The sequence below is a fragment of the Crotalus tigris genome, unplaced genomic scaffold (genome assembly GCF_016545835.1).
Source record: "Crotalus tigris isolate CLP2741 ecotype Arizona unplaced genomic scaffold, ASM1654583v1 scf7180000024340.7048381, whole genome shotgun sequence".
Lineage (NCBI taxonomy): Eukaryota > Metazoa > Chordata > Lepidosauria > Squamata > Viperidae > Crotalus > Crotalus tigris.
Genome location: NW_024100510.1, coordinates 4,069,332 through 4,213,510, shown reverse-complemented (window position 1 = coordinate 4,213,510; position 144,179 = coordinate 4,069,332). Strand labels below are relative to the sequence as shown.

At 39.5% G+C, this 144,179-nt stretch overlaps 2 protein-coding genes across 3 annotated transcripts in view; one reads left to right on the top strand and one right to left on the bottom strand.

Annotated features, from left to right (window-relative positions):
* Window positions 1–7,426, top strand: part of OPN5 (opsin 5) — a 12,232-nt gene extending 4,806 nt beyond the window's left edge. Inside the window, exons 4-7 of the mRNA XM_039326314.1 lie at window positions 986–1,156; window positions 1,761–2,095; window positions 5,206–5,447; window positions 5,977–7,426. Coding sequence (XP_039182248.1) covers window positions 986–1,156; window positions 1,761–2,095; window positions 5,206–5,447; window positions 5,977–6,040 — 812 coding nt within the window. The 3' untranslated portion in view covers window positions 6,041–7,426. The remainder of the gene's footprint in view (window positions 1–985; window positions 1,157–1,760; window positions 2,096–5,205; window positions 5,448–5,976) is intronic.
* A 48,009-nt stretch (window positions 7,427–55,435) lies between these two features.
* PTCHD4 (patched domain containing 4) lies at window positions 55,436–129,048 on the bottom strand. 2 transcript variants are annotated; one of them, XM_039326400.1, is made up of 3 exons: window positions 128,632–129,048; window positions 98,144–98,624; window positions 55,436–62,211 (listed from the first exon to the last, which is right to left on the bottom strand). In XM_039326400.1, exons 1-3 carry the CDS (start codon window positions 129,004–129,006, stop codon window positions 60,578–60,580), a joined length of 2,490 nt encoding a protein of 829 aa, XP_039182334.1. In that variant the 5' UTR covers window positions 129,007–129,048; the 3' UTR covers window positions 55,436–60,577. The 2 variants fall into 2 exon arrangements, with proteins under 2 accessions (XP_039182334.1, XP_039182335.1); XM_039326401.1 differs by having other exon boundaries at window positions 128,458–129,035.
* Window positions 129,049–144,179: the final 15,131 nt, after the last annotated feature.

The following is a 144,179-nucleotide window of genomic DNA, read 5'->3' as shown; positions in this document are numbered from 1 at the left end:
GAAGCATGCAAAAAGTCTTTGCTTAGAGATGTTGGAATGTTACTGAAATATTATTGGAAAAGAAAAATTCAAGGAAAAACAGATCTATGCAAAGGTATGTTCAGTGTTTAGCAAAAGCACTTCTGTTGATGGAATTAGATTTTCCATGGCTGTTCTCCCTCATAACATTCCAGTTGTTTGCTCTGGAAATCCCTGCTTTCAGGAGCAGGTTTGAGGGTATATGGTGGAAGATGATAATAGTACCCTTGAGTGGAAATAATACCAGTTTTGCTCATTGTTGCTTATCTCAATCTGATCTGATCCAATCCAAGCCAATGAATTTTCAAATGTTGAATTCAAATCTATATAGCATATTGTTATTGTTTTACTTCTGTTAAGTCATACATTCTAGCATGGCTCTGTTGGATATATAAATGTCAGATATATCTTAGAAGAAACAACACTTAGGTAGCATTGTTGAACTCAATAGATCAGTAATAACCATAGATCGTTTATGGCCGGCAAAACATTGGCTGAGGCAAATCTGTCATTCCACTGTCATCTGTCATAATATTCATTACTTTGTAAGACAGCCTTTACTTTCATTTCCATATGTGAAGGTCAAAAGTAATATTTTCCCACCTTTCAGTTATGAATTGAGATAAACTAATTAGAAGAACCTGAAATAGGTTCTTCCTTCCTTCCTTCTCTTCCCTGTACCCTTTCCCCTCCCCGCCCCCTCTTTTCCTTCTTCCTTCCTTCCTTCCTCCTTTCTTCCCCCCTCCCTGTCTTTCCCCTCTCCCTCTCCCTCTCCCTATCCCTCCCCCTGCCGCTTCCTCTCCTCTCCTCTCCTTCTTTCCTTTCCTCCTTTCCTTTCCCCCTTTCCTTTCCTTTCCTTTCCTTTTCTTGACTTGACTCTTTCTTAATTTTTATGTTGCTTGAAGGGGATTACATTCATTTTTCTTTTGGACCTTTACCTGCCTCTCATTTGTTCTTTCTTTTACAGTGACAGGAAAGCCATTTAGCATCATTGCCTTCTTCTCCCACCGTTGGATCTTTGGTTGGAGTGGCTGCCGCTGGTATGGATGGACTGGCTTCTTCTTTGGAGTCGGAAGTCTTATTACCATGACTATAGTCAGCCTGGACCGGTATTTCAAAATCTGCTATTTAGCTTATGGTAAGTAGAACATTATATACAACTTTTCCCTAGATGTGTTGAAGTTTGCACTTCAGGGTTCCCAGTCAGCTCTGTGAGATAAATTCTGAAATACGTCCATACTTGAGTGATTTATCAGGTCTTAATTGCTACTTTTCATTTAGATTCCAATTACAAATTGCCCATCCTTGAATTCCTGGGTGAGTTGATTCTTTGACTCACTGCTTCTCTTCTGTTCTGTGTGTCTGCATATATATGCGTGTACAGACACAATTACAGATGTGGGTGTCTGTAGTACAATAGTCCTTGAGATGTGAGTATAATGGAGCCTACCCATTATGGTTGCATGTCACAATGGCCATTAAGTAAAGCATCTCACCTTATGATTCCCCCCCCCATCCCTGATCTCCCCAATGAATCATCAAATAAATGCATAGATGGAGCATGGGGTGCCTCAGGGCGAACAACCACAGGGGCAGTGCAGCAGCTGTAATTTGGGACTGTGTCGTCAGTAGCTTTAGAGGGTTTGCCATATCTTTGAACTGCCATGAAGCAACCGGTCATAAGTTGAGGACCACCTGTATGCCCATACTTAATCAATTACAGCTTCAATTTTCTCTCCTAGGAATCTGGTTGAAGAGACACCATGCTTTTATCTGCCTAGGCATTATCTGGTCTTATGCTGCCTTCTGGGCCACCATTCCCTTTGCTGGCTTGGGGAACTATGCTCCTGAACCCTTCGGCACCTCCTGCACCTTGGACTGGTGGCTGGCTCAAGGCTCATTGGCAGGGCAGACATTCATTCTCAATATCTTTTTCTTCTGCCTTGTATTCCCAACTGCTGTGATCGTGTTTTCCTATATTAAAATAATAGCAAAGGTCAAGTCATCCAGCAAGGATGTAGCTCATTATGACAGCAGGATTCAGAATAGCCATGAACTAGAAATAAAGCTAACTAAGGTAGGTCCATACAATCCCTAATTTTATTTTACTTGTTTAAGAATGGGCTGAATAGAGAGGCATGAACAAAATTCAGCAGCATGAACAAAAAACCATGTGTGAGAAATAAAGGGAAATTTGGACAAGTGGGAAAATAAACTGAACTTGGCAAATCCCCCCACCCCATTCCCCTGCCTGTTACTAGCCTTTCACATCAGGTTTCTGTGCCTTTTCACCTAGAATCTGGCTTAAAATTAAATTTTGAAAGGAAGATTAATTGGAGATTTTTTTTTTCTGCCAGAGTTTTTCTCTGGGGAAAACCAAGTCGATTCCTTCTTAGTGTTTTAAACCCTAAAGTTGATTGCATAATTTTAAATTAGCCTGAGAGTCTCCTCAGTCCCAATGCGCCATCACCAGTTACTGGTGATATAAAACTAAATCTTCTCCAAGCCGATTTGAAGTGGTATAAATACATCACATTTACAACACCATGTAATATCACACAGTAGCATATAGGGTATAGTGGTGAGAGAGGAGATGAAGTGTGAAATGGGGTGTGTGCTTTTATTTGAAATTACATTTTAAAAAGTTTGATAGTTACATGCATAGTTTTGGCATCACACCTGAATGCAGTTTTTTTAAAAAAATAATTCTAATTGAAGAGATTTTTTTTACAGAATAAAATCAATAACATTTTTTAAAAAAAAAGTAAAAGAAAATTAAAGAAAAATAATAAGTAAATACAAAGAAAAGAGAAAATTAAAATGACATAACATGAAATATACAGGACTGGCTTCCAACTGTCCTAAGAACAGTTATAAATATATTTATATTTCATTTTCTCAGGAATGCTATTGAAGGAGATTTGCACACAGCTCTATAAATACACATTGGAGCACAACTGCCAAACAAACAAAAACCACCAATTCCCTGTCTGCAATGCTATTTCCCTCCAGTCAGCTCAGACAGAGTCGGGCTTCCTCCTCCCCCGAATTCAGAAACGAAACTCTAGCAGGCCTCAATGCTCCTGGCAAAAGTCCTTTCTTCCTTCCTTCCCTTCCCTTCCCTTCCCTTCCCTTCCCTACCCTTCCCTTCCCTGGTTCAGCCTCAGCCATGCTCCCCTAGCAGGAGATGTAGCCATCCTGCTTCTTGCTCAGAGGCAGCCTCTGTTGCTCCATCTTCCAAGGGTCACAAAAGAGCCCGGAATCCAAGGAAGGGAGAAGATGGGGAAAGAGCAAGAGCAGGGAAGGAAGAGACAGAAGACGTGGAGGACAGAGGTGGCAGGGAGATTCTTTCCAACCTCCACAGAGTAACAGAGAAAAATGGAGAAATAAGGCAAAACATTATTTCCAAATCTCTCTCCCTGAAAAAATAAAGTTGTAATACTGTAAAAGGTAACACACAAGTTCATCGAAGGAAGAAAGTGCAAAATACAAGTTATCCAAGTAATTTAAGGGGGAAGATGTACAGAGGGAGTCACATTCAGCACAAATAAACCAGAAGGCAGAGAAACAAAACTGGGATAAAACATTAGCAAAGATAGTCTCCTGAACTTGGACTGAATACAACTGAATTAAAAGTGCAGCTCAGCTGCACTGGTAATACTGCATGTGTGACAGGACAATGACAGTGGAACTGCCCATCTCTTCTTCCCATGAGACTATCGCTCAAAGGCTTCACTGAAAGCTGGTGGCTGTGGCAGTCCGTGGCCAGGGTTGATGGTAGGCCAAGGGCAGAGGAGGCATGCCTGAAAATGAGTCAAAGGCACTTTGTGTAGTGAGAAGGGAGGCCTCCAGCATGGAAGTGACAGGAAAGTCTATTCCCATTAGTTCTGTTTTTAACATATTAATTTATGTACACATTTTGAGTAAAAATAACATTTATGACATTTATTATTCAACTGGAGCAGTGGTGGGATTCAGCCAGTTCACACCACTTTGGCAGAACCGGTAGCTAATTTTTTGTTGCCCAGGCCCAGAGTGGACTTCCAGAAGCAGCATCCACACAGAGAACCAGATGTTCACATATTTGAATCCCACCACTGAACTGGAGCATTTCAAACTGGCAATTTTTCATTCCACTTTAATCTTTAGTGGGATGATTTACTAAGAAGCCAACTAACCAGATCCTGTGCTTTAGATATAGCTCTCTTTGAACTTACCAGCTTCTTCAAACACTAATTCAATAGGAATCTTATAGCCCTTTAGTGTATACAGAAGCAAATATTTCAGGACAAATTACACCCCGCACGCACACACAAAAATATCCAGTGAGATAGAGAATCCTAATTATCTTCAAGTGATTGTAGGCTTACCCAGTTAAAATCTATTATTTCTCTTATTCTTCCTCATTTTATTTTAGAAAAAAAAATCTTTAAAATGAATTGCTACCACGAATTACAACCTGATCTAGTCTGTCAATGATACTCTTCATTATATTGTATCTATTGGTATGTTTTTATATGATGGCCAGGCTCCCAGAAATGGCAAGCATAATTTCTTAACACATCTCTACCCCCAAACTTTAGATAGGCCACATAAACTACGCACGGGTAAAGTGATTGATGTTGTTCTTTCTCATTCAGGACAAATGTGGTAGGAAAAACAGTGAGTTCTTTATTTCATCTCTTTCAAGAGCAACATAAGAAACCACAAAGATCTCTTGCAGCTTTAATCTCATTTGAGGTGGTTTCATTCTCGTTGCATTGATTGAATTTATTTCTCTGCCTTGTTTCATAATCTTTTAGGCTGAAGCCATATGTGTGCTTAGGAATAACTCCTACTGAATCAAATAGGATTTATTTCTGAGGGAATATGTCCTAGAGGAATATATCCTGTTGTTTTCCAATGATTGCCCTGGTTTTAAAAGGCCATATGCACCTCTTTGTTATGCCGAATGGAAATAGATTTTCACAAACTTAGTCACTAATTCTGTGGTAATTTCCTCCCCTGAGTGAGAACAATCTCCAATAATACAGTGCCTTCTATATGATAATTGAATTATTTTTTTGTTATATTGACATGGTTTGCTTGAGCAAGGGGTTGGACCAGAAGATCTCCAAGGTCTCTTCCAACTCTGTTATTCTCTTATTCTGGTTGTCTTATCCTCTGTTATGCACTTCTTCTCACTAGGTGGCAATGTTGATCTGTGCAGGATTTCTAATTGCTTGGATCCCGTATGCAGTTGTATCAGTATGGTCAGCTTTTGGAAAACCAGATTCGGTTCCCATAAGAGTTTCGGTAGTGCCTACTTTGCTTGCAAAATCAGCTGCCATGTACAACCCTATTATTTACCAGGTCATCAATTGCAAATCAGCCTGTTGTAAGCCGGAGGCTCTTCGGCCGCTGCAGAAGAAAAACTTGAAGAAATCCAGGTAGGGGTTTTCAGAAGTGGCCTGAAATATTTGAAAGGCACTAGAGATTTCATGCAATGGACACGTGCAGGAGTGTGAGGCAAAAAGAAAAGAAAAAAGCAGTCCATCCTCAAGAGACAAACAAGGAAACTCTTATATTCCTTCTTCTTTTCTTCACTTTAAGGGGGTTTCTGTTCTGGATGTTGATTGTGAAAAGTGCCCAAGGAGACAAGATATAAGAAGGGAAGTAGCTATGGAGAAGTCCCCCTGAGCTTGTTTCCTTTAAAAGTCTTTCCCTGCAGTGGAGAGATTTCAGTGAGAATTTTTGGAGTAAGATGTAGCTCAGCCAGAGTGACCTCTGCTGAATGGCCCCAGGGTCTGATCCTAAGGTGGGTCTTTAAAGAATGAGGAATCCTCAAGTAAGAGGAATGGACGGGACACTCAAGTGTTGTCCTTTAATATTAGGTATATGTATCAGAAATGACGCATCTGTTGTCAAACATCTCCAGAAGAATTCCATCTTTTCTTTCTTTTTTGCTTTTTCTTGTAGACTCTACGTAGTCTCTACAGAAAAGTCTGACATGATGACTGAAACTCAACTGGATGTTGCCTAAGAGCTGGGAATCCATACCTCTCCAGCTGACAAGCAGGACTCTCTCTCAGCTGCTTCCGCTCCTAACCACTTTAAAAGTACGCCAGCTTAGAGTTATTTTCCTGGCTTGTATTTTCTCACAGAGTCCTAATGTTAGTTTTCTCTATTCTAATCAAAGATATTTTTTTTAAAAAATTAACCATTTTGTTTGTAGTTTAATTAGCTAAAGAGGCTCCCTGCATCATTCTTATTTTACATATCTTAAAGTGATTACAATGAATACAAATAAATAGGTGTACAGTACATAGTAATAGTATAGTAAACAACATAGTAAATTGGTGCTTAGATATACTTTACCCTGTTGATCCCTTGTCTTTCCTCTCAATGAAATGCTGCTTGTCAGCAACAGTCACATGACACAGAGAAGCAAAGGATGCCTTTGACCAAGAGCTGCAGAGCAAAGAGAGAGGCAGTTCCATACTTTCTGCTTGGCCTTCCACTGGAATGGACCATTTACTGCTTCCCTAGGGCAGGAATGGAGGACATCCTCCATGTGGCCTGCTCCCATATTGTCCACCTTCAATTCAAGACTGTTGTTTTCAACCAGGGTAGTTTTCAGCTCTTCAGAGCAGATGTTCTCCAGTGCTTTCTTCCATTCTACTTGTGGTCCCAGTTCTTCTTGGCTGCCATGCCTGGCATGTGCCCTCTCCTCCAGCAGCCGATCACTGCCTCACGCAGACATGTTGTCCTCGGCTGCTACTTTCTCAGCATTTTAAATATATTTTCATTAATTCATTGAGGGCCCCTTAAGTCAATGAACTATCCTCAAGCCTAGAAGCTTACAACTTTTATATTTCCTGGTGAGCACTTTTGGTTTCTGCCAGGCTGGGTGAATCATGCTTCTCTTGCTTTCCCATCCTCTGTCCACAGTTTTCCTTCCCCTTATGTTTTTAACTTCTTTAATTTACAACAAAGAAAATATTGTTGCGTTTTGTTTCTATGAAACTGAACTATCAGTTCTTCCTTGCTTATCACATTAGCATAGGCCTACATAGGATCAATCCACCCACCCCAATCTATTCCCTATTGTTTTTATTGTATTTTATTGTGCTATGATAGTACTTTAAGGAGAAAAATAGTACAGAAAAGTGCTGCGTTAGTGTCAGGTAAGATAATGGGGTACATACCCATGACAGACTGCTCCATATAGGAGCCAGAGGGCAAGCCTTCCCTTCCTTGTGTGGATGAAAGGGGAAGAAGCAGGGGAATGCCTGGTTGTGCAGGGCTTGATCTGGACTAAGCGTCATCCCAGCTCTTGCAAATCCCATTTTTTTTTTTGCAAATTTTATTTATAATACAGTTAAAAACAAACAAACATTGGATTTAATGTGACATTCCAGTATATACATTCTTATCATATTATTCCACTTTTTACAATCAATTCTTCATCTCTACATATACATCTAAGTTTTATATACAATACTTATTCTAAAATAACATATATTTCTATCTTAACATTCATCTTTAATCCCAACCGTCCTCTTTGAATTCCTCCAGCGGTAAAATTTATCCCAGGTTTCATAATAAACTGATCCACATTTGTCTTTTAATATCATTGTGAGCCTGTCCATTTCCGCACATGCTAATATTTTATGTATTAACTCTTCCTCTGTGGGAATTTCCTTGCTCTTCCATTTTTGCGCAAAGGCAAGCCTAGCTGCAGTCAGGATGTGTAGCAGCAGGTAGATTGTTCCCTTGTCGTATTTTTCTGTCATTATTCCCAACAAGAAGAGTTCAGGTTTTAACTCTAAGTCCAGTGTTAATATATCTCTCAACCAGTTTCGTGTCCTGTTCCAATACTCATGAGTTTTTGGGCATTCCCACCACATATGGTAGTATGATCCTATTGCTGTTTTACATTTCCAGCATAGGGGTGAGATGTTTGGACCCATTTTGGCTAGCCTTATGGGTGGGAAATTGCAAATCCCATTTTTGTAGTTCTTGAAGAAACAGCCAGCAGCAGCATGGGGAACAAGCAGCTCAGGGCTACTGTGCAAAATTGCCCAGCGCTAAGGGCTTTTAGCTGCCTTTATGCAAGAATCTACACAAATATTAGATCTGATGTATGATGGGCTTTCTAAGCATTATCATGCCATGTTGGGAAAGGCTGGTTCAGGAAGTGGTTCATTATTTTATGGAAAATTGCTCATTAGAAAAGTGAAAATCTTGGCTTCAAATCTTCCTGTACTTTTTTCATTTGTTTAAATTATGTTATAATGCAAACAAAAGATCTGGCCAGAGCAATCTTGTAAAATATTTTCACCTGTGGAATTAGTATTGTCATGTCAATTGTCAATATATTTCTCCTAACATAGTTATACTGTGTATGTTCCCCTTCCTCTAATTTGGTTTGTAATTTGTGAGGAACAGGAGTAGCTGGACATTGGCCAAGATGGGCATCCTACTCTAATGTTTTTAGACTGCACTTGTCTTGCCTGTGCCTGGGGGAATGAAATGCACAAGGAATCGCCATGTATTTAATAAAAGTTTAGTTACACTTACCTTTAGATTAATTCACCTGGTGAAGGGAAGTGGATGTGCAGGCATACGCAGGAAGTGACTGATGGAAGAAGCTAACAAAATCTGCATAGGTTTTGGGAAAGATGCAGCTGCTTCATTGATTTACAAAGAGAAGCATCATATAGGTTCTGATGCACCACTGCAGTGATCTAATATTAGTATTTACATAATACTGCATATCTGCAGTGACCTAATATTAGTATTTACACAACTCCTGCATATTAGTTTTAGCATTTGCTGGACTACTCGCCATCCTTGAAAAGCTAGATTGCTTCGGATGTGGTATCTGGATATCGGGGAGTCTCTGAATGTGATTTTTCTTAACATTGTGGTTGTGGGGATTAGGTTGGAGTGTCCTTGGGTGACTTGTGCTGCTGTTGTTGTTATTTACTTACTGTACACTTACTAAGTGTAATAACTTATTGTTATTGATTGATTTTGTTCTTTGTTGGCTTTATTCCAATATTCATCACTCAGACTTGCCACAGTGAGATAGGTAGCTGTATAAATCAATATAATAAATAATAAATGCTAAATTAATAAAATATGGAGGAGAAAAAACGTTGATACAAACCATGGACAATTTACATCAAGGTGTGGTTTTGGTTTGCAGTAGGTTTTTGTTTGTTCCTTTTGTTGTTTTGTTTATTAAAAAGTTTTGAGGGAAAGAGAAGAGAGCTGTAAACTAATCAGTTGCAGGCAGAATAATTTCAAAATAATTTTTTAAACGAAGCAACAGAGGATCTCTAATGTAAACATTTTTGGAAAACAAGATAAGTATAGAATATTACTTTAAAAATAATGAGGATTTGGAAGCATATCTCGGGCAAAAATTTAATCTGTGGTAAGTGCATATAGCATGAATATGTTGCCAAGTTATGCTCAATATTCAATTATATTAGTGAAGAGTCACCTTTATAGTAATATGGCTGTAGTGAACAGTTTTGTTCATTTACAGGTCAAGAAAGAACAGAACAACAATACTGCCCCAAGAATATTACAACATACTGTAGGAAAAAATCTATTTATTACTCTCCTTTGTGCTCAAGTTGGCCAGGGGAGAAGGCTGTAATTTTATTCCTTCATATCCCCCCCTCTCCCTCCCTCCCTCCCTCCCTCCCTCCCTCTCTCTCTCTCTCCCTCTCTCTCTCTCTCATTTTGAGTTCATGTTTGAAGACCAAACATCGAATCTGGTAGATCTAAATATTGCCTGAGTTGGCTAGAGCTCATCCACCTTGAGTGCTTCATTTCCAAGTTGAAGGGCAGGCCCACTAGCAGAGTTTTCTGCCACTGGGAAACTAATGATTTCTAGAGCAGCCTCCTCCCCTCAACCCCCCCCCCCACAGAGGAGAATGTCTCTAGCATCCTGTAATTCCAGGACAATAGGAATGTCCAGGATAGTGAGTAAACTTTGCACGAGTGTTTTCTGTGGTAGAATGGTCCAAGTCATACTTATCACATTTCCTGCTCCTCTTAAATAAAAATATGCAATTTCAAAATATATAAAGCAAATTTTAGATTCAGTTAGATAATATATCTGACTTACAGTAATGAATTGCAGTGAATTCATCTCGTTGTTGTATTGAATAAGAGGGTTACTTTCCTTTCTTCTTGGCTTTCCCTCCCTCCCCCCATCTTAAACACATATGTACTTCTGCAGCTTCATTGATAGGTTTTGGGTTTTTTTTGTCTCCAATGTATTGTTTCTGTATAATTTTAAATAAAAGAGATGCCATATCTCTGTCAATATCTTAGTGTATTTTATTTCTCATGAACTCTTAGTCCTGTATTGAGTTCTTAATATGCTACTGCAGCTGGAGGCACAATCTCAGTGGACTAGCAGGATGCCTGCCAACTTTTCTTCTTCCACCTGTCTGGGACTCCTGCTAAAAGTGAATCAATTCACAGAAACTGTACTGAAACCTGGTGGGAAAGGAAGTTGCCCATGCTGAGAACTTCCAAGTTGTCCCTTTTCCAAATTGATACCAGTCTTGCATCAAACATCAGTCTAAAAAAATATATGAGGAAGAGGGGAGGAGTGGAGATAAAAGTCAGGCAGGGACAACGTTGGAAAGAGCAGAAAAGTACAGAATGTTTATTTAGCTGGTCTGAACTTTTCAAGGCAACTCAAGCTAGAATTGAGAGAGAGAATCTCCCCTCTCATTTCCTATAGGCTCAGTTCTGGAGGTTTACCAGATCCAGGGATTAATAGCGTTGCTTGGCAGCCTACATTTCCAAAAAGCAGAAAAACTCTTCCAGTTTGTTAGGGTCTTTGCCACTTGGGCCAACAGTGGAACAAGTCACTAATATATAAAGTTCAGCCCTCACTATCTCTTCCTCCTCTGTCACCAAGTGCCAGCCGCTCTGTTCTGGATCATATAACTCTATGTAACCCTAACTAGAGAGCATGTATCAGTATGTTAGAATATCTGGCATTTATTGAGTTAAGTGCTGTTTTCTTCAGAGATGGATTATGGGAAATGCAGTTTAGTTAGTCAGTCATCTCATGTTAATGGGTCAGTGGGAGGCATTTCTGAGTTCCTCTCAGGACATATTGGCTATGTGCCCAGTTTGGAATGGCTTGGAGATTCTATACCAACATGTGATGCTTATGCAGAAGAAGAGGGGAAAATCCATCATCAATTTACCTGTGGAACCCATATTGCTAAATATACTTTTGGACGCATCTCTACATAACTGTAAGTCATTGTTTAGGATTCCCAGAATAAAGCAATATATTTTCTGTTTGTTCTTCTGAGTTATCTATCTGTCTTGGATTGAACTGAAGGCAACCTGTTCTGTCTGGGGCAGTATACGCTCTGCCAAAGAATCTCTCTTACCCTTTTGTCAGTTTCCTCTTGTCCATTTCATTCATTTTATTGTCATCTCCTTTGAAACATTTTTCCCCATGAGATTGATTGGAAGTGCTGCCACGGAGATTGTAATTGATGGAAAGGATTGTGTCTTGTGTGAGAGATCAAAACCAAAGAGCTATCCTATTGGCAATCCCACATTCCTTCCTATAACCTTCCTGTAACCTGTAGGGTGAATGATTGCAGTGTGCTAAATGGCAGCAGGAGATTGGAGTTTCCCATCTCCCTTTGCTGCTGCCCAAGGGTTAGCCAGGGAAATGCTGGCCAAGACATCCAAGAGTTTCTTATTGCTAACATACTCAAAACTATTTCAAGTTTTGTTTTTTATTTCTACCCAAAATTGATTCAAACTGTGTTCCATGAAACCACAGTCGCACTGCAACAGTTCTGCATAATTTCCAAGAGGCAATGTTTTGCTTCAAACTTGCAAACAAGCACATTTTCTGATTTATGCACACTTTTAATCTCCTTCATTGTGTACAATACTTCTTCTCTCCCGCCCCCAGAAAATAGATAGACTCAAAATCCAGAAAGATATCAACAGACTTGAACACGGGCCCTATCTAACAAAATGAAATTCAATAGTGAGAAAAGGGAAGTTTTACACTTAGGCAAGAAAAACCAAATGTACAAGTGTAGAATAGATGGAACCTGACTTAGTACCAGAAACTGTGAGAGGAATCTTGGAGTCCTAGTGAGCAATCACTTAAATATGAGCCGGTGGTGCACTACAGCTGCCAGAAAAAAAACAATGCAGTCCTAGGCTGCATCAATAGCAGAATAGAATCAAGATCACACTTTATAATGCTTTGGTAAGACCACACTTGGAATACTGCATCCAGTTTTGGTTACCACAATATAAAAAAGATGCAAAAATGGAAACCTGGCCACTCATAGCCAGTCCCCATTATCTAAGGCCATCTACTCTAAGATGCCACCCCCCCCCAAAAAAAAACATGCTGTGCAAGGTCCAAAGATGCTTTTTCATGAGGCAAATGGACATTCTTTTTTTTCTTTGAAGACGTTTCACTTCTCATCCAAGAAACGTCTTCAGCTCTGAGCTCTGAAGAAGCTTCTTGGATAAGAAGTGAAACGTCTTCAAAGAGAAAAAAGAAAATCCAGTTGCCTCATGAAAAAACACCTTTGGGACACCCACAGAAAAGATGCAATAAATCATTTTTCCCTTCTGCCAGTGTGAGATGCCCAGAACAGAAAGATACTAATGCAGGAAGAGTATCAGTTTCCCCAAATTTATCTACATTTACTTCAGATATTACCCACTGTAGCTGATATAACTGTCTTAAACCTTTTAAATTTTTCTTTAATGGGGTAAAATCTATAAAAAGCACCCAGTTTATAGGCATAATACATGATGATCATTGTGAATACAGTGAGAAATTATACATGGGACACTGAGAAAAAGTTCAGCTCCTTCTAATGAAACTTTGGTTGCTGAAATGTCTTAGCTGGGCAGAAACTGATGAGATAATTAGCCATGTCCATAGTCATGAAGGGTTTTATCAAAATGTAAATGTAACAATAAAGGAACATCTATTCTGTGTTTCTGCTTGGTTTTTTTCTGGAAAATTAGAATTTTATCTATAAATTGAGTTATATACCCACACTTTGGGGAATTGATATAGATTTAGATTTACTTATAATTTCACATTTAAAGACTTGGGGAAAATAGGTAATGTGCTGGACCAGTAGGTAACTCTGGCCAGAGCATATATGTAGCTTAGAAAACTGTGTGTAGAGCAAGTAGTATTTTAAGGGATTAAATGCTGTCTCCTTAAGAGATGGCTTTTGGGAAATGTAGTTTAGTTGTTGAATGGTTATATCTGTATTCTAATTGGTCAGTTCTATGTCTTAATTAGCCATTGGGAGGGACATCAATGTTTATGACAGGATTTCCTGGCTACGGGCCAGTATGAAAAGTTTTGTGTAGTACAGCCACAAAGGTCCTTTGCTCTGTACGAACATGGGATGAATCTACCTTTAATTTTATTACACCACAAGATCGGACAGATTATGATAGGTGCCTCAGAAGAACTCTTCGTAACTGTGAGATTGCATTGTTCCAGAGAGAACTGGGGTGAAATCTGGGTTTCTCTTGAACACATGGCTCCTGCTTGAAAAGCAGTGACAATTGTGGCTAGGAGGGCCTTTGCACAGTCTTGTGTTGTCACCAGTTGTGCCCATTCCTGGATTGGCAGGCTCTGCTCACAGTCACTTATGCCCTAGTCACCTTCAGATTGGCCTACTGTAATGTGCTCTATGTGGAGTTGCCCTTGAAAAGTTTAGACGACTGGCCAGCTCTCGGAATTCCTCTGAATATTCAGCTAATAATAATAATAATAATAATAAAAATAATACCTGTAATACCATTAAACATCCACATCTGCCTATCCCAGGTCCTAGGTAAGGACTCGATAGGTAGACAAAATGCTAAATCCAGTCTGAACATCTGGCTGACTGTGCAATGATCCATAGTAATAATAATAATAATAATAATAATAATAATAATAATAATAATAATAATAATAATAATAATAATAATAATAATAATAAAGTTGGAAGGGACCTTGGAGGTCATCGAGTCCAACCCTCTGCTCAGGCAGGAAACCCTCCACTATTTAGGACTATTTTGGACTGCTACAAGTACATCAGATGGTTGAAGAAGAAAAAATGGCTTTGGAAGCATATCTGAAGAACAATGATGAAGATGCACTGAAATTAGTATATCAGGAAGGCTTACTGACTACTGGAGAGACCAAACTGGCCTACAAGAAAGACCAAATGAAGAACAGGAATAGCCAACACTCCAGAAGACAGGCTTAAGATACAGAAGGATCTGGACAGACTTGAACACTGGGCACTAACTAACAAAATGAAATTCAATGGTGAAAAAAGCAAGGTTCTACATTTAGGCAAGAAAAACCAAATGCACAAGTACAGCATAGGTGGCACCATGCTCAATAGTAGTAACTGTGAGAGGGACCTCGGAGTCCTAGTAGACAATCACCTAAATATGAGCCAGCAGTGTGCTGCAGCTGCCAAAAAGGCCAACACAGTGCTAGGCTGCATTAACAGAGGGATAGAATCAAGATCACGTGAAGTATTAATACCACTCTTCAATGCCTTGGTAAGGCCACACTTGGAATACTGCATCCAGTTTTGGTCACCACGATGCAAAAAAGATGTTGAGACTCTAGAAAGAGTACAGAGAAGAGCAACAAAGATGATTAGGGGACTGGAGGCTAAAACATATAAGGAACGGTTGCTAGAATTGGGTATGTCTAGTTTAACGAAGAGAAGGACAAGGGGGGACATGATAGCAGTATTCCAATATCTCAGGGGCTGCCATAAAGAAGAGAGAATCAAGCTATTTTCCAAAGCACCTGAAGGCAGGACAAGAAGCAACGGGTGGAAACTAATCAAGGAGAGAAGCAACCTAGAACTAAGGAGAAACTTCCTGACAGTGAGAACAATTAATCAGTGGAACAGCTTGCCTCCAGAAGCAGTAAATGCTCCAACACTGGAAGTTTTTAAGAAGAGACTGGACAGCCACTTGTCCGAAATGGTGTAGGGTTTCCTGCCCGAGCAGGGGGTTGGACTAGATGACCTCCAAGGTCCCTTCTAACTTTACTAATATGAATATAATATGAACAGAATAGAGGCATGGGAAGACAAAGCACTACATGGACAATACATTAAAAAATAGCTGGGAAAGCAGATAATAATAAAACCTGGCACTGTCTAAGAGCAGGAAAATTGAAGAAGAAACCGAGGGACTAATTCTGGCTGCACAAGACCAAGCCTTAAGGACAAATGCATATAAAGTCAAAATTGAGAAGACAGCAACAGACAGTAAGTGCTGCCTATGCAAAGAAACTGAAGAAACAGTGGACCACCTGGTAAGCTGTTGCAAGAAGATTGCACAGACTGACTACAAGCAGTGGCATGACAAAGTAGCAACAATGGTGCATTGGAAGATCTGCAAAAAATATCATTTGCCTGTAAGCAAAAACTGGTGGGATCATAAAATAGAGAAAGTCATAGAAAATGATAAAATTAAACTGCTCTGGGACTTCAGAATTCAAACAGACAAGCACCTGCAACATAACACCCCAGACTTAACAATTGTCGATAAGAAAGACAAAAAAGTCTGGATAGTGGACGTGGCAGTGCCTGGAGACAGCAGAATAGACGAGAAAGAACTGGAGAAGATAACAAAATACAAAGACCTACAAATAGAAATAGAAAGACTGTGGCAAAAGCAAGCAAGGGTAGTACCAATAGTAATAGGCTCCTTGGGTGCAATCCCAAAACAACTGGAGCACCACTTGAACACCATTGGCATTGACAAATTCGCTATTAGTCAATTGCAAAAGGCAGCCTTACTAGGAACTGCTTCCATCCTGCGATGATACCTGTAATACCATCAAACATCCACATCTGCCTATCCCAGGTCCTGGGTAAGGACTCGATAGGTAGACAAAATGCCAAATCCAGTCTGAACATCTGGCTGATTGTGCAATGATCCATAATAAAGTTGGAAGGGACCTTGGAGGTCATCAAGTCCAACCCTCTGCTCAGGCAGGAAACCCTACACTATTTCGGACAGATCTTCTTAAAAACTTCCAGTGTTGGAGCATTTACCACTTCTGGAGGCAGGTTGTTCCATTGGTTAATTGTTCTAACTGTCAGGAAGTTTCTCCTTAGTTCTATGTTGCTTCTCTCCTTGATTAGTTTCCATCCATTGCTTCTTGTCCTGCCTTCAGGTGCTTTGGAGAATAGCTTGACTCCCTCTTCTTTTTATGGCAGCCCCTGAGATATTGGAACACTGCTATCATGTCCCCCCTCATCCTTCTCTTCGTTAAACTAGACATACCCAATTCCAGCAACCGTTCCTCATGTTTTAGCCTCCAGTCCCCTAATCATCTTTGTTGCTCTTTGTATTCTTTCTAGAATCTCAGCATCCTTTTTACATCGTGGTGACCAAAACTGATGCAGTATTCCAAGTGTGGCCTTACCAAGGCATTGTAAAGTGATATTAATACTTCACGTGATCTTGATTCTATCCCTCTGTTAATGTAGCCCAGCACTGTGTTGGCCTTTTTGGCAGCTGCAGCACACTGCTGACTCATATTTAAGTGATTGTCCACTAGGACTCCAAGATCCCTCTCACAGTTACTACTATTGAGCAAGGTATCCCCTATACTATATCTGGAAAAACTCCAATCGCTTGGGATTTCCATTGAACTTCACACCCAATGGTATCAGTTTCACCTCTGTGGGCTGGGGCGGCCCCTCTCTGGGTCTTTGGGGAGGGTGTGCTCTCTGTGGGGCTGCTGCAGGCGGGGCAGCTACCGCTGGAGCCTCGGTCTCACTGGCTCCTCTCCATCAGCTTGCTCCTCCGCTTCCTCCTCTGACCTTGGGTGTCCCCACAGCTGAGCTTTCAGCTCCTCAAAGGACTGTTACTGTTCCACTCCTGTATGAAACATTCCTTTTCTATTTATTTCTATTTCTGTTTTTTATTTGGTTCTTAATGTTATGATTCGTTACACAACGAGATGTTTAGACTGGAGCTGGCAATTTTATTCACCTACAAAGTCCTTCCCAAGGACCTGGCATAGGCAGATGTTGTTGTTTGATGGTGTTAAAGGTACAGCTGTAGGATGGAAGCTTTTCCAAGTAAAGCTGCCTTTTACAATTGACTCAAATTGTCCAGTTCAACCTGTGTCCAGTTAATAATGCCAGCAGTGTATCTTACCACAAGTATGGCCCATGTATTGATGGCTTTGACATGTTTCCACAGTTCAGTTTTGTCTTTAACAATTTTCTCAGTCATTGGATATATTCTTTACTAATCACATATGTAATGTGTCCATGTTTGATGTTATCTGACTGTAAAATGCTCAGATACTTACTGTTTGTGATTTTATGCAGTTTTATTGTCACCATAGTACATTTATCTAAGTCTAATTATATTGTTATATCTGTGCTAAAAATTCTTAATGTTTGTCAATGATTGAATTTCGATTTCTCATTTTTCATAAAGCTTCAGATGATCCACATAAAGCAAACATGAGGTTTTATTAGCTTTTTTTGCAGTTTGATAATCAAGATTTGTTTACTTCAACAAATGGGGGATCATGGCAATGGCAAATAATAAGAATAATCATGAGGAATCCTGCAAGATGCTTTTCCTATTATAATTATTATTTTTAATTTGTTATAGATGCTCATTTCAGGAGATTCTCAGTTGTAAATGAAGGTTCAGCCCTAGATGACATGCCTTGAGATGCAGGAATTTTTAATTCCCAAAAAAGTCACCACGAAATATTTGTAAACTGTTTTATATTTATATAATATGTCAAATATTTGTATTTACAAGAAAAAGGAAAATTAAATGCAATTGTTTTTGTCATCTGATCTCACCAGAGAAAATTCTCTTTGCAGTCTACTAAATAACATCTGGTTTATTATTAAACGTTATATAATATTGGAGGAATATAACTGATATGGGAATAATTCTATCATTAGGAAAAATATCTCTTCTCCTTTTTTACTGGCTTTTTACCCTAATGCCTATTGATATTTTCTAATATACCAGAGATCATGTAATTATTATAAAACTGTGGGTGACCCATTAAAGGCATTTTCTCTTTGGGCTTTCTGGCTTGAATATTTTTCTTATGGCTCCATGTAAAGCTAAAGCTTTAACAATTTCTAACGTTAAACTCAGAGCATTGTTTCATAATATAAAACATGTTCAATTCTTGGTAAAATAAAAAGTGATATATAGTCATTTAAATAAGCAAATAAATGTTTTAATTATCATGATATCTTCAAAAACTGCATGGGCTTGCATTTTGAAGACAGCTGAAAGTGTTAGAACTTACATAAATATTGTGTAAATATTAAAAAATATTGAATATGAAGCCAGTTTAAGCCTTTTAATCTATAATGCAACCACACTGTATGTATACGTATGTTTTCTATTGATTTTATTCATTTATTCAACTTATATAGCTGCCCATCTCAAACACATAACTCTGGGTAGCTAACAAAAAATAAAAATAAGATTAAAAGAAATTAAAATAAATGAATAACAAATATAAGAGCCTAGGAAAAAAGAACACCATCAACCTAAGCAAGTGTCAGAATCCAATTATATTTCATTTCCATCTACCTACTCTGATAAAACCCAATTCTCACTCTATTCTGGATTCTATCATACTACAAAAGGGGAGGGGAAGCAGGGTTTTTTTTATGACTCTCACTTCCTTCATTAACAGTAAAGTGACCGTTTGTGGATTCTCTTTGAGAGGACTAAACAAACAATGCGGCCATCTGCCTTTCATCTTAGTCCCTCTGAAGTTCTCCTCTTTGCTGGCAGTGAGGAAAAAGGGGTGGGGGGAAATCCAATGCCTGGGATCTGGGAAAGAGAGGATGAGTGATCGTGCCAACAGAGCGGATTGACGGATCGAATCGCCCGGAAGAACTGTGGGGTGGGGGCTGTTTGGGAACACTTTAAAACATTGAAGGGTGGGAAAGGATTCCCCAGATCCTGTCTAACATGCCTACAATCAGCTTCTCTTAATAAAGATCCCTGTTGGAAGAGATATTCCAAGAGTTCTGTCTTCTTAAGAAGTAAGATTGGTGTTATGTCCTGAGCCTGTGAAGGCAGGCTCGGGGCATTGCAACGGTCCCGGGCAGGTGCAAGCTGCCCGGGACCAGACTGGCTGTCGCCAGCACTCGCGCGCATGCGCAGTGCAAGCGCACCAAATGTTGCAATTTGGCCCGGGGATCGCCTATAAAAGGGGCAGGGAGACTTGGGCGTTGTCGGCGTCTTGTAACCAGTATGCTGAACAGAAATAAAGAGGTTCCTGAGAACTACAACTGCTTCTCGCGTCATTGCCATTTCGCTGAGGACTTAACACTGGCGACGAAGGTGGGATGCCTTACAACGGCTGCAGACAAGTTGTAAGCTTACCCTAGAGTCCTGAGCAGTAGGAAATGCCGTTAAACTCAGCAGCTGCCCGCCAATTCAGCAAACATTGGGGGTAAGCTGGCTGATAGACCCTTCCTGTACTACAAAAATGGCAAAAGTTGGAAGACTTTCAGAATTCGACGTCTCGCATCCGGAAAGATGGGAGTCCTACGTAGCCAGGGTTGAAAACTATCTTAAAGTCAATCAAGTAAGAGAAGATAGTCTAAAAGCCGCCACCCTGCTGTGCGTTTGCGGTCAAGACGCATTTGAAATCGCTGAAAACATAGCAGCACCTGCACCTCTAGAATCTGTTAACTACACAGATCTCAAAAAACTACTAAAGGAACACTTCCAGCCCAAGTTGTCCGTCATCACTTGGCGCCACACCTTCGAACAGAGGGATCAGTGGCTCGGAGAATCAGCCAAAGAGTACATTGCTGTGCTGAGAAAAGCCGCTTAACACTGCGAGTTCAAAGATCTAGAAGAACGGCTGAGAGACAGATTTGTATGCGGACTGAGACATAGAGAATTGCAGCAGAGACTTTTCGCTAAAGAAGACTTATCATTCCAAGATGCCTTGAGAGAGGTTACTGCAGAAGAGGCAGCAGGTGGCGCCATCAAGAACATGAGGCCGATCAGAAGTACTCCAGAAGCTGTGTCCGTGCACCAGGAAGGAGTCCAAAGGAACCCAGAGGAGGATCCTGACGATGAAGTAGACCGTCTCTACCCCACAAAAGAAGGGAAGCAGAAGGAAAGCTCTTCAGCTGTCCCCAAGTGCCTCGGTTGTGGAGGTCGTCACAAGAGGACCGACTGCAGATTTCGCTCCGCTATCTGTAGAGCATGCGGAAAACAGGGCCACATTGCAGCTGTGTGTCTGGGCCGTCAGAAGGTACAAACTTGAGAAGAATTGCACCTGAAAGGTACCAGGGTCCCCAGCCAAAACAGGGTGGGTTTCTGTGCTTCGCGAAGAAGCACTTATAGGACAGGCACACACAAGCCCATTAAGAAAAAGCTGTCACTTAAAGTGAAGTTACAAGGGATTCCATTAGCTATGGAACTGGATACGGGGTCTGTACCTTCAATCATTTCCATGCACACGTTCAGGAAGATTTGTTCTGGCAACGGATTTCAGGCCAAACTAAGGCCGACATTGTGTTAACAGACTTTCAAAACTCCAGAGTGTGTGTTAAGGGGGAGGCCACCCTTAACGTGCAGTACAAGGATTTTGAAGGTCCATTAGATGTAATAGTAGTAGGGGGTGAGCGAACAAGTCTCATAGGACTCGATTGGTTTGAGGCCTTGGGAATACACGTCACAGGGCTCAATAGCTTGCAAACAGTAGATTTACAGGGAAGTCTGCAAAGAATTTGCAGATGTTTTCAGCCCTCAGCTGGGCATGTACAAAGGACCCCCTGTGTCATTAAAACTAGACCCCACTGTCACCCCTATTAGAATTAAAGCAAGAAGGGTTCCTTTTGCTTTAAAAGGTAAAATTGACACCAAATTGGACAAATTGATTCAGCAAGGAGTCTTAGAACCTGTTGACTCCAGTCCTTGGGAGACCCCCATTGTCACGCCTCTTAAGGCAAATGGGGACATTCGCATCTGTGCAGATTACAAATGCACTCTGAATAAGGCATTGCAGCAACATGCCTATCCTGTCCCCGTGGTCAGTCATATTCTGGCCTCCCTCAAGGGGGGGCGTGTTTTTGCAAAGCTTGACCTAGCTCAGGCGTATCAACAGTTGCCTGTTGATGATGCTGCTGCTGTAGCTCAAACCATTGTGACCCACAGGGGGGCATTCAAGGTAAAGAGGTTACAATTTGGAGTAAATGTTGCTCCTGGAATTTTCCAAAGCATAATGGAAAACACACTACGGGGTATACCAGGGGTTTGCCCCTATTTTGATGATGTCTTAATTGCTGGAGACTCTACACACAACTTAGCTGAGAGACTAAGGGCTGTCCTGCTCAGGTTCAGGGAAATGGGCCTCAAACTTAAGAAGGACAAATGTAAAATTGGGGTGCCTTCTACAGATTTTCTGGGATTCAAAATTGATGCTACTGGGATTCACCCTGCTGAGTCCAAATTAAACGCTATTATGCATGCTCCTAGGCCAAAGTCCAAGACCGAACTACAGGCCTTCCTGGGCCTTTTGAACTTTTACAACTCCTTCTTTCCAAACAAGGCTAGTGTAGCTGAACCTCTTCATAGGCTCCTGGACAAACAGGCAGTGTGGCAGTGGTCACAAAAACATGAAGCAAGTTTCAATGAAGTTAAGACCTTACTCACTTCTAACAGTGTGCTTGCACATTTCAATGAATCCCTTCCTGTGTGCATCGCTTGTGATGCTTCTCCTTATGGGGTGGGAGCCGTACTAAGCCACCTCAGACCTGATGGAACTCAGGTTCCTGTTGCATATTACTCCAGGACCTTGTCTTCTGCAGAGCGAAACTATGCTCAAATTGACAGGGAGGCTTTAGCTGTTGTTGCTGGAATCAAAAAATTCCATGATTTTTTATATGGCAGGCATTTCACGGTCTTCACTGACCATAAGCCTTTGTTGGGGCTGTTTACCACACATAAACAAACACCCCAAATCATCTCCCCCAGAATGCTGAGATGGTCTATCTTTCTGTCTGCCTATGATTTTTCCTTAATTCACAAACCTGGGAAACAAATGGGCCATGCTGATGGCCTCAGTAGATTACCCCTGCCAGTAGTAGAGGCTGACCCTGCACCAACAATCAATATCCTCTCAATTCAAGCCTTGCCTGAGTCCCCTTTAGATGCCAGGGATGTGGCTGCTAAATCAGCCACAGATCTCACACTTTCTTGTGTCCTATCTTGGGTTTTATCTGGATGGCCAGAGAGCTGTCCAGGCACTGAGTTTCAGAGTTTCTGGTAAAAAAGGAACGAGTTATCCACTTTCCAGGGTTGTCTGCTTTGGGGGAGCAGAGTTGTCATTCCTACCTCAATGAGGACTAGGGTCTTAGGTTCCCTCCACGAGGGTCATCCTGGCATTGTACGTATGAAGGCGCTTGTGCGCAGCCACTTGTGGTGGCCTGGGTTAGACAGAGACATTGAAGCTAAGGTGCATGCATGCCACCTTTGTCAACGCTCACCGCCCTGAAATGCCCCAAGCTCCTGTACATAGATGGGAGGAAACACAGTCTCCATGGTCTAGGGTGCACATTGACTACGCTGGGCCCTTTCAGGGTCAATTCTTTTTGGTCTTGGTTGATAGCCATTCAAAATGGCTTGAGGTTGTACCTGTCTCTTCCACCACCACTGCAAAGACTATTCAAGTACTGAGGGGGATTTTTGCTGCACACGGGCTTCCTGATGTCCTCGTATCTGACAATGGCCCACAATTCACTTCTTCCGAATTCCAAGCTTTCTTACAGGCCAACATGATTCGTCATGCCACCTCTGCGCCCTTCCACCCATCCACCAATGGTATGCCTGAACGCATGGTTGGCATCGCCAAGGATGTTTTGAAGAAATTAACCTATGGAGACTGGCAACACAGGTTGGCTGACTTCCTCCTTTCTTATCGCACTACACCTTCCACTTCTACTGGGAGGAGCCCAGCTGAACTTCGTTGGGGGCGCAAACTGACTACCAAGCTTGACCGGTTGCACCCGGACAGACTACCTTCTACAATCACACACCCCAGGGCACCTAGACAACTGCTAGTGGGTGCCCCGGTTTGGACTCGTAACTACGGGCCTGGTCATTCATGGGTCCCTGCCACTGTGTCCAGGGTCACAGGTCTTTTGTCCTACGAGGTTTCCCTGGACGACGGTCGTGTCCTGCGATGACACATCGATCAGCTACACACAAGACGGGACCTTCCCACTGAGACTCCTGGTTCTTTTCCAGGGGGGGAGGGGGACACCTATGGGCAAAGGGAAGGGTGTGGGCTGCAGCCTATCATTAACGAGGGAACCACAGACAGCTCATTTCAAAATTCCGCGAGTGCTCCAAACAGGAATTCATGGAGTCCAACTAGAATTCAGGCACCAGTGCCTACTCCAGCCAGGGAGTCACCCCGGGGGCATAATCACTACACACCAGCATCATTCAGTACTCCAGTCAGGGAGGATATCCGGGAGCATCCAAACAACCCACACCCTGCAAGAGAGCTGGCACACATTCCGTCTAGTTGGCCCAACACTGCCACTGCTCCTAGAAGGGGGCAAGCACACAGGGAGGTGGTCGAGGAACCGAATCCCGATTACAACACCTCTGGCATCACTCAGGGGACAACTGAGTTTTGGGACAGTACTGAAACCCTAGTAAGCCCAGTTACAGAATGGGAACATGAGGGAAGACAGCCTCTGGATAGGTCTAGGACAGACCTGGGAGGTTCTACAGAGTTGCCCAACAGTGGCAGTCACTTAGGAGGGCCAGAGAGCCTGCAACCAGGCAGGACAACCAGGTCAAACAGAGAAAGAAGCCCTGGCCTGACGAGCCTGGTGGGCAAGCAAGCAGGCCAGGCATTGGAGCACAGTCCTTGGGAATCACCAGGGCCAACCAAGGGGAACAAGCATACAGCACCCCTCAGTCAAGGGGTACTTGGAAGGTACCCAGAAATCAGGAGGTCACAGAGAGTTAAAAGATCTCCTAAGTATTTAGAAGATTTTGTAACCCTACTGGCAAAACAGAGTTAACAGAGAGTATTCCTGTACATGTAGGAAAAGAATGGGACACTGGGGAACAATAGAAGCAAAGAGATAACTGGTACGAAAGCTAGTTTGGGTATCACACTCGTATTGGGTTGCATATTATTATTTGTATGATTATAGTCTTAGCCGGGGGGGAACGGGTGTTATGTCCTGAGCCTGTGAAGGCAGGCTCGGGGCATTGCAACGGTCCCGGGCAGGTGCAAGCTGCCCGGGACCAGACTGGCTGTCGCCAACACTCGCGCACATGCGCAGAGTGCAAGCGCACCAAATGTTGCAATTTGGCCCGGGGATCGCCTATAAAAGGGGCAGGGAGACTTGGGCGTTGTCGGCGTCTTGTAACCAGTATGCTGAACAGAAATAAAGAGGTTCCTGAGAACTACAACTGCTTCTCGCGTCATTGCCATTTCGCTGAGGACTTAACAATTGGGGTGGGTCCGTACAGCAAGACACAGACTAAACTATACAACCAAGGCCCCAGGCTCAGCAACAGAGCCAGTTTTTAAGGGCTTACAGAAAATAAGGAGGATGTGGGATGAGCCCAGAATGATGGTCCAGGGGGCAGATGTTACAACAGCAAAGATTGCCCTCTGGGAGCCACCAGACCATATTCCCCAGTAGACAGGAGGTGGAGCATGTACTTCTATGCATGTCTTTATGCATATATAAATATACTATGCAGAAGAGGCCTCATCCTGCAGTGGATAGACAATGGTTAAAATGATGATGATGATATGATAATGATGATGCATATATCCCCATTATATATTAATGTATATAACTCCCCCTTTTAAAGCAGCAAGATATTTACGTCAAATAACTGTCCACCAAATCCAAAGGGCATTAACCTTAGCATGCTGCAACACACTTCCCACAGCAGTTTTGGAGGGCTTCATATCCTGCTATATAAGGACTCACCAACTCAATTTATAACACCTTACCTAATAAAATGTCCAGAAAATACTGATCTTTTTTACATGCAACTACTATTAACAGATGAGTATGGAGTAGTTTCTCTGAATGTGGCCAAATTTTGCTATTCTGTCTGTAAAACTAGGCACACTTTAACTGCCCACTGCCAATCCACACCAATTGCAATATATTATTCTATCTTTTACTGTCTGTGACCATAATAAAAATTGATTGATCAAATTTATTTATTTAAAAGCAAAAGCTGGGGCTGATAACATCACCTATTTTCTGTCTCTATTTATAGTCCCTCATTTCATTATCCATGATTATAGGGAATACATTACAAAATACTATTTTACAAACTATTACATTTCATTCAAGCACTTTAAAGCATAGAACTGTTGATTAAATTCTGTTATGAACACAATGAAGCTCTGAATCACTGTCATAATTCCCCTGGGATAGTGTAAGGACATCATAGTACTGATGATCTGTTTTACCAGCTCAGGCTTAACTCATTGTTATTCGCTTATTGTTGTTTACATTTTGATCCTTTATGAAATGTATGATGTATTTACAGACTAGTAGAAAAGCTCTATGTGATTCTCAACCAGAAGGGCTCAGGGTTTGCTCAATGGTATCATATTGACTGGCATTCTGGGAATTGTAATTCCAAAATATTGAGAGGACTAAATTGGAAAAGCTGTGATATTGATGTGCTATGTATATACTAAAGTACTATGTACTATGTATATGCTAAAATGTATCAAAATCTTCTATAGATAGATCCTTATTTGCTTGTTCTTTTCCCCCAGAGCAAACAGCCTAAGTCTGAATATATTTAGAAAGATGTACTTTGTGAAAAATTAAAGATACATACCTACTAAACTAATATTTGCATATGTGGTTCTCACAGAATAATAAAAAAAAGGTTAATGTAGAGTTGAGACCAAGCAGACCTCTGAAACCAGTCCCTGAAATCAGCGGTCCTGGGCTGATAGAAGAGTGATCTGGCTGTTCTTTATGTAATTAATCTTTTCTTTCTGTAATAACTTCATATATTAATCAGGTTTCTTGTTTCTTGTCAGGAGCCCTGGTGGTGCAGTGTTTAGAATGCATATTGCAGGCTGACTCTGTCCACTGCCAGTTTGATCCTGACCAGCTCAAAATTGACTCAACCTTCCATCCTTCTGAGGTTGGTAAAATGAGGAACCCAAATTGCTGGGGGCAAAATGCTGACTCTGTAAACCACTTAGAGAGGGCTGTAAAGTACTATGAAGTGGTATATAAGTTTAAATGCTATTGCTATTTTGTACCAAAGTTATACAGTCTTAGACCCCTGATCTGCTGAGAGTGATTTTTCTTCTTATATAAATGTAATGCCCTCTTGGTATGTCATATCTTCCTGATACACTTAATTAAAGATCTGAAAACCTTGTCCCTGCTGCATGTGCAAATATTACATCTGCAGATGACATATTGTGAAAACCAGCAGTTGACTATTATAGCCCTATTGTGAGCATTGCAGATAGAATCAGAACAGATTCTTACCCTTGCCCACATTTGGTTATTGAAAAATGGCACTAAGAAATGCAGTTTCTGCAAATTACAGCCTTGATTTTAATTGTTTTTTAAAAACCATAGGACAATCCATATAGTAAAAATTACTATAAATTACACAAGAACATGTTTTATTCCTACTCATCTCTCTCTGCTTCTCTAAAGAAAGGCATTATGTCAGAATGTATTTTTTTTTGCTTGCAAAGGTTCAGATGTAGAGCTCTTGTTAAGTTAAACTAATGTAAATAGCTTGCTCATTAGTTTTCCAAACAATGAAGATATAATACTTGCCAAAGATAAATCATAAAAGATTGCATTCTTAGGAGTTCATCACAAAAGGTAATTTACAACTTCAAGCTCTTTGAAAGCTCGTAGGCATTTTTTTACCCTAGTACTGCATAAAAATATTTCTTTCCCCATGTACGGTGGTAATAATATAATTAAATCTTCTATAGATTGTAATCTATACAAAGTTCAAGGAATAAGCAAGTATTCAAAGTTCTCCTGAGTGAAGACAGATAATGAAATGTTATTTGAATGTGATATAATAATTGAAATATTTAAGGGACATTTCTCTCTCTTCCCATAACTTTCTAACTTCATCATATGGTTAGGGCTGGAGTAGTCAGCTCCCATATAGCTAAATAATTAATATCTGCTCAGAATGTTCTCAGCATTGACACAGAGAAGACAGAGAAAAGAAATTAAGCAGAATCAGAAGTACCCAAAGCATTGAATAAACACTCCATCTGTAAAATATAAACTCTTGATATATTCTACTATTTATTTGTTTTTGTTTTTCTTCTATTACATTTGGAAGCTAGATGAAACATTTTCAACTGGCCATGATAGCAATAGTGAACAAAAAAGACTAATGTAGCATTTACAGTTCAGTTATTTTTTCCATATTTCAAGATGTGGGAACCAACACTATTTTTCTGAGAATAATTTGAGGAGATTACTAATCCAAGATGAGAGAAGTAGAATTTCCCAACATAAAACAATACAAAACATTGGCTTAATACTTCAGAATGCTAGAAGAAATAATACAAAGATATTTTGCTATTTAAAAAAAAAGTTTATTATTTTCATACAAAATTACACAAACTTCATTATCCTGGCAAGATATAGAGAATAATTTTTATTTTTTAATAACACAATATAATAAAAATTAAAATAATGAACAATATTCATCTGCTTATTTCTCCCGAACCTATTATTTCTAATATAAAATACATATTGGTCACCATACCTACTGCTAATATTAGCTTATGTATGCTTATGTTAATATTTCAATAGTCAGTGGTCATACTTTACATTTACTAATCATTTTCAATGAATCAGACAACTAATGATTACAAAAACCCAATAGCACTAGTAAAAGCAATAATGTTGTTATGACCCACGTAAAATAATGTAAAGACATATGTGTCAAATAGGATTAAAGTCAATGAAAATCAATATTTTTCAAATGGGAGTCTTGCACTGAAGTGTCTCCTGGTTCTGGGCTGGGCTACGGCTGAGGAGCACATTATGTTATGAAAAATAAAGTTAAACCTAAGTGTCTCTATCTTCCTTTCTATTCACAAAATGATCCTTAAAAAAAATGAATGCTGGTTCAGAGATTCCATTCTCTGATAAAATGGATAGAGTTCTTCTATAAATTACATGGAAATGATGTCTCTGAAGAATCACAGTAGTGATTTGAAAAAAATAAATTTCTTTTAGGAATACCCTTAAATATTATATTAACTTAGATATTAACCTTAATGTCCCCCATCTTGCTAGAATTCCTGAATAATCTCTATGGTTTAGATTCTCAAAATTACAAGTGACAAATTGATGGTAGATTATAGAAGACAGAAGAATTTGTTAATTGTATATTATGCAGTGCTTCCTCAAGTATAGCCTAATAACGGTATTGGTTATAGTTTCTATATCTCAGACAAGAATCCATCTGTCTGTTTATCATCTGTATAAAAAAAAATCTAACACATTTTTATTTCATTCAAATAAACAATAGCATCTAATTTATACAGATGTTATTTTGCATAGCACTTTTGAGAAGAACAACTGAGTGAAGATTTAATAAATATATTTTTAATGAATTGCATCAGTTAATTGCAGACATCTGGCAGATGGAAGATACATTAAGGAGCTGCACAAAGATGTCTAAAGAATTTCAATAAGAACTGATTACTCTGAAGAAGCAGACTCATATAAGGATTGGAACTTAGTTATTTGTTGGGTTTTGAACTCGCTTCCAAAATGATTTTTTTTAAAAAAGGCTTCAAAATGTATGTTTTGAGAAAATGTGCATTTAAATATCATATTAGTGCACATTTTAAAAGAAAAAAAAAGGAATTAGTGCCAAAAATGGATGAGTGAAAATAAGCAAAAGTGACAGCAAGTGAAAAGGTACGGATTTCTTGCTACCAAACTAGGTTGCAGTAGCTTTCATATTATCAGGTACTCAAAGCATATAGTTAGACTTTTGCTTCTACTTGCTTCATCCTTACAGTTCCCTTCTATCCCAGTTACTATGAACAGATGGCCTTTCATCCTGAATTCAACTGAGTTTAGCTGAAAATAACAATTGCTGCCTCTAGGAAATGAGTAATACATTTAGAGATGATGTGACTTGCTTCCCATATAAAGTATTTGTCTTTTCTGATGTATTTCCCTCTTAATGTTGTTTAATATTAGTCTAACCATACCTTCTGGATAATATAGTTTTTTTGGCACTGGCCTAGAAATTGTGATGAAGAACAGCATTTGATTCTTGCATTTTTTTAAAATCTAGGAGCTGCCGAGGCAAAAAATAGAATACAAGTGAGAGAATGTCATTATATGCAATATTGTATATTAGCATCCGGGCAATAGAAGAATGGGACGACAGAGAATGAGATGTCTGGATGGAGTCACTGAAGCAGTAGGTGTGAACTTAAATGGACTCCAGAAGATGGTAGAGGACAGGAAGACCTGGAGGAACGTTGTCCATGGGGTCGCGATGGGTCGGAAACGACTTCGCAATTAACAACAACAACAAATATTAGCATCCAAGCAGGATCCAGCTTTCTACTCTCTGAAGGAAAATGTAAGATGAAAAACGAAGCCAGGGATAATCCTTCCTTAAGGGCTTTTTCCGAACCAGGAGCTTCATATCTTAAAGTAAGGGGGTAAAGAGCAGAACCCTAGCTGTTGAGCATAACCCATGACAGGGAATATTTTAGATTACCCACCTAAGCACATGTAGCATAACTTGAATTGAATCCAGAAACCGCATCCCAAACATTTAAACTAGAACTATGTTGGAATTTTAGCTAGTAAACAGGAAGTCAGAACTCAGTTTTTGAACCTTTTTCAGCTGGTGCAGTGTAGCAGTGCTGACATGGAATTAGAAGAAATCTTGAACCAAGTTCAAGTCTCCACTCAAATGCAACATGCATTTGGTGACCCTGAGCTAGTCACCAGCATTGGGCTGCTATGGAGCTGAAGAGGACAGAAGAAGATTTTACTATCTAGAAAAAAAAAGATTGGGTAGGATGGTGTGAAAGGGAGAGAGAATTACACCAATTTAGATAAACTCTTAACTATGAACTAGGAAATAGTTTAAATTGGGAAATGAATAGAATAGGGCATATACTGTATATTAAGCTGAGATTGTAATCTACATATGTATGGATACAAATGATGTAGATTTACAGATGCTCAGAGTTGGCTTGGCTGAAGTTTTAAGGAAAGGGAAATGATGTCTTCTCTGCTAATTTAAAAGTCAAATGGCTGGGATGGGAGAAACCCACAAAGTAATGGGATGCAGTTAGTTATGCTTGCCAAGTGAGGCTAGGAAAACATTGTTTTTGCTATTTACTTTACTATGGTTCCTAGTAAAAAGGGAAAAAATGATGGAAAACTCAGTACATTTAATTGCCTATATCTATTCTATCAGCACTGGTGAGATTACTTCCACATAAATGTTTACAGCAGCAAAGCAATTCTTTCAAGGGCCTAGGGCTGTACCAATCACAACAGCTATCAGAACTGAAGCAGCAAAATAGGCCCATTCAAGTCAAACTGTTTAAAGTTTTTCAGAGTCCCAAATTATAGAACTTAACCTGATTGGAAGCAAACTACTCGAAGGGCTTCTTTTACTCATATCAATGAGGTGCTTCTCATTTGTTTGTCTTTAAGGAATAGTTAGAGATGAAAGAGAAAGGGTTTTTTTGTTTGTTTTTGCAAAGCATCACTGCATTCTTCTGCAGGTCTTCAGACAGAAACTATGAAGATCCATTTCTTTTCTCACAGACCATATTCTCAGTTTCGCAAGCAACCACCCCACTGCACACAAAAGAACCTGTGTCCAGACACTCTTCAGAAGGGCCAGGACACATTACAGCACCACAATACTAAGAAAAGTGGAAGAGAAATGACTGCTTGACGTCTTTCTCCATAATGGCTATCCCAAAAACTTCGTATTCCGACACACATCACCCAAACCACAACACATCACACAGCCAACTACCACACAAAAATTAACCCTACCATACACAAAAAGGGTGTTGGAAATGACAGCCAGAATTCTCCAACCCCTAGAAATAGAAATAGTCCACAAACCCATAAACCCACAAACAGTGACACTCCACCAGGAATTATCCAGAACCAAAGACAAGATACCGAAGGATGAAAGAAACAATGTAATCTACAAAATCAAGTGTAACACTTGCAGCCAATTCTACATAGGACAAACATCACATCAATTAAAAACCAGGATCCACGAACACCGGCTGGCAATCAAATGCCAAGATCCCAAATCCTTAATCTCTACCCACATCGACACCAAACAGCACAGTTCGATTGAAGCAACACAAAAACCATTGGCCACGCTACCACCCGCCATGCTCATGAGTTCATTGAAGCCTGGCACTCCACAAGCAATTCCATCAACAGACAGGGTTGACCTACAACCAGCCTATGAACCCCCTCAAAATCCAAATCAACTGCTTAGCCAACCAGAGGCAGCACAGACCCTCAAACAACCCACACAAGCCCCCTCCCCTGGCAGCACTTCACTTCCCAGTGACCCTGATCTGATGTAACCTCCCCATCACAAGACTCATCACAAGACTCTCACTTGACACATCCACACCTGACCTACCAGAAGACCCTCACTTGACACACCCACACCTGACCCATCCCAAGACCCACTGACCACACCTGAAGCCCTTATAAGCAGAAGAACACTGACACCGACATCCCCTAAACTCCGCTGAAGATGTTACCTAGCCTGGTAATGAAATATTCGGAAACAAACCCACAAGCTCAGAGAACAAACCTTCACCCTAAGTGGGATTTTTCCACCGGAGAAGGCATAGTGCCCTGTGATTACAATATACTAAGATTCCAGGTATTATATATTGCTAATCCTGAACATCCTGACTGTTCTTTATTATGGTCACTTGACCAGAATTCTGGAGATCCAGAAAGAAGAGAAATAACATCTATGTCAAATGAAATAAAATTATACATTAATGCATGATGGGTTTTACAGACAGGATGATAAAATGTTGCTTTTCTACTGCTGGGGTAGCTGTGTATGAAATAAAGAGAATTGCCTGGGCACTTCACCAAATAGGAAGATATAAAATGGGCTTTTGCAAGCCTATAGAAGGCACACTATAACAACAAATGGGATGTAGATTCACTGGGTCTTTACCACAAAGGCACAATCTTAGCTCACATGGAACTTTTTGGGATATGCTGTCCAGACCAGCTGTTGGGAGGACATTGAAATGTACTGATGTTAGTGGTCTTCAGTGTTTGGGAACAGATATTTGATTTAAATATGTTGCTGATCAAAAGAAAGAAGTTTGACTATTCAACACACATTGTTTCATGTGGAGTCAGTAAATACAATACAAGGCCGCACTGTGCCAAAGCCATCTTTTTCAGAGAGAGGGAATACAGCTACAGGAACAGGAAATGCACCACAGGAACAATAGAGATGAATCATAGAGTAGCAATATAACATAGGAAACAAATACAATAGAGATGAATATAAGGTAAACGTAACACTCATGACACACATTCCTGGCAGGAGAGAATGATCCAATTGTTTAGCGTATACTTAGTTTTTTTTTAATCATAACCCATAACAAGAAAAATTTTGCACTTCAGATCAGATTCTCTGCATTGTCTTACTATAGTATATTGTTAAAATATTTATTCCATTTTTTCAAGTTAGACAGCTCCCTAAATGTTGTTATCATAACATGACTCAGGATCAAACAAAGGCAGCTTCCCAAGTTTGCCCCCCCTTATATTAGAGGAAAGACAGCATAAAATGCAATAGTATATACATCAAAGTCAGCCAGCAAGTTTAGTAATGTGATGAAAGAGATAAGGCAGTTTCTTATTTTCATTCTCCTTTCTTGTCTTGTGAAGGGATGGATGTAGCAAGACAGAACTCATACAATCTTCTATGCAGCTATTATTTCCCTACCAACTAACAGAAAAAAACTTTGCAGATTATCATTTCTGATACAAACAAGAAAGGGAGAAAATGTTTCTGCCGTTTCTCCCCCCCCCATTATTATTTATTCCAATAATCAAAACATGCAAACTTCCTTCTTTCCTGTTACTTTGGAGGATTAGAGTCACCATCCCTTTCTACTTCCCAAGCATTAATTGAAACAATCCCTTTGGAGAACTGGAAAATAGGCAGGAGCTGGGCTAGATTCTACGATTTGTAAGTGGTATGCCTCATGTACTTGTGTCAGAGATCAGATTTTCATTACATAATTACATCACACATGTTGCCATTTTGATATTACATTGGTTTGTTCAGAGCTTATATTCAAACTCCCCCTCCCATATGAACAATTTTAAATCAGAGATATCATGGTCCTCATTTTTTATTTTTACTTCAATTCCCTAGTCCTCTCTTGGTTTTTTCATTGGCATTCAAGATTGCCAGCCATACAACCAAATTCTGATCAATATGTGGTGAATTATTTGCTGGTAGATTCTAGATTCCTATTATATTCTGATTTAATTCCGTATCAGATACATTCTCCTAGTTAATTGGAATGAGACAGCTATTTGGACTGAATCTGGATTAACAAGATTAAGCGAGTCAAACTGCCACTGTTGTTAGTAAGAGTACGGAGAAGTGAAAGTGGCCTCTGAAAGGCACATAGGTTAAACTGAGCATAATGACGCAAAGAAACAAAGGATCCCAGTCTTAGTACCACTTAAACAGCAAGCCCAACCCACCAAGTGTTTTTTTCTTAAAAGTAGATTTTTTTTAATCTGTTATTGATTGCCAAACTGGATATAGTCAGGGGGGCAATCTGACAAAGCAGAGGTTTTGCTTAGTTAATTGAATTTTTTAATACCCCAAGAGAGGTTAGACACCACCACTAAATACATTTTAAGGTTACAGTTTGGTTTAGTTTTTGTGCTGCTATACTGTATACAGTGTTAAAGGATAGTCTTATCCTTTGCATTGCACATAGTGGCTGAGTTATAAATGCATTTTAGGGAAAAGATACAGTATTTTAAGTGTGTTCCAAATTCACTGACCTCCATGCAGTGTACTTTGCCTGCAAGGTAAGGAAGGACTAATTATGAGGACAAGACCAGTTCTCACTTATTTTGAGTAGCCATCCTTTTAATCTCCCATCCACACATACGCTACACATATGCACATTATTCCTAAATTTTTCACACATAATGCTGAAAAGCGCAAAAGACACTCTTGCCCTTTCCAATCAGAATCTGGGTTGTTTCCCCTTGGTTAACTAGCAATTTTCCATGCAGTATTCCTTCTTCTATTTACCTCCATTTCTGCTTTTGTTTACAATGTGAAAATAGAATTGTTAATAGGCAGCTCAGCCCTGGAAGTTAGCAAATACTCTGACACCAACTTTAAGAAGGCTGTATGGGCAAGATAATTTTTAATAATGGCAACAGTGGCAGAAGAAGCAAAAAGAATTGAGGATCCTTGTGTTGAGAATTTGTACAGCTAGGACTAAACTTTGGGGACCGCTGGTGAAACAAACTCAATAAGAAAGAGACCATGGTTAATAAAAAAGAGTATAAGAGTTAATAAAAAAGAGTATAAGTTAAGAGCTTTTGCGGATGACTTGGTTATTACTTTGTCGCAACCTACTTATTCTGTAGTAAAATTATTACAGCTGATTCATAATTATGGTTTGGTTTCGGGTTTTAAGATTAATGTTAATAAGACAAAAATTTTACCTAAAAATATGACTAGTCGGGAGAAGCAGACTTTGGTTAACTTGACGGGTTTTGAAATTGTTAATAAGGTAAAATATTTGGGGGTGATGCTATCTGTTTCTAATGCAAAATTATTTAAAAATAATTATGAAAGGTTGTGGGTTAGGGTACAGAGAGACTTGAAGAATTGGGAAAAGTTGCAATTATCCCTCATGGGAAGAATTGCAGTGATAAAAATGAATATTCTACCCAAGTTTCTCTTTTTGTTCCAAATGATACCGATTTTGAAGAATGAGATCAATTTAACTGAGTGGCAGAAAGGCCTTAATAAATTTATTTGGGCAGGGAAAAAGCCAAGGGTTAAATTTAAAATTATGCAAGATTTCCGTGAGAGGGGAGGACTCAAGGTGCCGAATTTGAAATTATATTATGATGCGGTGGTTTTAACATTAGTTAGTGACTGGGTAAATTTGACAAATTCTGATATACTTCACTTAGAGGGATGGAATTTACTTTTTGGGTGGCATGCCTATTTAATATTTAATAAAAAAATGGATTGGGCTTTTAAATCTCATATCTTAAGAATTTCTTTACTTAGGGTTTGGAGAAAATATTACAAAAGTGATTTTAAAGTACCATTATGGGCCGTACCTTGGCATGCAATAGAAGGAATAAAAAGAGGGGTTAAAATGGATATGGTGTCCTATAGACAGTTACTTAAATGGGATGGACAAAACTGGCAGTTAAAATTACGGGAAGAGTTAGCACAAGAAAATATTATTTATTCTTGGTTCCAATATAGGCAATTATTAGATAGATGGAAGATGGACTGTAAGGTGGGTTTTCACAGAGAAGATGAAAATCTTATTAAGCAAGTGAAGGATCAAAGACAAACCCACATTAAGAGGATCTATGGGGTTTTAGTTGAATTGGATTCAGAAACGGAACTAATTAAAGATTGTATGATTAGATGGGCGCAGAATTTTGGTGAGCCAGTTCCATTGGACACCTGGGAAATTATTTGGGTGAGAAATGTCAAATTTACACAAGCACAGAACTTAAGGGAGAATTTTTATAAAATGTTTTATAGATGGCACCTTGATCCACAAAAAATGTCTTTTATGTACCCTGACTTACAACCTAAATGTTGGAGATGTGGTTGTATGGATGCTACTTATTATCATATTTGGTGGTCGTGCAGAGAGATAAAAGCATTCTGGATTAAGATATGGTGGAATATCCAGAGAATTTTTAAAAGGAGGGTAAAATTTACTCCACAATTATTTTTGTTAGGTATAGTTACTGATTGTGACACAAAGGAGGTTATATTGATGTTAAACTTGATAACAGCTGCGAGGCTGTTAGTAGGACAATATTGGAAGAAGGAATCTTTGCCTACATTGCAGGAATGGTTTCTTAAAGTGTCTCATTTGGCGGAAATGGCAAAGATTTCGGCTTTCTTAAAGGGACAAACGCAAGAGAAATTTCTTGCTGTTTGGGATAAATGGATAAAATTCATACAATTTAAATTTGATATAAAAATATTATATAGTTTTTTCATAATTTTTAACTTTATATATATATATATATTTTCTATTTTATATTATTTTTTTTAACTTTTTCTTTAATTAAGCCTATATTCTGCTCTGGGAGGTCCTGGGGGGGGAAGGGGGGTTTTGTTGGGTAATGTTTGTTTTTTATTTGTATATGTTGTTTTTTGTTTTTGTATTGTTTCTTATTTTTTGTAAAATTTATAAAACTCTTTAATTAAAAAAAAAAAAGAAAGAGACCATGGGCAAAAGATTTCCCATCAAGCAGATTAGGGCTATGACTGTTAGTGGCATAATCCTTTCTCTACTATTTTTATTTCAAATGTATTGTTTTCTACAATAAAGCAGAGGTCATTCCATGTACATGTGGAAGTAGCAATGTAATTCCATAAAACTGATACCAGTATTACAATTTTAATTTAGAAAGTAAAAGTACATATATTCCATCTCCCTCTGTGTGTGTGTGTGTGTGTGTGTGTGTGTCTTTTTGCCAGCTACTGCTGTGTTATTCATTTATCAACTGTCCAAAATATTTTCCCTTAGACAGGCTTTTGATACATAAGTAAGTTTTGATTGATGAACTTTGGCATGTTAATGCTTTGTGTAGCTTTTATAGCTATCTTTCATGTGTGCTAATTGTCAGAATCCAGTTATATTTCCTTTCTATTTATCTCCTCTGATCTAAAACCAATTCTCACCTTTCCCTGGATTCTGCCATACTCCCAAGGGGGAGGGGGGGATATGTCTGCAGGGTTATTGCTTTCACTACCTCTGTTCATTACAATGTAACCTTTTGTTTATGTCTGCTAACCATTATAATGTAACAAATAGCCTCCTGTACTATGCATCCCTCTGAACTTCACCTCCCTACCAGGCAGCTAGGAAAAGGGGGGGGAGGAGAGATACAAACCTCTGGGACCTGGTTTATTTCTCGGTCCTCAAAATGAGTTTTGAAGAGCGGTGGAATGATCGTGCACAAACGGAGCTGGACAGATGTTATCTTTCCTTTCCCATCAATGGATTTAACACCTGGGGATTTGCCGGTCTGAACCGCCCGGATGAACTGGGGAATGGGGTTTGCTTAGGGATACTTTAAAATATCCATCTGTAAGGGAATCCCTCATATCCTGTCTATTATGCCTGCTATCAACTTAATTGTGTTTTCACTAGTGGTTTAATTATTTTGTTTTATCCTTTTCTCCTTTCTTCAGCTAGCTCCCTGGTAAGCATCATGTTAGTGGAAATGCAGGACTGATGCCAAGGAAATTTAAAAAAAAAAAAAAAGGCAGAGGGCATTTATTCCTTCTTCCTCAAAATCCTTAAGAATCCAAAATGATTGAGATGCACCAGTTATGAAAAGGAAGAGATAGCATCTGCTGCTGAACTGATAAACCCATTACCAGTTTTAATGAGTGATTTATATAGTTAACAATTATGATTTTTTTAAAAAACGTGAATAGCCAACAGGGGAGGCTGACCCAGATTAAGATTCTGAAGGGATCCGCTCTAGATTTCTTCATGCATATGCTTGTTATTTGCTTGGGGAGAAAAGAAACCATTTATAAGCAATTTTATTTCAGTACTTTGTGACAGCTTTTACTGCACTCAGAAGGCAGATAACAGATTTACATTGTAAATATAAAAATAAACTTCAGAAATAGTAAGCTGATTTAATTTCTTGTAATGGATAAGCACCTTACATTTTCTTTCAGGAGTCTATTAAATATTGAGGGAAGTTATCCCCCCAGAAAGAAATATTAAAAAGAAAAATATATTTTTCTCGGACAACGTATTTTTGAGGTCCGCAAAACCACGAGAGTCCCTAAATTGGAAGGGCCACTTACTCCGTGTGTAGGGACCAGAGTCCTTCCTGGGCAATTTTTTTTAGTGCCCAAAAACTGAGGCGGGGTGGCAGGGTTGTTGTCGCTGAGAGCGGCTAAGAAGTGCTGCTAAGGAGAAAAACCCAACTGAGCCAATTTAAACCCCACATCGGAAGGGGAGCATGGGTAGCTGCAGTTCGAGGGTTGGAATTAGGACACTTATTGGAGATGTGCCCGAGGTGTGGGATGAGAGGCTGAATGCCTGTCCTGGATGGTAAGAAAAAGAAAAAGCAAGCAAGACAAATTTGTGAGGATGAGCTTTGCTTAGGGCTTTGCTGAAGGATGAAACTGGGAAACCAATTTGGCTAAATAAAGGTACTTAAAAGGGAAAATAAGATAGTGATTCTCTCTCTCTCTCTCTCTCTCTCTCTCTCTCTCTCTCTCTTCTCTATGCAACCACGTGGTATGTTTAAAATGTGTGCCTTCCCTAAGTTGAGTTATCTGAAATCTATGGTGGGAACGACTAGAATGTGTAAAACTAAGACTTCTGTTTCTTTCTGTTTTCCTTGTCTTTGTGTATATGTTTGTCAAAGTCTTTGTGTGTGAGGTAAATGTGACTGCTAACTGTTTCAGATCCAAAGAAAAAAGAATTTTAAAATTCTGCTAGAAAATTTGCTTAAAATAAGCCACAAAAAAGGAAACACCTCACTCTGTTTGTCTGGCCAACAAACAGAGTGAAGAAAAATGTGTTTGTTTGTTTGTTTATTCTCCTCTTTCTCTCTGTGTACTCTTAAGAACAGCCCAAAGTTAGCAGAAGGGAATGTTTTAAGTTCATCTGCTAGAAAGATTTCACTCTTGCATTTAATAATATATAATAAAGTTGGAAGGGATCTTGGAGGTCATCTAGTCCAACCCCTTGCTCAGGCAGGAAACCCTATACGAACTTTATCAAATGCCTTACTGAAGTCCAAGAAAATTATATCCACAGCATTCCTCTAGTCCACTAATTTTGTAACTGGGCCAAAGAATGCAGTAAAATTTGTCTAGCATGGTCTGTTTAACAAACCCAGGTTGGCTTTTAATAATGACTTTCTTTGCCTCTGATTATCTTTTCCAGGATCTTCCCAGGTATTGAGGTCAGGTTGATAGGTCTGTTTCCTAGATCTATTCTTTTTTCTTTTTTTGAAGAGGGGAACTACATCAGCTCTTTTCCAGTCCCTAGTGCTCCAGGGTCTTTGATAAATATAGTTCAGTGGTTCTGAGATCACATCTGCCAGTTCCCTGAGAACCTTGGGTTGTAATCCATCTGGTCCTGGTGATTTGAACTCTGCTAGGCTGGATAAGTGCTCACTTACCATTTTTTCTTGCCTATCTTAACTTGTGTTTCTAATCTATTTTTCTTATATAGTACTGTTTTTGATAAGTTGGACTATTTGCTTTTTTATTCTTTTTGACTGTGGTCACAAACCTTAGTTCATTTTGAGCCTTAGCTTTCTTCACCTCATCTTTGCAGGCTCAGACTATTTGCTAATATTCTGCTTTAGTTATGTGTTCCTCTTTCCACTTTTTAAGTTTATTGAAATTAGCTCTCTTAAAGTCCAAGACTCTAGTTTGACTGTGTTCTATTTTCATGTGTTGACTATGTAACTTAGTTAGCTGACTAGCAAAAAGTTCATCTATTTCTCCTTTTATATTGATCCAAATGCATTCAAGACAGTTTCCACACTGTTGTGTCCTATTTCTGTAGATATGTAGTTATTTCTTATATATAGAGAAACTCTGCCTCCTCTTTTATTTGGTCTGTTCCTTTTAAACAATTGAAATCCCTCTAGTTGAGTTTTCATTTGTGGGTTTTATCCCACCATGTTTCTATAATGACAACTATATTATATTTGCCCTCATTCTTTATGACTGACACCTATGTGTTAATCCACTTTGTGTGACACTCGCTATTAAAAGCTTGATTTCGCTTGATAGCAAGGTTGATATTCTTGTCCACACACATCTATGTTACTTGCACTGCTAACTCACTGTCCCTTGTTTAAATATTCCTCCAGAAAATCTGTGAGTTTATTGCCAAGTAACTCAGTCCCTTTCTTTGATGAATGCAAACCATTTTTTGTACATTTGTTTCATTGGAAAGCCTTTCATGGTTTCCAAAATTGTCATTTCTGATTTTTTGGGTCAGTGTCTGTTGTTGGGTTAATTTCCTTCTCAATTCTGTCTAAAAGGTATTAATTTTTGTTCCAGGGGGAATCCAGTGTTAAATTATTTTATTGTTGTGTACCTTTTGGTGTTTTATTCCAATCCTGTCAATCTTAATTGCTGTTACCCAGTGTGTGCATTCCTTATAGCCAGTGTGTGTTAAGTGTTTGTGAGTCAGACTAGTTTGTATTGGGTCCTCCTTGTGTTTACCAAGATGTTTCCACTTTGGGGGAGGAGGGAGTGTCCTGCCTGTTGGGTGCCTGCCCCAAGCTCTGGAAAATCATTCTGCAATGTGTTATAAATGAGTTTGTGTCCTAAATGGGTTTTATCTGTCTATCCTTTTCCTGAAAAATGTGTATCTACAAGAGCCTTTTGAAATTCAAGTCTGCTTGTGTGGGGAAACAATTTTCTTAAGTTACTTTTCTTATCCTATCACTAATTGGTGAAGCTACTATGAAACTTTTCTTATCTCAAATATATAAGCATTTCTCAATCTCTAAAACGATGTGGTCTATTTTAGAATAAATATTCTCCTACCCTTGGCAAGTTGCACATCTTAAAATACTAGGCTTTTAAAATTATTAGGAGTTTTCAGCATTCTCAAGCTGCCTAGTATTTTTTTTCTTTCCCTCTTCCTTTCAAATTGCAAGTTCTTATCCTTAATATGTTGCAAATGGTCAAGTTCAAAGGTGAAACATTTCATTTTGTTGTTCCCCATTTGTCTATCTGTTTAATAACTGCAGTATTAATGCCCTTTTCAAACTGCCTGCAAGCTACTTCCCTTCCATTTTTTTCCTGCCCTTTGTTCTCCATACCTTTTGTCTGCCTCTCCTGGGAGAGTTCACCCAGAAAGGGGGGAGACCTTGTTCTTGTATCTTTCAGCCCTGAAACCCTCTCCCAAGCCTTTGGAAGTAGAACACACAGACCCAGATGCTGCCTCCATCCATTTGAGCCATGGAATTGGGTTTTGAATCCAGCCATCCACTAAAAAGCCACCATGCAATCTGAGTGGAAAATCTTCCCAAGTTCTACCATTCCCCAGATGCCTGTGAGAGCTGAAGAAGGAAGGATTCCTGGTGCCATGTGAAGCCTCAGAAGAGAAAATTAGACTATGGGGGGGGGGAGGGTGGAAAGTCATTGTAAACTTTTCTTTCTTGGCCCATTTGTATTGTAACAAGCCAGTTGAATGTATTAATGGAGAGATGGCATTTGGGAATAGGTGGCAGAACAAGTACTGAACACCTTGGACTTCTATCTGGTGGGAGGGAAATTTTATCCAGAATATTTGTATTGACTATTTTGTAAAAGTAGCTGCACATACATGCACACACACACACACCATTCAGAATCACACTTGAGTCTATCCCCTCCACCTACCTTTAGTAAAGTTCCCCAGGCTGATTTTTGCTGTATTGCACCAAAGCTTTGAAGGAACAACTTCCAACAAATTCCAAGGGGGAGGGAACCAGCCCCTGTCAGGTGATTTGCAATTCATATGCCCTGACTAAGGAAGCAACAGGAAAGATCCCCAAACCTCAGCCCTGAATATCTTGCACTGATGAGCCCAGATTGGGATTCCTAGAGCTCAGTATGTGCAATCTAAAGAAAAAATTAATAGCCTGACATTTTGGCTAACCTCAATTGGACATTACTAATCTGGATGCACTGAACTAAGAGCTAAGGCAGGAAACAACCCCTGAAAATGGGCAGCCATGTACTAAGGAAAACCATGGCTGTGAAGAATTTTGGGAGGTAAGCAAACCTGACTGGAAGCTAAAGGTGACATCAATATTTGAAAATGATCGGCATAGAATATTGGACACTATAAATTTCTTTTACACCTAACAATTTTTGCCTTGACTTTTAGAACCTTATGGGTTGCAAGCTCTCCTTTTGGGAGCAGCAATCTTTTTCTGCTGCCTCTATTAGTGTCTTATTTTTTTGGCTTAACAGTTTAAAAGATTATTTACCAAGTTTCCCTGACCAGATCAATTTTAATCTTGTGCCATTTAAGAGTGTCATACACACACTTAAGGCACAAAGCGGAGATTGAGGGAAGTTAGCCCCCCAGAAAGAAATATTAAAAAGGAAAATATATTTTTCACCAAAAGGATTTTTTGAAAAGCAGAAACCAAACCTGGCCCCAAATTTCTTTGTCCCAAGCAAGAGCTAGCTTCATACAAATGCAAATGTAAAACCATCAGGAAGGTTGGAGCCAGGGAACTCAAGACAAAGAAACTCTTAAGAGTCATTAGCCCAGCCCCAGGGAAGCAGGAGATGACTTTTGGGATATAATAGGACTAACCCATTACCATCAAGTATACCATAGAGGCACACCTAAAATTCAGGTCAGAATACGTGACACAGGAAATAGCCTCAAAGTTCATGCCACAGGAACAGGAAACTTCCAAACAAAAGGCTAGAGGGGATATAAAAACTTACAACACCATGTGCTCAACCCTGAAGAACCATCTTTCTGCAATAAACTGTAACCTTCTTCCCAAAGCAGTCGCCATGTTTGCTTATTTATTCCCGGCTTGGATGAACCAGGATGAAGACTTTACTTCTAACAGTATCTTGCAATTATGTCAGTGCAATGTATATATGTATGTTTTTGTATATGTGTGTAGGCTCAGACACATATGCTATATTAGGCCTGTGTATTTGTATACACCACTGTAATAAGTCAGTCATAATATGTTTTAGCAAGTTAAATGCAAAAAAGTCAAACCTGAATTTTTAATTATTACAAAATATGAACAATTGTAATTAGAGAAACTTTTAAAACTGGAGGCATCAAAGACAGCAACATTCATGAAATACTGAAATTTGGCAAATGCATACAAAACATAATTTGCCCTAATTAAATGCATCTGTTGCTTTTTATCTTGGATAATTTTAGTATTCCAGTGACATAAGAGTTGTAATTAGGTTTTTAAAAACTCTTTCAAGGACATCAGCAATAAATTTAGCTACATTGATAATTCCCCCCCCCCAGTAAATCAGGACTAGGTACATTTATCAAACCAGAAGAATAATATAAAATGACAACAATGCATACAAAGTGTTGAGTCCTTGGAGAAAAGCAGACACGAGAAGCAGTTGTAGTTCTCAGATTTCCTTTTATTCTGTGTTCAACTTACAGGTGAAGGCTTCAGCAACGCCCAAAAGCTCCCAGCCTCTTATATAGGCAATTCCCGGGTCAATGTGTTACTTTTCCCGCGCCAGCACCCACGCATGCGCACAGGCGCTGGCGACAGCCTGTCTGGTCCCGGGCAGCTTGCATCTGCCCGGGACTGCCTGCAAACGCCCCGAGCCCGTTTGCAAGGCTCAGGACATAACACCCCTTTCCCCCGGGCTAAGACTACTACCAACATACAATTATTTCTTGATGCAATGTTCTATTCCCCAGTGCTTCTACTGTTTACTGGCTTTTGTTTGGCCAGCAATGTTATGTAATCCTCTAAGAATTTAGGAGATTTCCTTGCTCTCTGTGACCTTCTCAGCTCTGGGTTTCTGACAGGTGTTCCCTGACTGAGGGGAGACGTGAGCCTGTTCTCCTTATCATGCCTTGGTGCCTTCCAAGGACTGTGCCCCAATGCCTGGCCTGCTTGCTCGCCCACCGGGCTCGTCAGGCCAGGGCTTCTGTCACTTTGTGACCTGGTTGACCTGCCTAGCTGTAGGCCCTCGGGCCCCTTGAAGTGATAGCCACTGCTGGGCGTCTCTGTAGAACCTCCTAGGTCCGTCCAAGACCTGTCAGGAGGCTGTCCATTCCCTAAACCCCGTTCTGTGTCCGGGCTCGTGTGGGTTTCTGTACCTTCCCAAAACTCAGTTACTCCCTGATTTGGGCTAGAGGTGTTGCGGTCGGGACTTGGTTCCTCAACCACCTCCCTGTATGTTTGACCCCCTGTAGGACTTGGGGTAAGGTCAGGCCAACTCTGGGGATTATGTGCCAGCTCTCTTGCGGGGTATGATTTATTGGGATGCTCCCGGGTATCCTCCCTGACTGGAGTACTGTGCTGTGCAGGTGAATAGTGATTGTACCCCCGGGGTGACTCCCTGGCTGGAGTAGGCGTGAATGCCTGGTAGTTGGATAGGCTCTTAGAATTCCTGTTTGGGGCACTCGCGGAATCTTGGAATGGGCCGTTTGTGGCTCCATCATTGGAGGTGGGCAGCAGCTCGTGCCCCTCCCTTTGCTCTAAAGGGTCCCCCTCCCCCCCGGAAAAGACCCAGGAGTCTCATCTGAAAGATCCCGCCTAGGGCGGAGTTGGTCGATGTGCCGACGCAGGACACGACCGTTGTCCAGGGCTACCTCGTAGGATAGAGGACCTGTGACCCTGGAAATAGAAGCGGGGACCCATGTATGACCAGGCCCGTAATTGCGAGTCCAAACCGGGGCACCCACAAGTAGTTGTCTAGGTGCCCTAGGATGTGAGGTAGATGAAGGCAGTCTGTCCGGATGCAACCGGTCAAGCTTCGTAGTAAGTTTGCACCCCCAGCGAAGTTCAGCTGGGCTTCTCCCTGTAGAAGTGGACGGTGTGGTGCGGTAAGAAAGGAGAAAGTCAGCCAACCTGTGATGCCAGTCCCCATAGGTGAGTCTTTTCAAGGCGTCCTTTGTGATGCGGACCATGCGTTCAGCCATACCGTTGGTGGATGGGTGGAAGGGTGCAGACGTGGCATGACGAATCATGTTAGCCTGTAAGAAAGCTTGGAATTCGGAGGAAGTAAATTGAGGGCCGTTGTCAGACACGATGACATCTGGGAGCCCGTGTGCAGCAAAAATCCCCCTCAGTACCTGAATAGTCTTTGCAGTGGTGGTGGATGAGACAGGTACAACCTCAAGCCATTTTGAATGACTGTCAACGAGGACCAAGAAGAACTGGCCCTGAAAGGGCCCAGCGTAGTCAATGTGCACCCTAGACCATGGGGACTGTGTATTCTCCCATCTATGCACAGGAGCTTGGGGCATCTCTGGGCGAGAGCGCTGGCACAGGTGGCATGCATGCACCTTAGCCTCAATGTCCTTATCTAAACCAGGCCACCACAAGTGGCTGCGCGCAAGGGCCTTCATGCGAACAATGCCAGGATGACCCTCGTGGAGGGACTCTAAGATCCTAGTCCTCATTGAGGTGGGAATGACAACTCTGTTTCCCCAAAGCAGACAACCCTGAGAAGTGGACAACTCGTTCCTTTTGGACCAGAAACTCTGAAACTCAGGACTAGGGCAGTGCTCAGGCCATCCAGACAAAACCCAAGAAAGGACACGTGAAAGTGTGTGATCTGTGCCTGTTTCAGCGGCGACATCCCTGGCATTCAGAGGGGACTCAGGCAAGGCTTGGATGGATAGAATGTTGACAGCTGGCGCAGGGTCAGCTTCTACTACTGGCAGGGGCAATCTACTGAGGCCATCAGCATGGCCCATTTCTTTCCCAGGCTTGTGGAGTAAGGAAAAATCATATGCAGACAGAAAAATAGACCACCTAAGCATTCTAGGGGAAATGATTTGGGGAGTTTGTTTACGTGTGGTAAACAGTCCCAGCAGAGGCTTATGGTCAGTGAAGACCGTGAAATGCCTGCCATACAAGAAATCATGGAATTTTTTAATTCCAGCAACAACAGCCAGAGCCTCCCTGTCTATCTGAGCGTAGTTGCGCTCAGCAGAAGACAGTGTTCTGGAGTAATATGCAACAGGAACCTGAGTTCCATCAGACCTGAGGTGGCTCAGGACGGCTCCTACCCCGTAAGGGGAAGCATCACAAGCGATGCACACAGGAAGGGACTCATTGAAGTGTGCAAGTACACTGTTAGAAGTGAGTAAGGCCTTGACCTCATTGAAACTAGCCTCATGTGTTTGTGACCATTGCCACACTGCTTGTTTGTCTAATAGCCTGTGAAGAGGCTCAGCTACACTAGCTTTATGTGGAAGAAAGGAATTGTAGAAATTCAGGAGGCCCAGAAAGGCCTGAAGTTCGGCCTTAGACTTTGGCCTAGGTGCTTCTAAAATGGTAGTTAGTTTGGATTCAGCAGGGTGAATCCCAGCAGCATCAATTTTGAATCCCAGACATTCAGTAGAAGGCACCCCAATTTTGCATTTGTCTTTTTTGAGCTTGAGGCCTGTTTTCCTGAACCTTAACAGAACAGCCCTTAGCCTTTCAGCTAGAATGTGTGTGGAGTCTCCTGCAATTAAGACATCATCAAAGTAGGGGCAAACCCCCGGTATGCCCCGTAGTGTGTTTTCCATTACGCTTTGGAAAATCCCAGGAGCGACATTCACTCCAAACTGTAGCCTTTTTACCTTAAAGTCTCCCCTGTGGGTCACAATAGTCTGAGCTATAGCAACATCATCATCAACAGGCAGCTGTTGATACGCTTGAGCTAGGTCAAGCTTTGCAAAAACGCGCCTCCCCTTGAGGGAGGCCAGAATATGACTGACCACAGGAACAGGATAGGAATGTTGCTGCAATGCCTTATTAAGAGTGCATTTGTAGTCAGCACAAATGCGAATGTCCCCATTTGCCTTTAGAGGCGTGACAATGGGGGTCTCCCAAGGGCTGGAATCAACAGGTTCTAGAATTCCCTGTTGGATCAGTTTGTCTAACTCAGTGTCAATTTTACTCTTTAAAGCAAAAGGGACCCTTCTTGCTTTAATTCTAATGGGAGTGACAGTGGGGTCTAGTTTTAAGGACACAGGGGGTCCCTTGAATGTGCCCAGCTGGGGGCTGAAGACATCTGCAAATTCTTTGCAGACTTCCTGTAGGTCGAGTGTTTGTAAGCTGTTGAGCCCCGTGACGTGTATCCCCAAGGCTTCAAACCAATCGAGTCCTATGAGACTCGTTCGTTCACCCCCTACTACTAATAGGTCTAGTGGACCTTCAAAATTCTTATACTGTACGTTAAGGGTGGCCTCCCCCTTAACACACACTCTCGAATTTTGAAAGTCTGTTAACACAATGTCAGAAGGCCTTAATTTAGCCTGAGTTCCACTGCCGGAACAAATCTTCCTAAATGTATGTAAGGATATGATTGAAAGGGCAGACCCCGTGTCTAGTTCCATAGTTAATGGAACCCCTTGTAGCTTCACCTTGAGTGACAGCTTTTTCTTGATGGGCTTGTGTGTGCCTGTCCTGAAGATGCTTCTTCGCGAAGCGCAAAAACCTACCCTATTCTGGCTGGGGACCCTGGTACCTTTCAGGCGCAGTTCTTCCTGAGGTTGTACCTTTCGTCGGCCCAGACACACAGCTGCAATATGTCCTTGTTTCCCACACGCCCGGCAGATAGCGGAGCGGAACTTGCAGTCGGTTCTCCTGTGGCGACCTCCACAGCCGATGCACTTGAGGGGAGCTGCAGAGCTTCCTTTCTGATTCCCTTCCTTCGTGGGGTGGAGACAGTCGGCTTCCTCGTCCGGATCCTCCTCGGAGTTCCCTTGGACGTCCTCTTGGTGCACGGATGCAACATCTGGACTGTTCCTGATCGGCCGCATGTTTTTGATGGCGCCGCCTGCTGCTTCTTCTGCGGTGACCTCTCTTAAGGCATCTTGGAAGGACAAGTCTTCTTTGGCGAAAAGCCTCTGTTGTAGATCTCGATGCCTTAAGCCGCACACGAATCGGTCCCTCAGTCGTTCTTCGAGGTCCTTGAACTCGCAGTGCTTGGCGGCCTTCCTCAATGCAGTGATGTATTCTTTGGCCGACTCTCCGGATCGTTGATCCCTCTGCTCGAAGGTGTGGTGCCATGCGATGACGGACATCTTGGGCTGGAAGTGCTCCTTCAATAGCTTCTTTAGATCTGCATAGCTGACAGACTCTAATGGGACAGGTGCTGCAAGGTTCTCTGCGATTTCGAAGGCGTCTTCACCGCAGACACAAAGCAGGGTGGCAGCCTTCAAGCTATCTTCCCTCACTTGGTTTACCTTGAGGTAATTTTCCACCCTGGCTACGTAGGACTCCCACCGCTCTGGATGTGAGACGTCGAATTCCGAAAGCCTTCCAACTTTTGCCATTTTCAGGAGATGGGTCTATCAGCCAGCCTACCCCCGAATGCGCACTGGATTGGCGGGTAGCTGCCGAGTCAACACCGTTCCGCCGCTCAGGACTCACTTGGGTAAGCTTACACCTCTTCCTTTCCAGGCGATGTAAGGCATCCCACCTTCGTCGCCAGTATTGAGTCCTTGGCGAAAAGCAGACACGAGAAGCAGTTGTAGTTCTCAGGTTTCCTTTTATTCTGTGTTCAACTTACAGGTGAAGGCTTCAGCAACGCCCAAAAGCTCCCAGCCTCTTATATAGGCAATTCCCGGGTCAATGTGTTACTTTTCCCGCGCCAGCACCCGCGCATGCGCACAGGCGCTGGCGACAGCCTGTCTGGTCCCGGGCAGCTTGCACCTGCCCGGGACTGCCTGCAAACGCCCCGAGCCCGTTTGCAAGGCTTGGGACATAACACAAAGATACTTAATTTGTATTGCATCTAATCAGTGAGGCTGATGCTTTGGTAGAATTGGATAGCTTGTTGGCAAAGCTCAGACTAATGGCAGTATTTAATTTTATACTTTACATTGTTCTCCAGGTTTTTCTTTTACTGCATTTTTTTCTCTCAATATTTGAATTCTAAGGTTGACACTATGTCTGCTATTACAGGACATGGTCTCTAGTGCTGAAATCCATTATTGAAAATCTTCAGTATTGTTGCCCTATCCAGCACTCTGTGTGATCATGCACATGGTGGGTATTTGGCAACTACTATAGTTGGAGGCACAGTAGGACCTTACAAGGAATGTCCTTCCAGTGGCAATTTTAGTGGCAACACTAGGCTGATGATGACAGAATGACCCACAAAGGTTCAATAGATCTGAGCTTGTTGCTTTTCAGGAATCGAGACTGTCAAAAACTATGGTGGATTGCATTGTTTTGAGTTATGGTCTTTGCAACTAAAATCTGGCACCAAGAAAGTAACCAGTGTTTTAAAATGTGTTGGCTAAAATAGTTTAAAAACAATAGTATTCCAGGTTGTGATGAGAGGGAGGGAGGGAGAGAGAGAGAGAGAGAGTGTTGCTTATTTAAAGAACCCTTCTGGAGACTGCTAGCTTTGCTTCTTTTGAATAATGTTTCATATTCCTCCACTTCTGTATCAGCTGACATTCAGAAGAACATTTTGCTGCCCTATATGCCAGACTGGGAAGCTCTTTCTAGCTCTGGAGTTTGGCATGACCTCTTCAATCACATGGCCCTCATTTTTCTGTTCTGAAATCAAAGACATAGCTAAACAGTCCAGACTAAGGAAGACTCCTGATCCAAACTATATGATTTATGAAACTGTAACAGTAAATTGAACGGGTGGGCACTTGTGCTAGCATCCTCATTTATGGCCATCGATAATTCCATCAAAGGATTGGGACTTGGCTCTAATAACTCCAATCTATAAGAGAAGCAAAAGGGATGATGCTGCCAATTTCTGGCCTATCGGTCCATTGAGCCAAGTCAATGAAATGTATATTAAAAATCTGGAGGTTAAATTGCTAGATTGCCTTCCAGGAGGAAGCTGAAGCATGCCCAATTACATTACATTGTTATATAGTGCTGCAACATCTGTTTAAAAAATATTCCTTTAGGCATGTTTATTCCTATTTGCAGTTTTCACTAACTTTAAATTTGCATTCAATTAAATTTCTAGGATAAATTTCTAGGGTGTGATCTAATGATTGCACAATTGATAAGCTTCTGCTTCTACCAATATTTAAGTACATGAAAATATGAATAACAGTAGGTGTAATGCTCAAGGACATCTAACCAAAGAAATACCACCCCTAAACTAATCCATCAGCATATCAGTTCATTCTTATAGCTGACAATATAGTTCCTTTGTTCTTGACTCCTATTGGCTTTAAAAAGGCTTTGCATGCTGTTTTATTTCTCTGCAGTAACAAGGACATAATCATAGATACTCTAAGATTCTCATATTTTCCAAACTTCCCAATCTACAGAACTGGCAAATATTTAGGAATGGTTCTGGAATTCCAAATGCCTATTGCTAATATGTGTGCCAAAGGGCACAGAGATCATCCTAAACTATATAAAATTAATTCTGTCTGCTGTGGAATTATATTATTTGCAGCTAAGACTCATGCCCAGTTATTATATAGGGTGGAATTAGGATATTCATATCCTGAGATGGCAATCTTAGAAAAAATCCAATCTAAAGTCCTGACAAATATTTTCCTGCTCCCTCATTGGGTCCTGGCTATGATGCTTCAGTGACAAGCAGGGACCATTAAGGTCAAATAAAGCTTCTGGATTATTTCTGGTTGACATTATTACATAACTGAGGTAGACTGGGCCCATAGAAGACAATTTTGATTCCTCTTGGAATCATTTTTAGGAAATTACACTTTTATGGCTTTTTCTGGGATATTCTTCTGCCATTGAAGTTAGAACAGGCCAGCGTAAATTTGAAACAAAGCATTCTAGATGTAGAACACCAGTTGGATTATGAGATGTATTTATTTATTAATGAGTTCCCAAATTTGAAATCAACCATTTTCCAAACAGGATTACTGTTCTAAAAGTTAGAGGACCCTTATTCTTGGACCATTTTGGTGCTTTCCCACAATTGGAAGAGAAGTGTAGGACAAATCTCCCATGCTAAATGACATTGTTTCTATGGTGCAGTGGTAGTAACTGCAGTACAGCTCAGTTCTAAAGCGACTCTTCTTTCTAAATTCTGAGGGCAGTCTGCTTTGCTTTATTTGTATTTATTTATTTAATTTTTATTTATTTGGATCCTACTTTTATTATTTTCACAAACAACCCAAGGCAGTGAACATATCCAATGCATCTCCTTCCTCCTGTTTTCCCCACAACAACAAAAACCCTGTGAGGTGGGTTGGGCTGAGAGAGAATGTGACTGACCCAAAATCACCCAGTTGGCTTTCATGGCTAAGATGGGACTAGAACTCACAATCTCCTGCTTCTAACCTGGTGCCTTAACTACTGGACCACACTGACTCTTTTTTCTTATTTTTTATATTTTATTTTAAATTACTTATTCAACAAAAGGACAATTTTGAGAACTTAGGTGTTTCTAAACTTGTTAAGAAGGTAAAGTCTGCCCTGCCATGAGCAAAATGTTATTTTCACTTTGCTTTTTGTTTTGTTTTTTTTTTTACTTTATGACCATAATAAAAAGTATTATCAAATACAATCCTGTGCTTTGCATAGTCCAGCATGGACAGAGCCGTTTTCCGGTGTCTCATGTCTCAGATATATGTAAGGTCTTTAATATCCAGAAAGCCTTATCCAGTCCCAAACTATCCTGCAAGTAACACTATCTCTTTATGTACAATTTCATAATCCTTGAGGGTTTATTTTTTCCAGGATAAAGAATTATTAAAATTAGAAATATTTTGGCTTGAATTTAGGTTGAGGATAGCTGCCATAAAATATGGCAATATATCTTGTATGGATTTGAAGTAAAGACTCCAATTCTTGAGTATGTATCTGTATACGGTAGTCATCATTTCTTTGTGGTATTAATTCTTTATTGCAGTCTGTTATCTGCAGGCTGAGAATGCTGGGAGACCACTCAATATTTAGAAATATTTAGAGACCACCAGGTTATGAAAGCAGCAATTGTGGATAGTGCCTCTGTGCCAGATATCTTTATTATGCAGTTCATATCTGGAATTAATACAAGAAGTCCTAGAATTACAATCACTCTTGGGACTGGAAAATTTGTTGTTAAGTGATACGGTTGTTAAACGACGCAACATGTGACGGCACCTAATCTTACAATCTTTTTTTGCTGTGATCATTAAGCAAGACAACACATGATCACGATTTGGCTTCCCCATTGACTTTGCTTGTCAGAAGCCAGCTAAGAAAATCGCAAATCACAATGAAGTGAACCCAGGATGCTGCATTTGTTTTAAATGCAAGCTGATTGCCATGTGCATGGATTGCATTCATGTAACTATGGGGATGCTGCAACAGTTGTGAGGATGTGAGGGCTGGTTGTAAGTCAGTTTTTTAGCACTGTCAGAACTTCGAACTATTGCTAAACAAATGGATGTAAGTCGAGAATTGTCTGTATTGTAACCATCATCATATAAAATATTTCTGCTTCTACAATTGCCCCAAATACTGCAATACTTATTAAGAAGTAATTGATGGCATTTTTAAAATACAATTGAGTTCTATTATAGATTTGATGATAATTTTAATGATATGTTAATTTTGAGATTCTGTTGCAATATTTAGTTTCTTTCAATAAAACTGAATTGAGCTCTCATACATAATATCCTTAAGCATTCATATTGGCAATATTGATAGTAAGAGCTCTTCTAGCAGGTCATTTCCAATGATTTGATCATCCCATCACATGATGCAGTAATAAAAAAAAAGATGAAATTCGCTCTATTTAACTGTTTTTTTTTTCTAAGATGTCTACTACAAACACCTATTCCGAAGGAAATGAACATTATGATGCCCAATCCCTGTCTCATAAGCGGAATGCAATCACTTGGTAGAAAATAGTGTAGTGTAGAAGAAGCCTGTTACTTCTTAATTTATTGACATTCAATAACAGTGCTATTTTCATGTGCATGCCAGATTTATGGTAAGAAGCTATTAATACCTATGATTTTCCAAACATGTGAATTATTGCATGTTCTGTGGCAACAGTGTATATTTGCTTTGCACAAAAAGTTTCTTAGACAACTACAACTAGGGTTACTGAAGACTGCCAGCCAATGAGTGTATACAAAACTGAGGATAGGTAGACCATCAGTCAGATTCTGTAAATTTCTTAGAGTCCATATAAGTGTAGAATTTATCAACTATCTTTTAGATTCTTTGTTACACAGAAGGTGAAAAAAAATACATGTTTTGTTAATACACTTGTTGTATTAACACTTGTTGTTTTTATGTATTTGCCAAAGTAGAATATTGAATCACATTTCAGTAGAACTTTCATATTGTATTTTCACCTCAAAAATACATGTCCTGGTTTTTGATATATTTAGTCATTATTTTTAAATAATTATTTTTAGTTAAAACTGGCTTAATTTACCATTGTAACTGGTTTTACAACAGAGTTAAGTTTAAATAGATTGAATGATAAGATTGAGAAATGAGAAACTACCTTTATATCTTTAGGAAGTGCCTAGTTTGAGTTCTTGGGGTTCATACAAAGATGGAACATTTCTTCTCTCTCTTTTCCATGTCCCCCCTACAGGAAAGACTTAATTTGTTTGGAAACACTAGCCCATTGTTGAGACTCTGTCCTCCTTAAGTTTCTTAAATTTCTAGTTGCCTGATGTATATTTGTTAATAGCATGCATATACATATCTTAGCTGAACATGAATATACTGAGAAACACCTATTATTGCATGCACTCAAGTAACTGGAGGTCTATTTCATTTGCTCAGACATCTTTGATGGACCAATCAATAACTGTGGTTCATTCCAAATATCTCTGAACTCAAGGCCAGACTAGGTGTAGCAGCAAACACATCATTTTAAATTGCACAGACATTGACAAATTAAGAAAAAAGCCAAAATCAATAGGGACCTATTATCACATGTGGTGGGAGTGCTCAAAAGCTTGTGATTTTTGGAAAAAGATAAAAAAATGGCTGGAAGAAATATTAATGATAGAGATAGAACTAAAACCAGAACTCTTCCTATTAGGCATAACTACACAGAAATACGATAAAGGGATATTTTATCTGATGTTATACATTTTCACAGCTGCTAGATTGGCGTATGCACAAAACTGGAGGAATAAAGAAACTCCAACAGAAGAAGAGATCTTATACAAAATTTTATCGTGTGCTGATATAGACAGGCTCACAATGGCAATGAAGGATAAGACAGAGTCAGATTATTTTGAAATCTGGGACAAATTTTATTATTGGTGTGAATCAAGGGGGACTGTTCAGGTTATAAGCTAGTGTTAAGATAGGAATATATATAATTGTATGTTATGTAGGTCTTTGGTTATTCGGGTTTTCTCCCGCGTAAAATGTTACGCGGGAGAAAACCCGAATAATCAAAGACCTACATACAAACACCCGCGAAAACCTCAGAAAACAAAAATTGTATGTTAGTATATAGAAAAATTAATTAGATATTGTATTGTATAGAAAAATATGTATGTATATATAGAGATTAAGAACTATATGTATGTATATATATGTATGAAGAAATTGTTAGAAATACGTATACTGGAATGTTACGTTATGTCCATTTTTGTTTTAACTGTATTATAAATAAAAAACTTTTTTAAAAAAAGCCAAAATCAGGACAGTAAGATATAAAGAAAGGAAATGAACTCTTTTCTTCCCTGTTACTGGTTCAATAAAAATTTTCTTCAAGTCCCAAGATGCTAATTTTATTGAGAAAGCAAAACCAGAGAGTTCTTTAATGAATATATGATATTTTAAGTTTGGGTGCATCACAAAAACCTTTTTTTTAAACCCTAACTTTAGCATGCAAAACATTAACAACAATAGTTCTACTTAAGATTTGAAGATTTAATGTTTCTCTTAACATGACCATAAGGTCAAACGGAAGACTGATCTGCAAGATATAGCGATTTGTAAGACTTAAAATACTACAAAAAAATTTCAGATACAAATCAACCAAACCCTCCTCTAAATTAAATTTTTTATTTGAATATGAATATCATTGCAGATGAGTGTTAACCTAGTTCTGCCCCTGTAATACAGTTTTATAAGAAGCTTATGACACACAGTGGTTATACTTGGTCTTAAAGGACACATTACGGAATGGAAAAAAATGAATAGACATGAGCAGTTTGACATAAGTCTATGAACATCATTTTTGGAAATCGTAGCTGACCATTCTCTTATAGTATGTATCTCATAAACCAAGACATTTGTACCCTTACAGCATATATTAAACTACAGTTTAGAGGTAAAACAAAACCACTGATAATATTTTTAAAAAGTCTGTTGGCTTTTTGGTAATATAAAACAAGGCATCATTTTTAAAAATACTACAATATTTGTTTATTAGGAAATGCAAAAACAAAACACACAAAGCATGCAAAAATCATTGTTAAAGTTATTATGTAACTGCAAATCATTCAAAACATGTAACTTACAGTCATCTGCAATCTATGCACATGCAACATTGAACAACTGACATCTATTCTACCACACGTACATCTATCTAGTCACAAATTTTAAGCAATTGAATGGGAAAAACACAATAGGATTTTTGTGGGTGCATGGATTCATATTTAGGAATGCATGACTGAGCCAACTGAAAAATTCCATCCAGCAGGGTTGTATAGTATCATAACACAAGTAAGCAATATATAAGAGAATTTATTGTGGGGCCTATATTGTTGGAAATTGAAGCTTTTGAAGTATGTTGCTTTGTTTACAAAAAAACAACAACCCCTCATTCAAAAGTCTTTTTTATCTCTCCTGTCTACAGCATTTATGTGGCCAGTCATTCATTCATAATGTTCGTCCTCTTTTTGGCCCTATTCTGAGTGAAAGATCAATGAGACCACATGAGTTTCCAGTTTCCGAAGCTACTTTCCTAATTCTACAGTGATGTATTTTAGACAACCTCTATGTATCTTTTGCTTTCACTTGTGGGATAATTTCCAATTGACTTGATGCATATTGGGAATTGTTCTATCATATCCCTGAACCACATTCCTGGCAGATGGAGTCCTAGACACACACGGCAAACCTTTGCTTTAATTCCTCATGTTAGCTTCTACAACACTTCCCTTTGTATTCTTTCACACTTCAGCTGCATCCACCTACTCTTCCCCCAATGCTAAATAAACATTTGTAGTTTAGTTTTTATTGTTATTCATTTCAGCTGACATCCTTCCCATTTAGGGGTAGAATATTATTATTTTTTCATCTTGTCAAAATTAGTATTAGTCTCCAAACCACATTTATCTTCAAAATATCTGAAACTACACAGGAATGGTGGTATCACATTCAAAGGTCATTAAATGTAAGGAATTAGATAAAGTCTTCGTCTTTCATGTTCTTGATGAATTTTTTAGTGTATCTCTAAAAATGAAGTCTGCTCAAATCTGAGTATAATTCTGCCATACACTTCGAAAGTTTTAAATGTGGAAGGCATATCTGCCCTTTAGTCTCCTAGTTTGGGCAATCAACAATGTATATTGGAAGTAGAGGCATACGTGCAAGGAAATAGTTCTCACAGAAAGGATTTTAAGTCATTACAAATAAATCAGCAATCAATTGCTAGTTGAATGGCAATATATCATATTAAGAATGTCTGCAACAGAATCCCCTCTTATTGCAATGTCAATTATTCTTGTTTGAAATCTTCTAATCAAGCTCATTGTGTGATGGAAGAAATATATGACCTGAAAGAGGCAATTTCAATTTCTTGAATGGGTGAGAGCTTCATGCTTCGTTTTGTTGATGAGCCTGCCATTTTAGAATTTAATATAATCTGCTGTGCCACTTTTCATAAAATCTAAGCACTTTAATGCTGCTGGATCTCCTTTCTTTTCTCATATTTCTTCAGCAACTATGACTTGTCAAAACATTTTATAGGCAGCTGCACTCCCTTTAATTCATTTTCATGTCAGGAGGAATTGCATTGAAAAGTTCTTGGTTTTACTATATACTGTAATAACATCTGCATTGTTAGAAGGAACTATTCCAACTGTTTTCTAGCAGCAAGGAATTCCGTATCAGTTGAAGATCAGGAAATGTATTTTAATGAGCATGTCTTTTTTATTTCTTTTCACAGTTATTCAAGCATTCTTGGAAGTTATGATTTAGTTCACAAACTATAACAAGATTACATCATACTGTGGCTAATACTATGTAGAACTGCTTTCCTTCATTGAATACCTAATTGTATGGAGAACATGTTTGTCCCTGATCAAAATGTAGCCATTTCTTGGGTTTCTCCAGCTAGGATTAGCATTCTGTAATCTATAGATCTACTGTTAAATATGACAAAAGCTTCTTAATTTCCCCCCCCCCCACACAGGAATATCTTTTTATACAGTGCTGCAGAATCTTGATTGCTTTAAAAGTTATCTGTCACAAGAGTTAAGCCATCTCATTTTTTTCTAGATGACTTAAAATAACATTTTTAAAAGGCAAAAAAATCACAGCAGAAAGAAAATACAGACTAGGATATGACAAAAGAGGTTAGGCATAAAATTAGATAAGGAACATAAGATACAGTACAACATATATTGTTGGAACACTGGTATGTAGATTGACTGTCCAAAATCTAATTCATGATGATACAGTCATCATTTCAACCCGTTGTCCTTTGATGCAACACAGGTTTGGTACCTGTTAACTTTTAGGCAAAGCAAATCGTCCTCTGTTTAATGTATGCTGATCAATCAGAATAGGTTTTAGGCTGACAAAATATCGTCATGTTGCTTCTTATACTCAACTAAGTGCCTGATTTGAGGAATAGTGTACCTTACAAGAATTCCATCTTGGAAAGCCAAAGGCTTAATAATGTAATTGTATATGAGTTATACATATTTGTAATCCTATAGAGTGCATCATAAACTCATTTGTGAATTTGCTGGGAAAAATATTAGTATTTTTTTATTTTGTATTTATTTTCTAAGTATTGTTTAATTTCAGGATGCAAACAGATAAAACTTTGGGAATGTTATCATTTGTTTCATTATATACAAAAACCTATATTGTAGCATGACCCGTATTTTATGAATGTGACATATGTTCATGAGGGTGATGTTATAAAAGGCTGTCTGGCAGCCATTTTGGAAAATGTCTTCTAGAAGTATGCCAATGTGCTCATACTATATTTTTTACATTCCAATTGTATCTTCTATGTGACCAAATAGAAATTGTCATCAATAATGATTGTCTTACAATGGAATATTGTAAGGACAAAATTCTTATGGCAGGTAATGGATTCATGGGGATTTAAATCCAGTTACATGTTTAGTTCCCCAAAACACATTAGAGAGAAGAACAATTACTTTGTAACATAGCATATACTTTCTATATAGAATATCCCAGATTAAAATCTTCAATATTTCTAGGTTTATCTTAACGATGGCACAACTACAGAAATAATTCAAATGGTTTGGCTTTGATTCACTATGGCATTACATATTACTGGAGAATATGGCTTTAGGTCAAATAATTAGCAAATCAGAATTTCTTTACAGCATTAATACCTCGAAACAGTTCACCAAGTACAAGAAAGAACATAGAGTGTGGAAGAAGGGCCAGCACTGAGTTCTGTGAAAGCCTCTTCCCTCCCTGACTTAGGAATGGGCAAATGGACATTACATTTTCAGCGGGAGGATTATGAGCACCCCTCACATTTATCCATTCTTTCCTTTCCGTGGTATTGCTTACAGTTTACTCATTGCTAGTCATTTACATGCCAATTGGGGAAGGTGAGGGGAACTAAGGTGAGGAGGAAGGTGAGGCGGCAAAAAGAGTTTTCTCTGTTTCCATCTAATGATTGTCCAGATATTTGCAGCCCAGATATAGTAGCTGTAGCTCTGTATAAATCCATAAATCTTCAATGCACAGCCAACTGGTACAGTATAGAAGATTAGAGTCTGTTAAATGAATCGGCTTCTTTTGAAAAGAATTAGCAATTTCCATCCCTCCCCTTGACATTGGTTGTCAACAGTGGTAATAATATACAAAATATATTTTTTCTTCAGGAAGACATTGCTCATTTATGCAAGGCAACAATGCATGAAGCAAGCCCTTTCCAAAATGCATTTGGGAGAGAAATACGTGGCTTAATTCAGAGTAAAATTTCATCCAATCTATATTTTTTTGGTTCATTCTTTTTCCATTCCTTCTCTTGCACTTGTAGTTCTAAGCAGAGACATTACTCGTAGAACAGGTAGTATCATTTTGTTATAGTTTAATTCTAAAGTCATGCAGTAAGAGACACATTTACTGCTTTCATCTATAATTCTCAACAGCCACAAAGCTTTATTTTATCATAGCTATTCTATCGGATATTTAATAGTAATGTTTTATAAAGAACCATTTCCCAAGTAGCCTCATCTCTTGTGTTTGTTATCTCTCACTACAACATGTATGTTTTCTCAATTTCTTGTGGCAAAAGACATAGTCAACTTATTGGCTTGCCAAAGGAGATTTGAAATACTTATCATATGGAAAATATTTCAAAGGAAAATCTTGCATCACATCACACTGAGCCTCCTCAGTGATGCTTACATTGCTATGTATCCAGAGTGATCCAGGCACAATGGATGTGATCTATCATTATAGCTGACACATTGGTCTGATTAGTATGCTGTGCCTAATGTTGGTACAGAGTATGTGTAGAAAGCAAAAGGACAGCACTGCAGTAATTATAGGTAGCACTGCAGTATTTCAGCCCTGGGATGCTTGACAGAATTCAAGGAGAGTCTGCTGTGACTTTACTTACTGTAGTTCTGAGGGACCTTCTATTCATAAAAGGGAGCATAGTCAAATGCCACCTCTGTAGAAGCTAACTTTCTTTAAATAATTTCTTTCCCATATTGTTCATAAAGAACTTATATTTTAGGAGAGGATATATTGACTCTCAGAAGTAGTAAAATAATTTTCATCTGTGACTTGCAGACAGATAAAGATATATGAAAATAAGGAAGTACTTTGGCTTCAGATGGAACGAATATCTACTTCCCAATTGCATAGGTTTCATTTGGGCCAATTTTTAAAATATATGATCACTATCATGGCCATACCTATGTTTTCCTAAAACTTTTTCTTTTCTTCCTGTTTCAAAACTATGTGGCCTATTAAAATCAGTAACTTAGGACAATCTTAATACTTTCATTTGTAAAAGGCCATCTTTTTTTGCTAAAACTGCTAATAAGCATCCCCCTCGGTGAAGTCATAGGATTAAAAGGAGAAACTTTTTGGAGGAATTTTTACCCCCTCTCTTATTTCTTTTCTTTTTTAAAAAATGGTTATTACTTTAACAACATGTCCACCTCCATGGATCATATATGCTCCTTCCTTGGGCTTCCTTTGTCTTGCTTCACAGGGGCCAGCACAAGCAGTGGAGATCTTTACTTTCCTTGCAGCTCCGTGTAACATTATTTTCAGTACTAAAAAACCCACATATTTTTATTTGACTTTCAAACTGCTGTCACATGGTCAGGATTTTCTTGAATTTCTATACATTCAATTTCTTCTCGCTCCTTCCGTTTGGCTCGTTTCTTTTTCTTGTGGTGTTTTTTGGATGGTGGAAAGAATGTTAGGAAGACAGGTAAAATAACAAAACAGTGCAGAAGTGTGCAACTGCCAGTGAGCAGCAAGCATTTAAACAGTGTGAAGGTCAAGTTTGAAGGCACAAAAAGGAGGGGAACCAACCCAATAAGAAAAGATGTAACATTTTGCAAAATTGCTGTCCCGTGTTCTTGGAGTGAATTTTTTATACACTGAGTTCTGGTATGCTCAGTTGCTAGTACAAATGTGTAAAGCAAGGGTGCACAGTGATCTATGGAAAAATTCAAAGTGTAAATAAGGCACAATATAGAAATGCAATCCATGTCTACATTCCATAAAGTCATCAAGCCCAGGACACCTAACTCTATTGAGGTGACAGTGAGAATTAACCAGAAGTTCCCCAGAGGGTGAATAACAAGGAAGAATGTAAGTAACAGGACCAGCAAGATGCCAAAACTTGAGATCAAGACAGGCATAATTATTGACAGGCTATACTGGTCCATAAAGACAAAAGTAGGATTAAAGACAATGAACTTGATGCTCTGTTTCAGGGACAATGGTCTGAGTTTGTCCAATAATTCTATAACTTCGCTTTGTGTTTTTTCACTAGTCCTAGCTACAAGATACATGCGGGAAGCAATAATGTTATTCCCATTCCCAGACTTGGAGAAAATGATATCGTTTTTAAAGTGCTGAAACTCAGACTTTCTTAAAAAGGAGTTTTGGAGGATGCTAAGGAAGTCACTTTTATTGGTTGCACTAATATTCCCAACTCTCAGATACTGGTAATATTGTTGAAGCCAGGACAGTGTGTTGAAGCCTTCAGTCAGTTTCTTTAGGTCATCTTGGACAGTGCCATTCCAGTACTCAAGAGGTTCATAGATATAAAATCCTATCACTGGGCTATAATTGCTGAAGTACTTCTGTTGAATAACAGCATAGGACACACTCGGAGAATCACTAGAAAGCAAATTGATAATATTGACACCATCACTGATTTGCAGACAGCCCATAAAGGAGAAAGAAGCATAAATGAGATACAGTATCACCACAAATGGCTTAACATAGATATTAGTAATCCATTCATTGTAATGCTCCCTTACAAAATGCTGGATAAAGTGGTTCTGGTATGGGTCAGTCTCATGATGAGAAGACTGCTGGTGCCCATCACTCATCATGGTTTGGAACCAAACGGGTTTCCTTTCCAGATACTCTGCAGAGGGGATTTTACAACAGAAGATACTGTGGTAACGATTCTGCTCCAGCTGCCCAGCAAACACCAGGCAGGAGCCAAAGAAAGAGAAGATATAGAAGTAATTCAACAGGATGGAGATGCACATGTTCTGGCAGAAGACTTTCACAGCCTCCATGTTGGTGAAAGGGCTGGCACCCATGCCAAAGGCTATGAAGTACAAGGAGCTTGTCATGGTATAGGAAACCATTACATCTGAATAGGCATCTGCAACCCTGTCTTTAAATGGCAAATTTTCTCTGGTTCGACGCCATCCCGACAGAAGCTCAAATACACCTTTGGTTCCATGACCTAAACAAGGACAATGAGGAAATATATTAGTTTTCTTTGAGTATCACATTTCCTTTTTAAATTCTATTTAACAGAATAACTGAGTTGAAGGGAGCGTGGAGGTCTTCTAATCCAACCCGGCTCAAGCAGGAGACCCTGTACCATTTCTCATATATATATATATATGTCCAATTTATAACTTTTATAACTTTTAACTTTTTGTTAACCTTTAAAATTAAATTGTTAACTTTTAAAATTTATTTATAACTGATTTCTGTATAAAGTAAATTAAATATCCAGCCTAGATGCTAGATCAATTAGTTATATTTAATTCACTATTAATCCCGTCCACCATACACACAGCTCATTTTATTGTCAACAGCATGGCTCAGCTTGGAAACCTCTCCCTTTCCCCTCAGCATGGCTGGCTCAGGAATTCTGGGAGTTGAAGTCCTCGAGTCATAAAAGAGACAAGGTTGCCTACCCCTGCACTAGTGTAAGGTAGGGCACTGCCTATTTAAATCAATGGGAGCCAAACAAAATAGGTAGCACTACAAGACAGTTCTGTCTTCCTACTTGTTAGCTTGTTGTTTGTTAAATAGTTTGTTCTTTGGGAAGTAGATTAATTAACTTTAGATTTTTTTAACCAGGTTATTAGGCACAGCTGGATGGTGCAAAAAAAAAAAAAAAAACCCAAACCAGCTGGAAAGTAAAATGAGTTTATTTTGAGTGTCCAAGAAAAGTATAAAAATAAATTATCTAAATAAGTGCAAGGTTATTTAATCAGAAAAGTAATAGATTTCTTGGTTTAGAAAACTTAATTTCAATTAAATATCATTTATCACAAACTTGTTAAAAGTTGTCTTACCCAAAATAATTTAACATTGGATGAAAGAAGAATAAAAACTCAGTATACTGAAACCTTGTTGCTGCATTGCAACACTTAAAAAATTAAACTGAAGATACTGAAGATTAAGCATTAACAATAGCCAACATAAAGATTCTCAAACCTAAGTATAAAAATAGATGCCTAGCTTCCTGAAGATATTACTATACCTGTTAGGTATAAATTTTATTATTGTATTTAGGGCGTATGAATGTGAATTATCTTTTATGTACATTAATTGAGTGTGAATGTGTATTGAGTGTCTGTGGTAGGAGAATGGTAGAGTCAGGGCAGAGCCTGGTGCCCCCTCTGCTGAGTGCAATAGCAAAAGCGGGGGGGGGGGGCAGGACTTACCCTTGGGCTTGGTGTGCATGGAATGCTAGTCCGGTTGGGAAGGGAGAAGGTTGGTGAGGGTGGGGGTACTCTGGGGATGGGAGAAGGTCGGAGCATCCCGGTTATGACTGGGATGGGCAGATATGGCGGGAGCCGAGGGACAGGCCATTTTCGGGGAACGAGGACTCGCTATATTAGAGCGATTCCTTGTTCCGGCCCCTCAAAAGGCCCATCCTGTAGTACTGGTGACAGGGGAGTACAGGGCCCTAGTTGTAGGCTGCTGTTGCTTAATGCCAGGTCCATTGTCAACAAAGCCCCCCTTGTCCGTGATCTAATATTGGACAGGGGGGCGAACCTGGCATGTATAACCGAAACCTGGCTGGGCCCTGAGGGGGGTGTTTCCCTCTCGGAGATGTGCCCGGATGGGTTTGTGGTGCTTCATCAGCCTCGACATCAGGGCAGGGGTGGGGGAGTGGCAGTCATCACTCAGAGGTCCCTGAGTCCTCGTGGGATTCCTGCCCCGGAGATTGTTGGGTGTGAGTCCCTCCTATTGAAGTTGGGTTCACAGGTTCAGTTGGGTTTGTTGCTGACGTACCTACCTCCCAGCTGCGTTGCAACAGCCCTGCCTGCACTGCTGGAGTCAGTAGCCGGGTTGGCGGTGGAGTTCCCCAGACTTATAGTACTGGGGGACTTTAACCTGCCATCACTCGATGAACACTCAGAGGCAGCGCAAGAGTTCATGGCTTCCATGGCAACCATGGACCTGACCCAGGTAATCCAGGATCTGACTCATAGGGGTGGTCACACGCTCGACCTTGTGTTTCTCTCGGGGCAATGGAGACATGATCTGGAATTAAGGGGAATAGAGACCTCTCCCTTGTCATGGACAGATCATTTCCTATTGAGGCTGGACTTCAGAGCATCACTCCCCCACCACAGGGAGGTGGAGCCGATTAGGTGGTTCCGCCCCAGGCGCCTAATGGACCCAGATCGGTTCCAGGAGGAGCTTGGGGAAATACCTGACTCCCTTGTCCACAACTCATCCGGGTCCCTGCTTGCGGCCTGGAATGAGGCGGCATCCGGGGCCCTGGATCGAATTGCGCCTTTGCGAACTCTCTGTGGTAGTGGTCCCCGGAGGGCACCTTGGTATACTGAGGAGCTCCGGGAGATGAAGCACCACAAGAGACGTCTAGAGTGACGTTGGAGGGCCAGTAACTCTGAATCTGACCGATCACTATTAAGTGCCTATCTTAGGACTTATTTAGTGGTGATAAGGGCGGCAAAGCGTGTTCACTTTTCCGCACTTATTGCGTCCGCAGAATCTCGCCCGGCCGCCTTGTTTAGGGTGACCCGCTCCCTTTTTAAAGTGGAGGAAGCGGAGGAACCCTTGCAGGGGAGAGCTGAGGAGTTTTTTCAGTTTCTCTCGGACAAAATCGCTCAGATTCAGAGAGACCTGGACTCCGACTGGGCAGTGCCAGCCGAGATGCCGGGGGCTGGTCTTAGTGATGTTATCTGGAGCGAGTTTGAGCCTGTGACCCCTGATGAAGTGGACAAGGCCGTGAGGGCAATGAATGCCGCCACCTGCTTATTGGATCAGTGCCCCTCCTGGCTGGTTTCTGCCAGTAGGGAGGTGACATGAGGCTGGCTCCAGGCGATAATCAACGCCTTCTTGATGGAGGGGTCTTTCCTGCAACCTTTGAAGGAAGCGGTGGTGAGGCCCTTCCTCAAGAAGCCTTCCCTGGACCCAGCTCTTTTGAAGAACTTTCGTCCTGTCTCCAACCTCCCTTTTGTGGGGAAGGTTGTAGAGAAGGTGGTGGCGTCCCAACTCTTGCGATCCTTGGATGAAACAAATTATCTGGACCCTTTTCAATCTGGTTTCAGGCCTGGCTACAGCACTGAGACTGCTTTGGTCGCACTGACCGATGACCTCTGGCGAGCCCGGGATAGGGGTCATTCCTCTATCTTGGTGCTTCTTGACCTCTCAGCGGCTTTCGATACCATCGACCATGGTATCCTTCTGCATCGTCTCAGAGAGGTGGGGATGGGCGGCACCGTATTGCGGTGGTTCTCCTCCTACCTCTCTGACAGGTCGCAGTCGGTGTTGGCGGGCGGACAGAGATCGACCCCTAGGCGCCTCGATTATGGGGTGCCTCAGGGCTCAGTCCTGTTCCCCCCTCCTTTTTAACATATACATGAAACTGCTGGGTGAGATCATTCGGTGACACGGGGTGAGGTATCATCAGTATGCGGATGATACCCAATTGTATATCTCCACCCCGTGTCCTTTCAGTGAAGCCGTCGACGTGATGTGCCGGTGCCTGGAAGAGGTGAGGATCTGGATAGGGGTGAACAGGCTTAGACTCAACCCTGATAAGACCGAGTGGCTCTGGGTCTTGTCCCCCAAGGGTCATCCTGATGGTCCATCATTAGTCCTGGGGGGGTAAATTTACCTCCCTCAGTGCAGGCATGCAACTTGGGTGTCCTCCTGAACTCACAGCTAAATTTGGAACAACATCTATCGGCTGTGGCCAGGGGGACCTTTGCCCAGGTTCGCCTGGTGCACCAGTTGCGGCCTTATTTGGACCGGGAGGCTCTACTCATGGTCACTCATGCCCTTGTCACCTCAAGACTGGATTACTGTAATGCGCTCTACATGGGGCTACCCTTGAAGAGCGTTCGGAGGCTGAAGTTGGTTCAGAATGCAGCCGCGAGAGTGATTGTGGGTGCACCAAGGTATACCCACGTGTCACCTATCCTCCGTGAGCTGCACTGGCTTCCTGTGGGTCTTCGGACGCAATTCAAGGTGTTGGTTATCATCTTTAAAGCCCTTCATGGCTTAGGACCAGGTTACTTACAGGACCGCATACTGCCGCATAGTTCCCAGAGACCGGTGAGGTCCCACAGATTGGGCCTCCTTCAGGTCCCGTCAGCCAGACAATGTCGGCTGGCGGGCCCTTGGGGAAGGGCCTTTTCTGTGGTGGCTCTGACCTGGTGGAATCAACTTCCCCCCGAGATTCGAACTGCTCCCACCTTGCCGGCCTTTAAGAAAGCCATTAAAACTCTCCTGTTCCAGCAGGCCTGGGGTTGATGTCCCCGGGGGGGCCGGGATACGATTGGGACATGCTGTATGAATGCACTTATTTTACTGTTTTATTGTTATATTTATTGTTTTAATTTTGTACACCACCCTGAGTCCCTAGGGATTGGGCGGCATATAAATTTTAAAAATAAATAAATAAATAAATATGATAAAAGTGTCTCAGGATTGTTTCTCTCATACACTAGTTGTAATATAAACATCAAGAGTACATACATAATTCATTTAAATATACACATGTTAAACCTGAAGCAGTAAAAGTTACCATGGAATAAATTTCTAAAAATGCTAAACCAGGTCTATATAGCAATAGCTTCCTTAATAGAAACAGACACAAAATTTCATCTTTGAAATCCAAGTAACAAAGAAAATGTGGATTAATGCTCTATCAATAAAAAATAACTAACAGTGGATAAAATCGGACTAATATGCAGAAATGTTAAGGAGAGTATACATTTTGTGGGAATGACTTGACTTAGAAAACAGTTATCATTAATACCAGCAACTAACTCATCCGCAATTTATATCACAGTGGGTTTCTTGTATGTCATTATTTCCATGATTATTTCTGAATCATGCTGACAGGCTACCCTATCAGTAGCCCAACATTTTAGAACATATGTTTGAATATTAGTAGCTTGGGTTAGTAGTTGGGCTGTAGGTCTGATCTCCAAGTTTGGCAATTTGTCTGCAAATGTTTTGTCTCCATTTGAGGAGACATTTTCAGTGCACTTTGAATTTTGCACAATTCAAACCTACATCCCATTTTAGAACACTCTTTAACCAAGAAAAAAAGGAAAGATGTAGCCCCCAATTGCCTATATATTGTTTAGGAGAACAACAAGGCTATTTAAAGGTAAAAAGAAGACATACCCAATCTTTCTCTAAAAGGAAAACAAAAAACAAAGAAAACCACTCATCCTTTGTGCTTTGATACTATGTGTTTAGGGGAGGGGAATTCAGATTTCGGCTTCGACCATGTATGTGCCGAAGCTATCCTACTCGAATAAAGATTCTTTAAGGTAAACAATGCCTTGAAAAGGCATTGAAAAGAGTTTCATTTGTCGGAACCATGACACACGTCATCCTAATTTAACTCCTATTGGTACATCATTTTAGCTATTCCATGCATCTAATGAAGTGAAATGTAGTTCACTAAAGCTAATGCCTTTTAATATATTTGTTAGCGAGAAAAAAGGCTATCCTACATTAACACAGCTCTCCTTTTACACCAGACATGTCAAAATCGTGACGTCATGTGATGTTGCGTAATGTATCAGGAGTGTTTTGCTGTTGCCGGCAATGGGGTGGGTGCAGCTTCTGCGTGACGCATCTGGCCTATGGGCCAGCAGTTTGTCACCCCAGTCTTACACAATCTATATCACTCTGATGAGCCAAGAGGACCTGGAATACCATGTAGGCCTTTGGACTATTAGATGCTTTAGTATCAGCTGGCTGACGGAAGCTAAAGATCTTCTGGAATAGTTTTGCATGATGAACAATCTGTTTTTTCATGGAGAACCTGAATAATGCAATTAAATGTATGGTGATTATATAACAGAATACTTTGATTTTCCAGTAATGAATCATCCTGATGAAACAGAACACATACTTGCCACCTAAATCTAAATCTTTCCACAGACCTCCCCACCATAAACTTCAACCCAGATTAATAGCCCAACTTAAGAGCTAGATCTCATTCCTACTTTAAGTCTGTCAATGTTTTCTGGAAGTACTTTTGTCTCTTAATTTCTGGGGTTTTCGCTCTCTTCAGTAACCAGCTTTGCTGACTCTATCATGGTCAAATTACCATGGGTCAGTCTCCGCATGGAAACTTCTTATCTAGGATTACTTGATTGTTGCAAGGTACTTTTTTCAGTTCCATTGCAACTTTGAACAGTAACTAAATGAAAGATCATTTAGAAAGTCAAGGATTACCTGTACTAGAATAGGTTACTTTGCTTTCCCGTTTATTTGTTATAAAATCAATGACCTATTCATGACTTCTGGAAGAGAGAATTCCTTAGCATGAGATATAAAAAGTAGATGTGCTGCAGTCAGCTTTCCTATTACCAGAACAGAGAATTCTATAGAGAATTCATTCTTATGACATTTACACTCCTATCAATCTCCAGCCAACTTTGTCTTCACTTTCTACAGTAGATGCGAGCAGAGAGCAGGAGTCAATGATATGTAAAGCTGTTCAGTTCCAACATAGGAACTAGTTATATTTGGAAATCAGGCTAAAGATTTTGGTGTAAGGACAGGCATCATCTCACGCTGGACTTATTGTGCTTCCTGAGAGCCAACCAAGCATTTGGATTTGAGTCAAATTTGAAACTAATTAGTATCAAAGCTTTACTTAAACTTGAAGTGAGAAATCTCTGATCTCTGGTAGTCATGTAAGGACCTGCTTTTAAGAGAGCATAAAGATGATAGGAGAAGCAATTCCACTAAATCTATGGCATAAAATTCTGTCAATGAATTAACATCTTGACCTTCTCTGAAGCAAAGATTTTTCTCCAAGAACATTGCCATGAGGTTTTATCATAAAAAAGAGAAATAAAAAGGGAAAAATATGCCAAGTTACTAACTTAATTATAGATATAAAGAAAAAAAGGAAAAATAATAACAGTGAGGAAACCAAAAATGGAGAACCACAAATAACACATTTCGTGAAATTATTATCATGGCATAGAAAAAGCAACTGAAAGCTTGTTTATAAACTGCTAAAAAAGTCTAGAATACTGGTCTGCAAAAAAAAAATCTAGAATACTGGTCTCTATACTGCTCTGTTATAGGAAACTATGCAACAATTTTAAATTTGGTTTAATAAAATATAAATGAATTTCTCTTGTGCACAAGATTTCACTGTTGCCATTCTACTGTTTTTATAGCTTAATTTAAAATGGGTATTAGCTATAATTTTTAAAACTAATAAAAATTAAGTAATATGAGAATTATATACTCCTTCATCCTACTTATTGTAAAATGCTTTATTGAGTAACAGATTAACAGCATCCTTGTTTTACATGAAAAGGTATCAATATTTAAGTTTTATCTCTTGATTAACATCACTCAAGGATATTCTGCCTAAGAGACAGATCTTCATTTTTAGTTTAAAATGTGTTTGTAGACTCTCTAACCATGAAGTCCTCTTTTATTAGGTTTTGTATTTGGAATAAATATGTAGCAAAATGAAGGAAATAAAAAGGTAGTTTAATTTCACCAGCAACAAATTATCCAGGCTTGTTTAGTAGTATGCACTGCTGAGCACTTCCATTGGAAAAACTTATTTTATGGAAAGACTTCACAAAATGTAGGTTAACAAAAGGAGGATGAATTTGTCATTCTCCAGCATGATTGGATGGAGAATCCACGGATGGGTTGCCTTAATCTATCTGCTCCAATTAGACTAAGTCTGAAATTTAGTAACGCCCCCTCTGTGCCAATTGCACCCCAGTTTTAGACTTAGTCTCTTTGCTCTAAGATGCGTTTTTTCTTCGCTCCTGGAGCAGAAGACTGTGTATTCCTATTTTATTCCTTTTAGCTTAGTGCTAACCATTTGTATTAATAGATTTGACAAGATTAATTTTTTTCCAGTGATCATCCATCCCAACCTGTAGCCTAGCAGGCTGACAGGCTGACAAACCTTCCCCTTGGGGGAAAAACTTTCCCTTTTCCCTTTCTCCCTTTGAGAGCTTTTCACCTTCAGAATCAAGCTCAAAAATTGGATTCCCAGAAGCAAGATAAATCTCCTACCAGGGGCCGTTCCTCTGCATCAGAGGCTCCGTTTTACTAACCACCGCCCCGACGAGCTCCCTGCTGCCAGCTGATCGTCGGAAGACACGAATTTCGCCCGCTGACTGCCTGCGACTCCGGAAGCAGGGGTAAGCTTGCCATTTGACTGGGGGGCTCCGCAAGTGACGACGAGGCTCGTCAGGCCTGGAGGGAGCCTTTTCTAGGTCCCTCGGCCTCAGCAGACCACCCCAATCAGCAGGAGAAAGTTTTTGGCATCGATCCAATTTTCGGAGCCTGGAGGTCTTACTAGTCCTCGACCTGCCTCAGCGTCTCTCAGCTGACCTAATTATCATCCATCCGCTGCGTTAGGAGCCCAGGCGATTCCTCGGAACGAGGGCTCATCGCAGCTTAGGCCTCAGGCCTCAAGGCCTTCTTCTAATGGCTGTTTTTTTTGGCGCGAACTTTGCGGCCGCCATTTTGAATTGACTCATGGTGGCCATTTTATGACTGGCTGAGGCCTAGACTGCCTGTAGCTGACTCATGAGGGAAGTTTATCACCACCTGAGGCAGAGACCTCTAAAATTGACTAACATCATCTCCACAGACGGATTGGATAGGGAGGGCCAACTCGCTCCGGAAGGACGCAGTGCCCACCAACCCCCATTGCCCACCCCCCCTCACCGGGCCGGATCATCCCTGCGGGCTCCCTTAGTAAGTTTACAATGCCGAGGGGGGGCGTTTTTGCTAAGGTTGAGCCCAAAGCAGATTCAGCATGGCAGAGAAAGAGCCGGCCAAGAGGAAATATCCAACAGAGGCAGGTGGAAAGAATACCACCAAGCGAGCCAGGTCAAGCAAGGAAACCAATAATCCACAGATGAGGGAGGAGGAGTCCCAAAGACTGAGAGCGGCCTCCCCAGGTCAGACAGACACAACGGGAAGGTCCATTTTTGAACCCCTTTCCTCACATTGTGCCTCAACCCCAGGGGCCTGGTCTCCCCCCAGGGGAATTTCCCAATCAGAATCAGCCACAAGAGTGGCTTCAGGGATGGCCACAACTGGCCTGGGCACACTTAACTTGGGGCCCGAGGCCACATTCACCCCCACTGCAGCAGGGCTTCGCCCTCCTGAGAACCAGGCTTTGAATCCAGACTATCTTCAGTCCATGATAGCCCAGGCTGTGGCTCAATTTATGGCCTCCAACAGCCCACAGCCACCCCCCCAATCCATGTATCATTCCCAATCTCCAGAGATGATGGATGATCCCTCATCAGATCTGGAATCAACAGGGGCTGAACCATCTGGCCTGATTATGTCAGAGGATGAGGGCATCACTCCATCTGACCCCACCCCCTCCTGTCTGTCTCTTTGACCATCCATTCTTTAATTCCCTGCTACTCAAGGCCTGCACCACTGCAAACCTCCCTCAAGAGCAGGAGATCCCACCTACAACATCCAAGGGTCCCCACACCATATACACTGAGCCCTCAGTCTCGCAGAACTATATTCCCTGCCCTCCCCTTTTTCTGAATATAGTTCAAAAACAATGGGAGAATTTAGGATCCCTCTCAGGTCCTAGTGCAGTAGAGAGAACATTATTCAATGTTGCCCCCTCTCTGGCCTCCCTATTGGAGACTCCTGAGATTGATGAGCCCTTGAACTCATTGTTTCCCAATGCTAACATCCCTGGGGATATAAATGAAACACTTAGGGCAGAAGATAAAAAGATTGAGTCAGCACTACGCAGGTCCCACCTGGCATCAGCCTGGGCAACAAAGGTGGCAACATCCATGGCCTTCTTTGCCAGGGCTTCGGTCCTATGGTTACGGGAGCTCCAGGATATGATCCCTCCAGACCAGCTCAGAGCTCACCAGAATCTGGGTAAGCTAGTGGCCATGTCTCAGTACCTAGCCGACGCTTCCCTGCACACGGCCAGATACACTGCCCGGACCATAGCGGCAGACATCTCAGCATGAAGGCTCCTTTGGCTCAGGAACTGGCGAGCAGACACCAAGGCCAAGTGGTGTCTGGCCTTTAAACCTTACACAGGTGGACATCTCTTTAGTAAGGCACTAGAGCCATACCTAACCAAAGGTAAGGACAAACGTAAAACTTTGGTTAACACAACAAAGAAAGGAGACAGGCGTTCGGGGAACAGCATGTCGCAGAGTAATTACAGAAGGCAGCCCTTTCGGCCATCCTGGAACTGGGGCCAGGCTTCTCGTTCCTCCTTTCAGAGACAGGAACGACAGCAAGATCGTTCAGCATACAGAGGCAGATCACAGTTCCAGACCAAGCGGCCCTTTCGAGGCACAGGGGGCCGTTCCTTTAAACGAGGCAAGTGATCTCACAGTCTCACCTCCCATAGGAGGTCGGCTGGCCCTTTATTCCAGCACTTGGGCAGCCACCACTACAGATGCATGGGTGTTAGACACCGTCACCCAAGGTCTGAGACTAGAATTTTGTTCCCAACCACCTGACAAATTCCGCTCTTGCCCTATTCCTACGAGCAGGACCAGACTAATCTTATGTCAGAAGCCATAGCTCATTTATTACAAATACAAGCAATTGAACCAGTACCACAAGACCAAGAAGGACGAGGGTTTTACTCAAACCTCTTCGTCATTCCCAAGACTTCGGGGGGCTGGAGGGCAATTTTAGACTTAAAAGGTCTAAACCTTTACTTGAGGTATAAGAAATTTAAGATGCAATCACTTCAATCAATCTTGGCTAGCATCAGACAAGGTGACTTTCTTACCTTGATAGACCTGACTGAGGCATATTTGCACATTCCTATTTTTCCTGACCACCGCAAATTCCTCAGATTCAGTTATGCCCGACGCCACTACAAGTACAGAGCCCTACCATTTGGCCTCTCATCTGCACCGAGAGTATTTACAAAGGTACTGGCAGTGCTCGCAGCCCACCTTAGACAAGTTCCCATCAGAGTTCAATGCTATTTAAATGACATACTAATTCAGTCATCATCATTCCAAAATGCTCAGTCAGACCTCGCCCTAGCCATCAAGGTTTTTCAGGAGCACGGTTTTTCTGTTAATTTCCAGAAAAGTCATACCGTACCAACAACTCAGCTCCTCCATTTGGGCGCTGTTATAGACACAGACAATTGTACGGTCTACCTATCTCAAGACCGACGGAACTCTATTCAGACCCCTGTACATCGAATCCGCAAGGACAGAGTAGTCACATTGGCATCCTTATCACAACTACTGGGGAAGATGGTGTCCTGCGTGCAAATTGTGCCATGGGCATGTCTCCATGCCAGAGAATTACAGTGACTTCTCCTTCCATTTCAGAGACTTCACACCAGCACATCCCACCAGAAGGTCCGAGTTCCACGGTCAGTGTTGAACTCCCTTCGATGGTGGGACTCTCCGGCACTGTCACGGGGAACAGAATTCAAAGAACCAGACAGGATCACCATCACCACAGACGCAAGCCTGTTTGGGTGGGGGGCACACCTCCACACACACTGGGCCCAGGGTCAGTGGTCCAGCCAGGATCTAAAGAACAATATAAACTGGCTGGAACTCAGAGCCATACACATGGCCCTAAAGAGATTCAGCAGCTTAGTACAGGGCCAGCATGTCCTGATTTTAACCGACAACATCACAGCCAAGGCCCATGTCAACAGACAGGGGGGAACAAGGTCCAAGCCTCTCATGCAGGAGGCCAAATTGCTGGGGTCTTGGGCGGAACTGAATCTTGCCTCCATCAGGGCGGAGCACATATCCGGAGTGGCCAACCAGCAGGCGGACTCACTGAGCAGAGCCACCATGGACCATTCCGAATGGCAGCTGGATCCGAAGGTCTTCAGAGAGATCGTGGACAGGTTTGGTTCCCCAACCTTAGACCTTTTTGCCTCCCCAACCAACTCACAGCTTCCCAGATTCCTTTCCAGGTTCCCGTCTCTATCAGCGGAGGGAACAGATGCACTCCGCAGTCCCTGGCCCAAGGAACTGCTCTATGCCTTTCCTCCCCTACCGCTTCTACCTGCCACGATCAGGAAGATCCTTCGCGAACGAGCAGAGGTCCTCCTGGTTGCGCTGCATTGGCCGAGACGATCATGGTTCGCTGACCTGATGGAGCTCTCCGCATCCCCTCCATGGAGGATTCCAGCCAATCGAATCTCCCTCATTCAGGGGGAGCTACGCCATCCGGACCCTCAATGGCTCCAGTTAACCGTCTGGCACTTGAGAGGCAGGCATTAGGCCGAGACTCATATTTGTCAAGGGTCATAGCCATGATCCAGCAATCCAGGCGACCCTCGACGAATAGAATATACGATGCCACATGGAAAAGCTTCTGTAATTGGTGTTTAGCTCACAAAATTGACCTATTGGCGGTTTCAGTGCCAGTCATCTTGGAGTTCCTGATGGATGGTCTGGACAAAGGGCTTTCCACAAGCACCATCCGTAGGTAGGTAGCAGCACTTGCCACAGTTATTTCCTGCGGCAATGAATCCTTAACACAGCACCCTATGATACGCTCCTTCCTAAAAGGAGCTAACAACGCCAGACCACCAACTGTACATAGATACCCCTCCTGGGACTTTCATCAGGTTTTACAGGCTCTTGTTTTGCCACCCTTTGAACCTATTGACACTTGTTTGTTCAAACAGTTATCAATGAAGGTGGCATTTCTAGTTGCTGTAACTTCAGCCAGAAGGATCTCTGAGCTGGCTGCTCTGTCAGTGAGGAAGGACCTGTGTATCTTCCATAAGGACAGGGTAACCCTCAGGTTAGACCCCTCCTTCGTGCCCAAGGTTAATTCCTTGTATCATAGATCTCAGGAGATAGTTTTGCCGGACTTCTGTCCTAACCCATCTAATGACATAGAGGTTCAGTGGAACAAATTGGATGTGCGCAGGGCCTTATATTGTTATATACAGAGAACCTCATCCTTCCACAAGACAGAGGCTCTGTTTGTGTCATTTCACCCTTCGTCATTAGGACAAAAGGTTTCTTCACCCACTATAGGCAGGTGGATTAGAGCTTGTATTTCTCTGGCATACCAGACTCAGTCACTGCAAGCTCCCAGGCATATCACGGCCCATTCCACCCAGGGCGCAGCTACTACAGCTGCCTGGTCTACTCAGGCCTCCGTAGAGGAAATTTGTAGAGCAGCAACATGGGCATCACCCTCTTCCTTTGTCCATCACTACAAGATGGATATTTATGCCTCTTCTATGGCTTCATTTGGCTGCAAGTTTCTAGAGCACGCATTAACGTTGGATGGGACCCAGGCCCAATCTAATTCCCCACCCTAGGGACACTGGGCTTTGGTATGTCCCATCCGTGGGTTCTCCATCCAATCATGCTGGAGAAAGGGGTGTTGTCTTACCTGAACGCATGATGATGGAGAATCCACTCCCTCCCATTAGGTCAGTTGGCCTGGTTCCCATATTGTTCAGACGCGTCGGACTAAAGTCTGAGTATCGCCTTAGCCTAAAACTGGGGTGCAATTGGCACAGAGGGGGCATTACTAAATTTCAGACTTAGTCTAATTGGAGCAGATAGATTAAGACAACCCATCCGTGGATTCTCCATCATCATGCTGAGAAAAGGCGTTCAGGTAAGACAACGCCCCTGTTTCATTAAAAAAACTTTTCTCATTTATTCTAATATTACTCTACGTATCATCAGAAAAATGAACTGATTTTCTCTACCTTCTGCGCTAGCAAAGTCAACAGCTGTCTCAGCAAAAAGTCTAATGTGGCTGCCTGCCATAAGCTTCTACAGTGAATGACACTGTCATAAAAAAGAAGAAATGGAAAATCCAATTCATCATCATCAACATGGTTGAATACACAGAAATTCCATCAGTTTTTTTTAAGATCTAAGAGCTCAAGCCTGGATGAATAGGTCTGTCAGTTTCTCTTATTCACACTTGAAAAAGATCAGTTGTTATTTCTATTTTGAAGATATTTATGAATTTTAGTAAAGTCTTATCAAAAGCAAAGGGAATAAAAATTTCACCTATCCTATGGCCTATACTCTTCCTGGAAACTGCAGCACAACTATCATAGGAAATGCACCATGAATCTATTCCCATGGACTTCCAAACTGCATATTATTTATATAGTATTTATTTATTTACAGGAGTTTTAAGGCTACCTATCTCAGTGGCTCTAGGGAGCTCACAACTATCCATAAAAATACAATTAAAAACAAAAGTCCCCTTCCTCCAATCATCCTCACAGCTCCATCCTCATCCCTGCCTGATGTCTGGGGGAAAACTAGGTCTTCATAGCCAGGTCTGGATGAAGCTGCAAGGGACAGGAACAAGTGAATTCTGAAATATTTTAAAAAGCCATTTTCTGTGGAAAGGGTATTGTTTGCAATATAATAACAGGATATGATATGTATGCTGGACTAGTAGAGGTATTATTCCAATTTGGAATTATGTACACATTTTTATTTGGGCATCTTGCAATTAGGATTTCAGGCTAATTTTCTCAGTTATTTTCTCTTGTAGTTTACTAGCAGTATACAAAATGAATAAATAGAAATAGCAAGTTGATAGCCTAGCACACAGGTCCAGACTTGACTGCGTCTTCATCGTTAAAATGCTGTTTATCTTATTCTTAGTTGATTACAGGGAAGTGTAATATAGGATAAAGCTCTTAGTTAATTTGGCCTGGGACAATTTTCTGAATGAAATGGTAGACTCTGCATAATTTTCTATTTTGAAACTATCATGACCTATTCTCTTCTGTCAGCCTCCTTCTCTCTCTCTCTCTCTCTCTCTCTCTCTCTCTCTCTCTCTCTCTCTCTCTCTCTCTCTGTGTGTGTGTGTGTGTGTGTGTGTGTGTGTGAGAGAGAGAGAGAGAGAGAGAGAGAGTGACTTTTCCGAAATTATGATCTCCTCAGCACAAACACTGTATGTAAATTATATACAGACCAAACAACAGGATTCTTGTTTGGTAGTTCTATTGATCTCTTGACTATTCAATGTTTCAGTTTAAAGAGAAAAAGAACCAATGTCCATTCTCTTCTGCAGACAAAGCCAAAGAAGAAGAATATCCAGAGGAGGATGAGTCACTGGTATCTATGAGAGGGCTCAAAAAGGCAAGACACTATCACAGCAGCAAGATCGAAACAGAATTTTGATTGTGCTGCTGCAATCACCATCTTGTCTTTTCTGACACCCCCACCAGCCCCTCTCGTGGACTTACTGGCAGAGGGGGTGTTTTTGCACAGACTGATTGGCCTAATGGAACTGGGAACATCACTATTTCCAATTGTGTCATCTCCAGGCTTGTCTTGGTTACTCTAGATTGTCTACATGGGAAGTTTTTTGTTAGGAGAAGAAAAACACCACTTCCAAACTGGAACAACTAAGGACTATCCAAAGGATGAGGTGAAGGTAAGGTTTTGGCACTTATCCCTCAAAAATGCTTAGTGTATTGCCTTTGTGTTTGCAATAAGCAGGACATGAAGCCAAGCTCCTAGTATCACCTTGAGGTGGCTCAGATTCAGATGAGAATCTGCCAAACTTTCTAAATCTTTTGTTACTTGCAGCTTTTTTTTCCTGAATCACCATTTTCCCAGCACAGCTAACCATATTGCTTCTTGTACCATCCAAGATTAAGTCATGACCTAATTTATTTTGACCTATTCATTTTGGACAGACTAATCTTAACCTGATTTAGTTGATTAGACATGACTCAGAACAACCCAAATGACTCAACCTGATTTATTTGCTTGACCCGATTTACTTCACAGGGATCTGTCCAATATAGGCTTCATCTTTCTCTGAAGGATCTTAAGTTCCAATTACTGCATAATGGAATATGTATAGAGAATTATTATCTCTATATTTTTAAACATTACTATTTTAACTATAGAAAAATGTACAGTATACCATCCATTAAACACCTCTCAGATTGCTGTATAAGGTATAAAAAAACCCACGATGCATCAGAAATTACAGGTAGGCCTTGACTTATGGCCATTTACTTAATGACCATTCAAAGTTATGACAGCATTGAAAAAAATGACTTAACGATTGATTTTTGTACTTATGACCAATATAGCATCCCTATGGTTATGTGATTACAATTTGGGTGCTTGGAAACTGGCATGCATTTATAATGGTACCAGTATCCCAGGGTTATATGATTGTTATTTGCAATCTTCCCAGGGGGCTTCTGACAATCAAAGTGGAGGAAGCTGGATTTACTCAATGACTGCAGCAAAAAAGTTTGTAAAATCAGATGCAATTGACTTAATTACCTTATTGCTTAGCAATGGAAGCTTTGCTCCCAGTTCTGGTCATAAATCAAGTAGTAACTGCACATAAAAACTTTAAAGCACTGGAAATACAGTTCTGTGGTAAATGTTTTAGCTGAACTTAAGTATCATATATGAGATTAAGAATGTTTTGAATTTTAAATAGGTAGGCCCACATACCAGGAGTGGTATCTATTCATCACCAAAGGCTAAGAATTAATGATGAATCATAGCAATATTCTTTGGCAGACTACTTCTTATATACTCCCTTATGGATTGAGGTTGCATCTACATACAAATGGCATGCAGGAGACTCTATGTCAGCAGAAAGCAAATCATTCGTCAGGTGGGTCAGAGTAAAATGACTTATTATAAGATTGTAGGAACCCTGAGCACAACAGGCCACTCTCTACCAGGGATTAGACCTATTCCACGTACCTTCCTCCATCTCCCAAGGACCATCTTTTCTTCTGCCTCAGTGCATAAGAGTGGAAAAGACCTATTTGCAGGTGATCAGGAATAAAATCTTCCCACCTTTCAGTGTTGGGGCTAGGGAAAGAGCTTAAATTTTCATTTTAGGTAATTTGGAGGTCAGCATTTCTTCCTTCTCCAGAACTGTGAGGAATAAAACTCTCTTTCTCAGAGTGAGAAGAGACCTTATTTCAAACATGTAGCAAATCAGACATAAACTCACTTTGCTATTCCAATATTATGGGACAAAAATGCAACACTGGAAGGTGGAAATTTTCTCTATGGGTCAGCAGAGATGTTGAATCTGCAGTAAGCCATGTGTGTGCATATAGGTGTCTATCAAAATATGCCAGCAGTGATTGTGCCTCCTTGCAGTGTTTCCTATTGCTAACTCACCACTTCTTATGTCCTAGCTTTGGGTCCAAAATTGCTTCCTTCCCTCACCCAAAGCATGTGGTTTTAATTAAAAAGCAGATGTCAGATGTGCTAAATAACTGAGATAGGCAAGCACTTTGGGTCTAAGAGAACAGCAACTGCATAGGAGAATGAAAATCTGGGACGATACAGAGGGAGATAGAGCTAGATTCTTGCACTGATCTCGTCAGTGGAGTTTCTCATTAAAAATACAGTATTAGCCTGCAATTGTTTCAACAGTTTATGAGGCTTCTGCAGATATGACATTAAAAGCTTGGAAAGGAGGAACCAGAAGATAGATCTGGACCTTCCGACAGACCTCAAACCAAACCACAGAAGACTGGAAAATTTATAGTTTGTAGTTGCTTAACAAAAGGAAAAAAAGTAAATTTTCATCTCATTGTAATTTTGACTGCTTAAAACACCTAGAACTTTAAAGGATCTTGAACTCTTCCAGTCCTTTCTCCAAATAAATTCTTAGATTCAAAGTTCTTTAATTGCTGCTCTGTCTTATGCACCATTGTTGGATCTCAGGATTCTAGTAAACAAAAAGACTGTACATGTCTGATCTTGCAGTTTTGGTTCTGGAATTCTGATACAACACCCTGCTGAGAGGGGGAAAGGGAGGGGGTTAGAAATATGTTCCCTTGTCCCTGTAAAATTTACTTTGGAAGCTACATGTCTACTTACAGAGCCCAAATGAAGCCAATGGAAATCATATTTATAGGCTACAAGCCCCATTTTAAGAAAGAAATTATAAGATCTTGCTGTTCAAACTATGTCATGTTGGCTGGATCTTGCCCAAATAATGAGATGCTTTGAAATGCATCCCTTTCTTAATGATACTCTGTGCTAAAATACATCGCATTCTCATTTATTGAAATTGGATCTTTAAAAGTGTTTTGGTTCCTGCTGTATTTATCTTTAAGATGCAGTGAAGCAGAATTAGTTTTTTCAGTTACAAATTGATGTCGTAGCAAAATGACTAATTTCAAAGGTTTACTTTTAGCACAGGAACATTAAATGAGATGCAGTAAAATCACAACCAGAAAAAGTACACATCCTTAGTGAAAGAAATCTCTGGGGAAATCTGCCATAGAACATTGGAATGGTTTAGTTTAGCCAACCAAGCAGACACTAAGAATCAGAACAAACCCAAGCAAATAGTATACTTAGGACACATGCCATTGATAAACCCACTGGACTTTAAAAAATCCCACATTGTTTGGTGGTATCTTAAAGTTAGAGCAGTGATTCTCAACCTTTCTAATGCCGTGACCCCATAATACAGTTCCCCATGTTGTGGTGACCCCCAAGTGGGTGTGGCCACCAATAAGAGGGAGTAGGACAGCTAGGGAAAAGGGAAAAAAATGGCAGACAGCATGGTTTGGTGACCCCCGTGAAATGGTCATTCGACCCCAAATGGGGTCCCGACCCACAGGTTGAGAACCACTGAGTTAGAGGCTACAGCATTACATACTCAAAGACAAAGTAAATTTTCGTGGTTCAAGTGACCTGGATTCTGTTCCTTATTCCTTAAATGCCATAGTAGCTACCTCTGACTCCAGTTTTAGTACTGCACCCTCAGACTTGGAATGAACTGTGTGTCTTTAAGCAAAATATTTCAGATAATTTGCAACATTATTAGAAGACTTGTTCACAAGTGTTTTAATTAAAAATCATTTACTAGGTTCATCATTATTTGCCAGTTGATGCTGTGCAAAACTGTGCTCAGCCAAATTCTGACATCCCAAATTAGGGGATCTTGTTTGTAAGATGAAATAACTTCATGAAAAATTATCCACTGTTTAGTTTTTTAAAATCAAAGTATTGTTTTTCCATTTTGAAGAAAATGCTCATAATTTTCTGCAACTTTTTAAATATATCATATGTTTCTATTTTGAATGCTCATGTTTGCAATGAGAAAATACTGCAGTTGACATAGGTTCATAAAAGCTGAATTGCCCACTGCTTTTCCACGATAGGAAAATCTTTTCTGGGTCAATCATAGGAAACCCTCACAAATACACATACCGGTAGAAGCATAGTGAAATGTCTGCCTACTGTGTCATTTGGGCACAGATATAAATACAACCTAAAGCAATCTTCAGCTTCTTCCATGCTCACAAGGGTGTTTTTACATCTGCGGCAATCATGGAAACAGCTGGCCTTTGCAGGTGCCAGGACTATTGCCAGTCAGGAAACGTTTTTCAAAACTAAATAATTAAAATTTCTATATATAGGAATCATCCTGGCAATGAATCACACTAAACTGGATATTTCTTAACATGAAATCATACAAAGAAATGGGATGGTAGTGATGCTCAAAAAAGATGTTGCTAAGGATGTGCTTGGCTATAATTTTAAAAAGAAAAGAAATATTGTAGAAATAATGAATATGCTACAACAGTACATGCATTTACTAAAGATGCATACAGTAGATGGAAAACATTTGACCAAATTGTGGTACACATACTGAATAATTGGCATCAGATGTATTACATAATGAAATAAAACATTATATATATTTTAAAACTTACATGAATAAACATTAAATGAAATAAATTAGGAGAACATACAAGATCAAATCAAGGCACAGAATCAGTATATTCCATTCAGGCAAACCAAGTCTGCGGAACCAAAGGTTTATGTAATACTGAAAAAAAGAAAAAATATTCCCCAAATTCAAAGAGGGAAAGCTCCAAGTTGCTTTCAGAAAAACAGCTAGAGGTAGCTAGAGGCAGATGGAAGATGAAAGCCTTGGGCAAGAAAAAGATGTATGGCAATTTAATTTAGATTTTCAGGGTCAAACAAGAAAAGATGAGGAAAGATATCTCAATCAATTATGTCAACAAGAATGGAAATAATAGGAAAACGTGTTTTTAAAAGTTCAGAGAAAACATAGGGGACTGCTCAAAACTGATCATAAAAAGGATCCAAAAGAGGCAAATGATGTGTAAGAAAAATAGACTGTGCAAAGGCAAGTAGGGTGGCAGATACATATCTAGGAGGGGAATATGATGAGGAACAAGTAAGATGCAAGAGGCAATGCACCAGCTGTTCAATAGGAAGGCTCAAGGCAGATACAGATGAAATAACCACTGAATTGTTCAAAGACAAAGCTCTTAAAGTATTCTTTATTAATAAATATGGAACAAGACTGTGGCCTCGAGACTGGAAAAGATAAGTGAATGAAGCTGTATTAAAAAAGAGAGATGAAAAAGAAGGTGCAAACTACTAGACCAATTGTTATAATTCCTAGCATAAGCCATAAGTCTTTCAAAGAATAATAAATCCAAACTTGATAAGATACATGTCACATAAGCCCAATACAGAAAAAAGAATGGGGCATAAGATAGGATAGCTAACATTTTTATGTACAGGTATGTAGATATGTATGTATGTATGTATGTATGTACGTCTCTGTTTGTGTGTGTGTGTTTGTGTGTATTTATATAACCACCAATCTCATTGCTGTGACTCTGGGAAACTTACAAAATTAGAAATCCCGCAAAACAATACACAATCCACAAATAAAATCATTTACCGTATATGCCGGCGTATAAGGTGACTTCCGCAAGCGCTAAAATCGGCGCCAAAGACGGGGGTTGCCTTATACGCCGAGTCGTCTTATACGCCAGAAATACTGGTAGTTTCCGGCATATAAGACGACGTTCTAGGAATGCGGCTCGGCGATAAAGACGGGGGTCGTCTTATACGCCGGGTCGCCTTGTACGCCGGCATATACGGTATATCATTAAAAACAATAAAACAATTAAAAACATAATGTTGTAGAAGTACCATTCATTTTACTAAAGGCACAGTCATTTAGCAGGGTCTTTACCAACAATACCATATCCCCTGACCACATGGCAAAGCCAAGTCTTCAGGCTCTTCTAGAAGGCCAACAAGGTCATTTTAACATTCTTAAAAGGAATATAATTTCCAACATACTTAATACTTTGTGTGGAACCCCTATATGCATTGTGCATGTGTGTGTGTACATGCAAGTGTGTGTTGACTTTGTGGATCAAATCAGATACAAAATACAGAATCATAGAGTCATAGGGCTGGAAGGGATTTTGGAGGTCTCCTTGTCCAATTCCTTGCCCAAAGTCAGATGAGCTAATTCTACTTGATTGTAAAGGTACACTAACAAAATTTTGCAAGTCTGACCGAACATTTCTCCAACTGTCTCCTCTACAACCCAAGAAATTAGGGAGCAACTCTTTTGAGTCTCCTGTCCCACCCCCTATCCAGCTGTGGGTTATGCTGTCTCTTATTTGACTATTTCCTTGGTAGCATCTCTTAGTCCAAATATAATAGATGTGATGGACTGTGAGAATAACTTTGGGAGACAAGTCAAAGAGCCACAGCCTAGACCATGGTCTAATAGACAAAATCTAAGCTCAAAACAGAAAAATAATTTGAGAAAGTATCTCAGAACTGACTCTCCCTGGTTCTCCAAAACATAAAGGTAGGGGAAGGAAAAAGCTCTTTCAGATTTGCAAGATGCTGTGGCTGAACCCTACTTTTATGTATTGGGGTTCGCGGCATTAAAGGGACACACAAGTTGTTAACCAAGTTTTTCTTTATTCGTTCCACGTTACCACTCAATAACCCAACAGGCTCGCAGGCCTTTTATAGTTTTCCCAACATCCAATCATAAATCCCCTTTCTTCGCACCTTGCGCCTGCGCGCAAGACCGGCGCCAACCAGTTTCCTCAGCAGGCCCAGGACACAACACCTACCACACAGGTTGTCTTAGTATTCATGGTTTTAGTGTCCCATCTGGACTGCCTAAAAGGTCTGGCAGTTGATGTTGTGGGATAATTCAGAACTCAAAATTTATTTTAAAAACACTTTTATAGAAGATCTGGATGGATGTTAAGATTTTAGGTCAACTAGTGGATAAAAATTATGAATTTTTATCATTTTCTGTGTTTAAAGATAAATGTTCTTTGTCATCTGCCATTCACTGGCAATATTTATAATTACAACATTTGTTGACATCTCAATTTGGACTTTAATGTTTTCAGCCTCAGAGATATCTAATTTATTATAAGGGATCATTAACTCCTTTCAGAACAAAAGACCACAATTGGTTTTTATAAAGATCTGATATCAATAAATCAATAAAGCTGACAAAATATATAAAGATTGAATCAAATAAGCAACTTATCTATCCCCATGATAGATTATGGCTCATATCAAAACAAAACAAAACAAACAAAACAAAAAGAACCAGAAACCTCCCTGATAGATTATGGCTTCTACCAAAATAAAAGAAAACAAAAAGAACTAGGTTTATTGGACTCCACTGAGTTTCTATAGAAAAAAAAAGTAATTTATTCTGTTGTTGGAGATGCAACCTGCTAAACTCTTCATTAAAATATGTGTTTTTGCAATGTCCTAAAGATGTTACATTTTGGGAAGAAGTACGCTATAATGTTTAATATTTAATATTTTCTAGTGCAACACATTCTTTTGAACCACTTATATACTATGTGGAAATTGAGAGCTGGACCATGGAAACTGATTCTTCAACATTACAAAGAGAATATATGGCCTCAATTACCCACTGGATTGAAGAGCTGATATTTTTTTATATCTTATAAATGAATTGAATAAATAAATTTGGCATGGATAATAAAAAGGGTTATTTTTATTGAAACTGCTATGTAAAAATTTCAAATTACATACATCTATATTTACCTGAGATGTAAATAATTATGTAAATAATTTTTCTTGCATTGTTTTTTTCCCTCTTTCCTCTTTCAAAATTTGTGAACATCCAATATAGATTATGCTAGAATGTGGAATCTATTTAAGCTAATGGGTCTGCCACAACATCAGATTATTCATCAGAAGAATCTTTACAATGAAGGTAAAGCTACTCTTACAACTGAAGTTGGAGAAGCAAAGAGATTCTACATGGGAAGGAGACTGAAGCTAAGATGAATATTTCCCCCATAATTTTGTTTACCTTATGCACCAAATACATTATAAGAATGGCAGATTTGGAAGACATAATAATTAGAATCAAAATAGGAAGTAACAAGATTAATAACTGGCAATATTTAGACAGCTTCACTTTACTGGAAGTAAATAAGCATCTTCTCAATATAAAAAGTAAAATTAAAAGTACTAAATATTAAACAGGATAAAGATAATGTCAACCAACTAATATGCATAGCAGATGCTCAAGAACTAATGGTGGAAAACAGTTTTTTTTTCTTGAGCTCAAGAATAGAGTCAGGCAGTTTGCTGAACAGCTAAAGAAGAGATTACTTTTGAGGAAAAGCAATAAAATAATGAAAAATAAAAATACTTCAACAACAAAGAGCTAAATAATTAAAGCAATGGTTTCCCCTGTGGTCATCTATGTGCCTTTGAAAGCCGAACACCAAAAATGAAAGAAATAAAATATTTTTGTAGTGCGAATCTGAAGTATTGCTAAAAGTACCACGAACTGCAGGAACTAATCGTTTGGCTCTGGGTAAAATGAAGACCAACTGCTTAAGGTAAGGATCAGCCAGCACAAACGCGCATAGTTGGGTATATCATTTGAGCAGATAATGGATCAGGAAAAAATATTATGCATAACAAGTTTGGGAGAGGTAGAAAAAATGAGAAAAAAAAGATATGGTTGATGAAAGCATGAATAAAATTAATGAACTATCCTTACTATATGGAGCTCAAGATGGGAGGTATCTGTCCATATAGTCAGTAATTGTTCAGCCCAACCTGATGACGTCTAACTCATTATATAGGTACCGATCATATCTACAATGCTGCAGAATGCAAGGAATCCCAATAGACTTGTTATTACAAGATTTAGAATTAACAGCTTAAAACCTTGAAAAGATATGAATTATGCCTTGCAAAAAGTCCACCAAAATACATTTTATACATAAATCTATAAGTTCCTTAAATTTATATTCTCTTCCAGAATATAGTCAAGGTTAAATTGCAAGAAATACAGTAGATATGATTTAACAGAATTTCTTTTTAACCGTGATTAGAAAAATGTGAAATCTCAGAAATACTTACACACTTATTTTGTTGATATGTTATCTCTAACGGTTTATCAATGACCCTCATTATCATTATTAGTGACAAAAGTGAATTAACCATTATTATCAACATATTCTTAAAGTTGTATCAATTTCTAAATGGTTCTTTGCAACAGCATTGACTGAAATACGGTAAGTTTATTTTAGTTGGCAGTATTTAATAGTTCAGAAATGAGTATGAATTTTAAGCACTAGGCTTTTATTTCATTAGAAGATAGTAAAATTAGAATATCATTCATATTGGGGAAGGCACTGATGCTCTCACTAGGTGTGGGAATGGTGAATGCTGCTTGCAAAATGAAGACAAATGCAGAGAAGGAAGAGTCCTACTCTTGAGAATGTTCATCTTATAAGTATCCCTGCTTGCATGTTTTACAATGTCCTGGTTGAGTTGCCTTGACAGACATACCACAACATTTGCAGATGGCCTGTAAAAGAAAGCAGTCTGGAAAAACACACAAAGGAACCCTTTCTGCATATTCAGAAAATTCTGAAGGTAAATAGGAACAGGTTTTGGACATACTATTAACAATGGGTCACAAATTATCAGCCACTATCATTGTAAAATGGCAACTGAATCAAAATGTCCTATTCACTTGCAAAAGGTAAGGGAAATTCCAATTACTAAAATTAAATAATTTTATTGAAAATATATAAACTAAATATATTTGAAATACATATCAACAGAAAGCATTATGTGTAATACATGCAGTTGCTTATTCATAGTCCAGGACAGAGATATGGGTAATTTTTCACAAAAACACTCTGGAGGCAATTATCAAAAACAGAGTAATTTTTGGGAAAAAACAACAACAGAAATTTGTGATTGTCCCCATCTTCAAGAAAGGAGGAAAAAAAAACAGACCCAGGAAACTACAGACCAACCAGTTTAACATTAATATTGGGGAAGATTCTAGAAAAGATAATAAAAAAACAGATCTGTGAACAACTAGAAGCAAACAAAGTCATAACTAGTAGCCAGCATGGGTTTGTTAAAAACAGATCACGCCCAACCAATCTCATCTCATTTCTTCGATAAAATGACTAAACTAGTAAATCAGCGAAACGCAGTGGACGTAATATACTTAGATTTCAGTAAGGCATTTGACAAGGTAGACCACAATCTACTCCTTGGTAAGCTAGGAAAAGGTGGAATAGACAACATCACCACCAGATGGATCTGTAGCTGGCTGACAAACCGTACTCAACAAGTAGTCCTCAGTGGCACTACATCCACATGGATAGAAGTAAGCAGTAGGGTACCACAAGGTTCCGTCTTAGGCCCAGTACTCTTCAATATCTTCATCAATGACTTAGATGAGAGAATTGAAGGGGAACTCATCAAATTTGCAGATAACACCAAACTGTCAGGAATAGCCAACACCCCAGAATATAAAACCAGGATCCAAAAAGATCTTGACAAACTTGAACAATGAGCCCTATCCAACAAAATGAGTTTCAATGTGGAGAAAAGCAAAGTCTTACATTTAGGCAGGAAAAACCAAAGGCACAAATACAGATTGGGAGAGACCTGGCTTAAAACAGTAACTGTGAGAGGGACCTTGGAGTCCTAGTGGTTGATAGGGGCGACATGATAGCAGTATTCCAGTATCTGAGGGGCTGCCACAAGGCAGAGGGGGACAGGTTGTTCACCAGAGCACCAGAGGGCAGGACAAGAAACAATGGTTGGAAACTGATCAAAGAGAGAAGCAACCTGGAATTAAGGAGAAACTTCTTGACTGTGAGGACAATTAACCAGTGGAACAACTTGCTCCCAGAATTCATGGGCGCCCCATCACTGGAGATTTTTTAAGAAGAGACTAGACCAGTGGTTCTCAACCTTTTTAATGCCGCAACCCCCAATCGGTCGTAAGTCGAGGACTAAACCGGTCGTAAGTCGAGGACTAAACTGGTCATAAGTCGAGGACTACCCAACCGGTCGTAAGTTGAGGACTTTCCCTGCATGGGAGCACTGTGCATGCATGGTGCCGCACCCTGCGCTGGCCGAGGCATAGCTGGCAAGCGGCAGAGACGGAGCAGGCCGACCACCGGCTGGGCCAGTCCAAGGGAGGTAAGGTACCTGTCTAAAAAGGGGAAAAAATGGCGGAAAGCCTTGCTTGGCGACCCCCGTGAAATGGTAAATCGACCCCAAATGGAGTCGCGACCCATAGGTTGAGAACCGCTGGACTAGACAATCACCTGTCTGAGATGGTGTAAGTTCTCCTGCTTGAGCAGTGGGCTGAACTAGAAGACCTCCAAGGTCCCTTCCAGTTCTATTCTGTTCTGTTCTGTTCTAAATTTAGGGGGGTTCTGTTACTTTCTTTGATTTTTGAGGAAGTATCTAAAATTCAGTGCCATTAAAAAAAACAATGACTTTGCTACAATTGTAATGGTACATGGAAATTGTACTTTCAGACTTGCAAGATTCTGTTAATGTAGCTTTAAAATAAAGTAGAATTAGCTTATCTGGCCATGCATCCTGCATCTTCTACCTGGTAAGGTAAGGCTGATATCAATCTTGCAAGTCTCAAAATGCAGTTCTCCCACCATCACTTTTACAGCCCAAAAACCTAGGGAGGGTCCCCCCTCAAGTCTTTTGGTCTGACCACAATGCAGCTGTGGGCCATGCTGTCCCTGATCTGGTTGTTCCCTAGGGAGCATCTCTTTGTTCCATCTCCCAAGGTCATTCCCAAACACCATTACATTTTTGCTGATGGGCAATTCATCTGATGTATTGATTCCAGGTAACAGTAAATGAAATATGACCTTGTCTCCAAAGGAGGATTCAGAGCTTCAAAATCCAAAGAAAATTCAAATGAGGAAAATTTTGGAAATATTCTAATAATTTCTTATCAGATTGCAGGCTTCTGCCACATTTGGCTTTTTCATACATTCCCCCACCCAAGGTTTTCTTTTAGCATTTTTCCTCCATTTTTACCCTCTTCATTTTTACTTTTCTAAATCCTTTGCTTTTCTAAATCCTTTGCTGACTCTCCCAATGGCTTTTATTTTATAATACTCTCTAAAAAAACACTTTTCAGAAACTAAAGAACAAGAAAACAGTCTCTTACATTTAATGTAGCAAAAGTCATTCATTCAATAATTGCAATTTATTCTACTTAGCACTTAATCTTTAAATGAGTATTCTTTATTCTCTGTATTAATAATCAGTAGCAGCTGTAATATGATCTAAAGTTCTAACATATATGCATATGATTGAAAGAAGCATCTAGTCTTGCAAACTACTCTAATACTTTTTTTATAAACTGTATTTGATATATTTTATTATGAAGTAGAAATATTCCCTATTATCTGTGCCTACTTCTGTGCCTCAATTTTTTCTCTTAAACTGTTACAAAATAATCTGAAATAATCCAAGATAATTCTCTGCCAATCTCAAAATGTATAACAGCAACAAAAATGATTAGCCCATTATGCTCACCCTCTAGTTGTCTAATATGAGAATACAAAAATCTTATTCAATTAGTGTCCTGTTCCTTGAACCATGAGAAGTAAAGACACTGAAGGATGACATGTTTTGTTATTCTCATGTTAATCAATTGGAGAATGAGCAATGACTGTCTCATAGTTGCATGTATTTGATCACTGGAAAAAATAAAAAGCTAAGCAGTTGTTATGAAGGAAACTTTCCTATCTGTCAAAATGCCATTTTTCTGTATTGTATCTAAAAGCTCCTGTGATATCACACACCAGCAAGTTTGCAATCAAGTACTTTTCCCAGTATTTCTAGCTATGGTTTCATTTTGCTATGGTGGTTGGAGGAGGAAAGAGGGATACCTAAGTGCAACACATATATACATCCAATTAAAAAACCCTACACAGGCAGACTCTGAAAACAAGACATTAAATCTCTTTGGGAGAAGAAGGGCAATAACTGCAAAAGCTGGGAAAGAAGAGGAGGCAAGTGTTCCCATCAGTAAAAAACAAAACAAAAACTAGGCTTCCCACAAAGTTTGTAGAGCCACAGCAATCCAAAAGAAAAGATCACCTTTATTACAGTTTTAAATACAGCAGAACTGTCAGAAATAAATTGACCCAGAGCTCCAAAACAACTGACACTGTGACATCAGACAGGTCCTGAGCTGATCCAAAGTGACATTGAGCAGATGTGGCCTGAGGTATTTAAATGTCCCTGAAGAAGCAGGAGCTTGATACTGAAATGCAGATACTCAATGTGTTGCTGTAGAGCACAACATGAAGAGGGCAGTCATCACTGCATTCATAAAGTATACCGTCTCTTATGGTTTAGACCGTTAGCTAGGACTGAATGTAATGTCTATGTAAGGACCCACCCCACTTTGCATCTTAAGAAGACAGAACTCTTGGAATAATTCTTCCAACAGGAATCCTTTATTAAGAGAAAATGGTTGCAGGCGTTCTAGACAGGACTTGGGGTCCAAGCTCTCCCATTCGAGGTTATAAGGGGTTCCCCAGTAGTCCCACCCAATCACCCCCCTCTTCCAGTGACAGTTTCAGGCATCACAATCCCACCCCCTTTTCCTTTCTGCCAGCTGGATGGAGACTTCAGAGAAAACTACATGAAAGGTAAATAGCCTCCTTTGTTATGATGCCTTTTGGTGCTATCCACATTCAATCCCTTTGAAGTTGTACCGAAGGAAGTGAGGGCCATAAAGCCCCTTTGTTCCCCCCCTTCTCTTTCTTGTATGACAGAATCCAGAGAGGGCAGAAATGGGGTTTTCTATAATTGATAATTGGAGATGAAGTATAATTGGATTCTGACAGTCTACCTCTACAGCTATCCCAGTGTTGGGGGCCACAATTCACCCCTCCAATCAGCTGAATTGAATAAAAAGAATTCTGTTATCAAAAGGACAGTGATGTCATAGGAAGGGTTTATAACCTGGTATATAACCAAAATATATAATATACAGTATATAAAAGTTACATTTTAAAAGTGTTCATTGCAGTAAAAAGAATAAACAAAGGAAATCTGTATAGATACAAATATCTACACTATTATCATTTTCAATATGTTAAGAATTGCAATCATAGCATTTATCTGTAATGAGGATTTATTTATTTTTTTTGTTGAATTTACCATCTCCAATGATAAAAAAAACCTCCTCCCAGTTCATACTTCCTAATATATAGGAAGGTCTGGACAGGTTCATTTGGGTTCTATCAGCCAGCTTTTCAGATCTGTTGCTAGAATCTTCATCTTCCAGCTATATTCTACCTTATCAATTTTTAAATTGCAATGCCCAGAAGTGAACACAGTATGACGTGAGGTCATACAAAGCATATTAGAGTAGCACCGTTACTGCTTGGTGTCTAGCCACCATCTTTCTAATGACACAACTTGGAATCATTGTACAGTATTAGCTCTTTTAGTCATGTATCTCACAGTAATCTGTATAGAGCTGATAACCAAATGAAAACTCCATAAATGTTTTCTTTATAGCAAGGTCAAGGGAGATACACACTCTCTATACTATTTCTGCTTAAATGCAAAATTGCATTTTTCTATGTTGGAATTTACTTCATTACCTGTACTTCCCCTTTATGTCAGTCAGTATCATACTGAATATTGTTTCATTCTTAGTTATCCCATCCAATCTCATACCATCTGCAAGACTGACTATTTCTCTGTCCAGTTGTAAAAATATTAAACCAAACTGGGCTCAGAGAAATTTCAATAAGATTTTATTAACTATTTATTAATCAGGCTTGATGAATTGCTGATCCATTAAACATTTATCTGGACCATATTTTAACAGTTTACAAGAAAAAAATGTGGTCTTTGTTGAAAATCATAATGAAATTACTATATACTGTACTATATCCCTTTCATTCTCCAGATGCATTTCTTGACTAGGATGACCTGCTCCTCCCAAAACCACATTGCTTTTAATAGCCAAAGCATCCTCCCTGCACAATGCATGCATTTTCAGTGCTTAACGATTAATTAATACTTTTCCAGATACCAGCATCATGGTTGTGTGTAAACTGACCAAAAAAAAAAAAAAAAAAAGCTTGGTCATTTGTGAGAAAGAAACCTGCTATTATTTTTCAATAATAACAACCAGTGCTAGTCCTGACTAGCACTGATGATGTTACCTAGTTTGGGTAATGAAACGTCTGTAAGAAAACAAGCAAGCTCAGAGATCACTAAGGACCCCTCATATCAATCCTGAGTTACAAATATTCTCCTTTATTAGTATAAAAAGGAGCAATGAGAATGGTTATTTGTTGGTGGAAGAGACTTCCTGGTTCATTTTGAACCCAAGGTTTGGTCTAGGACCACAAAACAATGATTTTGCCCTTCAACGAAAAGAAATATAGAAGTTCAGCCATGAGGTTCTGGCCCCTGACAACAGGTAACAGCAAGAACCAGATAACAGGTAGTCCTCCACTTACAACCACAAGTGAGTCCAAAATTCATTGCAGTTGTTTAATTAGTAACACTTCTTGACTAGTTAGTAACATGTTGTTAAGTGAATCTGGCTGCCCCCATTGCAAAAGATGATCACATGCCCCCCCAGAACATTGCAGCTGTCATAAATATGAATTAATTGCCAAGCATCCGAATTTTGATCATGTGACCATAGAAATGCTGTAATGGTTGTAAGTGTGAAAATGGTCATAAGTCACTTTTTTCAGTGATGTAACTTTGAACAGTGACTAAACAAATGTTTGTAAAGCATTTTAATGGCTGTATAGCATTTTAAAAAGCAAAATAAAAATATTTTGTTCACAGATTTGGTAGGCATTTAAAATTAACCTGTCAATTTAAGTAAAGTCATGGCCACCATTATATCCTCATCATGCAGTTCCGTGCTGTTGTCTATGGAGATTCTCAGTCATCCAGGTTATAGTTCCCAAAGTGCTTTTTTTCCAAAAGGCAACTGGACTTTGTTTTTTCCTTGAAGATGTTTTGATTTTCATCCAAGAAGCTCCTTCAACTCATGAAGAAGCCTCATGGATGAGAAGGAAAAGGGAAAAAACAAAGTCTAGTTGCCTTTTTGGGAGAAACAGCACTTTTGGGAGTTCTGTGCTATTATACAGTCTAAATAATGTTAGTTATTGGGAATGCACTTTGGAGGGTGGGAGGAAACATAGCTTTCAGAGTATATGAAAATACGCAGCAAGATAATTGTTTTGAGATAACAGGGAAATAGATGCAAAATACAGGGGCTCAAAGCACTTGCTTGCATTTCCCACAGAACGTCTTTTCTCCAGAAGCAATCAACTAGATTGCAGATTCCAGCATCTCTTCTGGAGCATGAAGCTATTGCTATTTTGTTTCCGTCAGACAGACTTGCTTGGACTAGGAATGCTATTATGCTCAGTGGAAAGTAATGTTCTGCTGAGGAGCTGAAAACATTTCTAGTATGTTATCCAACCTCTTAAGTTGCATAAACCATTTGGAACTAAAGAGGTTTTATAAGCCTTAATTACTCAGGGCATTCTTGTTCTAGATCTGCTGTGGCTCATGCATAACCTCAAATCTAGAAACGCACAAGTTGATTGTTTTGTGCACTAACCTAAAAGCAAGGTAAGTGACATTTTGGCTCTTCTACAATTTTTTTTTTAAAAAAAGGAAGGCATTTTTTGGAATGCTATAGATCAGGCATGTCAAACTTGCGATGTCATGTGATGTCACGCGATGTATCGTGACTTTTTCCCCATTGCCGACAATAGGATGGGCGCGATTTCAGTATGATGCATCCGGCCCACGGGCCAGCAGTTTGACATGTCTGCTATAGATAATTATATGATCACTATGAATGATATTATCTAGCATAGTGTTTCATGGAGGATATTTTTTAACTGAAGGTATCACACAGAAAGCTCCTTAATATCATTTCAATCTGTATTACTGACTTACACATAGAAAGTAATTCAACTATTTCAAAAGAGATTTTTTTTCAGATGCCCCTAAATCTCAAAAGAAACTACTTCTTTCCTAGCCTACAGAATCACATGGGTGTGATTCTTCTATGTGATTTCTTCTATGTGATTATAATAATTTCACTGATCCAGAAACAACTAGACTCTTCAAATATCACTGCATGCTATGGGCACATGGAGAGTAGCCACATCAGAAGCTCACCTTTTATATCCTTGCTGAAAGTTTATCTCCAAGTAGCACAAGATATCATGTGGACCTCTGGCCAAAATAGCTTTGTACAAGGGAAGAATTTTCTTCTGACATGTTCAGAACTGCATATCTATAATTCACTAGATGATTTTAGACCAAGAGCCAAAATAAAGCAGCAGGGTTTGTGTGAAACAGAGAAAAAGAGAGAGATCTCCCACCCATCTTAGCAATTTTGCTGGGATACCCAGCTGATTAAAGGTAGGATTTATAGCCAGGACTCACACAAACAAACACTTATTTTATACTATATGGTTTCCTCATTGAAATCTTGCATTGTTTGTGAAGAATCATTTTAATTGATTGGTTATACAGTGTATAACAGTGATGGTGAACCTTTTAGAGATCGAGTGCCCAAAAACCACCACCCCGCCCGCTCCACCCCCAGCCCCGGCCTGCCCCACCTGCCAGACCACCTACCACCTCCACGACCCAGATCGCCCAAGTGGCTCTGTAGTGCCACAGTGGCCACACCCTCCGCTCGTGCCCCGCAACATCATCTGCACAACACAGCACAAGGGCAGAGTTGTCCCTGCTGCCCACCTGCCATGTGCTTGGCTGCGCTGCTCCACGCCCGGGGGCGACTCTCCTCTGGAGGGGCTGCTGGTGAGGAGGAGGCTGTGGGGGGGAGACAGGGCTGGGGCAACGGCGCACGTGCCCACAGAGAGGGCACTGAGTGCCACCTCTGGTACATGTGCCATAGGTTCGCTACCACTGGTGTATAATATTCACCATGTATAGGAGAAATATAAATATGAGGCTGGGAAAATGCCAGAGAGATTAGGGTTTTTCTGCCTTGCTCTTAATAAGTTACAAGTCACAAACAACTTCTGATATGATCTGAATTTCTGACCTAACTGTACTTCCATGAGAAGTACAAGGAAAGGAAGAGAAAGGGAGAAAGAATTGAAAAAAGGCTAGATCCAGATGTCTATTGAAGTCTTCAAATCCAATAAGACCTATTGGTTTAAGACAGGGGTAGGCAATCTTGGCTCTTTTATGACTTGTGGACTTCAACTCCCAGAATTCCTGAGCCAGCATGGATGGCTCAGGAATTCTGGGAGTTGAGGTCCATGAACCATAAAAGAGCCATGTTTGCCTACCCCTGGTTTAAGACAACACAAATTAGACCCAAAGCAATTAAGATTTGACAGACAGATTGAGTGATTGTTTTAGATGTTTGATTTTTTAAATTATGCATCACCAATTTTATAAACTTAAAATACAGTCTTAAAAAAACTGTTTAAAAGGAGTAAACAATAAATTAATGTACTTTGTTTTTCTGGAATGGGAGCCATTATTCCCACGGTGAAAGAACTGATCACAATTCACCTAGTACTGCTAGCATTTGAAAGTATTCAGAGTTCAGTTTGGCACTGTCCTATTAAGGATGATGTATACACCACGCCAGCTTATCTCTGCCATGAAGCATGGTCCTTTCAACCTTAATGAGCTGATCCTTGATGTGGTATGCATTGCTATATTTCCAGATACAAGCAGTGAAAGTTTTCTTAAATTAAACCATCTTACAGTTCCTTAAATATAAAAAGCTGAATGTATCCATATCTCTGAATATCCTAAACAATGAAACAGTCTATATATCCTCAGTGAAAAGCTCTTAACTATTGTTTTGACTGCTGTGCAAATTTATCTTACAAGAATTCAGAAACATTTGCTCTGTAGTTTTATTTCATTTGTTTGTGTGTTTGTGAATGAATGAGTGTCTTTGTGTCAGTTCGGAATTATGGCAGTTGCCTGCAGTTTTCTTAGCAAGATTTTTGGAGGTGTTTGCCCTTGCCTAATTCCTAGGGCTAAGAGAAAGTGTCAGGCTCAAGGTCACCCAGCTGGCTTTCATGCCTAAGGCAGAATTAGAATGCACACTCTCCTGGTTTCTAGGCCAGCACCTTCACTAGCTCACCAAAGTGGCTCTCTTTCTTTCTCTAGTTACATGGAAATTCTGTTAACGATTTTGAAGAGAAAGATACCTGTCTCGAAATTAAAATAAGAGTATTTGGTCCCCATTGACTCTAGCAGTAGATTCCACCTCTAAATAACTCTCTAAAAATAGTCTTCTTTGCCCATGGTGATCTATAAAAGTACCATGTATAATTAAATGAGAAGGACCTGGAAATCAAATGGAAAGTGTATTCCCATTGAAAATATCTAAAGGCCAAACATATGCTCTATCTCTACAGAACAAGATCAGTTATTTCAATCTAAAGACTGACTGACAGAAAACTCATCCTTTGCTTATCGCTTCAGTTTTGATTTGCTGATCATGTCAGTCCATTCATTTAAATTAAGCCTGCCCAAATACATGTTATTTGCTTCAAAACTAGGATGGTTTCATGATATTTGTTATTTAATTGAAATAAATGGCATCATAATAACTTATTGCAAACATCTTGGCAATTGCCTTAACTTCAGAGAGCTAGAGATTATAGAAGATGTATAATGTCATAATTTTAAAAAAACCTGGAAAATATATGATGTTTAATTATGTTGAGAATATTTAATTAAAAGCAAAATCTCATTATGGTCAAAGGATTAGCTTCCATGTGTGTGTTTGTGGTTTTCTGTGTGTGTGCGTGTGTGCGTGTGTGTGTGTGTGTGTGTGAGAGAGAGAGAGAATGAGAGAGAGAGAGAGATCAACAGTTGTAGAGTAGTCCTAAATGTAATTTATTTGGGGTGCTTTATACAGATAGCCCTCAACTTACAAGCACAATTAAACCCCACATTTCTAAGTGAGACAGTTCTTAAGTGAGTTTTGCCCATTTTATGACTTTTCTTGCCACAGCTGTTAAGTGAATCTGGCTCCCCCATTGACTTGGCTTGTCTGAAGGTCACAAAAGGGAATCAGGGGAGCCCGGAGACCCTGCAACCGTCAAAAGTAGGAGTAAATTGCCAACAGTCTCCATTTTGATCCCGTGATCATGGGGATGCTGCAACGGTTGTAAGTGTGAAAAATGGTAATAAATCACTTTTTTCAGTGCTCTTGTAACTTTGAACGGTCACTAAATGAACTATTGTAAGTCGAGGACTACCTGTACATTATTTATGACTAAACACATTGCAAAAGCATAAATCGTACTTCATAGAAAGAGACTTTATATCAATAAACATGCATGTAGTCAGAATGTTAACTTCCTTTGCAAATTATACTCTTTTTGTCCCCATATTTGACACTTTGCCTTCTAGAGTTGTTTTAATCTCCTCCCTGCCCTCTTCTTTGATGTTCTGATTGAGTTTTTTTTTCAAAAGCAGTTCAGCAACTCTCTAATTAAAAAAAAAACACATTTTTTCTTCATTTTATAACTGGGATCCATAAAAGATCTGCCTCTTGGTTGAGATTTGGTTCCAATCATTTTACCCTCTCAGTGTTTTCTCTTTTAACAAAGAGATGGGGCAATTGCTTAGGGTGATTTATAAGCTGCAGGCAAATCAATCGAGAGATAGCTGTACTTATACAACATAGGACAGGAGCTATTTACAATTCTGTCATTCAGCAACACTAATCCTGTTATTAAAAAGATAAATAATTACCCATTGCGAAGAAAGGGATTCCCAACAGAGTTGAATTATATTTTCCATCAGTAATGAAAAATATCCCTGCAGCAGTAATACTGGAGATACAGATTGTGAGCACTCCCAAGAGCCCAAGAAATGGCTTGCTGCGCAGGCAATCTTTCATGGAGCTGGAGAGGATGGCCACCAACAGGATAAGCATGAGGCTCACTAAGATCTTGCCCCTGGCTAGGATGCTGGTCTTGTGAAAGTCCCTCCACAAACTAAAGGAGGCCAGAGAATGCAGCTGTAGATCCTTGTGATGGAGCTGCAGCTCGCGTATCAGTTTGCAGAATTCATTCTCCCACTTCTCACTGATGAGGTCCTGGGCTGCAGAAGGGTAAGTCTGGAGGTAGTAAGTGATTTGGACAGCTCTGGCTGACTTGACCCTTGGGTCCTTGCTGTTTGGCAGCTCCATGACTCCGCCAAGCTGATGGCCAATAAAGCTGCTTCTCCCATCCTGAGGAGAAAAACCAAGGGATACATATGTTAGGATGAAGCTTTTTCTTAAGGTACAAATAACAGCACCTCTAGAATTTCTCCTACAAAGAGCTTCCTAGAAGACAAATCCAGTTATCCTGCTTTTCTGGGATGATAAAAATTATAAGCAATTTGAATTAGGTTTTGAAGACCATAAAGCAAAAGGAGAAGGGTCCTTGGGGATGAAGGAAACTTCAGGGAAGAACATGGTCAACTGGAGGAATTGCAAGGATGGCAAGACACCCCAATTCAATCAGTAATGTGTTGTGTATATTAATGTAACTACATATTGTTGCAAACTAGCGGGGGGGGGGGCTAAAAAAGCTATAACATACAAAGGTTTTCCTCCTTTTCTTTATAAAAATACCTTATCAATGAGAAGGAGGGCAACAGAGCAGCCTGACAGACAAATGAACAGCAGAAATTAAAGGATTGGAATTTGTTTTTTCTTCCACTTATATTTTGGGTTATTCCACATACAAACAGTGAATGAGAATACATTTGTTTTGCTTTTCAGTCACATTAAAAATTAATGTTAATTCCATAAGAACACTTTATCTGTCTCTAATGCAAAATTGTATAAAAATAATTATGAAAAGCTGTGGGTCAAGATACAAACAGATTTGAAAAATTGGGAGAAGTTGCAATTATCTCTTCTGGGAAGAATTGCGGTGATTAAAATGAATGTTCTGCCAAAGTTTCTTTTTCTATTTCAAATGATACCTATTTTAAAGAATGAGGTTAATTTAAATGAATGGCAGAAAGGTATCAACAAATTTATTTGGGCAGGGAAAAAGTCAAGAGTAAAACTTAAAATTATGCAAGATACTCGTGAGAGAGGTGGACTCAAGGTACCGAACTTGAAATTGTATTATGATGCTGTGGTTTTAACATTAATTAGTGATTGGGTTAATTTAACAAATGCAGAAATACTCCTCTTGGAGGGTTGGGATTTACTTTTTGGATGGCATGCCTATTTAATTTTTAATAAAAAGGTTGATAGGGTTTTTAAATCTCATATTATAAGGATTTCTTTACTTCGGGTTTGGAGGAAATATTATAGAACTGATTCTAAAATTCCATTATGGGCCATACCATGGCATGCGATAGAGGGGATAAGGAGAGGAGTTAAGATGGATAGTGTTTCTTATGCACAATTACTTAGATGGGATGGTAAAAATTGGCAGTTAAAATCTTTGGAAGACCTAGCACAAGAAAATATTATATATTCATGGTTTCAATATAGACAAATTGTGGATAGGTGGAAGGTAAATTGTAATGTGGGTTTGCTTAGAGAAGATGAGAATTTTTTTAAACAAGTAAAAGATCAAAGACGAACTCACATTAAGAGAATTTATGGGGTGTTAATAGAATTGGATTCAGAAGCAGAATTAGTTAAAGAATGTATGATTAAATGGGCACAAAATTTTGGTGAACCAGTTTTATTAGATACTTGGGAAACTATTTGGGTGAGAAATGTTAAATTTACACAAGCCCAGAATTTAAAGGAGAATTTTTATAAAATGTTTTACAGATGGCACCTTGATCCACAAAAAATGTCTCGTATGTATCCTGACTTACAGCCTAAATGTTGGAGATGTGGACGTTTGGATGCTACTTATTATCATATTTGGTGGTCGTGTAAAAATATAAAAGCCTTTTGGATTAAGATATGGTGGAATATTCAAAGAATTTTTAGAAGGAGGGTAAAATTTACCCCACAATTGTTTTTGTTAGGTATTGTTATTGATTGTGATACTAAGGAGACTACACTGATGTTAAATTTAATTACAGCCGCAAGGTTGTTAGTAGGGCAATATTGGAAGAAGGAATCTTTGCCTACTTTGCAAGAGTGGTTTCTTAAAGTTTCTTATTTGGCGGAAATGGCAAAGATTTCGGCTTTTTTGAAGGATCAATTGCAAGAGAAGTATGTTGTGGTATGGAAAAAATGGATAGATTTTATACAATATAAGTTAGATATAAAAAATATTATTTAGTTTTTTAATAATTTATATTTAAAATGGAATATTTTGGTTTTTTTTGTTCTTCTTTTTTCCTTTTTTTTATTCTTTTCTTTTTTAAACATTTATCTTTTGTATTCATGTTTCTTTTATATATATATACTATTGTTAATTATTTTATAATTTTTCTAATTAATGTATTTAGATTTTTAACTGTTAGATTTATTTATGGTTTATATCTCTTTTTAAGATTTTTTGATGAAATTTTAATTAAGCCTATATCCAGCTCTGGGAAGGTCGGGGGAGGGAATGGGAGGGTTGGGGAGGATGGGGGGAAGATTGTTTTGTTTTTGTAAAATGTTAAAAATTTAATAAAAATTATCTTTGAAAAAAAAAATTCCATAAGAACAAACAGTTTTAAAGAAAAGTACAAACAAAATTGGAACCAATTAGGATCCTTTATGCGTGAGACAACATTTACAATGGTTATTTCTCTAAACTGAAATTATGGACAGAGCCCATGACCAATTACTATTAATCCATCAATAACAATTTGAAATCATAACAGGAAGAATTATTCCCTAACTATATATTTCTCACCTTATCAGGGAGATGCGTGGTATATAAATTTAATAAATAAATTGATCTGAAATAATTACCACCATTGTTCTATGGTCACGTTCATTAGGATACTGTTGAGTAATACAGTGAAATAATTCTTTTTAACCCTAATAACCCATGATTTACATATGGATCTAACAGGAAAATTACAATCCTACACTCAGTTATTTGGAAGGAAGCCATATGGATTTCAATGGGACATAATAATGTGTAGAATAGATATTGGTTTCATTCCCAAATGTGTGCATAGGCTTCTCTATTAAGATGAAGTTGCCACACAAAATCTCATTGTAACTGTATTTGGTCAAAGTTAAATAAGACATTCAAATCTTGCTAAATCAAATCTTATTTTCAGATTTGGAAAACAATTATAATGAGGAATTTCGCTATGACAAACAGGTACAAAACATTACACTTCTTGCTGTTGGCAAAAACACTGGTTTTAAATCAGAATACTAAAATTTCCTAATTTAAGGAATTCATAACTTTTTTAAAAACCAAACTAATTAAATTGTTTTTCTAATAAACAAGGCGCCATGCACAGTGTTGACTTTTGGATTTTTTTAAGAATACAAAACAATACAACAACCTTCTTTGACAATTACTTTGCTGAGTTGAATTATGCTTTATCTGTTCCATCATACTGTTTATAACAATAAGCTAGTACCGTTAGCATCTGTGAATCTACAAGGCATGAAACTATGTCATTGACTCTCCTGTCGTATTTGGATAGGCAAACTGTCAGCCCTTCAAGACAGGCAACAGGAAAGTTGGAAGGGAGAGGCAACTGCTCCTTACAAAACAGTCATGCATGTATTGTCCACATAGAGAAATCCATGAAGATACTGCCAAATACAGCATTGCAATTATTAGCCATTGATCTCAGATACTTTTTGAAAAACAGAAACTTGGCCCCATCCCTAAGTAGAAATCCTTGCCTAAAAAGTTAGTCAACAATTTCTTCCTGCACAATTACGTACATGGTATTTATAGGAAGGAACTTGTAAGTTCATTTTTGGATTCACTTCCAGTTCCTGTGGATTGGTCAACACATGGCTCATACTAGTATTGGATGTGATCCTTTCAATATGTAAGGAAGCTGAAATTTCTGATAGGCAATACACACCCATTCTGTTCATGATCCTCTCATCCAAGCTATCCCTTCCAGATACAAATGTAATACACTAATACTACAATAGTGAGAGGTACCTTCCATTCCTAAGAGATGCTGAGTAACCAAGGAATGCAAAAACTATGGATTGTAAATCACATGTCTATCAGTAAATCAGCCGGCTTGCCTGCTTGCCTTTGTTTCACACAACTGCTGACTGGATATTTTCATAATGGCTAATATGCCACTGACTGTTTAGCCATAGTTGATAACAAATAGCAATTGTATCATTATATAATCTCATGTCTGTTCCAAAACAATTCAAGGAAGGGTTATACTGCATTCAGTAATGAAACAAGAAGAAACAATTCATGATACCACTGATAATATATGTCAATCGCTTTAACTTTTGATATTTGTTTGAAATTAATTTCTAAATGTGCCACACATGAGCATGAACTTGGCAGAAAGGAGGGGCAGCCTTCAGACAAGGAAGAGCTGTCTATCACATCTTCAGGAAGCAGATGAAAATGTACAAATGCAGAAGTGGAAGCCTTAGATATTTTAGTGCTATGTGGAGAGTTGGTATGCAACACTGGAAAAAAATCTAGGGTGTCCCAACTATACTGAACCTGCTTGTGTCTTGCGTTTGCTTTTTAAAAACTGAAGCGCACTTCAGCATTGAGAATGCTGAGGCTGCTAAAGTCCTCTTAGCACTTCCTTCTCGTTGGAAGCCAGTCTGAACAAAAACTTCATAGGCCTCCTCATCTCTTGAGGTGTTTGGGAGAGAGGTCGCAATGTCTTTGGCCCATATTTAAGTCCTAGTGGAGCTACTGATGTACTCACTTCCAAGTAGAAAGGAACCAACCTATGTTATCCTGACTTCTGCTTCACTTTGTCATATTTTCTTTCTTTATTCATCACCAGTTGAGCATACCCCTTGCACTATTCCATCCCAGGATGCCCTTTGACTTTTTTTATCTCTTCTATAGTGAGAAAATGTTGGTTTTCTCAGGCCACCATTCTGGAGTGTGGAGACAGAAATAGGAGCAGCAGAACTTCTTCACCTTCTCTCATGTCTCCTGGTGATATGGCTGATTTGACTACAGGGTGTTCGGGGTTAGAGAGGCTAGGAGCAGGAGTTGCTATCGCTTCACTATTATGATCCTGCCAGATGAGATGATTTTAGATGAAAAGGATGGAGAGGAAATGGAGCTAGTATCAACAAGTGACCACAGTCTTGTAGAGGTTGGGGATTTCAGCAGTATTGGAACCAGTGAGTTCACTCTGACTTGGCCAAAGCCAGCAGATTCACAGGCTCTCTTATCCACTCCCACTGACAGTAACTCAAAAGTTCAGGAACTGAGCAGAGGCATTTAATGAACATCTAAGACCAGAGGGGTAAATTTAACAGATCTGAGAGGCTACCCAAAAGGCATGCAAGTGCTAATGGGACAGCAGACTCTGCAGCTCCAATTTGATGGATCTCAGCAATGCACTTATAAATTTGTTTATTGCATTCTTTCTCTTTGAACAGTGCTAAAAAAAAAAGCTGCTGGTGAATATTCTACATGATTGTGTGTTGGACTTTGGATTTCCTCTGGCATCCTTTGTTTCTCCCTTGAATATATTGCCTGATTGATAGTTTACTAGTCTTGATCCCTGCTGGCCTATTGGATGGATGAGTGCAGTCTATCTTCAAAGATACTGCAGAAGGATTTTTTCAAAGGCTATTTTACTCCATCTAGCTGTGATAGAGCCTGAGCTTGCTCACCTCTGACCTGTGGCTGATTTATAGATTACTAATTTGCTTCAAGGCAGCCACCTGTGCTGGCACAGAAAGCTCAAAAATCTGGACTGCAGGGTATGTCTTCTAATCCTGAAATTATTATGGTACTCCATCAGGAGTTTAAGGGCACCAGTTGGCTTGGTGGCTCAACTCAGAACAGGGGCCTGATGATGGGGGGGGGGGAAGCAGGTAGCAGGCATGTACCACAAGGTTCCCTACAGAGTTGCACTCATGAAATATTACAATTTTAGGCTCTCTCTCCTTCTGAATTTACTTGGATTTGCTGTTAAAATTGATTTAATATTATTTCAAACATTTTTTACTGAATGATAATAATCCCAAATGTGGCACAAGAATGATGTGAATATCCCTGCTTGTGGAGAGCTAGAACTGCCAGGTATAAACTTTTAATAATCTGGTAAAAGCAGAAAACAGCAGCCATTATCTACAGCCTTAGCTCCTAGCTGACCAATTACCATTCAGAAAATCACAAATTATGAGGTCCAAAAGCTGTGCATGGCCACACATTCAAGGATTACTGAGGTCTGTAGTGAAACCTAAAATTTACACAATAACCCTGTTATTTTGCTCAGTTTGTGGTCGGTACTGTTTTTTTTAAATCACTGAAGGGAGTCAATTATTCTCTAAATCATTTAGTTTCTCAGTTATGTAAATGAAAACTGAGAAATAAATCTTAGAGTGGAACCATTTCCCCCAGTTTGATTCTTACCAGATATGGTGGCCAAATTATACTGGGAGTATATTATTCTGCTAATATTCATGGGAAGTCAATGGCTGGAATTGAATGTTGTAATCCTCATTACCAGCTTTAAGTGTTTGAAGAAAAATGCAATAATATTTCTTAGGTTCTCTGTAAGATTCTACTGATACCACCAAAAGCATACTATCTTAGATCACTTAACCATGAGCCAGCAGTGTGCAGCAGCAGCAGCCAAAAAAGCTAATACAATCCATGGTTGTATAAATAGAGGCACAGAATTAAAATCATGCAAAGTATTAGTACTGCTTTATAAAACCCTAGTAAGACCATACCTGGAATACTGCAGCCAATTTTGGTCACCATATCACAAAACAGATGTTGAGAGTTTGGAAAAAATTCAGAGAAGAGCAACTAAGATGATCAAAGGCTTGGAGACTAAAATGTATGAAGAACGGCTATGGGACTTGGGTTTGGCTAGTCTAAAGAAAAGAAATAGGGGAGACATGATAGCAGTGTTCCAGAGGGGGACAGGTTGGAATGGAAGGAGAAGAAATGTAAACATTTCATATATTTAGTATTTAAATCACACACACTGAAAATCACACACATATACATACACAAACATGGACAAAACCTCAAAAACTTCCATTTTTTAAAAGGATCAGTAATCCTAAAGGACATAGTGGGATTATATTTTGAACACCTTTGTTTTGGAGCTATAGAAATAAGGAAATGCAGAGCAATTGTGACTATGGTAATAGTGCTGCACAGCTCTTGCTGTTGATCATATCCCTTGCATGAAATGTTTGCCCAGACACATGTAATGTTTGTAATGGACCAATTTGCTGAGCCAAAGTTTTAGACTTAGCAAAGCATGTCACTACACTCCCAGTATTTCCTCTACGGAAAGCTGAGCATAGATTTATTTTAAAATAGAATCCAGAAAAATTCTATTGGGCTATATATTGTTTCCCTGTCCCCCACTGACAGGGAAACAATATAACTTTTAAAATATTTTACTAGGAAAACATCTCAGAACATACCTTAGCTTACATTTGAGAAGTTCTACTCTCTTCTTAAACTGGAATCAAGGGTGGGTTTCTAGTTGGCTGAGTTTTATTCCATATTTAAACCCCTTCAAAGTAGCCTCAAAGAAGCCTATTTATGGTATTCATTCTCTGTGTGTACATGTATATATAAAGCACTTTCCAGGTATATCCTAGCCCCTGCAATGACCTTGGGAAGAAGAAAAAAAATATGCAAGTTGAAACTCATATGCTATGTATTTATTTACAGTTTCTCTGCTTTGCCCAAAACAGAAGGCTCTGGGTGAATTACAAGCCAGTAATGTATAGAAGGCCACGGAACAAAGCAAAACTGAATGCAAATAGATAGCTACTACATCAAATGCAATCACTTTTGTAATATATTCCTGCAGCTCCGGGGAAAAAAATGTTGCCTGGACTTGCTTAGGTTACCTATATTTCTTCCTGTCAATAAAGTATTTCTTTCAGTTACAGAATAAACCCTTCCAGAATGCAAAATTGATGTGTGTGAGGTGTGTGTGTGTGCATGTGTGTGTGTGTGTGTGTGTGCGCGTGCGTGCGTGCGTATGTGTGTGTGTGTGTAGAAATATAGCCCAGATGAGTTAAAGGAACTTTCCATCACAGTTCTATAGCTATTAGATGATAGAGGATATACAGTTGGTTCAGAAGACTTGCCTAGAAATTAGCATGTTTTCCACATTTAAGAAGCACGATGTGAATAATTTGACAGAAGACCCCTTTGGTAAGTTATTTAGAGTATCAGTAGTGTTTTTTAAAGAGGAAAGTTAATGAAATAGGGTATTAGTGGTTAACTACTGAAGCTTATCTGCAGGCAGAAGAAACAGAGACAAAAAAGGATAAATAATGTTGCAAGCAGCAAAGGGGAAAGATGAAAAAGAAAGAAGTGGAAGAAATTAACTCTTTCTTTTCATATACTGTTTCAGAATGCAGGAAAGAAATGGCAGATTCCTCATTTCCTGTTTAATTCTAAAACAGGCTTTAAAACATCAGAGTGAGGGAAAAACAACAAACTTATGCTGACCTGAAGAAGACTTTCTTGGGATGAGTCAGCCTTGGCATGCCAGACTCTGCTAAGCCTGTTTGTTCCAGAAGGACTTCTCCTGCAGTCTCCTAGAGTTTACTTGTTCTGGGTTGCAACAGGACTGCAAGAGTCTGGCCATTTCTGACTTAGGCAAAGTGTTTACTAGTAATGCTGCTTCTGGAATCATATTTTTTTCTGCACCCCCTCCAACTCCTATCACTCCTGGACTATAAGGTGAGGGACAATTGAAGTTACAATCTCATAACATTTGAATAGCCACAAAAGACTCATTCGTATTTTCCAATAGTGTCCTAGGACCTAAGCCAATCATAACCTCGGATTAATAATATTGCAAAGAGTCAAGAGAGCCATGAAAGGAAGAGCTTTAGGAGCGCCAAAAAACAATCCCTACAGAAAAGAAGGGCAACTAGAAAAACATTAAGGTGCTACTCATAAGGACATTCAAAATCTCATGGATCTTCATAGCCAATTAATAGGTTCTGATTAAATTGAAACAGGTGTTCAATTGAGTGTTTAATGATGTCAGTGTATCACACACTAGAGTATAGTAGTTCACAGTCCATTTCAAGAGGAGGAATTTCAATTGTATTTTGTTTTGCTTAATCTCTTCAGAAAAAGTGAGCCAAGGTGTCGTTTCCAGCAGCAGTAGAGACAACCGGAACTGAAATTAGAGCTGACTTTGCTAAGAAAAAAACGTTCTTTTTCTCCTGGCCATTGCTTGCTATGCTGTTCCAACTCAGCTCAGATAAAGAACAAACTACAGTGTAGTCCGTGCTCTCTTTCCCTCCCCTCCCCTCCCCTCTGAATTGTCCTCCACGGCTTTCAAATGCTCTCTGTCTCCAGGCAGAAGGATAGCAAGCTCACATCTGTTGTGACATGAACAGAGAACCATAACCAGGGTTTCCACATTTATGCCCATAGGGGCTTAATAATGGGAACCCTTTATAGGCTGGGGTGCCTCCTGCAGCAGTCTTAGAACGTTAAACACTAAGACTTTAAAACAGGGACATTTTCTTAGCCTCTGAGAGAAAAACTCAGCATGAAGAGAGAGAGAGAGAGACCCTATCAAGAACACATATGTGACATGCAGAAAATCTCACAATAAATCTCAGATATATTATGCAAGTAATAGGAAAAATGATTTGGGTTTAGTATAGTGGTTGATGTTGAGGCACTAGACTAGAAACCAGGAGGCTGTGAGTTCTAGTCCCACCTTAGGCCTGGAGCCATTTGTGTGACTTTATGGCCATCACTTTCTCTCAGCCCTGAGAAGGAGGCAAGGGCAAACCATTTCCAAGAAAATTGCAGGGATGTCCAGGCAGTCATCAGGAGTCAAGAATGACTCAAAGGCACAAACACAAAAAGAAAAATTAAATGCCTCAGAAAGATTATTTGTATCAGACCCCTTCATAGCTCCTACAGACAATGCTAGATGGTGGATATGTATTCAGGACATGATCTTATGAAAAGATTTCCTAAGTTTAAAAAGCAGAGATAGAAATACTAGGATTATATAAGACACACTAGTGTGAACTGAAGTCATGACTAATTATTTTCCATTAGATTTAAAATTTAAGAGGTTTACAAGTATAACTGCATAATAAAAAAATAAGCAGAATACAGTGGTGTCTGCATTCAGTTGACTTTAGCTGTGAGAAAGTGATAAATGTGACAGTTTAATTAGATTTACCCTTGTATTTCTTTTGTTTTTTGTTTTCCTGGAACTATGTAAGTCCTTGAGACAGAATTATCAGGTGGAAGCTACAGTATATCATCAACTGCAATGATATTACCCACTTTAACAGCCTTGATTACTGTATAATACATTGGTTATAGTGGGTTATATATTCTCTGCATGACAATAAGATTGGATAAAAACTCTCACTCCAGCATTTTGGAGATGATGATAAGGTACTGGCTCTGTTTGACTAGGTAGGATAAAATCAGCAGATCTTGAAGAGCGCTGAACCAATACAGCCCAAATTCAAATGGGCATGCTGAATAAATGATATATAGTCTGAGTCCCAGGATCACAGGAAAACCCAAAAAGACTTGGATGTCACTCTCGGAAACTTTAAAAAAATCCATGATTAAATTATAACATTTAAAGCAGCAGGAATCACAAAACTCCATCCCTACCTACAGTACACAGTCATATGAAGTGTAATTAGTTTATATTCAAACAACATGTAAATAAAATGTAATCGAATTTAGATTTTGCCCTGTTTTAGCGGGCAAATATGGTGTTTCTCTGGATTAAAGCAGTGTCCCCAATCATTTCTGGGGGGCAGAGCAGTGGAGAATGTTGAAAATATGTTTTTGGAATGTTGAAGGGATGTTGTAGGTTCTCTCTCTCAAAAAATGTAGGGCTACTAGTTCTTAACTTCAAAAATCTGGACAACCACTAGATGGTAACAATTAACCTAATTTCTAGTTTCCATTTAGGGGTCCTCATATATCTGGTAGCTCTTAACTTCCATAGTAAGTGTGGACAAATGCAAAAAGTCTATTTATCAAGAGCAATATTCCCAAGGAACTAAGTTTCAAGAGCCAAATCCTAACAAGTAATAAAATACCTATTTCACAGGAAAGCTCAAAAGATGATGCTCAAAGAAACAGTTACACTTAATGTAGTTCTTGTATCCAAAGTGAAAGGTAGTGCTAACTTTTCATACACTTTTCCATTAAGGCACTAAGCTAGGAACGCACAGTTTGATTTTTAATAGTTTGTGCTGCTATAACTTATAATATTCATGATCTATATCATAATAATTCATTAAGTGTAGCAATATTATATGTTGCCATTATTATTTATGTCTACAGTCCATGTCCATATCTCAATTCCAACTTTAATTTTCTAAATGTGTTTGGGAAAATGACAGGATATTCAGTTAGAAACAGAATCATAGGGCTGGAAGAGACCCTGGAGGTCTTCTAGTCCAACCCCCTACCTACGTCAGGAGACCTTACAATAGTGGTGGCGAACCTATGGCATGCCGTGACCCGGTTCCAGTCCACGGACCGGGAGCTGGGGACCCCTGTCCTAGAACACTATACATCTTACATAGAATTCTTATATACATACCTACAAAATAAATTTATAAAATGTAATGTAATATTTCTTATTAGTACAGGGATTTTCAAGCTAAAGGATGCTTTAATTGTTTTTTAGTAGCAACTCTCTATTTAAAAGGCATAATAATTTTCCAAACCTGAACAATATCATTTGGCGTATTGCTATGAGTAGCAAACTTTGGACAATTTCTCACCTGGGCCCCTGTTCAATTTTTAATGTTTATATAGAACATCTTTAGTTAGGCTGTCATGCGATCAAAAATCCAATGGTTACATCACTTTGAAGATTGTGATACACTATTTACAAGAAAGGGTATTTTGATTCTTTTTCTATCAGATAATCCAGACTTCAGAATAAGTTTTTAAAAAATGGATAAAACGGTCACTAAATAAATGGTTGGAGTCAAGGACTATTTTTGAAGGTTCAGTGGAATAAAGAATGAGAGATTCTTATTTTGCCCAAAGAATGGTTAATACCAAAAATTATTGATTAAATTTTATTCAACAAACTTTGAATAACTTTGAACTTACTGGATTCCACTGTGTTTATATAGAAAAGACTTGAGACTATCATTATACAGAATTTTTTTAGAGATGCAGTAAGTTTGATGCTTCACTGAAATGTGTTTTTACAGTGTTTTGTGTTTGTGCTATTTAAAAGAAAGTTATTATAGGCATTAATTCAACTTTGAAATAAAGTATAATATTTTCAGATGTTCATTTTACTTTAAATTATATCCCCATTGTATGGAAACTGACACCTGGAAAAAGAAAGTGGATCCTTCATGCATACTTATAACTAGAAAATTTATTTTTCAGCATTATAAAAATAGATTTATGGCCCTAAATACCTACTGATCTGCAGAGTTGGTGTTATTACCATATTTTGAACAAATTATTTATAGACTGTCAGAACCCATATATTATTAAGGGGAACGCTCTCTCATTCTATTTCTTCTATTGCTCTGGGTTCTGTCATACTCCTGGAGGGGAGGGGGGACTGCTGCGGGCTGTCTCTTTGTTTTCTCTATCACTACAATGTATCTCTTTCACTTTCTCTGCATACTTGCTCTTTGAACTGTTTCTCCCTTGATGTCACCTTGGGGGAGAAAGAAATGAGCCTCTGACTACGAGCCTAGGAAAGACCCGGTGTTATCAGCAACTTTCCCACAACAGACTTAACACCTGAGGATTGGCCCGTTTGGACTGACCAGATGAACTATTGGGGTGGGGTTTGCTGGGGACTCTTTTATCCTATTAATCTGAGCGGGAAACCCTCAGATCCTGTCTATTATGTCTGCTATCAGCTTCTCCTAATAAAAGTTCCTTTTGGAAGAAACTGCTTCCATGAGTTCTACTTTCTTAGACTTAAATTAGCAGTAGAATATTATAATGAAATATATGACTACCATTAAAATTCATGAGTAGAATTTCTATATATGTGTATGTATTTATGCCCTGTATGGGAAAAACCATACTTTCCTTCCTTTTTCATAACTTTGCTTATTGTTTACTGATTGTAATGTGGTTTGTTTTGTCAGTCAGTCAGCCAGTTTATTACAATCTTAGTGTGTCTACGAGTGATGTGTGAGCACCTATAAATCTAAGATTTCAATAAATAATATTTGATACAAAATTAAAATACATCCAGTGGTGGGATTCAGCCGGTTCGCACCACTTCAGCAGAACTGGTAGCTAATTTTTTGTTGACCAGGCCCAGAATAGACTTCTAGAAGCAGCATACACACAGAGAACCGGTTGTTCACATATTTGAATCCCACCACTGAATACATCTATAAAACAACCTGCCAAGACCAGGATCAATCTACGTCTACGTTATGTGATAACATTATATAAATGACATAAAATCATCTAAAATTACAAAAATGTGATATTATATCTAATGTTACATAAAACTGGGTCATATCTAAAATTATATAAAATACATCTATATAGAAGGATCCCTGACAAGGTCCAGCAGATCTTACATGTTGCCGCCCAAAACCTAGCTTCATGCAATATAACGAATGATGGTTCTATAGTTTGGATTTGTATTGTAAATTAATAAAATTGTTTTTAATGAAAAGAAACAGAAAACACTTAGCTATCTGGACAGTCACAAAGGGGCAGCAATTTTTCTTTGCTGCCCTCTAGTGGCTGCCTTCTAGCAGTTTGCAGTCATATCTGGTAGCCTAGAACAGGGCTTTTCAACCTGTGGTACTTTGGCACCTGGCAGGTGATACGTGACTATCCTAGACAAGTGTAGTAGGGAAGGGGAATGAGCTAAAGTGACAGCAGCACTGCACAAGCCTGAAGGAGAGACAGCTGGAGCTGCAGGGCTGTCGGGGCTTGGCAGAAGGCCCAGGATCGTTGCACAGCTATAGCTGAGTGGCACTTCTGCAGGGCTATGGGGGCTGGGCTGGAGCCCAGGATCAGCACCCGCTTCTGCAGGGCTGCAGGGGCGAGACAGAAGCCTCAGGATTGACACTTCTGGTGCACATGGAAGAGAAAAAGGGGGGAGAGGAGAGGCTAATAAAAGGAGAAGGTTTTGACGGGAGAGGGAGAGGGAAAAAAGACAATGGGAGGAAAGAGAAGGGACTGCAAAAGAGAGATGAAAAAGCGCAGCTTTGAGAGGAATCAGTGGAAGTGCACGGAAGAGTAAAGAAGGGGGGAGAGAAGAGAGGATATAAAAGGGAAGAGAAGAGATGATATAAGAAGGGAAGAGAAGAGAGGATAAAAAGGAGGGGAGAGAAGACGATATAAAGGAAGAGAAAAAAGGATATAAAGGGGGGAGAGAAGAGAGGATATAAAAGAAGGGGAGAGAGATAAGAGGATATAAGGAGGGAAGAGAAAGAATATAAAAGAAGGGGGAGAGAAGAGAGGATATAAAGAGGGGAGAGGAGAGGATATAAAAGAAGGAGGGGAAGAGAAGAGAAGATATAAAAGAGAGAGGAGAGAAGAGAGGATATAAAAGGAGGAGTGAATCTGGTTTCTCCACTGACATTGTTTGTCAGAAGGTTGCAAAAGGGGATCACATGATCCTGGGACATTGTGACCATCATAAATATGAATCAATTGCCAAGTATCCAAATGTAGATTGACCCTGAGGATGCTGCAATGGTCAGAAGTGTGAAAAATGGTCATAAGTCACTTTTTTCAGTGCCTTAGTAACTTTGAACAGTCACTAAGCAAATTGTTGTAAGTTGAGAACTACCTGTACTTTATCACTTTTCCCCCTTTTTTTGGTCATCAAGTTTTTGACACCTTGATAGGTGACTGGTGGTACTCGAATATTGCTATATCCTAAAAGTGGTACAATCTGTGAATAGGTTGAAATGCCCTGGTCTAGAAAACACATGTAGCCCACAAACAAACTAGATAACCAATACATCCATCTATGTTTTTAGAAAGCAGGCAAGAAAACATACAAGTAATAATAAGCAAATCAGGCAAGTAAGCTCATAAAGAGTATCGCACGATTAGCTCTAGTCCCTCTAGATGTTTTCTAATGCCTGCTCCAGAGGCAGGATCAACATCTTTCTGACTACATAGGCGTATTTCCCAATAAAGCACTGCATGGCAATCACCAAATGTCAGTTTTTAAAATGCTTCTGGCGCTTATGTCAAGCTCAGTGCTGTGCTCAAAAATAAATGTCATGTTTAGAGCCCACTGCTTTGCAACATTACAGCTTCCCATTTAATAATGTTTAAAATTAACAAACTTTAAATTTATTAAGTTTCTTTTCTTGGTGTAGCAGAGTTTGCCAAGCAGCAAAGGAGGTGTCTGAAGGCACAGATTCTACAATGTATGTTTAAATTGTTCCATTTTAACAAGTTTTACAGGATAGGAAAAAGAAAGAGAAGTCATTTAAAAATTGCTTACTATACCCATCATGAAATAATAGTATTTAGTAAATTTTGAGATCTCTGCCTTGGATTCAATGAAAGTCACTTCCTCATGGCAAAGGTATCCCAATTTGCAGGTTGGCAAGAATATGTTTTACAATAAGCTGACTTTTAATTTCTCTTCCTTTTGTAAATTCCAGCTTCTGATATATATGTTAAGTTAGATATGATAAAATTGTCCCAGAGCAGTTGAAGAAAAAATATCAAACAAATTCATGCTATTACAAATTCATGCTGCAATATGTCAGTTCAATGATCAAGCAAAAAAAAAAAGACTGGATCCCATGAAGTAGAATTAAATGACATTTGAGAGTCAGAATTAAAGCTGAACGTGCCAGCTCCATCACAAACAGTGCAGTTCTGGCTATATAGGCCAGATGTGGGAAACCTGCAACTCACAGGCTACATTTTGAGGCCCACGGAATTTGGATAGCAAGCCCATCCAAAATAAGGCTTACATATAGAAACTTCAGCCTACCATTTCAGTGACCTCATGGGCTCCAGCTGTTTGGCTGCCTCCAACAGAAACATAGATTATGAGCTCCAGCCATCCCTAAAATTGCCTCTACCAACTGAATAACTATGCTGGAAATAGACTTTTCTGAATGTTTTTTTTAAAGCTTCTAGCCCATATTAAATATGGTTGCTCAGAAGTTTGATGGAACTAGCCAAGTTTCCATTATCTTCTTTCTCCTCCCAAATTTACTGAAGTTGCTCAATGCTAATTCCATGAAAGGCAGAGCAGCCAATGGAGTTTTCCCAGTGCAAATACACAGAAGTGCTTTAGATGTTAATCACAAGTAGCAGCAAGAACAAAGAGTCTTCTGTCTAGAGAGGTGTCCCTGTCAGATATTAGCAGAAACACTACAGAGTCCTATATTACCTCAAAGGCCAGTTAATCCATTTCGTATGAGTTTTCTTATTAAAAAAAAAAAAGCAATATGCTTTTTCAAACAAAAAACAAAAAAAACCCAAAGCACCAACTCAGCTGTTTGCAAGAGAAAAATAATGAATAAAAATTAAAATATAATGTTGCTTTGCAAATGACTAGATATATCCCTAAAGAGCAGTTGGCATTGACATTCTTGCAGGGAACAAAATTCTCTGTTTCTAAACATAACAGAACTTAATTGATGAGATATGCCTTGTGTCACAATGCAAGTCCATTCATAGATGTGATTTACAAAGAAGAAGTGCTGTAAAACATGGATGTATGTTTCATCACTTACCCTTCTCCCCAGCCAAAGGCACTGCACGATAAGTTAACAATAATATATGAAGAAGCTCTGATCAATATTTTAATCTATGAACAAGCTTGTTAAATCTTCAAACAAATTTCAGCTCATCACCTTCAAACAACTGGCACTAGCAGTGCTTTCACTTTCTAAATCCTCTGAATCAAAGGTGGCTTCTTTATTCAACATTATAATGAAAAAATAAAACACTACAATATACAAACTAGAAAAAAAAAAGAAAAAAATGGAAAGTATAGAAAATAAAAAATAGAAAGCAAAATGGTAAAGAAACAAATAATAGAGTAAAGGGAAAATGTAAATAAATATATAAAATGATTTTTCCCTTCATCACAACAAATATATGCAATTTTAGTACCTTATCACCTTCTCTTAAGTGATGAACAAATGAATCTTTTCTCCATATCTTATATCTATAAACAAATCCTTAAAACCTCGTAGTCCTAGTCAGTAGAAATCCATTAAGAGTTACCACAGATAACAACGTATCTATTTTAATTTTCAACAAATAAACCAACTTTAGATTCCTTCCTTTTACTTTTAGCAATCTTGATCTATAACAGCGGTTCTCAACCTATGGGTCGCGACTCCATTTGGGGTCGATCGACCATTTCACGGGGGTCGCCAAACAACGCGATCCGCCATTTTTTTCTTCAGCCGGCGCAGGGGGCGCCGCCGCACATGTGCGCTGTGCAGGGGGCGACGCAGGGGGCGGCGCTGCGCATGTGCACCACGCAGGGGGTGGCGCCGCGCATGCGTGCTGCGCAGGGGGCGGTGCCGCGCATATGCGCCACCTCCTTATGACCGGGGTCGCCAGTATAAAAAGATTGAGAACCACTGATCTATAATCTCTCCAATTAATGTCCTAGAACTTGATTTTTTTAATTGTGCATCCCTTTTAATTATTAATTTAATTATTAAGACATCAGCTAGTGTTATTTGTGTAAAACTTATTCCTCTTCCATAACATCTTTTAAACAGACTATGTATAATGGCAGGCCCCCTTAAAATTACCTTCTAGGTCTATTATTCACAGTTACCCCTCAATACATCCAATGTTAAAATATTTTACTCCACTCTGTATTAGTAAATCAAAATTAAGAGTTCTTCTTTTCACTGTGATCTTTAATGTCTTCTGATTCCCACTAATGTTTAATCTTCAAAGTGCAACAGCATTTTCCCATAGGAAATAATTAATACCACAATCTCATTTCAAATCCATCAGTATCCTTAGTCCATTTGTAACTTTTCAAATAATATTCTGATCATCCTTTTGCTGCATATTTCCAAAAAATAATTTTTGTCCTTAAGCTTACATTTAAATTTTCTTCTGTAAATGATTGAAGAAAACTCACCAGATATTGTAAAAATAATGTCATTCTTAAAGGTTCTTAATGGCTGAAGAACATTTGGAAAGAATTTTCCCAAAGTGATTAGAAAAGGAAATGTATGAACCCTGTGTCCACAAAGGCACGGACCGTGGTTTGGGCAAATATGTTGTTCCCATGTTCTAGACTAGAGCTCTGGAAATCACTGTGATCAAAAGGAAGGAGAGGCCTTCCCCCCAGTGTTATGTACCTATCTGAAACTGCCCTCGCTCCGAGGTTTGCACTGAGTATTGATGTTTAGAGAGAAACCGAAATAGATATTCTTGTCTTTAACTTGAAGTGTTTGGCAGCATTCTTTTAGAAAAACAAACTGCAAATGAAAATACTGGAACGATTGAATTTGGGTCTGTTATGTTTTCATAACAAAATGAAAATCTAGCAAGAAGACTAAGAGATTACTTGCATCGGGACAGGGTGATTTATGCTTTATCTTTGGACTGTTTGACAGCTAGTTTTGCCCTACCAATAGAAATTGGCAAGGTTTATTTTTCATTTGAAGATGAAAAAGCTCTTAATCAGCTTCTTTATTGCTGCATTACCTAGGAATCTTCTCCAAGTACATTTCCCACAAGAATACTGGAGTATCCTGTTAAGTTGTCATATAAGTTGTCTCTCCCTCCTGTTCTTAGTCAGACTTCACCATTGTGAATGTAACATTGGATTGTAAGTGTGGATGTGAACATCCATTTTCCTCGTTGTTGCTCTTTCATGAACACTTGTATAGACTCTTCCCCCCCCTTCTCCCTCAGATGATTAGGTTTGGGAAGAAAGCCCCAAGATCCTGATCAAAATTGTTGGTCCTCCACTGCTCATGAACTTGTTTGCAATAGGATCCTTGTCAGTGAACAAAAGTGAAATATCCCCAACCACTCAACTCACTCAGTGGTCCTGCTAAAGATTACATTGCCTGTTGCCAGATAGGAGTTAGTAGGTCCACACTCTGACTTGGCAGAGAAGAAAGAAACAGCCTATTTTGTGCAACCATGTTTGTAAGACCTTGCAAGAAATTAAATGGTCAGTTACTGGTTTTATGTCAATATTATTGTGATTTTTATTGGATTTCCTGCCTCAGGCACCAATCTCTCTTAGCCCATATCTAATGTCATCCTATTTTCTCTATATATCTAACTTCTGAGACAATTTAGTGAAAATGACTTCATGGTTGAGAGAAAAGTATAACTAAGGATTTTCTGGCTCAGGTCCATCAATTATGTATATCCTACTGATTCTTAATCTCACATCATGCTTCATGTGATTTTCAAGAATTTAGGAGGAAGAAAATGCCTCCAATTTCAGCTTGTTGCATTAATATTCTGAACTACCTGCACATAACATCAGAAGCAATAAACTTGATTTGTTTTACAGTCTTTTTTGCAAATTGGCTTTTCATGAGGCACAAAAATGGCAGAGGCCTTTATAGGCATGGGTGTTTAGTTTCTAAAGCCCTTTCATGACTACTTTTGAGGAAACTGAAAATGCCTCCATATTACAGCTTATGCTTCTATAATTTCTTTTTCCTGTGGTTATCCATCAATAAAACACTGATTCTGGTGGCTCCAGAGATCAGATTGGCCCTGATTCTGTGGGCTTTTCAGTAAGGCTTAGGAGATTTACTTGAATAGAATAGAGCTGGAAGGGACCTTGTAGGGCTCTAGTCCAGCCCCCTGCTTGAGCAGGAGAACCTATACCAGTGATGGCGAACCTTTTAGAGACCGAGTGCCCAAACTGCAACCCAAAACCCACTTATGCATTGTCGGGTGCCGGATGAGTGTGGCCCATTGGGTGGGTGTGGCTACAGTGATAACGGCAGCCTGGGTGGGACTAAAAAGTTCAATCAATCAATTCCAACTTTACAAGATCTTTTTTTTTCCTGCGAGAAGTTGAAATTGACTGACTAATTGAATCTTTTTTTTTTTTTTTGCACATGGCGGTGGACGCCTAAAGTGAAAAGGTTTTATAAAACCCAGCTGAAGGCCTAGGACTGGGGCGACGGCATGCGTGCCCACAAAGAGGGCTCTGAGTGCCGCCTCTGGCACCCATGCCATAGGTTTGCCACCACTGACCTATACCATCTCAGACAGGTAAATGTCCAGTCTCTTCTTAAAAATCTCCAGTGATGGAGCACCCACAATTTCTGGGGGTAAGCTGTTCCACTGGTTGATTGTCCTCACTGTCAGGAAGTTTCTCCTTAGTTCCAGGTTGCTTCTCTCTTTGATCAGTTTCCAACCATTATTTCTCGTCCTGCACTCTGGTGCTTTGGTGAACAACCTGGTCCCCTCTGCCATGTGGCAGCCCCTGAGATACTGGGACACTGCTATCATCTCTCCCCTATTTCTTCTTTTCTTTAGACTAGCCAAACTCAAGTCCCGTAGCCGTTCTTCGTATGTTTTAGTCTCCAGGCCTTTCATCATCTTAGTTATTCTTCTCTGAATTTCTTCCAAACTCTCAACATCTTTTTTGTGATAAGGTGACCAAAATTGGCTGCAGTATTCCAAGTGTGGTCTTACTAGGGTTTTATAAAGCGGTACTAATACTTTGCATGATTTTAATTCTATGCCTCTATTTATACAACCAAGGATTGTATTAGCTTTTTCGGTTGCTGCTGCACACTGCTGGCTCATAGATCATCCACTAGGACTCCAAGGTCCCTCTCACAGTTACTGTTTTTAAGCCAGGTCTCACCCAGTTTGTACTTATACCTTTGATTTTTCCTGCCTAAAACTTTGCTTTTCTCCACATTGAAACTCATTTTGTTGGACAGGGCCCATTGTTCCAGTTTGTCAAGATCTTTTTGGATCCTGAGTTTGTCTTCTGGGGTGTTGGCTACTCCTGTCAGTTTGGTGTCATCTGCAAATTTGATGAGTTCCCCTTCAGTTCCCTCATCTAAGTAATTGATAAAGATATTGAAGAGTACTGGGCCTAAGATGGAACCTTGTAGTACTCCACTGCTTACTTCTCTCCATGTGGATGTAGTGCCATTGAGGACTACTCGTTGAGTACGGTTTGTCAGCCAGCTACAGATCCATCTGGAGGTGATGTTGTCTATTTCACCTTTTTCTAGCTTACCAAGAGTAGGTTGTGGTCTACCTTGTCAAATGCCTTACAGAAATCTAAGTATACTACGTCCACTTTTGTTTTGCTGATCTACTAGTTTAGTCACTTTATCAAAGAATGAGATGAGATTGGTTTGGCATGATCTGTTTTTAACAAACCTGTGCTACTAGTTATGACTTTGTTTGTTTCTAGTTGTTTGCAGATTTGTTTTTTGATTATCATTTCTAGGATCATCCCAGGTATTGATGTTAAACTGACTGGTCTGTAGTTTCCTGGGTCCATTTTTTTTTCCTTTCTTGAAGATGGGGACTACATCAGCCCTTTTCCAATCTTCAGGTACTTCCCCAATGATCCAGAATTTATGAAAGATGTGTTACAGCGGTTCTGAGATAACATTTGCCAGTTCCTTCAGAACTCTGGGATGTAGGCTGTCTGGTCCAGGTCATTTGTATTCGCCAAGGTTGGATAGGTGTTCCCTTACCATTTTCTTACTTATTTTAATTTTTGTTTTTAGTATGTCTTTTGCAGTGGTTTTTTTTCTTTGTGTTCGGCTATAGGTTTTTTTTGTGCATGAAGACTGACACAAAGTGTGAGTTAAATAGCTCTGCTTTCTCCCTGTTGCCTATAATTTCCTTGCCATTTTCTCTCTTTAGTGGGCCTACATTTTCATTGATTTTTTTCTTGTTAATATGGTGGAAGAAACTTTTTTATTGTCCTTGATTTCTGTTGCAAGTCTTTGTTCATTTTGAGCCTTTGCTTTCCTGACTTCATCTTTGCATGTTCTGGCTGTCTGCTGATAATGGACTTTAGTTATGTGCCCCTCTTTCCATTTTTTGTATTTGTCCTTTTTGTCTTTTAGTTTGTTAGAGAGATCTTTGTGCAACCATGCTGGTTTTTTCTTGGATTTCTTGTTTTTCTTTCTCAGTGGTATTGTGCTGGTCTGGGCTTTTGTGATCACATTTTTCAGGGTTTCCCACACTTCCTGGGTTGTTTTCCCCTTTAGGATTTTCATCCATTGGATTTTTCCTAGGTTCTCTCTGAGTTTGTTAAAGTCAGCTCTTTTGAAGTTTAGGACATTGGTTGGATTGTTTTATATTGCTAGTGTTTGCATTATAATAAATTACAGTATGATGTGGTCACTTTCGCCCAAGGTTCCAGTAATTTCAATTCCCTCTATGACTTCTTCTCTGTTTGTAAGGATTAAATCCAGTATGGCTTTACGTCTAGTTCCCTCCTCCACCTTTTGGATGACAAAGTTGTTGGTTAGGTTGGTTAGGAATCTGTTTGATCTTCCGCTCACTGCATAGTTTGTCTCCCAGTTGATATCTGCATAGTTGAAGTTTCCCATTACTACTGTGGTATGCTTCCTACATGCATTTGTTAACTAGTTGGTAAAGAGTTCAACTATTTCTTCTGATTGGTTGGATGGCCTGTAATATACATTTATGGCAATGTCACTTTTTTTTCTTTTATATTGACCCATATACATTCTGGAGAGATTTTACCTTTGATCATGTGCATTTCTGAAGATATGTAGTGTTCTCTTACATATAGTGCAACTTCCCCTCCTCTTTTTGTAGACCTGTTTTTTTTTTTGAACAATTTGTATCCATCCATCAATCAATCCATTCCATTCATGGGTTCATCCCACCATGGGAGTGTTTCCTGTATCTCCTGGTTGTTGTTTCAGTTTTTCTTTTATTTTTCATCACTGCCTACCTCATTGTTCGCTTTGTTTTCTTGGGATTTGTGATTGGTTTTGGGTTCTAGAGATTTAGTTCTGGATTCAAGCCTGAGGCCTCACATATGTAAAGAAGTCCGTTTCATGGTTGTACTAATCAATGTTTTGGGTGCTTTGGGTCTTATGTTTTTGTAGATGTATGTGTTTTTACTCTTGCTTTAATTTGCAGACAGACAGACAGCATCCAGAAAGGCACATATCTTTAGGAAGACTCATCAAATCATGACTAGATTTCTGTAAGGAGCATTTCAAATTATTGTGAGGTTCAGTGAATCTATGTTTCTTTAGTCATTCACTGTTTTCCAATATGGCAGTGATTAGATTGTTGGACTAAGCCATTTACATAATGGTAGATCCAATGTTTTGGCCCAAAGCACTTTACAGAATGCTAATATGATAAAAATAGAAATATTTTAAGGAAGTTCCCAAGTTTCAGAAGCAAGCTAAAATCAGAAAAAGATTGATTACTTGTACAGTGTGTATAGTTCTAAGTTTTCATTTTAAATTTAGCTGTCTCTTGACTAAACCCTAATTAATCCAGGTATTCTGATTTTGGGGTGCCAATATTTCTTCTGAATGGAAAAATCCAGTTAGGAAACAAAGTTTAATTCCCCCACCTTATAGAATGATGAAATCAAGTTCTGAGAAAATGTATCTGGAATTCTGAGGCATTGCCAACGTTTCATAAAAAAAAAAAAAAAGAGACAAGATTCAGTCAGCTAGATTCAAGAACTGCAGAACTGCAATACATGAAGATATATCAAGTTCATCTCTTGTTTCCAGCAGGCAGAATGATATATCTATTAAACTGGATATACTGGAGAAGACCCAGTGGCATCTCTATCTATGAATGCCATTGGAGAAGATTTGTATGACTTATCTACATTTTCAAAAAAAAGTTTTAATATAGACAAAATTTCAAAAAGAGTCCTGAGGTAAAATCTCATTCAAGCCCAACAGACTGCAAAACTTTACAAATTTTAGATAGATAGGCACACAGGCTCCAGAAAAAACTGAAGGACAGTTAGATATATTAATATTAATATCCATATGTTGGAGCTTATTCTGGGTAATGGGATAAAGACAAACACATTTTGCATTTTCTGAGGAATGTATTAGCTTTTCTAAAACAATAATAAACATAAATAGTATTAACCATTCTAGGGGCATTAAACTATTTTGCACTCATTGCAGTGACTGCAAAGTCTGACCACCGCAATGATCCCCACTCAGGTGGGAGGGAATTATTCAATCCATTTTTCATGCTTATGGTCTTAATTATGGAATGATTTTTTTATTAACAGACTGCCAACTTAATCCCACATTCTTTGCAAGTTACCACCAATTTTCTTGCCACCATCAACTTTTTTTGTACTTTTTCCTTTTCTATTATTTTCCTCTGTTTTTGTATCTGCTGTCTTGTATGTTCCTCTACTGATTCCTCGCCTCTCCTCTCCTCTCTTTCACAAAAAAGTCCTGGATAGATACCATACTGACATATTGTGGTACCATATGCCCATTACTGCACACATCACTGCAGTCCAGATAAGCTGTAGCTTCCAAGTAGTCTTTCAGAGCAGTCCAGTGTAGCTACATAAGACATTCTCTTTGGAAGAAAATCCTTTTGGCAACACAACCTTTGTATCCTGAAGGCAATTCCCTTGCACAAAATAGCAGAGCTGACTGTGAAGGTCAGGGAGTGTATCAAGGAACATTGCTTTGGAAGTGAAGATGAGTGAACCAACCTTTTATTACCTGTCTGTCTTCTAGTCAGAAAGAGAACAACAGAGACTACCTTGCCCATACCCCAATAACTTTACCCTCAGCTGGGAAAGATCAATCAGCCAATGTGTGGCACTATCCCACGAAAGCATTAGTTATCTTCAGCATGTGTAAAAGCACCTAGAGAAGATCTAAACATTTCATATTCTAACATGTACCCTCAGAGATGTTACAGAGACTTGAGGAATTGCACAAGGTTTTATAATATAAATTGAGAAGTTCTTGATACCATTTTTGTTCATATACTATGTTTCTTTTATTCACTACTAAAGTGGTTTAATCACAAGAAAGATATACAAATTATTTTGAAATAGAGTTGTTTCCTTAAGAAATACAGGTAGAATAGATAAAATGATTATTTCACTGACTAAAATGATAATATGGTCCTTGATCTGTTAAATGAACATATCTCTGGTAAAATGTATATATTATCCAAACCTCATAGAGCATATTACCTTAGAATTTAAAGCTATTGAAAATAACATACTAATATACTATTATTTTCAATAGTATAAGAAAGTACAGCCATTCTGAAAGCTCACACTCTACTTAGCCATGTAAAGAGTATAGCTGAGACACTCAGAGCACAATTGCCTGCGATTACTGGGGGACAGGGTATGTGTTTCATTTATTTACTCATTCTACACACATATATCATTCTTTATCCAGTTTCCACAATACTGTACTTTATGACTAGAATTTTAGTAGCAGATTTCAATTTAAAACTCAGAAGTGATAAAACTGGAGAGAACCCCCCCAAAATATGCCCAAAATATGAGCGAAAATTCTGTGAGAATTTCGCATATATGAAATGTCAGCATTAATGAAAACATTTCACTTCCATTCACCACATATATCCGTGGTGGCGAACCTATGGCACGGGTGCCACAGGTGGCATGCAGAGCCCTCTCTGTGGGCACGTGCACCGTTGCCCCAGTCCTAGGCTTTCAGCTGGGTTTTATAAAAACTTTTCGCTTTAGGCCTCACCGCTGTGTGCAAAAAAAAAAGGCTCAATCAATCAATCAATTTCAACTTCTTGCAGGGAAAAAAAAGATCTTGCAAAGTTGGAATTGATTGATTGAACTTTTTAGTCCCATCCAATTTGCTATTACCACCGCAGGCATGCCCACCCAATGGGCCACGCCCACCTAATGGGCCACACTCATCCAATGGGCCACACCCACCCACTGGGCCATGCCCACCCGGCACCCGACGATACATAAGTGGGTTTTGGGTTGCAGTTTGGGCACTCGGTCTCTAAAAGGTTCGCCATCACTGACATATATCATGTACCTTGCCAGGAACATCTGAAAGGGATCTTCCACCAATGATTGCAGCATGCTGGAGATATGGGGGGTGGGGTTGTACATCATACTTAGCTAGAATCATTTGTTGAGATAGAAATCAAATAAATAAATCAAATAGACAAAATAATTTAACCATGTTTTGATAAAACCACTGTTGGCTGAATCTGCATCACATACTAAGCCATGGTTTCTGATTTACGTATTGTGTGAATTCAGACACAATGTTATAATTATAAAGATAACTAGATCTCAAGCACTCTTAAGCTTTATAATTACAACACTGTGCCTGAATTCACACAATATGTAAATCAGAAGCAAACAAACTATGGCTTAGTATATGATGTAAACAGCCAACAGTGATTTTATCAAAACATAGTTAAAACTATTTATTCTGTTTATTTGATTTCTATAGCCGCCCATTTCAACAAGTGACTCTAGTTAAGTATGATGTACAAACTGAGTCTCTGAGAACAGACACAGCTCTTGCAGAATTGGAGTAAAATGTTTCCACCTAGTGGTTGTGTTTCAACTGAAACCAAGCTTTCAATCACTCTTCAAAGACATATAACATAGAAAATTTATAATATAACTCTATTTAATATGCTTTTGAGAGGCAATTGCTATATAGTTATAAATACATGTAGCTATTATAGCAGTAATCCTAAATGTCATCAATTGTCCAGGGCATTTCTGTTCAGGAAAAGCCACAACTGCATATCAGCTCTATTTCAAAAAAGCTACCTAAGTTTCTAATAACATTTTCCAAAAGCATCCAAAGTATGAATCCAATCATTTAGGAGTCTATAACCTCCATATATAAACAATCTCCCTACCTAAATAGACCAGTTAGTGAGAGCAGGGAATACATAATCTTCAGGTGCTTTAGACTTCTTGTCCAAAGCACCTGAAAGCAGGACAAGAAGTAACATAGAAACTTATCAAGGAAAGACCCAACTTAGAATTAAGGAGAAATTTCCTGACAGTGAGAACAATCAGTCTATCTGTAAAATGGGTTGTGGGTGCTCCCTCACTGGAGGCTTTTAAGAAGAGATTGGACAACCATTCGATTAAAATGACTAAGTGATTAAAATGATATAGGATCTCATGCTTGAGCAAGGAGTTGCCTAGAAGACCTCCAAAATTCCTTCCAACTCTGTTATTCTGTTACTTATTAGGTATAGATCCAAAACTGATCAAAACACAAGTATAACATTAACTTGTGGAATCAGGCGATTAAGTAGAAACAGAAACATCAGAGCATCATGCTTTGCTTTTCTCAATTTAAAGAATCAAGTGAGAAAAATACCTTGGTTCTACAATCTATAACATGATGCTCCAAAGTGCCAATGTTTCTTGGGGCTCAGAAGGCTCTTAACCCTGTCTGATTTTTAAAAATCTATTTAATTTTAAAATGAGAAGTTGGCATGCTGTATAACACAGAGCAGCTCTCCAGTATAGTCTTTATTTCTGAGAATGTCTTTGAAAGAATACCCGCCTACCCAGAAAAAAAGAAAGAAAGCCTATCATAGTTCAGCCATTACTCAGTTCCAAGTATGGATAATTGCTTGTAACCAGGGCTTTTTTTCTCATAGAACGCCCAGAACGGAGTTCCGACACCTTTTTTGGATGGAACCTTGTAGGGTAGGCAAGACGGGTTGTATGAAGTGTGTGAGTTCCAGCACCTTTTTTTTTTTTAAACAAAAAAAGCACTGCTTGTAACTATTGCTTATTCCAATCTACAAGTAAAGTCTTATTTCTAGTTTCACAATCCCTTTTCCAGTCACTCAGAATTCCCCTCTCTCATAACAAACAATGTACAGTACCTCTACCCAACGGGATACTTCTAACTATTACAAGGATAATGGTGTGTGTGGTGGGATAATCCAAATATTTCAAAGTTTCTTGTCCACACTTATGGGCAAGAATTATTTGCAACCCTAATGGTTTCATTTCAAAGATTCTATTTCTATTGCTGTCTTTCTATTTCGTGTAAAAGAGTCGTGATTTAATGTTCTAGATGTTTTACAAATATTTAATGTGCTTCTGAAAGTTCTTAAACTTCTTCCTATTTGCCAAACGGACATGGATGATTCTCTAAGGATCCAATGGTAACTGAGATACTGATTTGCTATCATTACTATAGATTAGGCACCAAAGCATTTCTGTGAGGCCACATTTCACCAAATGTCACTATTCTTCAGTGACACAGTTTGCTGGAAGAACAAGGTATCTGTGTTATCCAGCCAGAATGGATGCTTGTGATCGTGTGGGTTAACTGCTCAAGTAATGTCTGTAATCCAAACTCCTAGACTTCATCAGAGATGACACCAACATCGGTTAAACTTTTACCAAAGCCCTCAGAGGGATCATGAGGGACCATGAGGGATCATGAGCCCTGACCATTTTATAACTATGATCTGCAAAAAAAAAAAAAAGATTCCCCAATGATAAAAAAACAACTGCAGTAGTTATCTATTAGCTTTTAAGTTAACATTTTTCTGCTTAGCAAAGAGTAATTAACAGTTAGAAATAAGTATATAATATTCTAGAATCCTCAATTTTAGCATAAAGAGCAAAAGCCAATTCACATGTTAATTGTTCCTCTCAATGGAACTAATTTATGTGAAATAAAATGCACAAATATTGCCACAACTAAAATGTGACACTTTCCTACTATTTACAATACGTATCCACTTCCTGAGTGAACTTTATTTCCTACCATAAGACAATTTTCTACTTGGAAAAAATAGTAAATGAAATGGCATTGTCCAGACAAGGTCAATACTGAGAATTCCCAAGGGCAATAGTGGAGAGAGTTACACTGCACAATCCTATACGCATTACTTGGAAGTAAATCCAAGGCAAGTTTAATGATGTTTATATCCAAGGAAAATATGAATAAGATCAGAACATCTATGACCAAATAGTGTCATTAATGTCAATGCAATAGAACCAATTTTCATTGGGCTGTGCTCATCAAATGGCCAGAGATTCCAGAGACATGTCTGATCTTCAACTAGTGGATTAAGATCTTCACTAGTCTTAAGAGAGGACTGCCATAAAACACACAAGAAAACAAAGTTTGAGCTGTAGATAAAACTAAAACTGTAGTGGTAGAAAATTATATTTTTGGGGTTTTGATACAATCAATGATTGTGCTGTTACCTAAATTATTTGTAAATTAGGACACACATTATCAATATTGAAGATGATTAAAAGTTTTCATTCTTTACTAGTAATCAAGGTAAGGCCACAACACTACATCACCAATATTGATGATAAAGCATCTAACAATAGTCAACATCTTGGGTTATACCGAAATTCTGTTTGCTGCGCAATGTATCGGCCTTTGAAATGTCTTTCAGGAGGCAATCCACTCCAGAGAAATTCTACTGCGCCAGGAGGAAATAGCCATGAAGCATTTTTTTTAATATTAAAAGAAATAACATCAACTAACTTGCTAACTGGACAGAATTAATTTCACCCTCTTTATTTTGCTTTCCTCCAACTAGGCTGCACTGGTGGCCCAATCCAAGTTTCAGCGCCATTGTAAGACTCTCCTAATTCTCACTCTGGACTTGCTCCTCAGCCTTGAGCAGGGAGCTCCCAGAATCACTGCAATTAACTCATTACATAGGATCGGCTTGCTATCCGGCACCTGTCAAAAGTCTCCCTTCCAGTCTATGCTAAAGATGCTCCAGTGCCAAAGAAAACAGTTTGAGCTGGGAGCAAGAGGTTGCATTTTTCTACACAACTTCTGCACTCCTAGCACAGCCTGCTGCTCTTGCTTGAACTGAGGACTTCTGAACTGCTCCATTTTCCCCTTCCAATCCCCCTTCTCTCCCACAGAATCCCCAGTTAAAATCCTGCCCTTGCTGTCTCTTATCGTTTAAACAACAACAACAAATACAATATCAATGCTTCTCTTTGCTGCTGAGGACAAGAAATGAAGTGCTGTTTCTTTAATCGGCAAAAGCATGCAATTAAGAGCATACCTTTAATTTAGTGTTGGGATAGCTCACTTGCACCCTGGCAGTTGTCTTATTGGAGAGGGCAGCCTGCCTCAGATCCTCTAGAACTGAAATTATATCATCCAGCACGCATTTCTTATCCTGATTTGTCAACACACACAGATGGGAAAAAGTATAATTATAGCCTTTGTGGTTCACCTTCATTTCCAGCACGGCTCGGTGGATCTGCAGCAGCCCTTCAGCCTGGTGCAAAATATTGCCCCCGGGCTTGGCGAGGAGGATCACCCGGCCATACCTCCCCGGAGTGTGCAAGTCCGAATAGAGATGGCTTTTGGAGCGGTCGAGGGGGAAAAGGCTGTTGGCCAAGCTCCTCTCGATCTTGGCCAAGCTGTGACTCGGGGCCACTAGGAGCTCCAGGTCCATTTCAGGCTGGAAGCGGTTGAGGACACTGAAGCCGAAGATGATGGTCAGGACTGCGGGCACGGTGAGGAAGAAGACAGGGTGCCGGCTGACGAACAAGCCCAGCTGATGGCAGAACGACCGGAGCCCTCTGTGGATCACCTGCCGCAGCATCCTCCTCCTCCTCCTCCTCCTCCGCCCGAGCCAGCTTGCGGATGCTCCCGGCCGTCTTCTTCGAAAGCACGGGGGACATCGGGAGCTAAGTGGCCTGACGAGCCCCGCTGCCTGCCTCGGACTTTCGCGCTCGCTCGCTTGCTCGCCCGCTGGCTCTTCGTTCCTCTCCCTCTACTACCCGGTTAAAACACTGCAGCAAGTTGCAGCAAGATGACCAAATATTGATCAATGGAGGGGGGGGTGCGCGCGTGCGGGGCTACGGGGTGAAGGGGAGCAGACGAGGGGGTTCCCTCGGGCTTCCCTCTCCCCCCTCCCTTCTCAGCCTTTCAGTCCCGCTTCACTCGCGGTCCTCCGGAGGAAGCTCCGGGCTGCTGCGGCGGCGGCGGCGGCGCCAAGGCCCCCTTGTCCTCGCCCCCTGCTCCTTCCTGGCGCGCTCGTGCAAAGCCCTCCGAAGCGAGGTGGGCGGCGGCATTTCAGGACTGCCGCGGAGCTCTCGGCTGCTTTGAAGTTTAAGCGCCGAGCGAGCCGGCGAGGCTCCTGGAAGGAGGAGGAGGAGGAGGAGGGCTTGGGCTGCGCCTGACCCTGCCTTTCCCTTAAAGAGGAGGCGCGGGAACCCCCTGCCTACCTGAGGGTAGCCCGGCCTCTTTGGCTGTCGGGCGGACGCGAAGCAACCGGCCAGAAAGGCGGGAACGGGAAAGAAAGATGAGGCTGCGGCGTAACCCCGCCGGCTCATTGTTTCTCGCGCCCGCCCTTCCTCTGGCAGGAGCCATGCAGCGCCCAAGAGCTGCGGCTCGGCTTCGGGAAGGTGCCGCCGCCTTCCTTTCTCTCCTGCTTTCCCGCCAGGATCAGGCCTGTGGATAGCTGAGTGGGTGTCCCCTTCCAGCTGCGCCTTTTGGCTCCGGAAAGAGGTTTAGGCGACGGAGCCGGGGAAGAGAAGAAGGAAACGGTAAGAAGGTTCAGCCGCCCTCGCCTAAGCTTCGGGCTTGACTACTGTAAGGAGCTGAGGGTGGGACTGCCCTTGATCCCGTGCTGAAATGCTCTTGCTTCTTGCATTCAGGCGCCGGGTACGTGGCCGACGATCTTCCAGGAGAACTGGCTGCCCTGAGGCTTCCAGGTTCAAGGCAGAGTGCTCCTTACTGACTCAGCCAAGAGCTCTCCTGTCTCAGCTACCTGCCCACCTCGTGCCAGCTGCTGGTCCATCAAAAGATCTGCTCAGGAATCCATCTTCGAAGGCTTTTTTTAAAAAGCAGCTTTGCACCAAAGCCCCGAGATGGACATTCCACACACAACAAAAACATGCACATAATCAGACACTAGAATGCAAAGTACATCTTTTTTTTCTGGGACTGCAATTTTGTTTGATTTTTTTTTTTTTTTTTGGGCTGCCATTCTATTCTTTGGATGTTTCAGTTTGGAACATTGTTTTCTAATTTTTTACTATAGGCTATTTCAAAAATTTCAAGACAGCTAATAAAGAACTTTTTATAGCAGTAACATCCTGAGTAAGTCAGAATTAGATACATTCACACATTCCTACCATCATATCAGGTCTAGGTCAAAAACCTGTCATGCTGTTTACCAATACATTTACATTTCACAAGCTTAATACCTTTTAAAAATAATTTATAATCCAAATTGCTATACAGCATATCAGAGATTCTCCATCCGCCAGATGTCTGTGTTCATAATTAGTTTCAATACCCTTTAGTTTTAGTATGAGCTTTCCTTTCGACAAGAAATATCTTCAGAGTAACCCATTGCTATCCATTGCACTCCCAGATGTCACAGGTATTAGAGTTGATGTTTGAAAAAAAGGGAATTCTCGAGCAAATTCTAGCTCGAGCTGTATTTAAATTCCTAACTTTCTAAAACCTGATATTGTTGGATTTAAATATTTAGGAAAGAATTTAAATCACAATATTTATCATACTTTATTTATTTATTAAATGTATATGCCACCCATCTTCCTTTCCAAAGCAACTCTGAGCAGCATACCATAAATTATAAATATACCACCATTAAAATAAAAGAACTCAAAGAAAAAAAATCTATCTGTGATTGGTATGGCACGGAATCTTTATCATTCTACCAGATATCTCCAGCATGGAGTACTCTCATTGGGTCCCCAGGCCAACCAGCAGAACCAAGTTTTACACTAAGGTTACATTAAAAGATGTTTTGACCAAGATGTTGGTCAAGCCTTAGGCATTAGGTAAGCCTATCTTGGTTTACAGAGAATAATCAGAGATCTTGATTGCAAAAACCTGGATTTTGCAATCTGGATTAGATGGCAATAAAGATATAGAAAATGTTGCTTCCACTCAATAGCTGTCTGAAATTTTGTAATCCAGATATGGTAGCCATATGACAGCTTCTTAATCTAAAATAGCTATCATTAGCAATAATAGATAAAGGCATAACATTGCATTCTGCATCAAATTCAATTGCTAAATCTTTTCCTATAGAAGTAATGTTACAAAAATCTAATGACAGCTATGCATTAGAACCGTTCAGTCATTGGGAGTTGAGCAACCTATACCAGTGATGGCGAATCTTTTAGAGACAGAGTGCCCAAACTGCAACCCCAAACCCACTTATGTATCATCGGATGGTGGGAGGGCGTGGCTCATTGAGTGGATGTGGCCAATTGGGTGGGTGTGGCCCACTGGGTGGGCATGGTCCATTGGGTGGGCGTGGCTGCAGTGGTAATGGCAGACTGGGACTAAAAAGTTCAATCAATCAATTCCAACTTTGCAAGATCTTTTTTCCCCCGCGAGAAGTTGAAATTGATTATTGAACCTTTTTTTTGGCACATGGCGAAGCCCTAAAGCAGTGATGGCAAACCTTTTAGAGACCGAGCGCCCCAAAACTGGCCCCACCCCTGCCCCACCCCCGCTCCACCCCCCCATTCCCCATCCCGCCTGCCCGCAGGGCCACTCACCGTCTCCAGGGCCCGCTGCAGATTGCCCAGGCAGCCCAGCAGCGCTATGGCGGTCATGCCCTCTGCCCGCGCCCTGCAGCATCAACTGTGCACAATGGGGTGTGAGGGCAGAGTCTTGTCTATGCTGCCTGGCTGCCATGTCCTTGGCTGCACTGCTCCGGGTGGGCCATGCTCAGGGGCGACTCTCCTTCAGGGGGGCTGCTGGAGAGATGGGGTCACAGGGGTAGGCAAGACTGGGGCAACAGCACGTGTGCCCACAGAGAGGGCTCCAAGTGCCGCCTCTGGCACCCGTGCCATAGGTTTGCCACCACTGGCCTATACATTATACATAACAAAATAAATAAAAATGTCAGCTTTATTTAACCATGATCTATGTTTTACATAGCAAAGGCATATCAAATTATGGAAGAATTAAAACAAATAGTACATGAAAAGGGACTATATTATGCCAACCTGGAGAATGGCAGAAGGGTATCAACAAGTTTATTTGGGCAGAGAAAAAACCAAGAGTTAAGTTTAAGATTATACAAGATGCATTGGAAAGAGGAGGACTTAAGGCACCTAATTTAAAATTGTATTATGATGCGGTGGCTTTAACATTGATTAGTAATTGGCTTAACTTAACATATAAAAATATACTCCTTCTTGAAGGATGGGATTTATTATATGGATGGCATGCATATTTAATTTATAATAAAAAAGTAGATCAGGTTTTTAAATCCCATATTTTAAGAACCTCTTTATTACGTGTCTGGAAGAAGTATTATTATAAGTTAAACTATAAAATTCCAATTTGGGAGATTCCTGGACACGTGATAGAGAGGGTATCTAGGGGTGTGAATATGGATAGGATTTCTTATAAAGAATTACTTAGTTGGTAGGGAAGGATTGGCAATTAAAATCTTTAGCTGAGTTGAAGCAAGAAAATATTGTACACTCTTGGTTTCAGTATAATCAATTGCTAGTCAGGTGGATTTTAGATCAAAAGGTTGGTATTACTTTAGATGACGTGAATTTGGTATAACGGATTAAAGATCAAACTCGAGCCCATATAAAGAGAATTTATAATGTTTTAATAGAATTAGATTCTGAAACGGAGTTAGTTAAAGATTGTATGGTAAAATGGGCACAAAATATTCAAGAGCCGATTCTATTGGACAAATGGGAGACAATTTGGGTTAGAAATGTAAAATTTACTCAAGCTCAAAATTTAAGAGAAAATTTTTATAAAATGTTTTATAGGTGGCATTTGGATCCTCAAAAGCTATCCTGTATGTATCCTAATTTACAGCCCAAATGTTGGAGATGTGGAAGCTTAGATGCAACTTATTTTCATATTTGGTGGACGTGTAGAAATATAAAAGCTTTTTGGATTAAGATTTGGTGGAACATTCAAAAGATTTTTAAGAGAAAGATAAAGTTTACGCCACAATTATTTTTGTTAGGTGTTATTGTAGATTTTGATGTTAAAGAAATTAATTTGATGTTGAATCTTATAACAGCTGCAAGATTATTGGTGGGGCAATATTGGAAGAAAGATTCTTTGCCTACTATGGAAGAATGGATACTCAAGGTGTCTAATTTAGCAGAAATGGCAAAAATTTCCGCTATTTGAAGGACTACTCACAAGAAAGATATATTTCAGTTTGGAGAAGATGGATAGATTATATTCAGAATAAATATGAGACTAAAAAGTATTATCTAGTTTATGAGTAAATTTCAGATTATTACTAATAGTTTAATATGGTAGAATTTATATTACTCTTAGTTTTATGGTTTAATTATATTATTTTCGTATTTAATTTGTTAATATTTACTTTGAAAAGGAGTTAAAGCATGTTATGGATTTGACTGTTTGTATAGTTAGGTAATATTAGTTAGATTATGATCGTTTATTTGTAACCCTGTAATCAGCTCTGGGAAGTGGGGGAGGGGGGAGGGGTGGGAGGGATTTGGGATATATATTGTATAAAATCTTTAAAACTTTTAATAAAAAAAGGGACTATATTCAGAAACCTCTGGGAAACTATTTTAGCACTGTGATTGAATATCTTAAAAGTAATTTTTTGAGACTAACAAATACAAAGAAACTGTAGTGGAATTAACATCCATTGGTTTTACTGTTTATCATTTTTGAGTAGAACTGTGTATGGGAGCATTCTATTTATTTATTAGATTTTTATCCTAACTCAAGGTGGTGGACATAATATTCCTTCTTCCTCCTACTTTCCCCACAGCAGCAGCCCTGTGAGGTGGGCTGAGACAGAGTGACTGGCCCAACATTACCCTGTTGGCTTTCATGCCTATAGTGGGACTAGAACTCACAGTCTTGTGGTTTCTAGGACAGCAGCTTCACCACTCCACCAAACTGGCTCTCCATATTTCCTATTTTTGGGATCGCAATTTCAATTGTGGTGACCTGCTGTGGCCATCACTTTCAAGTCAACATGAAAACTATCTATCAAACTTTGTATTTAGTTTGGCCTTCAGGATTTACTTGTTACACAAAGCATGCATATACCCCTGTGAAGAATTGCCCAGGATGGTAGAACATGTGTTTGCAGAGATACACAAAACAACCAGCATGGAAATTGTACTGGTTCTATTTAATCCAAATTATTAATGTGATTAATTATTACAATTATAAATGAGCAACTGTAGTATCAAATACTTAGGAAGTAGCAACTTCCTAAGTCACCATGACGCAGCTAGAAAATCTGCTGTTTATAGAATGTTAGTGCTGTGAGATGAATTGCATCAGAATGCCAAATGTACTTTATTCCTTTCATTTCCACAGATAACAAGCTTAGTAGGAAGATAACTAGCTATTTTTATTTTTCACATATGGAAATGGAGGCTGAGAAATCAGGCAGTTTGCTCTGTCAGTAACAACTGAGAAAGGATTTCAAATAAGATTTGAGACCAAGTTTACAAATTAAATGTTCATCATTTGATTATGGCAACAATAAATGATTATTTGCATTGGTGAAACAGCATTAGTGCGCTGAAGTGTGCATAGTTTCAAGATGGAAGACTTAGACTAATATGTCTGGGCAGAAAATAAACTTCTAAGAGAATCTTGTAGTTTCTTATTAAAAGACCTCTTAGTGTAATATCTAGCTAACACAAAATCTCTGAATGGAATGCATGTGTGGGAACAATCCAAAGAAAGAAATATTTTTGGGAATATTAAAAAGGCAGAATATATTTCCCCAAAGGATTTTAAAGGCAAAAACTTCTCCACCCACCCCCAGCCAGACAACTCAGTAGAAACCAGCTTTTAGAAATGCAGATGTAATAATCCATTCAGGAAGGTTGGAGCCCTCCAGCTAGAAGCTGAAGAGATCAGGAAGACAAAGACCCTTAAAATCTACATACCCCATCCAAACTCTAAGGCAGGACATAACAGGATTAATCTACCACCATCAGAATATTAGAAAGGCACACTCAGACTCAGGTCAAAGTTCAGGACATAGGAACAACTCCAAACAAAAGCCCCTCCCTACTACATATGCTCTCTCTTTTCTTCCAGAGCCATCTTTTTGTCTGGCTCTCCTCTTCAATAAACTACAACCTTCTTTCTAAAGCAGTCATCATGTTGTTTATTCCTGGCTTGGACTGGACCCTGAGGAAGACTTTTCCTTCAACACAAGCTTTCAAGAGTTTTCCAGAACTCTTCAATTGGCAAGATGATAGTGCTTAATAGTACAAATCCATTTTCAGATTCAATTCCATCTCCTTTTAAAAAGTATTTTATTACTGTTTATTCCAATTATTATGCTTTGTTGCACAGTCAGCCAGATGATCAGACTGAATTTAGCATTTTTATATACCTGTCTAGTCCTTCCCAAAGATCTGGAATAGGTAGATGGTACTGATTGATGGTATTAAATATATCATCAGAAAATGGAAGTTGTTCCAAGTTAAGCTGTGTTTTATAATAGAATAGAATAGAATAGAATAGAATAGAATAGAATAGAATAGAATAGAATAGAATAGAATAGAATAGAATAGAATAGAATAGAATAGAGCTGGAAGGAACCTTGGAGGTCTTTTAGTCCAATCCCCTGCTCAAGCAGGAGACCCTATTCCATTTCAGATAGATGGCTGTCCAGTCTTTTCTTAAAAACCTCCAGTGATGAAGCATCTACAACTTCTGAAGGGAAGCTATTCCACTGGTTAATTGTCCTCACTGTCAGGAAGTTTCTCCTTAATTCCAGGTTGCTTCTCTCTTTGTTCAGTTTCCAACCATTGATTCTTGTCCTGCACTCTGATGCTCTGGTGAACAACGTGACCCCCTCTTCTTTGTGGCAGCCCCTCAAGTACTGGAATACTGCTATCATGTCTCCCCTATTTCTTCTTTTCTTTAGACTAGCCAGACCCAAGTCCTGTAGCCGTTCTTCATATGTTTTAGTCTCCAAGCCTTTGATCATCTTAGTTGCTCTTCTCTGAATTTTTTCCAAACTCTCAACATGTTTTTTGTGATATGGTGACCAAAATTGGCTGCAGTATTCCAGGTATGGTCTTACTAGAGTTTTATAAAGCGGTATTAATATTTTGCGTGATTTTGATTCTATGCATCTATTTATACAACCCAGGATTGTATTAGCTTTTTTGGTTGCTGCTCTGCACACTGCTGGCTCATGGTCAAGTGATTATCCATTAGGACTCCAAGGTCCCTCTCACAGTTACTGTTTTGAAGCCATGTCTCGCCCAGTTTGTACTTGTACCTTTGATTTTTCCTGCCTAAAACTTTGCTTTTCTCCACATTGAAACTCATTTTGTTGGACAGGGCCCATTGTTCAAATTTCTCAAGATCTTTTTGGATCCTGAGTTTGTTTTCTGGGGTGTTGGCTACTCCTGCCAGTTTGGTATTGTCTGCAAATTTAATGAGTTCCCCTTCAATTCCATCATCTAAGTCATTGATGAAGATATTGAAGAGTATTGGGCCTTATACGGAACCTTGTGGAACCCCACTGCTTACTTCTCTCCATGTGGATGTAGTGCCATTGAGGACTACTCGTTGAGATCCATCTGGTTGATCTTTGACTGATAATTGATAATTAACTGATAGTGATGCTGAAGATGTTCAAGTGGTATTTCAGTTGTTTTGGGTGTGCATCCAAGGTGCCTATACTGTTGGTACTATCTTTGCTTTAGAATAATCATTCTATTTCTATTTGCAGGTTTTTATATTTTCTTACTGTATTTTCTCCAGTTCTTTCTCTTCTATTCTGTCTCTGGGTACTGCCACATCCACTATCCAAACATTTTGACTTTCTTATCACAATTGAAAGGCAATTAATATTACTATTACTAATTGAGCAATTACTATTACTACTACTACTACTGTTGTTGTTATTGTTATTCATTGCATAGTCAGCCAGATGTTCAGACTGGATTTGGCATTTTTGTCTACCTATCGAGTCCTTACCAAGGACCTGGGATAGGCAGATCTGGATGTTTGATGGTATTACAGATATTGTCACAGGATGGAAGCTGTTCTCAATAAAGCTGCCTTTTGCAATTGACTGATGTGTCAATGCCAGTGGTGTTCAAGTGGTGGTCCAGTTGTTTTGGGATTACACCCAAAGACCCTATTACTATTGGTACTGCCCTTACTTGTCTTTGCCACAGTCATTCTATTTCTGTTTGTAGGTCTTTGTATTTTGTAATCCTCTCCTGTTCTTTCTCTTCTGTTCTACTATCTCCAGGCACTGCCACTATCCAGACTTTGTCTTTCTGATCGAAGTCTGGGGTGTTATGAGGCAGGTGTTTGTTTGTTTGAATTCTAAAGTCTGAGAGCAATTTACCATAACTTCTTCTTTTTCTATGACTTTCTCTATTTTATAGTCTCACTAGTTCTTACCTGCAAGCAAATGATATTGCTTACAGATCTTCCAATGCACCATTGTTGCTACTTTGTCATGCTGCTGCTTGTAGTCAGTCTGTGCTATCTTCTTGTAGCAGCTTATCAGTTGGTCCACTTTTTCTTCAGCTTCTTTGTATAGGCGGCACTTACTGTCTGTTGCTGTCTTCTCAATTCTGGCTTTGTATGCATTTGTCCTTAAGGCTTGGTCTTGCGCAGCCAGAATTAGTCCAATGCTCTCTTTTTTCAACTTTCCTGATCTTAGCCATTGCCAGATCTTGTAATTATCTGCTTTCCCTGCTATTTTTTAAAAAAGTGTACTGGCCATGTAGTGCTTTTTTCCCAGGCCTCCATTCTGTTCTGGATTTGGTCTTTCTTGTAGGCCAGTTTGGTCTCTCCAGTAGTCAGTAAGCCTTCCTGGCATACTAACTTCAGTGCATCTTCTTCATTATTCTTCAAATGTTCTTCCAAAGCTCTTTTTGCTTCTTTGACTATTTGATGTACTTGCAACAATTCAAGCCCACCTATTTACCTTGGTAAGTAGAGTCTGTCAATGTCACTGTGTGGATGAAGGGCATGATTCATTGTCATTATTTTTCTGGTCTTCTTATTCATTGCTTTTAGCTCTGCTTGACTCCAGTCCACTATTCCAGCTGTGTATTTAATGATTGGAATTGCCCAGGTGTTGATTGCCTTGATGGCATTTCCTCCATTGAGTTTGGACTTTAAGATCTTCTTCACTCTCTTGATGTATTCACCTCTAATTTTTTTCTTGACTTGTGTGCTTGATGTTGTCAGCTTGAAGGATTCCCAGGTATTTGTAGTAATCATCCTCATCCAGACTCTTAATGTTATTTTTGTGGGGCATCTTGATTCCTTCAGTTTTCACTATTTTTCCTTGTGAGTATGGCACATTTGTTCAATCCAAACTCCATTGCAATACCTTGGTTATATATACAGACAGTGTTGAGCAGCGATTCTATTTCAGATGATGTTTTTCATGCAACTTCAGGTCATCCTTGTGAAAGAAGTGGGATAGTCTGGCAGATGTTTTTGATGTTTGATAGCCATGGCCTGCGTTATTCAGTATTGTTGACAGAGGAAACAGTACAATGACAAATAGTAGTGGTGCTAGTGAATCTCCTTGAAATATTCTTCTCTTGATGTTAACCTCTCCCAGTCTTTCACCATTAACCTGCAACTGTGCCTTTCATTGTGCCATCGATCTTTGCACAAAGTTTCTGATGTTTCTACTGACTCCTGTTGTTTCCAGGCACTTGATTATTCAGTCATGTGGTAGAGAATTAAATGTGCTTTTGTAGTCAATCCATGCTACATTCAGGTTGGTCTTCCTTCTCTTGCAGTTTTCCAAAATCATTTTGTCAATTAGGAATTGATCTTTTGTTCCTCTGTTATTGGGGTGGTATCCTTTCTGCTCACGTGGAAAGAGATTGTTTTCAATTAGATACTGTTGGACTGCATCGGCTACAGCACCAGTTAGCCACACACCAATTGTTGTTGTTATTCCAATTTTTCAAGTCTGAATAAAATGAATTCTATGTTTAGAAGCTTTATAAACTCTTTTAAATTTATTAACAGTGAAGAAATTTATTGTTTAGAATTATAAGACTACCAATCTCACATAAGGTACTTTGGATGGCTAACACAATAAAAAATAATTATACAATAAGATACAATAAACGAAACACATAAAACACATAAACCAAAGAAAAATGGCCACCAAACACAACCACAAATACATTCAACTCATGAGCTCCTGACGTTCAGAGAACAACCAGATAGTAAGGGCTTTACAAAAGGGCAAGAGAATTGGGGCCAGGAGGAATGGTGTTCCAGAGTTTAATGCTACTACAGACACAGGCAATGCTTTTGACCCAAACAAGATTTTTTTTTAAAAAAAAAAAATACCTTACATATACAGTATTGCCATTGAGCAGTCAATACAGTCCAAATCATTTTTTTAAAATATCAAATGTTTTTTAAAAAAACAAATATCAATACATTTTGTCAAAAGTATTAATGCCTTTTTTCCTGTAGAACTTTAATCTGTAAAAAATAAAATCTCTTCACTCTGGATGAGACAACTGCCTTGAATTCATATATAAAAGTGAAAAGTATTTTTCAAAACTTATAGAACCTTTAACAGTATAGAAACAAAAATAAAAAATAAGAATATATAGCTTATGCCAGTCAATAGAAAAATTCTAAGGGCCCAGAGTCTTACCTAATTTCATTAATTTAATTGTATCCATAATTACTATACTTGCAGAGATAAAGGGACAGCTTACTGAATTGCTTTATCTTGAGTTATCGTGAGAAAAAATATTTTATCCAGAAAATACTACAGTACTCTGTAAAATGGGTAGTTAGAAGTCAATATTATAAAGGTTCTTATGTTAACCATGTGAAAATCCTTAATTGTTATATAAAAATCATATTAATTTGTTGACAATTTTTTAATCTGGAAACCAAAAATTTACTGGATTCATCCCCTTGCTTCTAATAGTCTTGCTAAAGACACTTTAAATAACAGTCATTGTCAAACCAATTATAAACTCCATAGGATAATTAAATGCAAAAATAAAACAAAATAAAACCAATAAAAAATAAAAACAGGAAAAACAAACAAAGCCCAGCACATAATAGAAGAGGAGAATACCAGAAGAAGAAAAAGCCCTCTAAATATATAGACTAGAAAAAGAGGTATGTTAGAAGCTACAGTACAAAAACACTCCCAGCAACTAAGAGACCTATAGTATCTCCAGTTTAAAAAAGAAAAAATAAAACATATTATTTGCAAAAGAAAATAGACTGTATTTTATTTCTCCTTCTGCTCCTAACTGCACAAACATCATTGCAGTTCTATTTTAGCAAATGTTTTTGATCCCATAATCTAAGGAAAAAGAACAAAAAATATATCTGGATGCATAAAAAATGTAATTCCTTTTTGACTTACTGGAAAACATACTCTACTAAATAGATGATATAGCTTGACTGCCTGAGAAGATAGATCTGGAAAAAAAATACCTTACTTAACTTATCAGAAAAAAAATCTTCTTTTTCATGACAATAATAAAATATTATTTCAAGAAGCGATTTAGAGAAGTTGAACCAAAATTAGACTGGGATTCTGGTAGATGAAAACAGAAACCGAAACAATATGCTGCTCTATTCAATCTGCAATGAAAAAAATCTTACGCAAAAATTTGTCTACATACAATAGTGACTGATTAATTTGCCATTACATGGAATAGTCAAAAAAATATATAGATAAGAGGCCATGTAAAGGGGTCAGTTCATCCTGACAATATTTATTCCATTTTTGCAGGCCATCATAATATTTAACATAATTGGTTTAAAGAATACAGAATAACAGAGTTGGAAGGGACCTTGAGGGTCTTTTTGTGCAACCCCCAGCTCAAGCAGGAGACCTTGTACCATTCTGGACAAACTGCTGTCCAGTCTCTTCTTAAAAACATCCAGTGAAGGAGCATCGACAACTTCTGGAGGCAGGTTGTTCCATTGGTTAATTGTTCTAACTTCAAGAAGTTTCTCCTTAGATCTAGGTTGGTTCTCTCCTTAATTAGTTTCCATCCATTATTTCTTTTCTTGCCCTCGGGTGCTTTGGAGAATAGGTTTCCCCCTCTTCTTTATATTAATACTTTTTGTAATGCTACACTGTATGTGCTAAAACATCAAATAAAACATTTAAGCATTATCATTTTATGGATTTTAGATTTAGAGCAGGGCTTTTCAACCAGTGGTACACGTACTACCTGTGATACTTTGGCACCTGGCAGGTGGTACATGACCAACCTAGACAAGTGTAGTAGGGAAGGGGAATGAGCTAAAGTGGCGGCAGCACTGCACAAGCTTGAGGGAGAGACAGCTGGAGCTGCAGGGCTGTTGGGGCTTGGCAGAAGGCCCAGGATCGGTGCACAGCTATAGCTGAGCGACATTTCTGCAGGGCTATGGGGTCTGGGCAGAAGCCCAGATCAGCACAAGCTTCTGCAAGACTATGGGGGCTGGGCAGGCACCCAGGATCAGCGCCTGCTTCTGCAGGGCTGTAGGGGCGAGACAGAAGCCCCAGGATCAGCACCTCTGGTGCACATGGAAGAGAAAAGGGGGGGGGGGAGAGGAGAGGCTATAAAAGGAGAAGGTTTTGACGGGAGAGGGAGAGGGAAAAAAGACAATGGGAGGGAAAGAAAAGAGGACTGCAAAAGAGAGATGGAAAAGCGCAGCCTTGAGAGGAATCAGTGGAGGTGCACAGAAGAGAAAAGAAGGGGGGAGAGAAGAGATGATATAAGAAAGGGAAGAGAAGAGAGGATAAAAAAGGAGGAGGGAGGATATAAAGGAAGAGAAAAGGGGATATAAAAGGGGAGATAAGAGAGGATATAAAAGAAGGGAGAGAGAGAAGAGAGGATATAAGAAGGAGGGGAGAGAAAGGATATAAAAGAAGGGAAGAGAGAAGAGAGGATATAAAGAGGGGAGAAGATAGGATATAAAAGAAGGAGGGGGGAGAGAAGAGAGGATATAAAAGAGGGAGGAGAGAAGAGGGGATATAAAAGGAGGAGTGAATCTGGTTTCTCCATTGACATTGTTTGTCAGAAGGTTGCAAAAGGAATTTTACTGAAGTATTTTAAATGATTTAGATACCTAAAGTAAAAAAAAAGCTTCTTCTATTTCCTTTGTATCTATACATTGATTATATAGCACTATGCTGGTGTATGACCATAATAAAGGTTTGATTTGACTATATAGTAGGGCATAGAAAAATGCACCAAAGAAGTTGATCCATGTAGAGTCCTTCTGTGTCACAGTTAAGTTTCTGGTTCAATAACAAGTAAATTAACTTTGATGTATAACTTTGCCTTCACCAGTTGTCACTCAAACATCTGTGTTCATGCTTAGCAATTGTATCAATAATTATTATTATTGTTTTAAATATGGAAAGACATAACATTTAGCTTATTGTTATTTTTATTATTATGTAGATTTGTATATTCTTTCCTTCAGGAGCTTGTTGAAAGAAAAAAAAGGTACAGTTCCAAGCCGGGAGTAAATAAAATAGAGGCTAAGGCACTGGAAATAAAATGGAGGCTGCTTAGGAAAGAATGTTCCTGTTTATTGATGAGAAGAACCAACAACAGCATGTAGTTCTGGGACAGCTGACAAAATGGAGAGTGGGTGGGTTTTTATACCTTCTTTGGGCTTTGTATTTGAGATGCCTGTTGTGAAATGTACTTTGACCTGTGCTTGAGTGTGCCCTTTTGGTATTCTAATTATTGTTGCCTGACTCCCTTTGTGGCTGGGAGGTCATGCCCTGTCCTTGGAGCTGGTTGGGGAAAGTAGATTTTAGGAGTCTTTGTTTTTTTAGTCCCATCAGTTTTAGCCTTCTGTGGGAGCTGTGGCTGAAAATATTTTTCTTATGAATAGTGTGGCCCCAGTCTTTCTGAATGGATTAAAAAAAAAATCTGCATTCCTAAAGGCCAGTCTCTTCAGCTTTCTTAGTTTAAAGCTGTTTTTCCCATGGCAGGGAAACTGGGGCTGCCTTTAAGATTTTTCTCCATTTCTCCTTTGGGGGAAATATTCTATCCTGCGTCTTTTAATATTCCCCAAAATATTTCATTCTGCAGGGTGGGGTGTGTGTGGGGGGGTGCTGACTTCCTACAAGCTCACCGTAGGCAGCATACAGTACACAGGGTTCCCTCTTCATGTTTTTCCCATTACAATCCTGTGACATGCTTTAAATTGACTGGGGTTGACTCTTAATTATCATATGAGCTTCTGTCACATGACCCCCTCAAAAGGAAATTGAATACATTTTGAAGGAACGTTCTTTTTTTACATGTAAATAAAAACAGTAAGAATACTTAGATAATGAGAAATTTCTTTCACTGTACTGAATATGTTTTTGTTCATCCTGACTGACATCATGTCACGGTCAACGCTGTGACAATGGATGTCGTCACTCTGACAACTGAGAATCAGCAGCCATTTTTACTTTTGCTTCTAATGTGCCTTTTCTATTCTTTTAGAGTTCAGATGTAGAAAAGGGAGGTGGTAAATCCTTGAGGCTTTAGCTACCCATAACAATGTAGAAGTGTGGGAACTCAAGGGCATGGTCTGATAAGGTTTTGGCAGACTGAGGGGCTGTGAGAAAAGCCTGTGGCTTGTGTTTATTGGGGAATGTGTGGGGTGGGAATTGCAACTTGTTACTTTGTATCTGGGAGGAGGGAATCTCAGTTTGGGGTTCAACTATGTAAATGCGGATACTTTGTTTCCTAATAAAATGTTCTTTAAGAAAGAATTCTTGCCTTGAAGTTCTTTAAACGGTTTCAT

Coding starts and splice junctions, on each gene's coding strand:
- PTCHD4 (XM_039326401.1), bottom strand. CDS start 129,006: ATGCTGCGGCAGGTGATCCACAGAGGGCTCCGGTCGTTCTGCCATCAG. Junction 98,625..128,457: donor ATCCCAACACTAAATTAAAG/GTATGCTCTTAA, acceptor TTTTCTCCTCAG/GATGGGAGAAGCAGCTTTAT. Junction 62,212..98,143: donor AATCCCTTTCTTCGCAATGG/GTAATTATTTAT, acceptor GTCCTTGTTTAG/GTCATGGAACCAAAGGTGTA.